The sequence below is a fragment of the Mytilus californianus genome, unplaced genomic scaffold (genome assembly GCF_021869535.1).
Source record: "Mytilus californianus isolate M0D057914Y unplaced genomic scaffold, xbMytCali1.0.p SCAF_5, whole genome shotgun sequence".
NCBI lineage: Eukaryota > Metazoa > Mollusca > Bivalvia > Mytilida > Mytilidae > Mytilus > Mytilus californianus.
This window is the reverse complement of record NW_026262701.1, coordinates 9,074,382-9,218,560: the sequence shown is the minus strand read 5'-3', so window position 1 is coordinate 9,218,560 and position 144,179 is coordinate 9,074,382. Positions and strand designations below refer to the sequence as shown.

General features: G+C 32.3%; 3 protein-coding genes across 4 annotated transcripts in view; 1 reads left to right on the top strand and 2 right to left on the bottom strand.

Annotated features, from left to right (window-relative positions):
• Positions 1–13,686, bottom strand: part of LOC127700576 (endosome-associated-trafficking regulator 1-like) — a 22,203-nt gene extending 8,517 nt beyond the window's left edge. Inside the window, exons 1-2 of the mRNA XM_052204127.1 lie at positions 13,447–13,686; positions 282–787 (exon numbers count right to left, since the gene is read on the bottom strand). Coding sequence (XP_052060087.1) covers positions 282–787; positions 13,447–13,651 — 711 coding nt within the window. The 5' untranslated portion in view covers positions 13,652–13,686. The remainder of the gene's footprint in view (positions 1–281; positions 788–13,446) is intronic.
• Positions 13,687–61,199: 47,513 nt separating this feature from the next.
• Positions 61,200–116,064, bottom strand: LOC127703176 (TOX high mobility group box family member 4-like). 2 transcript variants are annotated; one of them, XM_052207701.1, is made up of 10 exons: positions 115,960–116,064; positions 102,266–102,325; positions 85,525–85,611; positions 81,973–82,389; positions 77,960–78,084; positions 77,016–77,151; positions 72,144–72,224; positions 67,012–67,461; positions 65,693–65,823; positions 61,200–64,893 (listed from the first exon to the last, which is right to left on the bottom strand). In XM_052207701.1, the coding sequence occupies exons 3-10, from the start codon at positions 85,567–85,569 to the stop codon at positions 64,830–64,832; spliced, it is 1,449 nt and encodes a 482-aa protein (XP_052063661.1). In that variant the 5' UTR covers positions 85,570–85,611; positions 102,266–102,325; positions 115,960–116,064; the 3' UTR covers positions 61,200–64,829. The 2 variants fall into 2 exon arrangements, with proteins under 2 accessions (XP_052063661.1, XP_052063660.1); XM_052207700.1 differs by lacking the exons at positions 102,266–102,325; positions 115,960–116,064 and adding an exon at positions 91,230–91,743.
• A 211-nt stretch (positions 116,065–116,275) lies between these two features.
• LOC127703266 (hunchback-like protein) lies at positions 116,276–137,828 on the top strand. Its single transcript, XM_052207784.1, has 5 exons — positions 116,276–116,563; positions 127,541–127,675; positions 129,021–131,075; positions 132,130–132,213; positions 135,478–137,828. Coding segments are annotated over exons 1-5 (2,403 nt in total). The 5' UTR covers positions 116,276–116,562; the 3' UTR covers positions 135,606–137,828.
• Positions 137,829–144,179: the final 6,351 nt, after the last annotated feature.

Genomic DNA, 144,179 nt, shown 5'->3' with positions numbered 1-144,179 from the left:
TCTTAGTTCTAGTTCATAATCCCCATTTATTTCTAAAGTAAAGGAGTATATCTACAATGTACTCACCCGTCTTATTTCAAGTTTATAATGCCCATTTATTTGTACTCATCCTTCTTAGTTCTAGTTCATAATCCCCATTTATTTGATTTCACCCTTCTTAGTTCTAGTTCATAATCCCCATTTATTTGTACTCACCCTTCTGAGTTCTAGTTCATTATCCCCATTTATTTGTACTCAACCTTCTTAATTCTAGTTCATAATCCCTATTTATTTGTACTCACCCTCCTTAGTTCTAGTTCATAATCTCCATTTATTTCTAAAGTAGAAATTCTATTGTCACTATGATCACAATCATTTTTTAATATTCCATCAGATAAAAAATCTGGCAACCTTGTGCCACCTGATACCATAGCAACTGGCTCAGGGTCAGAGTTCACATGATTGTCACTTTCAGCACTATATATATTATCACCAGGAGCTTCATTGTTATGTGAATTTAACCCTGCTTTATTACTTGGCTGACTAGAAATGGCAAAGTCGGGTAGATTTAAGTCATGAGTATGATCACTAAAATGGTTCTGCACAAAATCAGGCAAATCACTGGCAAAGTCTGGAGCTACCCGAGGACTGCTATTGCCAATATTTTGAGTATTATTATATGTTTTTGGGCGAGCTCCTGCACTTGACGAGCTTCCAGATAAAAACTTCTTGAATGAAAATGGATTCGCATCTCCATTTTTCTTCTTTTTGGGTCTCTGATTACTACTACTAGCATTTACTGGTTTTTCTGTAATATAACATGTATTTTGTATATCCGATAACAATCTTAACACATTTTGAAGTACAAAATGTATGTATTAATGTAAAATTAATAAAAAGTATATGATCAAAAGAACTAGCATATATATACATGCACAATGTAAATGCAAAATTAAGTTCATAAAAAAATTCAGTAATTATATAATAGATAAACTGTTTTAAAACACAGAGATATGTATCACCTTTGTGTAATTTTGATAGTAAAATGCAAATGTTGAAATTAAAATAGCAATAATTTAACATGTACATTGTAAGTTATGCAAAATATTCAAAGTCAATGAACCATGACTGAAGGTATGGGACCAAACAATCTCCATTGAAATGAAATGTGCCAATGTTTATATATATATATATGTATACCAGATATCACTGACTTACCAGTAGTGGTTCCCAATAAACTGACCTAATCTCAAATTAATACATGTAAACTAAGCAAACATTTCAAAGTCAACAGACCATGACTGTGGGGGCGCGCCAAACATTCTCCAGGGAAATGAGATGTGCCAATGCTTATACAACTGCATACCAAATATAGTTGCCCCTACTAGCCCTCTTAGTAGTGGTTCCCCATAAACTGACCTAATCACAAATTATACATATAAACTAAGCAAAAGTTTCAAAGTCAACAGACCATGACTGAGGGGATGGGGCCAAATAATCTCCATGGAAATGAGATGTGCCAATGCTAATACAACTGCATACCATATACCATAAACCTAAATCTAATGGTTCCCCATCAACTGACCTTATCAAAAACTAATATATTGTTGATGCCACCGCCACCACTGGAAGCAGCATACCTATGTCTAGCTTTTTGACTCTGTCAAGGCAATACAATAATCAAAGAATCTTATTTCAAGAAGCCTTTAATGAGCTGCTATACAATAAATTTGTTCTGTAATGTGAGTGTGTTTATTATTTAATGTTGTTCTACCATAAGTTGAATATTTTTTGATACATGTACAGTGTACTTGAATTCTTGGATAAATAAATTATCATTGTTTTTTAATTTACAAATAACATGACACATCTTTTTCTCACTTTGTTTTTGATGCAACTTTGTTGACAATGTCTTGACAAAAACTATTGTTGTACAATGTACATTTGTATGACATCAGGTGTGAAATTACATGTTAATGCTTTATTTCACTTCTTAAATACCAGTTTTCATTTGACTGTATTGCAATCAATATGCATGTAAAACAAGTTTTTATTGATTGGTTGGTGTATGCCAAAAGTCCAATGGCAACTATTTCCTGCATATCCAGGACAAGCTAAAATTTAAATATATAGATAAAAAAAGTAGGCCCTGCAACATGGTTTAAATAGGATCAAAACAGGGGGGATTTGGATAGATATTTCATTGTTAAATGTCCAGTGGTAAATTAAATGCATATTCCAGACAAGAACATTTAAGTAAGTGTGATATGAATATGAACCCTGCTTTTTACAAGACCGTGCTGAGTCGATTCTTAATGTCCTAGTTCACCAGGTAACAATGACGTCACCCTACTTAAACACCTTATTCTGAATCAAAGCCTTTGCTCTTATTCCTTGATGCAGGTACTTAGTGGAGAAGCAGCAAACACAAATTTTACATTCTTAGGTTTGACTCCATCTGGAGGTTCAAACTCATGACCTCCCACACTCTAGGCAAACATGCTACCAAGAGACCACAGAGGCAGTTAGTGGGAAGTTTTTAGCAACTTTTGTAAAACAATCACTTGGACATGTTGGACAGAGGCAAAACAATTGACTCATACAGAACCCTCATAGTTTTCATAGGATACATTGGAAGGATAAGATATACATTCTCCATTCTGACAGAATATGCCAGAGAAGATGGGTCTTATCAGAAAAAAGTTGGGAACTCTATGAGAAAATACTGAAAATCAATCAAACCATATTTTATGACTTCCCAACCAAGAGACGCTTTAGCATATTTGCTCAGCTGAGAACTGGATACTACAAACTCTATTACAACAAAACTTGAATAAATGAAAAAGCAAAACCAGCACCAATGAATCATGCAATCCACTTCATCTTTGAGTGTTCCAGCTACATAAAAAAACTGCACATGAAAAAATTATGTACCACAAATTATGAACTTTCTAACTTTTACTTTCCAGGATAGATGGTAAAACAGTAAGGAAATAAGAGCAAAATTACAATTTGTGACCAAGGCAACTTTATAGACCAATCTGGTCTATCACAATCTTAACCAGCACAACCATTATAAGAATATAGGAGATTATAAAATGAAAATCACACCATAGAACATACCCACATCCTAGAGACAATATGTGCCAATAGAGATTAAGGTTGAGTGGCTGTGTATTTATACATCCCTAAAAAAAGCAAAAAAGACACCCCTTGTGGAATGTGTGGTGGAATAATCCCCAGAGGAAGAAAGTTGGACCAACTCAGAGATTCTGTGAAATGTAGGTACTGGTCACAGGACATTTGCCCACCTTTCTCTCTAAATGTCATAAAGAAATTTGAAAATTTCAGTTAACTTAAAAAGGTCCTTAGAAATTAAATTAAAAAAATGCAAATTGACCTAAACCATGTAAACATGCTACATGTATAGCACTTGAAGTCTAGCAAAATTACTGCCTTTTATGATACCCAAGGGTACCCTGGGGGCAATACATGTGCTTGTTTGGACCATATTTTGTGAAGTTGATTTGATCATGATAAATATGGGGTGTTAAATTATTTGTTATAAATAAGCATCCATTCACCAATTGATCACACATTTTTTGTTTGACAACTGAGCCCTATTGTAGTCTTATTATATATATGCCTTCGCATTATATTTTCATTATTGAGCATTTTTATGGTGATATTTAAATTTTTTTTAGGTGCACATTAAAAATATTGATAGTAAAAACAAATCAAAGCACGAAAGCGCTGTAAAGGCAGTTAATTACAGGTTGTGTGTATTTTAAGTCCAGTTATATCATTATCTTGCATAGTACAGTGTACTTATCAGAGGTGGCTTTCAGTATTTAAGATTTAGAGTTCTCTAATGGTATTGAATAAGTTTTATGAATGTCATATTCTGAGCACTACCGGTATATGAAGGCGATTGTTCTCACTTGTTTATGAACTAGTGCATTATGTCCAGTTTGTACCTTTTTTATCTATGTTTATAGTCAAATTAGTTATCAAAGGTACCAGGATTATAATTTAATATGCCAGACGTGTGTTTCGTCTACATAAGACTCATCAGTGACGTTCAGATCAAAATAGTAACAAAGCCAAACAAGTACAAAGTTGAAGAGCATTGAGGACCCAAAATTCCAAAAAGTTGTTCCAAATACGGCTAAGGTAATCTATTCCTTGGATAAGAAAATCCTTAGTTTTTTCATTGGCAATCATAACACATCTCCTTATTTATATAATGATCTATATTCAACGACCTCAGGTACAAAAAAAATGTATGTAACTAAACTATGATGGGAAACCTTTGACTTCTTTCTTTATATAAACTTTTGATTTGGTACCATAGAACTATGTAGAGTAAATGTACATTGCAACATTTCAACTCTTTCAACTCCAAGCAAAATTATATTTCAAAGCATAAAGTAATTTATGAATGAAATAAAATGCTCCGCTGGGGCGCAGCTTGATACGACCGCAGAGGTCGAACCCTGAACAGTTGGGGCAAGTATGAACACAACATTGAAGCTTGATTCAGCACTGAATTTGGATTGTAATTAAATATTTGACACAGCATAGGTTTCTGACACAGAATGAAAGTGGTCTAAGATACTTAAAAAAAATTAATTTACCTATTCAAACCATATCATTATTATTTGCTTTTATATATAAATCAGAAATAACCAATTTAAAATGGAAAATTTTAAAGAAAAAAAGGAAAAAGAATCCCCCCCCCAAATTTTTTGAACCCCCTTATGATTCATCACCCCAAAACTCAATCCCAGCCTTCCCTTTGTGGTATGGTACCTTGCAGTACAATTTCATTAAGATCCATACACTTGAACACATGTTATTGTCTGGAAACTAGAAAAATGCTTGTTTTTTGGCCCCTTTTTGGTCCCAAATTCCTAAACGTTTAGGGCAATTACCCCCAAACTCAAACCCAGCTTTCCCTTTGTGATATGGAACCTTGTAGTACAATTTCATAAAGATCCATACACTTACACACAAGTTATTGCCATGAAACTAGAAAAATGCTTGTTTTTTGCCCCTTTTTGGCCCCTAATTCCTAAAATTTGGAGGCAATTACCCCCAAAATCAATCCCAGCATTCCCTTTGTGATATGGAACCATGTGATACAATGTCAGAGAGATCCATAGACTTACACACAAGTTATTGTCATGAAACTAGAAAAATGCTTGTTTTTTTGCCCCTTTTTGGCCCCTAATTCCTAAAATTTGGAGGCAATTACCCCCAAAATCAATCCCAGCATTCCCTTTGTGGTATGGTACCTTGCAGTACAATTTCAGAGAGATCCATACACTTGAACACAAGTTATTGTCTGGAAACTAGAAAAATGCTTATTTTTGGCCCCTTATTCCTAAACTTTTTGGGCAATTACCCCCAAACTCAATTCCAGCTTTCCCTTTGTGATATGGAACCTTGTAGTACAATTTCATAATGATCCATACACTTACACACAAGTTATTGCCATGAAACTAGAAAAATGCTTGTTTTTTGCCCCTTTTTGGCCCCTAATTCCTAAAATTTGGAGGCAATTAACCCCAAATTCAATCCCAGCATTCCCTTTGTGATATGGAACCTTGTGATACAATGTCAGAGAGATCCATAGACTTGCACACAAGTTATTGTCATGAAACTAGAAAAATGCTTGTTTTTTGCCCCTTTTTGGCCCCTAATTCCTAAAATTTGGAGGCAATTACCCCCAAAAATCAATCCCAGCATTCCCTTTGTAATATGGAACCTTGTGGTACAATGTCAGAGAGATCCATACACTTACACACAAGTTATGTCTGACAGTTACAAAAATGCTTATTTTTGGCCCCTTTTTGGCCCCTAATTCCTTAACTGTTGGTACCATAACCCCCAAAATCAATCCCCACTTTCCTTTTGTGGTATTGAACCTTATTTTAAAATTTCATTGAGATCCATTCACTTAAACTAAAGTTAGAGTGCGAAAACTAATGTGTCTTCGGACGACGACGACACCAACGTCATACCAATATACGACCACAAAAATTTGTTTGCGGTTGTATAAAAAGGAGTTCTTAATTAAGAAATAAACTGATTCGCTGAGCGCAGCTGGATACACCCGCAGGGGTACTACCCTGAACAGCTGGGGCAAAAATGGACACAATATTCAAGCTTGATACAGGTCTGAATTTGGATTGTAATTAAATATTTGACATATTATAGTTTCTGAATAAATGTAGTCAATGAACTTGAAATCGGTTATGTGAATTGAATTTATATTCAATTAAAGATTTCTTGCTGTTGTGCAATACACTGTGCTGTTGTGCAATACTTAATAAATCTGTTGCCAGAGTATAAACAAATAAAGTTCAATTTCTTCTCAATGTCATATTTGAAATTTATGAAAATCAATAGGGAGATTACATCAATAGCTATAAATAATTCACCAAAGTTTCATGTGAACTGCTTAAAGCATTTTTGAGTTGTTGTCCAAAAACTGGAAAATCCCCCCTTTTTTAATGAATAAAACCCCACAACTCAGAAATGTAAAATCTAAAATTTATAAAATTCTAAAGGGAGCTTACGGATTGATAATTTAGTCTTAGATGCAAGATTTTTTTATCAGTTGTTAGTGGCTTTGAACTAGCTGTCAGTAACTGCGAGTACTCTCAGATTTGTACTTAGTGTCTTTTTGTTGTTTGGATGTACAACTACCTGACCACGTCCACTTGTATTTGTATTTATCCATCTGATGAGTTTAGCCTCTTTTCAACTGATTTTTATAGTTCTTTCTTATATTGTACTGTTACACCACTGTCCCAGGTTAGGGGGAGGGTTGGGATCCCGCTAACATGTTTAAGCCGGCCACATTCTGTATGTACATGTATGTGCCTGTCCCAAGTCAGGAGCCTATAAAAGTGTAATTCAGTGGTTGTCGTTTGTTTATGTGTTGCATATTTGTTATATTTGTTCATTTTTTTACATAAAATAGGCCGTTAGTTTTCTTGTTTGAATTGTTTTACATTGTCATTTCTGGGCCTTTTATAGCTGACTGTGTGGTATGGGCTTTGCTCATTGTTGAAGGCCGTACTGTGACCTATAGCTGTTAATTTCTGTGTCATTTGGTCTCTTGTGCATGTGTGGAGAGTTGTCTCATTGGCAATCATACCACATCTTCTTTTTTATATTTACATCAACAGATATAAAAAAATTCACCAAAGTCAAGGTGAGACAACAAAACTTAGTTGTAAGATCTCTGAAATTTTTTACACGGTACGAGTTTTTCTCATTGTTGGAGATTGTACGGTGACAGTAACACCTGTAACTGCTTAAACCCATTTCTTATGCACTTTAGTTTGATAAACTCACTGAATATCATACCACATCTCCTTATTTTCATATGCATTACAATTTACATGTGCATGTAATTGTAAATATATATATATCAGAACAAAATTCATTGCGTCACTTTTATTTATGCATCCTTTGGCACAATACAAGTTCTAAAATTACACAACATAAAACGACTAAATGTTATTTCAGATGAAAGTTTTGTTTTAGTTCCATTCATAGTATTTATTAGAATTTTGTATGTTTTGCCAAGTCCAATAATTCGCTCTATGTGACATAGAGACATAGTTGACTAAACCACCAGGTGTCGAACATTCAAGAATTTTCAGTGTTTCTGTTTTTATTTGATGAAAAGGTTGCCTGAGCTCTAGGAGCTTTAGGTTTTATCACGGGATATTCTGTGCTGTCAATAATAATCCAAGTCGTAGGAAACTTTAATTTGAAGTTGGATGGTGAAAAATACCTGACTAAACCACTAGATGGCCAAGTGTTAGCCTCACACCACTGTTTAGACATAAAAACAATCCATGTATACACAATATTCTTAACACTAGATTCAATCTAGAATCTAGACAGTTCAAAGTTGGTTGTATGATGCCTCAATTTCATCAAAGTCATAAAAAAACTGATTTTCAACTGACACCCTATCAATTTGAAAATATATATATCTCAAACAATGTGCTGCTGGACCAAGTGTGGTCAAAACAAATAAAAATTTAGTATACAACTCTAAACCGGTATAAAAATGAATGGCTGTGTCACGTGTCTTCATTTCAAAATTCTCTGCTGAAAACATAGGCATTGATGGTGTTTGCGTAATTCCATCTGTGAAGCTCAACATTAGCTCGGCAGTTGGTGGTGGACAGTCATAAATCCTTTCTGCAGTATGAATGACTTCTTCAGGAAAACCAACTTTACAATCAAAACTTTCCTCTAGATTTCTACTACAATATTCATCAAGTTCAGTTCTTTTGTTTTCACAGGAAACTGCCCTGATTTTTCTTTTTGCGGACGATTCAGTCTCTTGCTTGGTCCAGGAAAATAGGCTGGGAATTGCAGTAGACTTAAGTCTCTGTATGGTGGGTTTGCGCCCTGAAAAAGGTTATAAAACATTCGTTTTTTTATAATTAAATGAACTTCCATTAGCAATGTATACTTTGTACTACCTGGCTATAAGAAAACTTTATTTTGATTCGGCATAAGTTAAAAGACACAACACAAGCTCTAAGGAGCTTTTGACCGAATATAAAAACATATACATAACATAAAAACAGTCTAATTTGACATATAAAACAACCTGTTATACGAAGTTAAATCTCACTTACATAGCATGCAATAAAAATTTAGCAACAAATTTAAAATGAAATAAAACATGCTAGACCAGAGCAAACAAAAGCAACATAAATAATAAACATCTCAAGAATTATCTGCAAGCAGAACATCGACATTCCAAACCATTCCAGGACTGAACAAGACTTTTAAAATGTGAAAAACTATTTTCAGTCCTGAAATGGTTTGGAAGGCTGTTCCATAAAGTAGCAGCAGCAAATTTGAAAGATTTTTTACCGTAACGGGTTGACTTTACCTGTGGAACATCTAGAATATTTACATACCGGAAAGAATACTTAGATTTTTTGACACTCACCAAATTTTGTAAGCACACAGGAGCTATATTATTTATAATCTTAAAAGTTTCTAGAGCCATTGTTCTAATCCGTCTAATCTGCAAGGAGGGCACCTTAGCTTTAAGTAAGAGGTCCTCGTAGGGGCTGGTAAAATCCTCAAAATATTAACTAGATTTATTCATTACAATCTGGATAAAACTATGTTTGCCTGATTCAATGTATGTTATGTAAATCCAAAGGACAAACAATGAGAGACTTATGCAACAAACGTACATTGTTTGTACCTAAATAACTATAATATAGATGAGAGCATGTCATTGTTTTGTTCCTGTTAACATTGTCATTGATATTTTTCAAGAAAGTCTATGAGGCATAGCTTATGCATTCCTGTCATTACTACATTAGCATAATTACTGCTAAAATAATTCTCAGTATGATATACCTCTTGTAGGAAATCATTATAATTGTAGCAATCACCAAAAAATCTCAAACAGATCACATTGAATCGTAATCCAAAAAATTATGACGTCTTGAATTACCCACCCCCTTTTATTCTAAAACGATAATTGCGGTTGTAAACAGACTTTGGTTTATTCGCATGGCGATTACATATATAACTATATATTTCACAAAGAAAATAGAGTTTTACCATGAATAGTTTCCTGCACGTAGTCTTTTTCAGTAAAACGTGCCTTGCAAACAACAGCTGATTGAGATGGACTCCACGATATGATCGTGTTCTCGTCCAATCTGCGTATGGGCCATGGCGTTGATCCAACTTTTCCTTCTTTTTAAGTCATTTGGAAATGCATGTCCTCCTCTTAAATGACATCCAGGTACACAACAACAAGTATTTGGCATCGTTAATTAAAAATATAACTGAAAGTGAAATAGTTGCACAGTGCAGAAACCGGAAGAAGAGGAACAGGATCCGCTACCACGGCGCCACCTATTCAGGAACGATAATTTGCTACTTTATATAACTGCGAAAATAACGTTAGACGGGTTCACGTGCATAAACAGAAATGCGCTTTAAATTGTATAATATAATTCATGTTCAGTCGACCTTTAATTATTATATCAACGACTGAAATGATTTATAAACATCTAGATTGCAGATAACACTCGAAATTAACCTGAGCTCTTTCCACACGGAATTCAAATAATTCTAGTTTGTCAATCGGTTGACTGCTTATAATGCAAAATACTAATATATCAAAAGTTTTTAAAACTAACAAAACACAATGATCGTTTCTCTATTTCCCAATGTAAATGAAATGAAACAAAAAACATTTTATATCGCAATAAGAAGAGGAGAGAATTCAACATTTCCGGATCTACTTGGAGTCTAATGACCCCCCACGTAGATAAGTTGGATATCGCGGAAGGAAGGATTAACCCGGCAACTAGAAAGGCATTAAAGCACTGCCTTTAAAAATTGAAAATAAAAAATAATATATAGCCAAATAAGTAAAAAGAAAATATCAGAAAAAGATCCTTTGTGGTGAGACAGAAATAGATTAAATACATGCACTGTAAACAAACAGGTAAAAGTGCAGAAAATGAATGACCATGACTTTGTAAAAAATAACATGTGAGTGCTCATAATTATTTAAACGATAGATGCAGATACAAATGTATTGTTTACACATCTCAACGATACAGGATCAATGACTACATGACTATTTTGCGAGTACATTGTTTATGTGAAAATTGTCAACGTTGACCAAAAAATGTAAGAAACAAATGGATTAAATGACTATGCACGTAATCGTTTAAATCATCAAGGTTAGAAACAAATGCACTTGAAATTCCCCTGGTATATTACAGGACTACAGGATTGATGTCTCCAACTTTTTCAAATCTTACCTTGCAACCTGATGGCCCAAGACCACAATTAATGATCCCGCTTTTCGTTGTCCCCACGAATATAGTTCCTTTTAATTAGAGTGTATTTTTTCTTAATTTTTTTTCTTTCCCTTCCCCACTCATTTCTTAGTTTTTTGTGGGTGGAAATAAAAGAAGAGAGGTGAAATAAACTTTTGGATGTTGTATTTTAACTGATTTTGATATGGAAAGAGTGATTAGGCCAGGTGCAAAAAGGTGATATTTACAGTTTTCGGAACATCTCTTGACTTGTCCATAGGGGTATGGATGTGTATTGGCTAAATTTGTAAGAGTCATTGGTTCAATCTTTCTGAATTTTGGATATATTTTTGGACTAGTACTATACATTACACACACAAAAGATTTGACAAAAATGCAAGGTGCAATTTTTTTAATGAAACAAAACGTTATAAAGAACTAATAGGGGAATTTAATTGTGGTCTGTGGCCTAAGAGGTGAATTCAGGAAATATTGAATTTGTACTTTGACAACTTCACTGAATGATTTATTGGTATTAATTTGTCAAACTACATGAGAATAAATGATTTCCACTTTTATTAGATAGAAATTTTGTAAAAAAGTGACATTTCAGCCTACATGCCCAAAATTGAACTTTTTCAGTTGTTTCAATATTTTTACAAAAGTAGCATGCTTACTTTCTCTCTGACAGATTTTTCTGGTTTTCTATTTGTGTTTGTGGTATCTAATGTAGATGTTTAACTCATTTTTGAACACTGAACACAAAAAAAAGTAGATAAAATCAGAATAAGAGTGCAAAATGTGCTGCTTTAATGGTCTTAGTCTAACGGTCAGTATGAAGCAAGTGATAAATGAGGTTCTATGCACATACAAGTTGAATTCCTTTTAGCAGATTTCACTGAATCTGTATCAAAAGCACTTATTACTGGTTGTTTGACCTTGTCTGTTTCACAGACTACCTTTATTTTATTTTGTTTGATAGCTAGTGGTTAAAATATTGGCCTTTTGAGGCTGAAATTTCATGCCGGTTTTAAAAAGTAAAGTAAATAACTTTGCTTCAAATCATACTGTCTACATATATAGTTGAAAGTGACAGTCATGTTACATCCAGGCTCCATGTTTTATCATATCTAAACAAAGATTTGAGCAAAAAGAAGCATATCTCTATCTACCATATCATTTATATGCTTTTTAATATGCAAATGTGGGGAACGACCTAAATTGACAACCTGTTTTTTTAAGCTTGACATTGCTGAAGACAATTTTATTCACATGTGTTATGCTATTTGAAACTTATATTTCCATTAAAAGTACATTTATAACATGTAAAAGGTTTTTTTATAACTTAACAACTTCAGAAAATTGTGGTAAGTGAAAAATATTACATTTCATATAAGGCCTCACATCATTTGAAAACCTCTATTTTTTGGCACAGGCTCATATAAAATTTACTTCTGGCCATTTTTTATAAGTCTGAAACATGAAGTATGCTATCTGTTGCTTTTAATAGGTGATAACTTATACATAGAAACATTAAAAAATGTAAGTTTTGGTATATTTTGGTTTTTAGAAGCCCAAATTTGATAGTTGAAATTGTTCTAATTCAACGCCACAATTCAGCACCCAAAGTTCAGATATAAAACATGCCTCATTTTTTATAATTGGTATCATATGGCTTTGAAACTTTGTAAACTGTTTTATAATACACTAAGCTTAAATCATGCCAAGTTTTATTAGAATTGGTCAAGTTTTAGACCCCTAATAGGCCCAAGACCACAATTAATGATCCCGCTTTTCGTTGTCCACGAATATAGTTCCTTTTAATTAGAGTGTATTTTTTCTTAATTTTTTTTCTTTCTCTTCCCCACTCATTTCTTAGTTTTTTGTGGGTGGAAATAAAAGAAGAGAGGTGAAATAAACTTTTGGATGTTGTATTTTAACTGATTTTGATATGGAAAGAGTGATTAGGCCAGGGGCAAAAAGGTGATATTTACAGTTTTCGGAACATCTCTTGACTTGTCCATAGGGGTATGGATGTGTATTGGCTAAATTTGTAAGAGTCATTGGTTCAATCTTTCTGAATTTTGGATATATATTTGGACTAGTACTATACATTACACACACAAAAGATTTGACAAAAATGCAAGGTGCAATTTTTTTAATGAAACAAAACGTTATAAAGAACTAATAGGGGAATTTAATTGTGGTCTGTGGCCTGATGTCTCATTTAAAAGGACCGGAGACCAAAAATGATCAAAACTGAAAATAGGATCAGTTTAGAAGTGAATAGTAGTAGACAACAGAAATAACTCAAACTAAAATTACATGTTTGTCATATGGAAGCCTATCTATCATTCCATTTTTTTTCGTTAAATGTCATAAATCTGTTTGTTACTCAAAATTACGTGAATTTAACAAAAATTTGTATATCTGAACACCGAAAAGTATCCAACCGGAGATAATCAGTCATATTCAGGTACCACCTGCCTCTAAAATTATTATCTTATAATCAAATTTCAACGAGTTAATGTATGTTGATTGACCTGTGTTTTAAAGCAGTTTTTATGAGTATTTCTTTGTGGTATAAAACTAAACAAAGTAGAGTTTGCCTTCCAACATTTCCTACCATCATCAGATATGACCAAGGTTGCGCGGTCTTTGCGCCGGTTTTTGTTTGACGAATCACCAATGTCAGGCAAAATATCGAGGACCTGACCATTCTGTGTTGGAGTTATGTCTTCTTCTGATTTGTTTTGCTCCGCTTCTTTTGGGACAACAAATTTCTTAAAAGAAAACGGGTTGTCTTCATTCTCGTCTCCACCTTCCGCCATACTTCCGGACAAATGTCAACATCCGGTTAGGTCTGCGGGAGAAATCATTGTATGGTTTTGGCGGGTTGGAAAGTACATTATCACAGATTACAAGATGATTTCATTTATTCAGGCACAAATAAAGATAGATTGATACTAAACACTGTTAAGTTTGAACATTTTATTCTTGTTCTTACAGATTTTATCTATTTTTTACTTTTTACATTTTTATTTGAAATGCGGAAAGGTTAAATAAAAATTAAATGCAAGAATGTATTTAAATATTTAGAAAATAAAGAAGAAAGTGAGAGAGTTCCAGCGTATTAACGAATTGGATATATTACAAGAATAAAATCCAAAACCTTATAAGAATTTGGTATATGTTTCTCATATTTCCAAAATAGTTAACATAATCATGATGGCGACCTTCATATAGTGTACCTTTAAAGATAATATTTTCAAAGTACACTTGATCCAGTAGCTTCCGAATGCAAGCAACAACTCTCTATGAAGGATTCATGATTGGAAATAAAACCCTTTGAATATTGTACCCACTGATCGAACCAACTGGAAAATATATAATTTATATGCAGGTCACAGTATAGCTGGAATGTTGTTACTTAAAACAGGAAAGTTCTGTGGGATATATTGGATCAACAGAGTCACAAAATTTTTAACTATCGAGGATATATATATATGAAATACTGTTGGTACTCATCGACTTTGTTGAAACTTTTTAAAAAGTAAGACGCTTGTCTTAGGGTAACTACATGTATACATGGTATATAATTAAGCTGGAGACAGCGCGTCCATAGCACGAAAAACCGGCATACAAGACTAGCAATATCTGTTGTATGTCTGCGGTCTCATTGATGTCGCAGACACATTCTACTGCATAAAGCACCAATGCACACCTATATTTAGACGTTTCCAAATGTCTTTATTCTTTTACTTTTTGGGTGCTCAATCTCCTTTCAGGTTTTCCTCAACTCGATCGCATTTGATTTTATTCATATACAGTGCATAATTTTAAGAAAGATACCCATTACAAATGATGACCATCATCGGGGTATTAATACGTTTATCACAGCCTACACACATGCAGTACTTTCAGATACTAAAAGTAAGTCGTGATCTGATAAACATTCAGATTTATCGTAGCTCGCTTACTAATCGAAGCAAAATTTGAGATTCAATTTTAACTAGATTGAGCAGTCGAAGTCCATGGATTGTAATCCTCGTGTTTTATTGATCTTATATAATGTATTATCATACATTATCATTATTTTTATAAAACACCTTTGTGTGCGAATTTTATGTTCATTGTACACGATTCGTCATTGCAATACCATTACAATTATAGAATCTAGATAACGTATCAGGAGATATTTCAATATCATCTAAAAGGGTATCAAAATGGCTTATTTTACCCATATACTTTGAAACAAATAAAACCATGGAGTTTTCAGTGATAGACTGGTGTCTTTGAAGTATGTCATGGTGGTTTAAAATAAACTAAACAGATGCACAAAGATCTCCCGTCAACACTTTAAATAGATATAAGAAGATGTGGTTTGAGTGCCAATGAGACAACTCTCCAGCCAAGCAGTCACAATTTGTAAAAAATAAACCATTAAAGTATAAAAACAGTGTAACGAAAGTCTGATCCATCTTCGCTAACCAAGGGTTGCGATCCAGAGGAGGGGACCGGATCATTTCCATTGGCTAGCGAAGATGACAATGTTCCTGACCTGAAAACAGTACATTTGAAGTGATGGTCAACATACACATAATGTATTTGATCAACATCAACATACATAATAAAATTGAGAATGGAAATGGAGAATATGTCAAAGAGACAACAACCCGACCAAAGAGCAGAAAACATCCGAAGGCCACCAATGGGTCTTTACCGCAGCGAGAAAATCCCGCACCCGGAGGCGGGCCTCAACTGGCCCCTAAATAAAAACGTGTACTGGTTCAGAGAAAATGGACGTCATACTAAACTCCGAAACATATAAATGAACTAAAATTAAAAAACATACAAGACTTAAAAAGGCCAGAGGCTCCTGACTTGCAAAAATGCGGCGGGGTTAAACATGTTTTGTGAGATCTCAACCCTCCCCCTATACCTCTAGCCAATATAGAATAAAGAAACACACAGCAATTCGCACAGTAAAACTCAGTTTAAAAGAAGTCCGAGTCCGATGTCAGAATAGGTAACAAAAGAAACTAAGCAAAATGACAATGATACATAAATTAACAAAGGACTACTAGCAGTTACTGACATGCAAGCTCCAGACCTCAATTAAACTGATTGAAAGATTATGTCTTCATCATATAATAATCAAGCACAATCCCTTCCGTTAGGGGTTCAATATCATACCATCATAAAATATCATAAAATATATGAGAAGAACATAACCCTTATCATAGTAACTGTATTTGGACTTGAACATATAACATGAATAAGATATCATTCCGTCTTGTTAGACCATACAAATCAAATCTAAAGTTATGAAATTTGGAGGAGTAGATTACAAGTAAAAGGTGAAGGCAAATTAACTTTTACTACTCCTCCAGTTTTAGATACATAAAAGTCAAATAAACAAACAGTTCAAATTCGAAACACGTTATTTTGAAAGCAAAAGATATTAACTATCATGGCCTTACGTTATCTTTGGGTCCATATTCAATTTGGTCGAAATAAAAAAAGATATAGTATAAATATGTTCCACAATCGACTATTAATATATTATATCAACATATATCAACATAACAAAGCCATTCTAGTTTTGATCACATAATGGCATTTTATACTTCCACACTAAAAGCACAGACTATTTCAGTATGTCAATTCTGTGAGGAATTTTCTGAAATTAAATGGAAGTGTATCAACTGTGATTTGTTCTTATGTCAATTTTGTACTTCAAGAATTCACTCCAAAAGTAAATCATCCACTGAACATGAAACTATCAATCTGAAGGACTGTGGAAGTGAAGTTGCTATAGACACCACTCGCAAAGTCGACTTGAAAAAAATGACTTGTGCACAATATAGTAATGAGAAGTGTGTATTGCATTGTAAAAACTGCAATATGCCCGTGTGTTGTGACTGCTTGATTGGAGATCACCACAACCATAAGTACAGTAAACTGGACAAAGTTCACAAGGAAAAACTCGAAGATATAAGGGATATAAAACGCAAAATTGAATCAGACATTCCTTTTTTTGAGGAACAAGGAGAGAACCTGCAACACATATTGTCTGAAGAGAATAAACAATTTACAGATAATAAAGACACAATTATAGAGATCAGAGATACCATTGTAAAATATGCTGATGGCCTTTAATCAAAATTTGATAAATTAAGGAAACCAAGAGAGGAAACAATTGAAAAAGAACTAGATTCTGTTAGAAAAAGAAAAGATGGACTCGAAAAGAGGAAAAGTCTGCTGAATCTAACACTGAGTTCCTCATCTGCCCCTGATATTTTGGTTACCAGTCATTGTGATGACAATTTAGCGTTTATGGGAATTTCTTGGGGTGATGTTTTGCAAAAAGTAGCATTAGAAAAGGACAGAATCCAGTGCAGTGAATTAAAAATAACCCTCTCGATGTTTGACATGGCTATGATGAACAATGGAAACTTACTCGTATCATCAGGAAAAACAGATTTACAGCTTTATACCACAGATAATCAAGCTAAGACATTTGTGACGGTTTCTCCTTTATATACGTTAGGTGTTCATATAAACAAGCAAAATGAAATATATCTGGGGTTAAGTGAATCAGACTTCAATACAATTAGTAATGACATTGTAAGAAGAGTTGTATTAATGGATCATAATGGAGATATTAAACAATGTTTCGAGTATGACGGAGATAATCAAAGACTGTTTACATGGCCACGCAGAATCTGTACTAACAACAAATATATCTTTGTTGTAGATCTCTTACACGGTGAACCAGGGAGGGTGGTGGTGATAGATAAAGTAGGACAACTCCAATGGAATTATAATAGAAGTTTTGATAAGTTTGACCCAAAAGATATAGCAGTAACATCTACTGAAATGGTTATAGTTACTGACTGTAACAATCATGCCCTTCATATATTAAGCCTTACTGGAGAGATTATAATATGTAAGTTAATCTCGGAGCTAGGTATATACTTCCCTTGCAGTCTTAGTAATGACGATGATGACAAACTCTGGATTGGGACTTCAGACTCTAAATCAAAGATCCATGCGTTAAGGCTAACATAATGTTGGTCATATACAATTTTTAACAATAAAAATGTTCAGTATAATAATGTTGCCTTGTATTATTTATGTTTTAAAACTCCAACTTAGAACACATCTGAAAACCCCCAAAAGAAAAGGGATTGCTTTTAAAATATTTTTTTATTTATTTATTAATTTGATTTCCTTTATAACCGAATAGTAGATAATTTAAATTATGATCATTTAATAGCTGTATTTGGCAAACCCATTCGGAATGTTTTATCCTCAGTGTGCTTTAAATTGGAACTTTATTTGGCCTTTTAACTTTTTTGAATCGAGCATCACTGATCAGTTTTTTGTAGACGAAACATGCGTCTTGCATACAAAACCTGGTATCTGTGATGAGATTTTGTTTATAGACGGACTAGTGATTTGAATACACAAAATACATCATTCTCTTACATATCAATTGTTAATCAAAATATAATTATATTTCTATATTTCTTTCTCGACGAACAGAGGAAAAGAGACTACACTATAGGTAAAATTTGCGCACAATAAACCCAACATAATACTGGGGATTAATTTTTGAAATAGGAAACAGCTCGAAAGAGAAATAGGGAAAAAAAGAGTGCTCATAACTACAACACATATTTAGTCTTGTTTTAATTTATCAAAAACACAATGTAGTACCGGAGAGGACGATATTCAAAGATATATTTAAAGATATTACATCATTGTTAAAAATATAACCTTTCAGAATATATCTATTCAAAGGACAAATAAGTTAACATGGATCGTATATAAGTTTATGGTCACTATAAACAACATCACATTAGCATTAGGATATGACATTCATTTGTAATAAGGTACAGTCAGACTTTTCTTCTTTAGTGTTAACTTTGTATTTAGCAATTTATCAAAAGATTTAAATAATTTGTGATAAAGGAATCTTTGACTTAATAATTTATCAGTAAAACATCCAGTACGTTCATTGAAATCTAAAACATCACCACAGACGTCGACTTAGCAAAAGAAATGGGAAATATAAACACAGTAAGAAGAAACGAAAGGAACATCACTGTCCAAAAAATTAGCAAATAACAATAGGGAACAATAAATCGTCTCTCCATATGTTTTTTATACAAATAAAAGGAACTGTGGGGAATACGTCATTGAAACAGCAACAAAAAGACAAAAATAACCATCTAGAGGTCAACATATAGTCTTCAATAATAGAAATCTAGAAGATACACACAGTCTTCAACAAAAGACATCTAGAAGATACACACAGTCTTCAATAATAGACATCTAGAGGATACACAATCTTCAACAAAAGACATCTAGAGGATACACACAGTCTTCAACAAAAGACATCTAGAGGATACATACAGTTTTCAACAAAAGACATATAGATGATACATACAGTCGAACAAAAGACCTCAAGAGGGTACATACAGTATTCAACAAGAGACATCTAGAGGAAACACACCGTCTTCGATAAAAGACATCTGGAAGGTTTACACAGTCTTCAACAAAAGACACCTAGAGGATACACACAGTCTTCAATAATAGACATCTAGAGGATATACACAGTCTTAAACAAAGACATCTAGAGGATAAACACAGTCTTCAACAAAAGACGTCTACAGGGTTAACGCAGTCTTCAACAGAAGACATCTAGAGGATACACACAGTCTTCAACAGAAGACATATAGAGAATAAACACAGTTTTCAACAGAAGATATCTATAGGATACACACAGTCTTCAACAGAAGACATCTATAGGATTAACGCAGTCTTCAACAGAAGACATCAAGAGGATACACACAGTCTTCAACAGAAGACATCTAGAGGATACACACAGTCTTCAACAGAAGAGATCTATAGGGTTAACGCAGTCTTCAATAGAAGACATCTATAGGATACACACAGTCTTCAACAGAAGACATCTATAGGATTAACGCAGTCTTCAACAGAAGACATCTAGAGGATACACACAGTCTACAACAGAAGCCATCTAGAGAATACACACAGTCTTCAATAATAGACATCTAGAGGATACACAAGGTCTTCAATAATAGACATCTAGAGGGTACACACAGTCTTCAATAATAGACACCTATAGGATACACACATTCTTCAATAATAGACATCTAGAGGATACACACAGTCTTCAATAATTGACATCTGGAGGGTACAAACAGTCTTCAACAAAAGACATTTAGAGGATACACACAGTCTTCAATAAAAGACATCTAGAGGATATACACAGTCTTAAACAAAAGACATCTAGAGGATACACACAGTCTTCAACAAAAGACATCTAGAGGATACACACAGTCTTCAACAAAAGACATCTAGAGGATACACACAGTCTTCAACAAAAGAGATATATAGGGTACACATGTGCACATATATTTGTTTCGCATAATACTTGTTCCCCCTGGATCAAAACTATGGATAATAAAAGTTCTTGGGCACAAACATTACATAATACTATTTCCACCTTCATAAGATATTTTCCTAGAACTAAAAGGTCATATGGTTTCATAATATTTGTTCCTTTAAAGAAAGAGTATCATTTGATTTTTTACACCTGATTACATCTTAATCAATGTTCACCTCACATAACATTTGCCTGTACATGTAGTAAATACAAAGAATGGAGTCTGAGGAATACAACACATATTGTACAAATTTAAACGATGGCTCTTATTCTAAACAAGGTAAGAATATATATTTTTAATATTTTATTACTGCATGCTCCACTGTCATGACTGTGACTTACTTAACTAAATGGTCCGTTAGTCTGTACCAATGAAGAAAGTTTAGCTTATACTTTAGTCAAGCATGAAGGTAGCCACAAATTTCAGATGAAAATGCCTGTACTTTATAATTGGTAATTTACTTCCATACATTTGTAGATAGAAATACTTTTGGATATTGTAGTATATATTCCTAGAACTTTGATCCTATAATAAATATTTCTAGAACTTTAATTATCTAATACCCATGATAACTATTCCTGAAACAATTATAATATAGCCAATATTCCTATATGCCTGGAACTTTTATAATAAAACAAATATTCCTAGAACTTTTAAACATAACAAATATTCCTGGAACTTTTTATAATATAACAAATTCTCCTGGAACTTTTATACTATATCAAATATTCTTGGAACTTTAATTATATAAAACATTGTCCATAATATTTATTCCAAAGAACTTTAAGAATATAACAAAAGTTCCATTTGGAACTTTCCTTATGTAATATTTTATCCTTTGTGAAGGAAATTTTCTTATAGCATTTGATAAAATATTATATAAGAAAAGTTCCCAATGGAACATTTGTTATATGCTAAAAGTTCTTTGGAACAAATATTATGGGGGAACTTTTATATTCTGTCACACACACAGTCTTAAACAAAAGACATCTAGTGGATACACACAGTCTTCAACAGAAGACATCTAGAGGATAAACACAGTCTTCAACAAAAGAGATATATAGGGTACACATGTGCACATATATTTGTTTCGCATAATACTTGTTCCCCCTGGATCAAAACTATGGATAATAAAAGTTCTTGGGCACAAACATTACATAATACTATTTCCACCTTCATAAGATATTTTCCTAGAACTAAAAGGTCATATGGTTTCATAATATTTGTTCCTTTAAAGAAAGAGTATCATTTGATTTTTTACACCTGATTACATCTTAATCAATGTTCACCTCACATAACATTTGCCTGTACATGTAGTAAATACAAAGAATGGAGTCTGAGGAATACAACACATATTGTACAAATTTAAACGATGGCTCTTATTCTAAACAAGGTAAGAATATATATTTTTAATATTTTATTACTGCATGCTCCACTGTCATGACTGTGACTTACTTAACTAAATGGTCCGTTAGTCTGTACCAATGAAGAAAGTTTAGCTTATACTTTAGTCAAGCATGAAGGTAGCCACAAATTTCAGATGAAAATGCCTGTACTTTATAATTGGTAATTTACTTCCATACATTTGTAGATAGAAATACTTTTGGATATTGTAGTACATATTCCTAGAACTTTGATCCTATAATAAATATTTCTAGAACTTTAATTATCTAATACCCATGATAACTATTCCTGAAACAATTATAATATAGCCAATATTCCTATATGCCTGGAACTTTTATAATAAAACAAATATTCCTAGAACTTTTAAACATAACAAATATTCCTGGAACTTTTTATAATATAACAAATTCTCCTGGAACTTTTATACTATATCAAATATTCTTGGAACTTTAATTATATAAAACATTGTCCATAATATTTATTCCAAAGAACTTTAAGAATATAACAAAAGTTCCATTTGGAACTTTCCTTATGTAATATTTTATCCTTTGTGAAGGAAATTTTCTTATAGCATTTGATAAAATATTATATAAGAAAAGTTCCCAATGGAACATTTGTTATATGCTAAAAGTTCTTTGGAACAAATATTATGGGGGAACTTTTATATTCTGTCACACACACAGTCTTTAACAAAAGACATCTAGTGGATACGCACAGTCTTCAACAGAAGACATCTAGAGGATAAACACAGTCTTCAACAAAAGAAATATATAGGGTACACATGTGCACATATATTTGTTCCGCATATTACTTGCTCCCCCTGGAACAAAACTATGGATAATAAAAGTTCTTAGGCACAAACATTACATAATACTATTTCCACCTTCATAAGATATTTTCCTAGAACTAAAAGGTCATATGGTTTCATAATATTTGTTCCTTTAAAGAAAGAGTATCATTTGATTTTTTACACCTGATTACATCTTAATCAATGTTCACCTCACATAACATTTACCTGTACATGTAGTATATACAAAGAATGGAGTCTGAGGAATACAACACAAATTGTACAAATTTAAACGATGGCTCTTATTCTAAACAAGGTAAGAATATATATTTTTAATATTTTATTACTGCATGCTCCACTGTCATGACTGTGACTTACTTAACTAAATGGTCCGTTAGTCTGTACCAATGAAGAAAGTTTAGCTTATACTTTAGTCAAGCATGAAGGAAGCCACAAATTTCGTACTTTATAATTGGAAATTTACTTCCATACATTTGTAGATAGAAATACTTTATGATATTGTAGTATATATTCCTAGAACTTTGATCCTATAATAAATATTTCTAGAACTTTAATTATCTAATAACCATGATAGCTATTCCTGAAACATTTATAATATAGCCAATAATCCTATATGCCTGGAACTTTTATAATATAACAAATATTCCTAGAACTTTTAAATATAACAAATATTCCTGGAACTTTTTATAATATAACAAATTCTCCTGGAACTTTTATACTATATCAAATATTCCTGGAACTTTTATTATATAAAACATTGTCCATAATATTTATTCCAAAGAACTTTAGGAATATAACAAAAGTTCCATTTGGAACTTTCCTTATGTAATATTTTATCCTTTGTGAAGGACATTTTCTTATAGCATTGGATAAAATATTATATAAGAAAAGTTCCCAATGGAACTTTTGTTATCTGCTAAAAGTTCTTTGGAACAAATATTATGGGGGAACTTTTATATTCTGTCACACACACAGTCTTTAACAAAAGACATCTAGTGGATACGCACAGTCTTCAACAGAAGACATCTAGAGGATAAACACAGTCTTCAATAATAGACATCTAGAGGTCAACATATAGGCTTCAATAATAGACATCTAGAGGATACACACAGTCTTCAACAGTAGACACATAGATGATACAAACAGTCTTTAACAGAAGACATCTAGAGGGTTAACGCAGTCTCCAACAGAAGATATCTAGAAGACACACACGGTCTTCAACAGAAGACATATAGAGGATAAACACTGTCATCAACAGAAACATCTATAGGATACACACAGTCTTCAACAGAAGCCATCTAGAGGATAAACACTGTGTTCAACAATAGACATCTAGGGGTCAACATATAGTCTTTAATAATATACATCTAGAGAATACACACAGTCTTCAACAGAAGACATATAGATGATACAAACAGTCTTCAACAGAAGACATCTAGAGGATAAACACTGTCTTCAATAATAGACATCACGAGGTCAACATATAGTCTTCAATAATAGACATCTAGAGGATACCCACTGTCTTCAACAAAAGGCATCTACAGCGTACACACAGTCTTCAACAAGAGACATCTAGAGGATATACACTGTCTTGAACAAAAGACATCTACAGGATACACACAGTCTTCAATAATAGACATAAAGAGGATACACACAGTCTTCAACAGAAGACATCTAGAGAATACATACAGTCTTCATCAAAAGACATGTAGAGGATACACACAGTCTTCAATAATAGACATCTAGAGGATACACACAGTCTTCAACAAAACACATCTAGAGGGTACACACAGGCTTCAACAAAAGACATCTAGAGGGTACAAACAGTTTTTAACAAAACACATCTAGAGCGTACACGCAGTCTTCAATAAAAGACATCTAGAGAGTTAACGCAGTCTTCTACAAAAGACATATAGAGAGTACACACAGTCTTCAATAATAGACATCTAGAGGGTACAGACAGTCTCTAATAAAAGACATCTAGAGGGTACACACAGTCTTCAATAAAAAACATCTAGAGGATTAACACAGTCTTCAACATAAGACAGCTAGAGATTACATACAGTCTCCAACAAAAGACATTTAGAGGGAACACACAGTCTTCAATAATAGACATCCAGAGGGAAAACACAGTCTTCAATAAAAGACGTCTAGAAGGTACACACACTCTTCAATAAAAGACATCTATAGGGTTGAACAGTTTTCAATAAAAGACATCTAGAGGATTAACACAGTCTTCAACATAAGACAGCTAGAGATTACATACAGTCTTCAACAAAAGACATCTAGAGGGTACACACTGTCTTCAATAATAAACATCTAAAGGGTACCCACAGTCTTCTACAAAAGACGTCTAGAGGTTACACACAGTCTTCAACAAAAGACATCTAGAGGATACACACAGTCTTCAACAGAAGACATATAGATGATACACACAGTCTGCAAACAAACATTTAGAGGTCAACACACAGTCTTCAATAAAAGACATCTAGAGGGTACACACAGTCTGCAAAAAAAGACATCTAGAGGGTGCACACAGTCTGCAAAAAAAGACATCAAGAGGGTACACACAGTCTTTAACGAAAGACATTTGGAGGGAACACACAGTCTTCAACGAAAGACATCTGGAGGGTACAAACAGTCTTCAACAAAAGACATTAAGAGGGTACACACAGTCTTCAACGAAAGACATCTGGAGGGTACACTCAGTCTTTAACAAAAGACATCTAGAGGGTTAACACAATCTTCAACAAAAGACACCAAGTAGGTACACACAGTCTTCTACAGAAGACATCTAGAGGGTACACACAGTCTTCACAAATAGACATCTAGAGGTCAACATATAGTCTTCAATAGTAGACATCTAGAGGTCAACATATAGTCTTCAATAATAGACATCTAGAGGATACATAGTCTTCTACAAAAGACATCTAGAGGATACACACAGTCTGCAACAGTAGACACATAGATGATACAAACAGTCTTTAACAGAAGACATCTAGAGGGTTAACGCAGTCTCCAACAGAAGATATCTAGAAGACACACACAGTCTTCAAATTTTCAGGTGAATTTCATGTATAAGCTCGTTTGAGGTGAATCTCACGTGAAAATTTTCACGTGAATTTTATGTGAGATTCATGCGAAATTCACATCAACAAATTTTGCCTGTGTAGTCTTCAACAAAAGACACTTAGAGGGTACACACTGTCTTCAACAATTCACAGGTGTCTATACAATATGTCAATATCTTAATCGTCAGGATATTATGAAAGTTGTGAAAACATTTAACCATACCGCTATTGATGGTGGACTATTAGTCACCGATGGTATCATCAGCTCAGTAGTCAATGGCGGACTATTAGTCACCGAGGGTATCATCATCTCAGTAGTCAATGGTTGACTATTAGTCACCGAGGCTATCATCAGCTCAGTAGTCAATGGTTGACTATTAGTCACCGAGGCTATCATCAGCTCAGTAGTCAATGGTGGACTATTAGTCACCGAGGCTATCATCAGCTCAGTAGTCAATGGTGGACTATTAGTCACCGAGGGTATCATCAGCTCAGTAGTCAATGGTGGACTATCAGTCAGCGAGTGTATCATCAGCTCAGTAGTCAGTGTTTCGGCACTGAAATGATATATACATACCTCTCTTAAACTTTCCGTTTACTTTAAACCAACTTATTTACGCGGATACTTTATTTCGCGTTAAGCCCTTTCTATCTCTTTTCGCGGCGATTTGATTTCGCAATTTTCAAATTTACTTGAAATAGTTGACTAAGGAACGATCTTAGTTTTACATATTCGCAACGATTTATATTCGCGTTATTTTTCTACTAGTGAAAGTGGCGAAAATAAATCGCCCGCGAAAACAAGTTGGTTTACTGTATACATTTAGAAATTATACAGAAAATAAGGTTCCCATCGACAAAGTTTATAAATTTGGCTATTATTTGAACGTCCCTTTCGGTCATAAAGCTTTTCACGTGTTTTGGTACTAATACATCCTTGGCATCAAGCGTCCACAATGAAGTTAAATCAGAAAAGATCTGTAATCACCACTTTACAAGATTAAAGCATTAAACTAAAAACAACTGTTGACAATGTTCATGACTTGAACCAAGTATGAGATACACTCATGAGGGCACACATTGAGGCGACAGTAGTTAATAGATGTTGGAAGCTCGTAAATCGATTCAGAATTGACTAATCAAGGTTACAAACACAAACTTAGGGAATCGCATGAAATCCAAAAATGAACGAGATCGGTGCGTCGACAGGGTAATCGTCTCCTGCTATGCTTGCATCTCGCGCCACGAGAATCCACAGTCAGTCAAAATGTGACAATCAGGAAAAGGGCACAATCGGTTAAATTACAGGCCAGACGACTATTCTAGTTTCTATAGATCTAAGACCGCTGAAACTGTTGCAAGGGAGTTGGGACACCGAACTGATTCGTGTTGGTGACCATAAAACTTATGGAGTGCCGATTTTAGCCGTCCTTCCTCATAACTCTTATTGTGAAGTTCGGGTAACCCGCTAGTCCTTTTTATCTCAATATCAATGGAAGGAACGACGGATTTGTGATCGTTTTTTTAAATCTCCCCATTCGTTAATGATGTAAATGTACATGAGGGATTCCCAGTTTTACTGTGAATTCTTAGTTCTTTATTGCTCTTTATTACAAGAAGGATCAAAAATTATATCACAACTAGAGGTATATTATTGATACCATGATATTATGGCGAATACAAAATCAAAGATCTCTGTAAATATACTCATCGTAAATTAAAAGGGTTTCTTTCATTTTTGACCTTATTTTAGGATAAAGCATAATATCAAATTTATTGTAATAGACATTTACATATGGCGAGATTGATAATCAATGCAAATATATTTGTTTTTTGCACTTTATAATATCATTTAGGTTCAGTACAAAGGTTTTAGTCGTTTTAGGCTATACAACTTAAATCTTAAGTTATACATTTTTAGTGGCAAATTGATAGGGGTAGGCAATATGTATGCCCCATCATGAAAATTAGTTATCACAAAATATCTAGAGGGTACACACAGTCTTTAACTAAAGACATCTCTAGGGTTAACGCAGTCTTCAACAGAAGACATATAGAGGATACACACAGTCTTCAACAGAAGACATCTAGAGGATAAACACAGTCTTCAACAGAAGACATCTATAGGGTTAACACAGTCTTCAAAAGAAGACATCTAGAGTTTACACGCAGTCTTCAACAGAAGAGATCTATAGGGTTAACACAGTCTTCAAAAGAAGACATCTAGAGGATACACACAGTCTTCAACAGAAGACATATAGAGGATAAACACTGTCTTCAACAGAAGACATCTAGAGGATACACACAGTCTACAACAGAAGACATCCAGAGGATAAACACAGTCTTCAATAATAGACATCTAGAGTTCAACATATAGTCTTCAATAATAGACTTCTAGAGGGTACACACAGTCTTCAACAGAAGACATCTAGAGGGTACACACTGTCTTCAATAATAGACATCTAGAGGATACACACAGTCTTCAATAATAGACATCTAGAGGATACACACAGTCTTCAATAATAGACATCTAGAGGATACACTCAGTCTTCAATAATAGACATCTAGAGGATACACACTGTCTTCAATAATTGACATCTGGTGGGTACAAACCGTCTTCAACAAGAAAACATTTAGAGGATACACACAGTCTTCAATAAAAGACATCTGGAGGGTACATACAGTCTTCAGCAAAAGACATCTAGAGGATACACACAGTCTTCAACAAAAGACATCTAGAGGGTACACACCGTCTTCAATAAAAGACATCTAGAGGATATACACAGTCTTCAACAAAATATATCTAGAGGGTACACACAGGCTTCAACAAAAGACATCTAGAGGGTACACACAGTCTTCAACAAAAGACATCTAGAGGATACACACAGTTTTCAATAAAAGACATCAAGAGGGTACACACAGATTTCAACAAAAAACATCTAGAGGGTACACACAGTCTTCAACAAAATATATCTAGAGGGTACACACAGTCTTCAATTAAAAACATCTGGAGGGTACACACAGTCTTCAACAAAAGACATCTAGAGGATACAAACAGTCTTCAACAAAAGACATATATAGGGTACACACACTCTTTAACAAAATATATCTAGAGGATACACACAGTCTTCAACAAAAGACATATATAGGGTACACACACTCTTTAACAAAATATATCTAGAGGATACACACAGTCTTCAACAGAAGACATTTAGAAGGTTAACACAGTCTTCAACAGAAGACATCTAGAGGATACAAACAGTATTCAACAGAAGACATCTAGAGGATAGACACAGTCTTCAATAATAGACATCTAGAGGATATACACTGTCTTGAACAAAAGACATCTACAGGATACACACAGTCTTCAATACTGTGGATACATTATTATTCGTTGGATACCAATTTTCGTGGATTTCGTGGGTACAGGTGAACCACGAATTTAAATGTTCAACGAATGACAAATTTTTCATTGGCCTGTATGCAGACTTTGGTAAAACCACGAAATTAAATATCCACGAAAGTGTAAGTTTTTCTCAATCCACGAAAATTGGTACCCACGAAAATAAATGAATCCACAGTAATAGATAAATTGAGGATACACACAGTCTTCAACAGAAGACATCTAGAGGATACACACAGTTTTAAAATAATAGACATCTAGAGGATACACACAGCCTTCAACAAAAAACATCTAGAGGATACACACAGTCTTCAACAAAATATATCTAGAGGGTACACACAGGCTTCAACTAAAGACATCTAGAGGGTACACACAGTCTTCAACAAAAACATATATAGGGTACACACAGTCTTCAATAATAGACATCTAGAGGATACACACAGTCTTCAACAAAAAACATCTAGAGGGTACACACAGTCTTCAACAAAATATATCTAGAGGGTACACACAGTCTACAACAAAAGACATCTAGAGTGAAAAATATTCACGTGAGATTCGTGTGAATCTCAATTCATGTCAGACTTATGTATAAGCTCGTTTGAGGTGAATCTCACGTGATTGTTTTCACGTGAATTTTATGTGAGATTCGTATGAAATTCACGTGAGCAAATGTTGCCTGTGTAGTCTTCAACAAAAGACATTTAGAGGGTACACACTGTCTTCAACAATACACAGGTGTATAAACAATATGTCAATGTCTTAATCGTCAGGATATTATGAAAGTTGTGAAAACATTTAACTATACCGCTATTGATGGTGGACTATTAGTCACCGAGGGTATCATCAGCTCAGTAGTCAATGTTTCGGCACTGAAATGATATATACACACCTTTCTTAAACTTTCCGTTTACTGTAAACCAACTTATTTTCGCGGATACTTTATTTCGCGTTAAGCCCTTTCTATCCCTTTTCGCGGCGATTTATTTTCGCCATTTTCAAATTTACTTGAAATAGTTGACTAAGGAACGATCTTAGTTTTACATATTCGCAACGATTTATATTTGCGTTATTTTTCTACTCGCGAAAGTCGCGAAAATAAATCGCCCGCGAAAACAAGTTGGTTTACAGTATACATTTAGAAATTATACAGAAAATTAGGTTCCTACTCTCATCGACAAAGTTGACCATTGATAGATTTGGCTATTATTTGAACGTCCCTTTCGGTCATAAAGCTTTTCACGTGTTTTGGTACTAATACATCCTTGGCATCAAGCGTCCACAATGAAGGTAAATCAGAAAAGATCTGTAATCACCACTTTACAAGATTAAAGCATTAAACTAAAAACAACTGTTGACAATGTTCATGACTTGAACCAAGTATTAGATACACTCATGAGGGCACACATTGAGGCGACAGAATTTTATAGATGTTGAAAGCTCGTAAATCGATTCAGAAATTACTAATCAAGGTTACAAACACAAACTTAGGGAATCGCATGAAATCCAAAAAGGAACGAGATCGGTGCGTCGACAGGGTAATCGTCTCCTGCTATGCTTGCATCTTGCGCCACGAGAATCCACAGGCAAAATGTGACAATCGGGAAAAGGGCACAATCGGTTAAATTACAGGCCAAACGACTATTCTAGTTTCTAAAGATCTAAGACCGCTCAAACTGTTGCAAGGGAGTTGGGACACCGAACTGATTCGTGTTGGTGACCATATTACTTATGGAGTGTCGATTTTAGCCGTCCTTCCTCATAACTCTTACTGGAAGTTCGGGTAACCCGCTAGTTCTTTCTCCTCAATATCAATGGAAGGAACGACGGATTTGTGATTTTATTTTTGAATCTCCTCATTCGTAAATGATGTAAATGTACATGAGGGATTCCCAGTTTTACTGTGAATTCTTAGTTCTTTATTGCTCTTTATTACAAGAAGGATTAAAAATTATATCACAACTAGAGGTATATTATTGATACCATGATATTATGGCGAATACAAAATCAAGGATCTCTGTAAATATACTCATCATAACTTAGAAGGGGATTCTTTCATTTTTGACCTTATTTTAGGATGAAGCATAATATCAAATTTATTGTAATAGACATTTACATCTGACGAGATTGATAATCAATGCAAATATATTTGTTTTTTGTACTTTATAATATCATTTAGGTTCAGTACAAAGGTTTTAGTCGTTTTAGGCTATCCAACTTAAATCTTAAGTTATACATTTTTAGTGGCAAATTGATAGGGGTAGGCAATATGTATGCCCCATCGTGAAAATTAGTTATCACAAAGGATTAAAAATTATATCATAACTAGAGGTATTTAATTGATACCATGATATTATGGCGAATAAAAATCAAGGATCTCTGTAAATATACTCATCATAACTTAGAAGGGGATTCTTTCATTTTTGACCTTATTTTAGGATGAAGCATAATATCAAATTTATTCTAATAGTCATTTACATCTGACGAGATTGATAATCAAGCAAATATATTTGTTTTTTTTCATTTTATCATATCATTTAGGTTCAGTACAAAAGTTTTAGTCGTTTTAGGTTATACAACTTAAATCTTAAGTTATACATTTTTAGTGGCAAATTGATAGGGGTAGGCAATATGTATGCCCCATCATGAAAACTAGTTATAAAATTTAAAAAATAACTGTTGACAATCGCAATACTTTGAATTCTAAACTATTTTTAGTTTCAAAGTCAATGGAACATTATCAGAAGGCGGGCCAAATAATATTCATGGAAATGAGACAATCGCCGCTAACAGAACTGCAAACCAAACATCATCGACTTAATACATTTATTACCATTAGTGGTTCATTTTTAATTCACACAATCACAATCTGAATAATGATTAACACACTGACACCGGAAATAGGAGGCATTGAACTCGCTTCCGCGGATTCGTTGCTGGCAAGATAACAATAAAATACCAAAGTATTTGTTTTCTTTGAAATATTTCCCTTGTTGGCCATGGTAAAGGCTGATGATGTAATTAAAAAAATGAAACTTCGACAATTCATCAGCAAAATGGGACAAATTTACAATTTACAAACTGTCCAAATTAGAAACAAATGAAAGAGTAACACATATCTATCATGGCCTTACGTTATCTAAGTCCAAATTTGGCTAAATCAGAGGTAAATTGAAATAATTTGTTTTCACAATTTAACTATTAATGTGCATTATGTTTATTAAATCAACATGCACTTAGCCATTCTCGTTTGATCACATTATGGCCTTTTCTACTTCCATACTCAAATCACAGAATATATATTTTTGTCAATTCTGTGAGGAATTGTCTGACATTAAATGGAAGTGTATAAACTGTGACTTATTCTTATGTCAACTATGTCATTCACGGATTCATTCAAAAAGTAAATCATCCACTGACCATGAAGTTATCAATTTGAAGGACTGTGGAAGTGAAGTTGCCATAGAAACCACTCGCAAAGTCGACTTAACCAGAATGACTTGTGCACAACATAGTGACGAAAAGTGTTTATTACACTGTAAAAACTGTGACAGGCCAGTATGTTCTGACTGCTTGATTGGAGACCGAGACCACCAAAACCATAAATACAGTAAACTGGACAAAGTTTACAAGAAAAAACTCAAAGTTATAAGGGATGTTAAATGCAGAATTGAATCAGAAATTCCTTTTTTTTAAGAAACAAGGAGAGAACCTGCAACACATATTGTCTGAAGAGAATAAACAATTTACAGAAAATAAAGATAAAATTATAGAAATCAGAGATAAAATTATACAATATGCTGATGGTCTTTTGTCTAAATTAGATGAATTAAGACAACCAAGAGAAGACCTTATTAAAAACGAACTAGATTCTGTTAGACAAAGAAAAGATGGACTAGAGAAAAGGAAGACTCAACTAGATCAAACACTGGGTTCCTCATATTTTGATATTTTTGTTACAAGTAGTTCGATAGATAAAACAATGCCAGATAAAACTGTTACATATGTAGACGTAAAACAAACACAATTCATACCAGGAAAACATTCGAATCAACCAAACAGTGATATCTTTGGGTCTGTTTATGAAGTTCCAAATATTAAAATTGCTAAAGCTTACAAATCTGAGTTGAAATGTACATAATGTGTAAAATACAAATTTGGCTTTCATTGGAAGTCATAATCACGATTGCTTAACATGAGACGAAAGCATTATCAAGATTAGGGTCGAACGGGTAGGATGAAATGACAATGATGGCCAATGGAAAATTACTTATATCATCAGGGGGAAAAACCGATTTAAAACTTTATGTCAAAGATGGTCTAATAGAGAAATGTAGATCATTTTCTCCTTTGTGTACATTAGGCGTTCATGTAACAAATAAACAAAAAGAAATATTTGTAATGTTAAACGAGTCAAATATCCTATCAAGTCCTACAAAAGACAGTACATACAGAAGAGTTGTACATGTGACCCCGGAAGTAGAGACTTTAAATACAGAAGAGTTGTACATGTGACCCCGGAAGTAGAGACTTTACATACAGAGTAATTGTACGGGAGACCCCGGAAGTAGATACTTTACATACAGAAGAGTTGAACAGGTGACCCCGGAAGCAGAGACTTTGCATACAGAAGAGTTGTACAGGTGACCCCGGAAGTATGCAAGAGAGTCAGGGAGTTGGATATTACATCTCAGTATTCATGCAGACAGATACTAGTAGGCAGAAGTCTTAAATTAACATTTAAATTAAAAAAAAATGGTTGTTAATAGGTCAACAGAACTTTAAACGTAAAGAATCTCGTATGCGATCAGCAAATCCATAATCAATGTCAGCAAGGGGTATGATAATGGTAAAGCTTGATTGATTGATTGATTTTTGTTGTTTAATGTCTATTTCAGCACTATTGGCCATTTCGTGGTGCCCAGTTTTTTTTAGTGGATGAAATCGGAGTGCCTGACCCAAAGTTTCTCTACAGCCTAGTCAATTAAGATTAGAGTCGAACACTGCTTCAACGTGTGGGGTCAGACTCACGATTTCAGTGTTGACAGGCTAGTGATATAGTAGTTGAACTTCTTAGAAAATTCTGCCACCGAGACCCCTCTAATGGTTAAGATAACTGTCAAACTGTTTATAAAAAGAAATAGTTGAGAACATTTTTTTTTTCATTTCAAGTCAATAAGCCGCACTTAAGGTAAATGCTGGTCATCTGAGAAGAAAACTCACGGCAATGTTGATTGGACAAATATATTCTTAAAGTCCACTAAATATTTACATGGGCTGAGACTGCTATATGTAAGTTTTACGGACGCCCTCACGAATTGGTTGACCGTTATGGAATATCCGTTTCACAGATGATAACGGATATATAGATATTAGAAGCTGTAGTATGAGTGCTAATGAGACAACTCTCCATGTTCCTAATATCGTAACTACAATCCCGTCCCCTTTTCCTGAATGCGACCGACCGAATTAGACTTATTACCGGGTTTGTACAACATGTGCAACACGACGGTGCCACATGCGGAGCAGGATCTGCTTACCCTTCCGGAGCACCTGCGATCACCACCAGTTTTTGGTGGGGTTCGTGTTACTCAGTCTTTAGTTTTCTGTGTTGTGTTTTGTGTACTATTATTTGTCTGTTGGTCTTTTTCTTTAGGTAAGACGTTGTCAGATTATTTTCGACTTATGAATTTGAATGTCCCTCTGTTATCTTTCGCCTCTCTTTTACAACCACTGGGTCGATGTCTCTGCTGGTGGACATTTTGTCCCCAAGGACATCATCCGCCCAGTAGCAGTATATGCAAGATTATACGGAGATCAAACAGAATACTGGCTCGGACGTCGCCCAGTATGAAAAGGTCCGAAACAGACGTCACCATGGAAACGGTGTCGTCTGATATGGCAGGTGTCAACTCATCACCGGATATGACAAATATCCCTAACATGACATGTTCAGATCATTATGCAAATAACAGCTATAATCTACGTACGCAGCCGGGTTCAGTTCGTCTACAAGACATTTTGGATTTTGATGACTGAACAACACTGTCTCATTTCGAAATGTGAAGCCAATGGCTGCAAAACCTGTGGAATTTTAATAACAGATGCTAAATTCACTAGCAATGTAACTAAAAAGTCTTATTTTATCAGTAGTTAGGATGATCTGAATTGTAAATCAACAAATGTCGTCTACGGATTAGAGTGTAACCTTTGCGGATTGATATACGTCGGTAAAACGAAAAGAAGACTAAATAAACGAATGTGCGGCCAAAGATCGGACATCAATTACAGTGCAAACGATATTGTTTATCAGCATTTTAACCAGCCGATCATTCAATCCTTTATATGCAAGTTCGCATCCTCGAAAAAATATACCACATGACAAACAATCTTCATCTTGTAACACCTCTCCGTAGACAAAAAGAAGACTGCTGGATTCGACAATTGGGATCTACGACACCATATGGTTCAAATGACCAAACTCATGGGATATGTATTCTTTCTTGTTCTTCCTGTAGCGCGATGAATATGATGAACATTTTCAACTCTACTCCTCGACGTAGACGCAGTCAGGGTCATCGTCATTATACATCACATACTCTCCATGATGTCTCTATGAATGACCTGCGGCCATTTATACAAAAGTCGTTAGGTATTCATCAAATTCGTACGAAGCTTTATTCATTACCCCTTTTAAAACTTCATTCTCTGTACGACTTATGTTTGGAAGCCACTGTTACTAACCTTCATTCAAACCAATTCAAACTTACAGCTATCATTTCGGACATTGCAAGTCACAGATAATATATAATATATATAATCCGGCTGGATTAGTATCGGTGACCTACAAATTGTCAATAACACTTCTCTGCGAAATGTATTATCCAAAGGCCCGAAATATCGTGAGCCTCAATCCATTAAAGGGAAACACAACTTCAAAATATTAATGGATTAAGTCGAGAATTATGCCAGGCCATGGGCTAAACGCGAGAAAGAAGACGTAGATACTCTTTTCGAATATATTAAGGCTGTGAGGTAGTTAATACAAATCAGAATTAAGAAACTGGATGGGTCTATTAATACCCATGCTATCTTAAAAGACCCAAATGTTGCAAAACACTTGTCCTACGGTACCTTATTGTCCCCGCAGATAAAGCCCCAAACAACATCGTTTTTATGTGTGTAAATCACATTACATAAATTACTTGATACATGAATTAGGTATTGACAATTCACTTGGAAACTCAACATATACCCCCACGACACTTACTAAAGAAGAAATCCTAGTTCTGTTCTATGTTTCTTTGGAATTTCGACCAAAGATGAAGAACTGGATCTTTCATCACTGTATTGGATACCTAAACTACATAAGTGGCCTTGCAACAACAACAACAACAACACAACAATTTTTATTTATCAATCAAGACGCCCCGAGGAGCAGAACATTTACAGTTTAAATTAAAGTGAAGAAATAATTGTGGTGATTATTTTGATTGAACTATTACAAATTACAATACATGACAATAAAACTAAAACTATGTAGGAAAAGGGAAACAACAAACATAGTGTATTTCCAAATATAATGAGTAAGTGAACACAATCAGTACCGTTGTATTATTGAAAGAAGAGCTGTGGGCTGCTCATCTTTTATTACTTAATTTTGCTCTTCTAGTCTTTATTAAACTATCTATTAATTTTGTCATTATGTTATTAACCATTGGGACTTCATTTGACTTCAACCATATAAATTTTGATTGGTCATTTAGAAATTTAAAATTAGTAAATTTAGAGGTTAAGTCTAAAATGAAACTGGACCTTTAAGTTTTAAGTGATAGATATTGAAGAAGAAAATGAATTTCATCTTCAACAATGTCTTTATTACATCATTTACAAAATAATTTGTCTGGGGGTATTCCTTTGTGTCTTCCCTTTTCTATTTCAAGTTCATTGGCACTGATTCTAAATTTGGTTAACTCATTTATTGTTTTACTATTATTTAATAGTAAATATTTTTCAAGGCCAATATTATTTTTAAATAGTCTATACGTTCTTAATTTATTTCCTTGCGCCATGCCAGGTTTGTCATTATTTAATTGATTAACCAAATTTCATCATATTTAATTCTGAGTCTTTTAATGATAATTGACTTTATATTAGATTTGTGATTTCACAAATATTCTGGGGTTAAGCTAAGATATCTAAATAATGAATAAATGCTACCACCCAACCAATTGTCGTTACATTTTTAGATAAAATGTTTGACTCTTCAAATGCTTCTTTAATGAGGGAGTTATTTTCTGATAGTCTGACCCAATATTTAGTCGTTTTAAGAATAACCTCAAGAGATAGATGGTATCGCCCCAACTCTTCCATCACTGCTAGGTTAGTTGATCTTCTAGGTACCTGTAGAGAACATTTACGAAATTTAACATGTAATTTTTCAATAACTAAATCTTTTCACATTTGGAAAACATAGTTATCCCCTTTGATTGCAACTTACTTGGAGAGATGGAGAGAATTGGCCCCAAATTTCTGAGCTATATAATAATATTGGCTTCAGTATGTGGTCAAAAAGATGTAAAAGTGTTTTAATATTAGGTTTAAAATTAGTAAAATATCTTTTACAAATAATGGTACATTGTTGGGTCTTCAAAGTGCTCCACGAAACCTCTTTCTAAATTATTAACATCAATTTTAGCAACAATCAAAGCCAGACTTCAAAGTTATTGTGAAACTACTTATTCTAGAGGTGGCGTGAATCAGATGTGGATACTAAAAAATCCAAAAGATCATTAAGAGTACATACAATCTAAGACCCTTTCGTCCTTCAAATAGTATTAAACAATTGACCTTTCAACACTGTACACAAGTATTCCCCATTCCAAACTAAAAGAAAAATTGAACGAGTTGGTCATGCTTTATTTCTTTATAAAGAATGGCAAACGTAGATACAAGTATCTTGTCTTAGGGAGGATTACATCCTACTTTGTCAAAAATCACTCTGATTCAAACAACAAATTTTCTGAAACTGAAGTTATTAAGATGCTTGATTTCTTGATTGACAACATATTTTTTACGTTTGGAGGACGTGTTTTTCAACAAACAATCGGCATTACCATGGGAACAAATTGTGCCCCTCTTCTTGCCGACTTGTTCATTTATTCATATGAGGCTGATTCATACAGGAACCTCTTAGGAAGAAAAAAAATGAAGTTAGCAGTATCCTTTAACTTGACTTTTTGCTTTATAGATGATGTTCTCACACTAAATAAATTAAAATTTGGTGACTATTGTTTAACGCATCTATCCTATCGAACTTATGATAAAGGATAAAACAGAAACAGGTAAGTATGCCTCATATCATAACTTACATATAGAAATTGGCAATGGTGGTCGGTTGAAAACAAAACTTTACGACAAAAGTGATCATATCAGCTTCCTAATTGTGAATTTCCATTTCTATGTAGCAACATTACAGCGCCTGCATACGGAGTATAAATATCCCAGTTGAGATGATATTCCAGGGCTTGTATTTCCTATCATGATTTCCTTGATGGAGGGTTGCTGCTCACAAAGAAGCTATTAAACCTAAAATTCCAAGTGGTGAAGTTGAAATAACCACTTCGTAAGCTTTATGGACGCCATCACGAGTTGGTTGACCGTTATGGAATATCCGTTTCACAGATGATAATGGATATGTTCCTAATGTCGTAACTGCAATCCCGTCCCCTTTTCCCGAATGTGACCTACCGAATTAGACTTATTACCGGGTTTGTACTAACATGTGCAACACGACGGGTGCCAAATGTGGAGCAGAATCTGCTTACCCTTCCGGAGCACCTGAGATCACCCCCAGTTTTTGGTGGGGTTCGCGTTTCTCAGTCTTTAGTTTTCTATGTAGTGTTTTGTGTATTATTGTTTGTCTGTTTGTCTTTTTCTTTTTTTTAGCCAAGGCGTTGTCAGTTTATTTTCGACTTTGAGTTTGAATGTCCCTCTGTTATCTTTCTCCTCTCTTCTATAATATAGTGTTATAGTCACAGACATGGATAACCATAAGAAAACCAATCGATTAGTATGTTCGTCCCCGAGAGTATCACCAGCCCAGTCGTTAGCACAATTTTTTCATAATGAAATATCATTGATATGCTCGTTTTCTGTAAATTAACTGTAACTAAAATGTTGAATAATTCGAAACACTTGTTTTCTACCTTCAGGTTCATATTATCTTATTCATTTTTGGCACGTTTCCGACTTTCCTGGTTTTAAATCCCTAGAACTTCGTATTGTATTTGGCCTTCCAATTGTTTTAATTTGAGCGCCACTGATTAGTGTTATGTAGTAGTTTAGTAAATGCGTGTCAGGTATACACAATTTTAAGCCTGGTATTTTTGATCATTACTATCGTAAATTTTATTTTAATATTTTACCATTACCATACTAGTACTATTCAGACATCGTTTTGTCAGCGCGGAGATGAACAACGAGCTTTAAATAGACCAGCCAACTTAAAGGCACCAGGGGATGAGAAATGCTCACTTGTCCATTATCGTCAGATCTGCCAAAATTGTTTTCTTTCTCTCTATCATCTATAGACATGAATGACTCTGGAAATTTAACAATTATGATTGTTTACATGATAAGTTCCAAAACAACTAAGATACTTCTGTTTAAAGCAATCAAAGAGATGAAAATAAAGAACAGCTCCCACATTTTTTTCAGCTTTTTTTTACCCATGTAAGTTTGTTAAATAAATGGATTAGGAAAAATTCAGTTCATAAAGAGTTCTTGTAGAACAGTGCTGGAAGATAAAGATTCCATTTCAACTCCCAATGTATAGTGAAAAAGCAAAATACACAGATAAGGAGGGTTCAAAAGAAAGTTTTTCAGGATGGAAATCTTAAAATAAAGTTTGTTACTGTCTAGTCTTGCACGCTTGCCAGTGCTACATTCTAACTCACATCCGGTGTAACAAATTATAAGCTTGGTATCTTTGATGACTTTTTACAACCACTTTGTCAATGTTACTGGTGATGGACGTTTTATTCTAAGGGTATCAACAGCCCAGTAGAAGGTACTTCTGTGTAAAATTTAAATATAAACCATAGTCATTTTCTGTAATTTGTTTGTTTATACATTTTGAATTAATCGAAACACTAAGGTTTACAATCTCTATGCATGGATGGTCTTAGCTGTATTTGGTACAGTAATGAGTGTCTTGCATTCCAAATTATAAGACTGGTCTGTGATGCGTTTTTACAGCAAGAACAATTCATGTTGGAACTATTTTTTTATGTTAAAATGTCATATAAATACATTCTGCAGACTGTGACAGAAGTTTTCTAAATTTTTTAGCTGTTATTTTCCAAAGGGGGACAAAAGATACCAGAGGGACAGTCAAACTCATAGATCGAAAACAAATAGACAACGCCATGGCCAAAAATAAAAAGACACACAAAACAAATAATAGTACAGATGACACAACATAGAAAACCAAAGACTAAGCAACACGAGCCCCACCAAAAACTGGGGGTGATCTCAGGTGCTCCGGAAGGATAAGCAGATCCTGCTCCACATGTGGCACCCGTCGTGTTGCTTATGTTGTTACAAATCCGGTAAATAGTCTCATTCGGTAAGTCACATTCGTGAAAAGGGAAGGGTATTGTAGTTACGACATAAGGAACATATCCGATATCATCTGTGAAACGGTTATTCCATAACGGTCAACCAACTCGTGATGGCGTCCGTAAAATTTACGAAGGGATGATTTCAACTTCACCATTTGGAACTCTTGGCTTAATAGCTTCCTTGTCAGCAGCAATCCTCTATCAAGGAAATCATGATAGGAAACACAAGCCCGGGAATATCGTATCAATTGGGAGATATATACTCCGTATGCAGGCGCTGCTGGAATGTTGCTACATAGAAATGGAAAGTTCACAATTGGAAAGCTGAAATCACCTCTTTTGTCGTAAAGTTTTGTTTTCAACCGACCCTCATTGTCAATTTCTAGATGTAAGTCAAGATATGAGGCAGACTTAACTGTATCTGTAGTATCCTTTATCTCTAGTTCGATGGGATAGATTCGTTCAACATAGTCACCAAATTTTGTATTATTTAGTGAAGTTACTCAAATCAGCAGATTTATTTCAATAACTTGACCTCATATTTACATAGGTCTGCTGGAGTTTACAATAGCTACCAATTTTTGAAAAAGTTCCTGTTAAAAGACAAACGATTTTTGATTATTATTTCTACTAAGATTATGTGTAGTCTGCAACTGTAGTAATCGTACAAAAATGTCTATCTAGATGTAGACTAAATACGTATCTTTCAAATCCAAAAGCACACGAGAAAGAAGAACACAACTTGTGTTAGAATATTTAATCATAATTTTACATATAAATGAATAAATATATGAATCTACAAATTAATTACAGGTTTTTCATATTTACTGCATGATACACATGATGCAAAATTTTCACAAATCAGCATTTTTTTATTTGGCAGTAAGAAAATGCACTCAAAGAAATGTACAGCATAACTTTATGAACAAAACGTATGACAGCTGACTGAAAGCTCAATATTTGACCATGAACAGAACGTATGATAGCTGACTGAAGGCTTAATATTTGACCATCTGAGTGATAGAAAAAAAATCCCCTTTATAAAAATGGTTACATGACATGTTAATCTATAAGTTTTTATTTCTGTTTTTCTGTTTAAAAGGTCAAACAAAAACAACAATCCTTTTTAAGTCATTTAATCAATATCTTTGTAATTCAAATGTAATACATACAACTATGGTCAAATGGACTACATTATCCTTCATTGTTATTGTACATGTTAAAAATGGTTTGATTAGGAAACTATTTCCCATTTACAATCATGATGCAAAAACATTTAAACTAATTATGAAATAGAAATTTATTATGACTCAATTATAATATTAAGCAAATAACAATTTATTAGGCATATCTGACATTAATCTAGGAATGTATAACGCACAAACTGAATGAATAAATATCCAATTTCAAGGACATTTCCTACTTATTTTACTTGCTGATTCATTCTTCATTTATATGAATTTCCTATTGGAATGCATGATTATTTAATATAATATGTTCTGTTGAACTGAATGTTCTAAACTGAATAATCTTTCTCAGGTAAGTTGGTGGCTCCCCTTATCCATATGAAAAGGAAAAGGGTTTGAGTTCTAAAAAACAAGCTTAATACTGCCAAAGTTTTTATAGATTTGTCCTTTACAGAATATGGTGCTGATTGCAGACCTGGAGTAACTGTAGAAATAATTAAAACCTGGTAAAGACAGAGGACAATTTAAAGATTGACAATGTCAAAAAGCCTCTACAATGATAAACATCTCAGATCTAATTTTCTTCATATCTAAATCTAATTTTCAGTTATTAGAGCATGTTTAGAAAGAAGTGGTATTTATGAATTAAATTAATACTGTTTATTGTCTTTGAAATAGATTGGAAATTAACTGAAATTTACAAATTATTGTAGACAATATGGGGCATTTTCTTCAATTTTAAAAGAATTTTTATCTAGATTTCAGAAACCCAAGTCAACTATTATATCTTGGACGTAACATAAACACTTAAACTCATGTTTGAAAACAACACAATAAAGATCAAAACAGGAAACCTACAAAAATGTTTAATGTAATAATATGCATTGGGCTAATTCAAAGACATCATTTAATAAATCTTGCAAATCCCTCTGAAATATATACTTATATATTAAAAATAGATAAAATTTGATTTTTTTTATTTTCAAATGCTTTGTCTTGGACTTCTCTATTCCAAATTTAAACTCTATTGGAAATATATGTATCCCTTTTTCCAATAAATATTTTTTTTAGAAAGTTCTTGAGTGACACAATGAATCAATTGCAAAACCATTATCTTTTTTTATTTCTGAATATTTTGTGGTAATTAAAGAACTATAACAACATAACTGCTATCTTACAACAATGTTTTACCAAGAAATATATTCATGACAAATAACTTTTAAGTACATGTGACTGTCAAATGTTTTTATTTTCCTTTGTCGTTTAAAGTTGTACTTTAAAATCAATTTTCTAATATGAAAGGGAAAAAAGAAAGAAATGAAAATTCCCTTTAATATCAGTTGAACACTAGTTATACATTCTCTTATGTTATTTTTACTGAAGTAGGAAATTTTACATTGTTATTTTAATTGAATGTAAACAAAGGGAAGTAACTAAGAAATTATGTCTTTCTCAACCAATAAATTCGTATTGCGAATATTAAATAAAGGCAACAGTAGTATACCGCTGTTCGAAATTCATAAATCGATTGAGAAAAAAAAACCCGGGTTACAAACTAAAACTGAGGGAAACACATCATAAAACAGATCATTTGAAGATTCCATATCGTATAATATGTTTCCCTTCAATAATTGATATTGTTTCTAATTACACAAAGATAGAGCTATATGAAAAGCCTACTTGACTGACATTTGTCCATATCTGATGGTAAAACATTGACCAAGCAATACTAAACATCTATGTAATACTGTCAAAGCTTCATTTCAAGCAAAATTAACATCATAAATAACATTACATCTACATAAACTCATTACTTTTTGTACAGTTGTACTGGTTTATATTACAATTGTTCATAAATACTCACAAATATCAACAAAAGTCATTAATCCCTTACCTATCTTTTAACAAAATATTTGAAAAAAAACAAATTATCTCCCATTAGCTGTAAAGAATATAGAGGGAACATATAAATTGTCTCCCCTTTACAATATGGGTAAAGGAATTAATGTTGCTTATATTTTCATATTTGCAAACTTAGTTTTCTCATGATTTATAAAGATAAAAACAATAAAAAACACAGATCTCTTTTATCAAAATTTGTTTTTAGACTGACCTCATTAGTTATAAATTAAACAATAATTGACCAGAAACATTACTTATACTTTCTTATATTAGAAAAATGTTCAAGCTTTCCGGGGAAGCCTCTAAATAATATCAGCAGAAATGGCTTAGTCCATGTTTTTTATAGGAACTCAAAAAGTCTATCGTATCCAAAAGTAAAAAGGCAGGTACACAATTTAATTCAATGTAGAAGAATATGTTCAAGTTGGAATTATATAGGCAGAAAAGGTTTAGACCCCAAAAATATCTAAGATCAAAGATCAAAATAATGGATATACAACTTCATGATCTGTAGTTGACGATGAGGATGACAAGGACACTGCATGAAGACAGAAAGGATCCCTATGTGTTGCTACCAACAGCAGGATGTAGTAGGGTACCCCAAAAACTGTGAGTTGACCAGACATATTACTAATGTTACTTTACATATGTAAATATAAAAAGGTAATTTTACATCGGAATTTTGACTTTCATGTATTGAAATGAGGCGAATAAACATTTTGCTTTTGCTAGATTTAAATTGAGAAGAAAAAGCTAAAAGCACGATAGAAAGCAAAATTTAAAATATATGCAGCAAAGCTGACTAGTTGCAGACTGTCAGAAACAATGTATATAGTAATACGCTACATTTTCTTCAGTATATTTGACAACTGACAGTTGTTCGTAAAAGTTTAAGAATATATTGACACATGATTTCAGTACTGCAAAAAAAGTAATGTTAATCATAAAAGATGATGTTATCACTTTACAGAAACAACCTTCAAATTGCCTCTTTTTTGACATTATCATCTGTTTCTGTTTGTTTTAAAGAAACTTTGATATTTTCACATAGATTACGACATGATTGTACAAAAATATTAATTCAATCCTAAATATCCTTTTCTGTTGACTTTCATTTGAAGTTGGAATCAAAATTCATTCCCTGTCTTTTGGCCACCCAAGCGGTGAATACATCTCTGAAAAACAAAGAAAGATTTTTATAATCAAATTATCATACCGGTAATATAATATCAAAATTGTGTGTTCCGTGAAGTTGTTTGAAGTCAAAAACACAGCTAAAGATTCAGGTTTCTGTTGGTTCTGAGAGTTGTTAACATAATTTATGATGTCACAACTACAGAACTACAGTACACATTTTTTGATGCTTGCAAAATATCTGAAACAGATACCATTCTGTAGGTCACATTCGAAAAAAGGAGACGGAATTGTAGTTACGACATTAGGAACATATCCGATATCATCTGTGAAACGGATATTCCATAACGGACAACCAACTCGTTATGGCGTCCGTAAAACAACCGAAGGGATAATTTCAACCACACCACTTGGAACTCTTTATGAAATAGCTTCCTTGTGAGCAGGAAACTTCTACCAAGGAAATTATGACAGGAAATACAAGCCCTGAATATCGTGTCAACTGGGAGATATATACTCCGTATGCAGGCGTTGTTGGGATGTTGCTACATAGAAATGGAAAGTTCTCAATTGGGAAGCTGAAATCATCTCTTTTGTCTCTGTTTTGTTTTCAACTGATCCTCATTGTCAATTTCTAAATATAAGACAAAATACGAGGCAGACTTAACTGTATCTGTTGTATCCTTTATATCTCAAGTTCGATAGGATAGATGCGTTCAACATAGTCACCAAATTTTGAATTATCTAGTGAGAGAACATCATCTATATAGCGGGAAGTAAAGTTAAAGGATACTGTTGACGTCTTCACTTTCTTCCTAAGAAGTTCATGTATGAAGTCAGCCTCATGTGAATAAAGGAATAAGTTGGCAAGAAGAAGGGCAGAGTTTGTTCCTATGGGAATGCCAATTGTTTGTTGAAAAAAACACGTCCTCAAAACGTAACAAATATGTTGTCAAGCAACAAAAGTCTCTGACAATGTTCTTGATGTAAAAAGGTACATTTTGCAGGGATGATCAACATACACATACATAATAACTGTATTTGGACTTGAACATATAACATGAATTAGATATCATTCCGTCATGTTAGACCATACAAATCAAATCTTAAAGTTATGAAATTTTGAGTAGCAGATTACAAGTAATAGGTGAAAGCAAAATAGTTTTCATTACTCCAACAGTTTTAGATATATAAAAGTCAAATAAACAAACAGTCCAAATTCGAAACACGTTATTTGAAAGCATACTATATTTTAAACTATCAAGGCTGTACGTTATCTTTGTGTCTATATCAATTTTGTCTAAATAAAGAAAATTGTGTAAACATGTTTCACAATCTGACTATTAATATATTATATGATCATAACAAAGACATTCTAGTTTTGATAACATAATGGCATTTTCTACTTCCACACTAAAAGCGCAGACTATATCAGTTTGTCAATTTTGTGAGGAATTTTCTGAAATTAAATGGAAGTGTATCAACTGTGATTTATACTTATGTCAACTTTGTACTGCCAGAATTCACTCCAAAAGTAAATCATCCACTGAACATGAAATAATCAATCTGAAGGACTGTGGAAGTGAAGTTGCTATAGACACCACTCGCAAAGTCGACTTGAAAAAAATGACGTGTGCACAACATAGTAATGAGAAGTGTGTATTACATTGTAAAAACTGCAATATGCCCGTGTGTTGTGACTGCTTGATTGGAGATCACCACAACCATGAGTACAGTAAACTGGACAAAGTTTACAAGGACAAACTCGCAGATATAAGGGATATAAAACGCAAAATTGAATCAGACATTCCTTTTTTTGAGGAACAAGGAGAGAACCTGCAACACATATTGTCTGAAGAGAATAAACAATTTACAGATAGTAAAGACAAAATTATAGAAATCAGGGAAAACATTATAAAATATGCTGATTTCCTTTTATCAAAATTGGATAAATTAAGGAAACCAAGAGAGGACCTTATTAAAAAAGAACTAGATTATGTTAGACAAAGAAAAGATGGACTAGAGAAGAGGAAGACTCAACTAGATCAAACACTGGGTTCCTCATCTGCCTCTGATATTTTTGTTACCAGTCTTTTTCTAGATAAAAGTATGCAAGATAAAACTGTTAATCGTGTAGAATTTAAACATAGAACATTCACACCAGGAAAACTTTCAAATCAACCCATCAGTGATCTCTTTGGATCTGTTAATGAAGTTTCTGATATTAAAATTTTTCAAACTACAACACCGAGTTCGAGCATAGTATAAAATTCATAAAATGTGATGGCAATTTAGCGTTTATGGGAATATCCTGGGGTGATGTCCTACAGAAAGTTACATTAGAGAAGGACAGAATCCAGTGCAGTGACTTGGAAATAACCCTCTCGGTGTTTGACATGGCTATGATGAACAATGGAAACTTACTCGTATCATTAGTAAAAACAGATTTACAGCTTTATACCACAGATAATCAAGTTAAGACATTTGGGACGGTTTCTCCTTTATATACATTAGGTGTGCATGTAAATAAGCAAAATGAAATATTTCTGGGGTTAAGTGAATCAGAATACAATACAATTGGTAATGACAGTGTGAGAAGAGTTGTATTAATGGATCACAATGGAGATATTAAACAATGTTTCGAGTATGACGGAGATAATCAAAGACTGTTTACATGGCCTTGCAGAGTCTGTTCTAACAACGAATATATCTTTGTTGTAGATCTCTTACACGATGGGTGATAATTACTGCCATATTTCTGACTTGGTACAGGACATTTTGAGAAAGAAAGGTGGGTTGAACCTGGTTTTATGGCTAGCCAAGCCTCCCGCTTATATGGCAATGTTAAAAATACCGCTAAAATTACAACATAACGTGACAGGAATACAGTAAAAATAAACGAAAGAACACTCAGGACAGAGAAATACATGAATAAATAATATTATAGTACATTACAGCATGTAAACCACACAATAACAACGGACACCACCTTCCATGAACTTACGACAGTACACCAGAACACCACAATATAATTATGAACTCATATATGTGCATTTATGTAATCAGTATCTTTCATAGATTTGATATCCAGTAGTTGAAATGGTAAAAAATTATCTCTTTGGTGTATCCATGGCAACAACCTGCATGTATTTGCTATAAAATATTGCAAAAAGGGGGGTGGGTGGGTAAAGATGTCACATATTTCCCCAAAAATTAGACACAAGTAGAATTTCAATACCTTGGAGTGATACCTTTTCGGCAATTGTTTACATGTATCTATCTATAGATCAAATAAAAATCATTTGTCTTTCGTCTCATTTTTTTTAATTGCGTCAAACAGTTCGTGTGAAAAAAGTGTTTGTAAACAGTTCACAAATTTCTTGACCTGTGGTTGGTCTGGCTATGAAAATACGGGCAGTCAAACATAAAATAGCCCATAAAACATGTAAAAATAAACTTGATGTACTTATAAACCCACTTTGAAGGCTAAATTAGTCATCAGCTGTCTAAAAATGAATTTGATTGCACAATATCTTTCATATTTGAAAAATCCACCGGGCCTAAAATGCTAAACTATACTCCTAACTGTGTATTTCTACCTTAAAAGAAAAACCGATATGGTTAAAAATACAAATAATTACACCATTAATAATACAATCCCATAATCATATTCTATTTTTAGAAATTTACTTGTGATAAAATAAACGTCACAAAACATATGTCATGTTTTATGGCGTTGATACATTCGTGTGACGCACAGTTCATAATTATATTGTGGTGTTCTGGTGTACTATCGTAAGTTCATGGAAGGTGGTGTCCGTTGTTATTGTGTGGTTTACATGCTGTAATGTACTATAATATTATTTATTCATGTATTTCTCTGTCCTGAGTGTTCTTTCGTTTATTTTTACTGTATTCCTGTCACGTTATGTTGTAATTTTAGCGGTATTTTTAACAGGGTGGTGGTGATAGATAAAGTAGGACAACTCCAATGGAATTATAATGGAGCTTTTGATAAGTTGTACCCAAGTGATATAGCAGTAACATCTACTGAAATGGTTATTGTAAATGACTGTAACAATCATGATCTACATATATTAAGCCTTACTGGAGAGGTTATAATATGTAAGAAAATCTCAGAGCTAGGTATATACTGCCCTTACAGTCTTAGTATTGACGATGATGACAAACTCTGGATTGGGACTTGGGACTCTAAATCAAAGATCCATGCGTTAAGGCTAACATAATGTTGGTCATATAAAAATTTTAACAATAAAAATGTACAGTATAATAATGTTTCCTTGTATTATTTATGTTTTAAAACACCAACTTAGAACATCTGAAAAACCCCGAAAGAGAAGCTTGCTTTTCAAATAGTATTTTTCTTCTATTTATTAATTTGATTTCCGTTATAACCTAATAGTAGATAATTTAAATTGTAATTACTGAATAGATGTATTCGGCAAACCCTTTTGGAATGTTTTATCCTCAGTGTTCTACAACTTCGTACTTTATTTGGCCTTTTAATTTTTTTGAATCAAGCATCACTGATCAGTTTTTTTGTAGACGAAACATGCGTCTTGCATACAAAATCTGGTATCTGTGTTGAGATTTTGTTTATAGACAGACTAGTAATTTGAATACATAAAATACATCATTCTCTTACATATTAATTGTGGCAATCAACATATGATTATAGTTCTATATTTCTTTTTCGACGAACAGAGGAAAAGAGTCTACACTAAAGGTAAAATTTGCGCAAAATAAACCCAACATACAACTGGGGTTTTAGTTCTTGAAATCGGAAACAGCTCGAGAGAGAGAAATGAAAAAAAGACGGAAGTATCAAGTGGACGCTCAAAACATATAAGTAGAAAAAACGCCATGGAAAATTTAAAGTAATAAATAAACAGGTTTTCCCCCAGACTTAAAATGTGCTGTACCAAGTCAGGAATAAAGCAGTTGTTATCAAATAGTTCGTTTCTATGTATGTTGGCGTTTGTTTTTGTTGCACTTCAGTGTATCTGTTGTTCAGTTGTTTTCCTCTTATAGTTGATGTGTTTCCCTCGGTTTTAGTTTGTAACCCGGATTTGTGTTCTCTCAATCGATTTATGACTTTTGAACAGCGGTATACTACTGTTACCTTTATTAAACAACGATCAGTACACATACAACAGATTTGTGAAAATATACCATAAACTGTCTGGGAAAAGTATGACCTTGTGCAATGCCAACATAGAATTATCGCCAGGATGTAGGACCATGAGTGGTCATTTCTGTATAGCAACACATATTGAGTTTTGTTTTAATTTGTTTCAATAAACACAATGTTAGTACCGGTCAAGGACAATATTCATAGATATTACTACATTGTTGAAATGATTACCTTTCAGAATAAGTTTATTCAAAGAACAAATAAGTTAAATGGATCAAATCTAAGTTAATGGGTGCTATAAACAACATCACCGTTGCATTTGGATATGACATCCCGTTTGTAATAAGGTACAGACTTTTCTTCCTTTGCTGTTAACCTTGTATTTATCAATTTATCAAAAGTTTAATTTTTTTGTGGTAACGAAATCCATGACTAGATGATTTATCCGTTATACATAGAATACGTTCATTGAAATCTAAAACATCACTACATACATGGACTTGGCAAATGAGCTAGGAAAAATACACACAGTAAAAAGAATATAAAGGAACATCACTGTCCTAACAAATTAAAACAATTAACAAGAGAGAACCAAAACAAATTTCCACATGTAATTTTATACAAATTAAAGGAGATTTGGGGTAAACGTTAATGAGGCCCTTCATGGGGGTGTCCAAGTAAATACATAATCACAAATTTGTTGCCAATATAATCACATAATCATTAACTATTTTTCTAAACAAGATAATCAAATAATCAATTAATCATAAAATATTTGGTCTGGTAATCAAATAATCACTATAAAAAAGCACATACTCATAAACCCCATGAGGAGGCTCGTTAATGACACAGCAACAAAAAGACAAGAGTAACAAAAAGATTTCTAGAGGGCACACACAGTCTTCAATAATAAAGTAGGTGTCTATACAATATGTCAATATCTAAATCGTCAGGAGATTATGAAACATTTAACTATACCGCTGTTGGTGGGATATTAGTCTCCGAGGATATCAACAGCTCAGAGGTCAGTGTTTCGATACTGACATGATTTATAACATTCCTTTCTTAAACTTTCCGTTTATATATTTAGAAATTATAATGAAACTTAGGTTCCTACTCCCGTCAGCAAAGTTGACCCTTGATGGTTTTGGCTATTATTTGAACGTCCCTTTCGGTCATAAAGCTTTTCACGTGTTTCGGTACTAATACATCCGTGGCTTTAAGCGTTCACAATGAAGGTAAATCCAGATATAGAGGAGAGAACGACGGACTTGTGATTATTTTTTTTTTAATCTCTTCTTCCGTAAATGACATAAAGGTACATGTGGGATTCCCAGTTGTGCTGTGAATTCTTAGTTCTTTATTGCTCTCAAGGAAAATTAAAATTTATATCACGACTAGTGGTATTTAATTTATACCATATTATGGCTAATCAAAGTCAATGCTCTCTGTAAATATACTCATCATAACTTAGAAGGTGATTCTTTCATTATTTGACCTTATTTAAGAATAAAGCATAATATCAAATTTATTTTAAAAGACATCTAAATATGGCGAGATTGATAACCAATGCGTTATTCATATTTATTTTTGAACTTTATCATTTCATTTAAGTTCAGTACAAAGGTTCTGCGGTTTGCATGTTGTGTCGACTATTATATTATTTGTTTGTGCGTTTCTCTGTGATGAGTGTTCTTGCGTGTGTTTCTGCTGTATTTCCACGTAGTGTTGTCATTTTATCAATATTTGTTAACATTGCCATTGCTATAACCGGTATACTACTGTTGCCTTTATTTAGTAGTTTTAGGCCATACAACTTAAATCTTAAGTTAAACATTTTTAGTGGCAAATTGATAGGGGTAGGCAATATGTATGCCCCATCATGAAAACTAGTCATAAATTAACATTACAGTAAAATGACTTGAGTGTGTAGGTAAAGGTAATATCTTTGGTTAACTTGCTTGCTAGCTGAACCGGGAAGTCGTTATTAGGTTAGATATACTACCCTCCTTTGAGAGTAGACTTGTCCGACAGATAACCAACAATCGCAATACTTTGAATTAACTATTTTTGGTTTCAAAGTCAATGGAACATTATCAGAAGGCGGGCCAAATAATATTCATGGAAATGAGACACATCACCGCTAATAGAACTGCAAACCAAACATCATTGACTTAATACATGTTTTAACATTAGGTGTTCCTTTAAAATCCACCTAATCACAATCTGAAAAATGATTGACACGTTAACACCGGACATAGGAGACATTGTATTCGCTTTCACGACTTCGTTACAAACTGTTCAAATTAGAACAGATGAAAGAGGAACATATATCTATCATGGCTTTACGTTATCCATGATATCTAAGTCCAAAGTTGGCTAAATCAGAGGTAAATTGGAATATTTGTTTTTTTTCATAATCTGACTATTAATGTACATTATGTTTATTAAATCAACATGCACTTAGCCATTTTTTTTTATCACATTATGGCCTTTTCTACTTCCACATTAAATTCACAGAATATCTCTTTCTGTCAATTCTGTGAGGAATTGTCTAACATTAAATGGAAGTGTAAAAAAGAGGGACAGTCAAACTCATAGATCGAAAACAAACTGACAAAGCCATGGCCAAAAATAAAAAGACAAACAGACAAATAATAGTACAGATGACACAATATAGAAAACTAAAGACTAAGCAACACGAACCCCACCAAAAACTGGGGGTGATCTCAGGTGCTCCGGAAGGGTAAGCAGATCCGGCTCCACATGTGGCACCCGTCGTGTTGCTTATGTTATTAAAAATCCGGTAAATAGTCTAATTCGGTAGGTCACATTCGTGAAAAGGGAAGGGTATTGTAGTTACGACATAAGGAACATATCCGATATCATCTGTGAAACGGTTATTCCATAACGGTCAACCAACTCGTGATGGCGTCCGTAAAATTTACGAAGGGATGATTTCAACTTCACCATTTGGAACTCTTGGCTTAATAGCTTCCTTGTCAGCAGCAATCCTCTATCAAGGAAATCATGATAGGAAACACAAGCCCGGGAATATCGTATCAATTGGGAGATATATACTCCGTATGCAGGCGCTGCTGGAATGTTGCTACATAGAAATGGAAAGTTCACAATTGGGAAGCTGAAATCATCTCTTTTGTCGTAAAGTTTTGTTTTCAACCGACCCTCATTGTCAATTTCTAGATGTAAGTCAAGATATGCGGCAGACTTAACTGTATCTGTAGTATCCTTTATCTCTAGTTCGATGGGATAGATTCCTTCAACATAGTCACCAAATTTTATATTATTTAGTGAGAGAACATCATCTATATAGCGGAACGTAGAGTTAAAGGATATTGCTAACTTCTTATCTTTCTTCTTAAGAAGTTCCAGTATGAAGTCAGCCTCATAATAATAAAGAAACAAGTCAACAAGAAGAGGGGCACAATTGGTTCCCATTGGAATTCCGACAGTCTGTTGAAAAACACGTCCTCCAAACGTAACAAATATGTTGTCAATCAAGAAATCAAGCATCTTGATAATGTCAGTTTCAGAGAATTTTTTGTTTGAATCAGAGTGATTCTTTACACAGTAGGATTTATCCCTTCCCAAGACAGGATACTTGTATCTACGTTCGCCATTCTTTTTAATGAAACAAATTATACCACCTCTTTCAATTTGTCTTTTAGTTTGGAATGGGGAATACTTGTGTAAAGTGTAGAAAAGTCAAATGTTTTAATACTATTGCAAGATGAGAGAGTCTTAGATTGTATGTACTCTAAAAGATCTTTGGGATTTTTTAGTATCCACATCTGATTCACGCCACTGTTAAACTGTTACTTGTTCTTATGTCAACTATGTCATTCACGGATTCATTCAAAAAGTAAATCATCCACTGACCATGAAGTTATCGAAATGAAGGACTGTGGACGTGAAGTTGCCATAGAAACCACTCTCAAATTCGACTTAACCAGAATGACTTGTGCACAACATAGTGACGAAAAGTGTTTATTACACTGTAAAATACATGCCAGTGGGTTCTGACTGCTTGATTGGAGATCACCAAAACCATAAATACAGTAAACTGGACATAGTTTACAAGAAAAAACTCAAAGTTATAAGGGATGTAAAATGCAAAATTGAATCAGACATATTTTTTTTAAGAAACAAGGAGAGAACCTGCAACACATATTGTCTGAAGAGAATAAACAATTTACAGAAAATAGAGATAAAATTATAGAATTCAGAGATGGATAATTATACAACATGCTGACATCCTATTATCTAAGTTAGGTAAATTAAGAAAACCAAGAGAGGACCTTATTAAAAAAGAACTAGATTCTGTTACACAAAGAAAAGATGGACTAGAGAAGAGAAAAACTCAACTAGACCAAACACTGGGTTCCTTGTCTGCCTCTGATATTTTTGTTACAATTAGTTCGATAGATAAAACAATGCCAGATAAAACTGTTACATATGTAGAGGTAAAACAAACACAATACGTACCAGGAAAACTTTCGAATCAATCAATCAGTGATTTATTCGGGTCTGTTTATGAATTTCAAAATATTAAAATTGCTAAAACTTACAAATCTGAGTTAAAATGTACAAAATGTGTAACATACATTGGAAGTCATAAGCACGATTTCTTAACATTAGATGAAAGCATTATCAAGGTTAGGGTCTAACGGGTAGGGCGAAATGACAATGATTGCCAATGAAAAATTACTTCTATCATCAGGGAAAAAACCGATTTAAAACTTTATGTCAAATATGGTCTAATAGAGAAATGTAGATCATTTCCTCCTTTGTATACATAAGCTGTTCATATTAATAATATTTGTCATACAAGCTAAAAGGTATCGTTTACATATATCATACATCTTTTTTTAAACCCCCGTCTATATAAATAAACATTTACGATATATTATGTTGCTGATTTGTTTTATTCATATTTAAAAACAAATCGCAAAGATCACAGCTTTGATTCAAATCTTGTCTATTTATTTAGAACTACAAAGGATGTGATTATCCCTCTGTTTGAGGTGCCTACTATTTTTTTTACGTTTTTGGAGTTACTGGTCGTCAGTTAATGCATAACTTTCCTATAGCCCTCATCTCCGTTTTTTGATTACAATACAAAATATAACATTTGATTTGCAACTGTTTTGATTAGACGAAACGCGCGTCTGGAGTACTAAATTATAAGCCAGGTATCTTTGACGAGTTTTTGATTACATATATAGCAAATGTGACAATAGCTTAGGTTCAGATTGTAGTGTTTGAAGTATGAATGCTTCAAAGCGAAAATTACATAAATGAATGTTTCATTCGACAATATTTCCGCAATTATCACATCATAATCTTTGATTTTGCATTTAAATGTCAAGTGGCATTAGAAGACATCTTCAAATATCAATTTATTTAAAAAATTGAAAACAACATGTTTAATAATTTCATGCGTCCGAAGCGCTTTTCTGGATTTACCTTCATCAGGAACGTTCAAAGCCAAACATCTAAAATCCGAGGGATGTATAAATACACAGTTGAAGAGCTATATGACAAAAATACCTAAAAGAAATAGCCAAATTCATCTAAGGTCAACTTTGCCTGAGGGAGTTGAAACCTTAGTTTCTTTATAATTTCAAAATTTAACAACGGACAATTTTAGAAAGGTTTGTTATAAATCGACAATATTAAAAAGTCTGGTTTAAATCTGCTAAGATTCAAATCAAACCCTCTTAAACAGGATAAATTTGAAGGCGAGCACATATAAAAATTGATGATACCAGAAAATGATAGGTTTAAATAAACTCATCTTACATGCCAGATTGAAATTTTGTACGCCAGACGCGCGTTTCGTCTACAAAAGACATATCATGGTTATATTTTAAATACTAGTATATTTTCTCCCTAATTATTGTTTTTAACTACCCTTGGTACTCTTTTTTTTATTAATTTTTTAAATGTTCCACAGCAGACATTCAACCACACTGAGATGAAATTATAACAGAGGTCCACTGTTTCCAGCCTATGCCTTTTGGTCTGTGGTATTCATCTATTAATAGCTATAACATCAAGTGACCCTACTTAATTCAAAGTAGATCAATAAGAACAAATCTCAAAACTGATCAGTTATTACTTATCTTTAATATGAACAACTTCTGTATACTCATGGTAGAATACTCTGGGAGGTTATAGCAAGTCTTCAAAATTGTTATTTGCTACTTCTATGCTAAACATGCAATATTTTAAAGTTATAGCAAAGACCAGTCAACTCTATGTCAACATCAGTGTAAGTCTAGTAGGCTTCATATACATATCATTGCCAAGAATATGTATGCAATAGCTTACAGTGGGTATAAAACACCCACCAGAGGATACTAGCTAAAAAGCTGACATGAAAATCGGCGATAGGCAGAAATTTCCAAATATTAACTTTTAAAAATCTTTTAAATAATGGTTATTAGGTCAACAGAACTTTAGATACAATGAATCTCGTATGCGATTTGCAAGTTCTGTTTAGAAAATCCATACTCAATGTCAGCAAGGGCCTGGGGTATGATAATGGTTAAGATTGATTGATTGATATTTAGTGTTTAATGCTCATTTCAGCACTATTGGCTATTTCGTGGTAACCAGTTTTTATAAGGGGATTAAGTGGGGGTGCTTCTAGAGAAACTTCAGCGGGAAATCTTACAATCCTAGTCAATTAAGGTTAGAGACGAACACTCATTCAACGTGTTGGGTTCGAACTCACAATTTCAGTGTTGACAGACTAGTGATGTAGTAGACCATTCGGCCACCGAGATCACTATAATGGTTAAGATAACTGTCAAACTGAAAGGTTGATAATAGTGGAAAAACAATCGTTTTCATTTCAAGCCAATAAGCCACAATTAGGGTAAACACTGGTCATCTGAGGAGGAAACTCAGATTTTCCAGGCAATGTTGATTGGACAAATATATTCTAAAAGTCAGCTAAATATTTACATGGACTGAGACTGCTAGAATATAGTGTTATAGTAATGGACACCGTTTGGTCAGTACCACGGCTTTCATTCGGTATATCGAGAAAAATTATCGTGAAAGAATAAGTAACGGTGGTCAAGTATTGCGATTGGATCGTGAAGGAAATCTTATCGAGAAAACACATGCAACGTCATTGAATAATCTAATTTTATCAATTATAATGACAAATATTGGAAAAATAAAACTGTCTGTCAAAATGGTTCAACATAATGATCAGTATCCGAAAAAAATCAGGGCTTAAAAGTAAACAGTTTTTACAAAACTACAAAAGGCAGATTGCTCTTCGAAATTTCAGAGAAATAAAAATGTAAACAAACATGGTTTTTTTTTCAAATTTTAAATGCATAAACTACTTTTCTCTTGAATATTACTGTTTAAAATTATTCTTAAAGTTATTTTGATTTAGTTTAATCAGAAACTTTGCAAAAACGGTAATATTTGTAAAAATTTTATATTTCGGATCGTGAAAGATCGGGTACCGCATTTTGATGATCGTGAAAAGGATCGTGAAAGATCTGTTGTCGATATATCAAAATATTGGATTTGCATGACTTATTCCGCTTCACTTTTGTTTGTGAATAGGGCTATGATGGTTCAATGCCATTGGATCTAATTATTTGATATTATCACACCGACTAGTTTTCTTCTAACAATATAAGTCCGTCGTCCGTCCTGCATAAAATTGTGTCGTTTGAAAAGTTAAGATTGTCTTATCTGAATTCCATTAATTTTTATGCATATTCATATCTGTTAAACGAAGATCCTTGTTGATTTTTGTAAAGATTGGGGAAAACTTTGTTTAAAAAAAAAGCAGGAAAACAACTGCCATATTCCTGACTTAGCACAGGCATTTTCCTAAGAAAATGGTGGTTTAAATCTGGTTTTCTAGCTAGCTAATACGCCCACTTGTATGACAGTTGTTTAATGTTCCGTAATATTGTCAAATTGGGCAAGGGACCCACACAGACATAATTGGTTAACGTGGCTATATCTGGGATCCAGCAGCCAAAATTAGAATTCAGTCAGTACAGTAAAGCATAATTACGGAGCCCGTTAAGTGCCAAGTAAATAGAAATATTTTCGTTTCCCGCGGAGATTCAATCTGGTGCGCACGACTTTCATACTGGCGCGGAAGACTTTCAAAATGGTGCGCACGACTATAAAACTCGTGATCATGACTTTCAAAAATGAAATGGTGCGCGCAACTTTTCAGCTCGTTCGCACGATTTTTCAAACTAGTGCGCACCATATTAAATCTACAACTAAAATATTTCTATTTACTTGGCACTTTAGGGGCTCCTTACATAGTGACATATACACTTCCCGATAAAATACAATAAAAGTAAAATTTAAATACAAGTGTATACAAAATGAAACAACACTATAAAAACCTCATGTGTCCGAATCGCATCTCTGGACCCACCCACACAAGGAACTCCAAAAGTCAAAAACCTTAAAGCTGGATGCACATATACGGAACCACGTCAAGATACATACGATCAAATGGAACATATTAGTACAAAAACAAATAAATGGAAAACTGTAAAGTAGATAAAATGCTACATAGAGTCAGCACATAGAATCTATAACTCAAGACCATTCTGTATTATTTGTTAAGTAGACGCTGAATATCATTTTATTATGTTTTGGTACTTTCAAAAAAAAGGACGAGATGTTCTTTCACAAAACTCAATATTTTTTTTGCTAAAGGCACTCATAACGTTTTAAAAACTCGGAGTAGTAGCTGTAAGCTCCTGAAAATCGTATGAGTTGAGAAATGTATACTCTATACGCATATGAAGTTGGTAAGCCGGTGCTAAGGTGAGGAAAATTGATAATTTCAAAATTGAATCATCTCGTTTGTCATAGACTCTGGTATTGAGATGACCGTTGTAGTCAAATTCGGGATATATGTCTAAAAAATGAGGTCGAGGAAGCAATCTATATGCTGTCTATATTCTCTAGTTCGTGACTAATGGGACCCAATTAGAAAAGTTTGTATTGTTAATGGAAAGAACATCTTCAATACACCTGTATGTAAAATGAAATATTATAGCTGCTTTGATCTAACCCTTACGAAAACAAAAACGTACACATGAAGACATTTCCAGGGGAAGACCACAAGACACCCTCTCGCTTCACTCATTTGTGGATGCATTACGTATTATATATACAAAGATATTTACTTTTCGACAATTTGCGCTCCTGAAGGTCTTATTATCTTGGATGCCTAGTTACATTTAGCATTGTCTCTAAATGAAAACAGGTCTAAATATGGGTAAATATATATTTACCCATATTTATGTATTTATATAGATATCACCAAAACAAATTAAAGAATTAATTTACGTTCTAAGTAAGTAATTACACGCTTCAACCAATTACAAGTATATCAATGTTTGGTAAAATAAATGCTGTTTTCTGATCATTAAGTCTGGTCACGCCTAGTCTTTCACGATCAAAATAATGCGTTGAATTTTTATTAAAAATCAACAAACATATACTTTTTCAAAAACAATATGAACTTTTTCAAGTAATAACATACTTTTATTTTACTGGACTATCTGACACAATAAAGATTAAATTTCAAATATATCATGATATATTGGAATGTGACCATTATAGACACAAAACGTGATTTTTTCTTAATGATTGTCATAGGATTGTGTGTCGCCTTTTGTGTATTCTTAAAAAGTACTGCATTTTGCTCTAACTTAGTGCACATTGTTATTAAGGAAGTTGAGTCATTTTGACAGACATAATTTTTTTTCTGATTTTTTCCACCTTTTTGAAAATACAGCAGATTTTTCACCGATTTTGAAGTAGAATTACACTTAATTTCATTCACGATCCGATACCAGATCTTTCACGATCCGATCGCAATGCTTGACCACCGTTAGTTATTCTTTCACGATCATTTCTCTCGACATACCGCATGACACCTGTGAGTATGGAGATGAATAACGAACTTTAAATAGACTAGCCAATTTAAAGGCACCAGGTGATGAGAAATGCTCACTTGTCGTTTATCGTCAGATCTTCCAAATTTGTGTTTTTTTCTCTCATCCATAGACATGAATGAACCTGGAAATACCTGGAAATCGAAGCCTTGTGATTGTTTACATGATAAGGTTCGAAAGAACCAAGATATTTATGTTTAAAGCAATCTAATGGATGAGAACAGCTCATACAATTTTCGGACTTTTTTAATCCATGTAAATTTGTTAAATCAATGGCCTAGGAAAAGAATCAATTTCAAAAGAACGAGGCTGGAAGGAAAGAATTCCATTTGAACCCCCCTGGTTGACAGAAAAGCAAAATACACAAGTAACGATGGTTCAAATGGAAATCTTGCAGGCTGGACAGCTTCAACATTCTAAAATCTGTTACTTTTAGTCTGGCACTCTTGTCAGTGTTATATTCTTAAGCACATCTTGCACAACAAATTATAAGCCTGGTATCTTTGATGCGTTTTTAAAACCACTAGGTGGATGCCACTGACGGTGGACGTTGCATTCCAAGGGTATCTACAGCCCAGTAGAAGGTACTTCTGTGTTGAAATTGAATATCAATGATACGGTCATTTTTTTGTAACTTTCTTGTCTATACATTTTGAATTATTCAAAACACTAAGGTTTTTCAACCTCCAGGTATAGATGGTCTTAGCTGTAGCACAACTTTTCAGATTATTTTGGTTTTCAATGCTCTTGAACTTCAAATTTGATTTGGTCTTCCAATGTTTTGATATAAGCGCCACTTATAAATCTTATGAAGACGAAATGCGTGTCTTGTGTACCAAATCATAAGCCTGGTATCTCTGATGAGATTTTACAGCAAAAACAATTCATGTGGGAAATATTTTTATGTCATGTCATATATATATAATCACAGACTGTTACAGAAGTTTTCCATTTTTTAGCTGTTATTTTCAAAGCTACTCAAATCAGCAGATTGATTTTAATAACTTTACCTCATATTTACATAGTTCTGTCGGAGTAATTTTGTTTACAATAGCAAATTTTTTTTTTTAAAGTTCCTTTCAAAAGGCAAATGATTTTTGATCTATTATCTCTACTAAGATTAATTTTTGTCTGAAGGAATGGTACAAACATATATATGTAGATCTAGACTAAATACTTATCTTTCAAATCCAAAAGTACATGAGAAAGAAAAACAAAACTTGCATTAGAATATTTAATCATGATTTTACATGTAAATGAATGAATATGTCAATCTTCAAATGTTTTACAGGTTTTCAACATATTAACTGCATGACATACATTATGCAAAATTTTCACAAATCAGCATTTTTTTATATGGCAGTAAGAAAAATGCACTCCCTCTTGTACTTCAGGAAAAAATTTAATGACAGCTGACTGAAAGCTCAATATTCGACCATCTGAAGTGATAGTTTTGATTTGTGTATTTCTGTTTAAAGGGCCCAACAAAAACAACAATCATTTCAAAGTCATTTAATCAATATCATTGCAATGTAAATGCAATACAACTTTGGTCATGTAAAATTCAAATAAACTACAAAATCCTTCATTATTACAAAAATCTTGTAAAATATGGTTTGAATAGAAAACTATTTATTTTTTACTTTGATGATGAAAAACTCATTTAAACTGACTATGAAATTAGAAATTTATTATGACTTAATTATAATATCAAGCAAATAATGAATTATTTGGCATATCTGACAACAATCTAGGAATGTATAATGCACAAACTGAATGAAAAATATCCAATTTCCAGGACATTCCATCCTAATTCTAGTTGCGGATTCATTTTTCTTTATATAAGAGTTTCCTATTGGAATGCATGATTATTGAATATAACATATTCTGGTGAACTGAATATTCTAAACCTAATAATCTAAAATGGACTTCTTGCTTTGTAAATTTGGTAGATCCCCTTATCCATATGAAAAGGAAAAGGGTTTGAGTACTAAAAATATTAGCATAATCCTGTTGAAGCTTATACTTTTGGTCTTTTACAGAATATGTTCCAAATGGCCGACCTGGAGTAAATTGCTAAATTAATTAAAAACTTGTCAAGACAAGGGACAATTTACAGCTTTGTATTGATACAAAAACTGTACAGTGATATACATCTCAGATCTTATTTTATTCATATGGTTAATCTAATTTTCAGTCATTACAGCATGGTTAGAAAGCAGTCATATTTATGAATTAAATTAATACTCTTTATTGTCTTAGAAATAGATTGGAAATAAATTGAGATTTACAAATTGTTTTAGACAGTATGAAGGCATTTTCTTCAAACTGGAAAGTTTAAAAAGAGTTTTATCTAGTGTTCAGAAATCCAAGTCATCTATTATATCTTTGACGTAACGTTAACACTTTCTAAATAAGAATATTTTGTCACGTTTGAAAATAACACAATAAAGATCAAAACACGAAACCTACAAAAATGTTAAGTGTAATACTATGCATTGGGTTAATCTAAAGACACCTCATAAAAAACCTTGCAAATCCCTCAAAAATATATACTTCTACACTAGAACAAAAATAAATAAAATTTGTTAATCTTTATTTTCAAACACTTTGCCTTGGATTTCTCTATTCCAAATTTAACCTCAATTCAAAATATGTGTATCTCTTTTTCTAGTCATTTTTTTCTGATAGAGTTTATGTGTGACACAATGAATCAGAATAGCAAATCAATATTTTTTTTAAATTTCTGAATAGTTTATATTTTATAATGATAAATAAGTAAACTATAACAACATAACTGCTATCTTACAACAATGTTTTACCAAGAAATATATCTATAACAAACAAATTTGTTTTTTTTGATTATTGTTTTGTTATAAATTAGGCTGTTTTCTCAATTGAATTGTTTCATATTTTTCATGTCTGGGCCTTTTATAGCTGACTATACAGTATGGCTTTTTCTCATTGTTGAAGGCTGTATGGTTGCCTATAATTGCTTACATTCACTTTATTTGAACTTTGGTGGATAGTTGTCTCGTTGGCAATCATACGACATCTCCTTTATTTTTTTATTGTACATGTAACTAGTCAAATATCATTATTTTTAGGTTGTATTTTTGACTGGAAACTGATACAATTGAAAAATTCTATAAAGAAGTCAATGTTCTTTTAAAACATTTAGTTAATAAAATAGGTAAACAAATGGCAATTACATCTCCTTTTTTACTATTTGTACTTGAAATGGTACAGAAATTAGAAAAATATTATAAAGATAGAGTAAACATTCAAATGCTATATCAGTTTATTGCTCAGAATACGGGTTTTCTTCCTTGACCAATAAAATATTGAAAACTGACTTCAAACAATTCTGAATTTATAAATTCTCATTGCAAATAAACAGATCATAGGACAATTTTACATTTAATAACACATTTCCCTATTATAATTGTTATGGTTTCTAATTACACAAAAACAGTGTCATGTGAAAAGCTTACTTTACTGACCTTTATATATATCTGATGGTAAAACATTGAACAAGCAATACTAAACATCTATGTAATACTGTCAAAGCTTCATTTCAAGCAAAATTAACATCATAAATAACATTATATCTACATAAATTCATCAATTTTTGTACAGTTTTACTGCTTTATATTACAACTGTTCATAAATACCCACAAATATCAACCAAAAACATTAATCCCTTACCTATCATTAAACAAAATATTTGGAAAAACAATAAATTATCTCCCTTTTGCTATAAGAACTGAAGAGAAAATTGAAATTTTCTCCCCTTTACAACATTGCTAAAGGAATTAATATTGCTTATTGTTTCACATTTACAAACTTAGTTTTCTCATGAAATATGAAGATAATAACAATAAAAACACAGACCTGTATAATAAAAAAAATATTTGATTGACATCATTTATAGCTATAAATAAACTATAGTTGACCAGAAATGTTTCTTATATTTTTTTATATTAGAAAAATGTGCAAGTCTTCCAAGAAAGACTTGTGTGTCACCTGTCGGCTCCAAATTATATCAGCAGAAATAGCTAATCCATGTTTTGTTAAAGGAAACCCCAAAAAGCAATCATATCCATAAGTAAAAAGGCATGTACACAACTTCATACCTTGAAGAAGAATATGTTAAAGTTTGACAGATGTAAGCAGAAATGGCCTTGTCCTTCATTAGTTATGGGAAAACCCTAAAACTAAGATTAAAGGGTATACAAGTTCATGTCCTGTAGTTGCCAAGCCATTAATTACAAGGAGTTATGGATTAATAAAAATGGGAATGGGACAGGACGCTGCGGACACCAAGACACTGCATGAAGCCAGAAAGGATCCCTATGACCAGACACTTTACAAATTTTTACATATGTTAATAAAAAAGGTAATTTTTCATGGGAATTTTGTACTTTAATGTATTGAAATAAGGAGCATAAACATTTTGCTTTTTGCTAGAAATAAATTAAAAAGAAAAAGCAAGAAGCACTATAGAAAGCGGAAATTAAAATATATTCAGCAAAGCTGTACACTGTCAGTTATAATTCATGTTCATTCAGTTTACAAAGCTTATATTGATGTACTACATTTTCTTAAATATGTTTTTACAAATGACAGTTTTTCCAAACATTTGAAGAATATATTGATACATGATTTCAATACTGCACAAAACGTGGTAATTATAATAGTTGATGTGACACAAAAACAACCTTCAAATTGCCTCTTTTTGACTTTCTTATCTGGTTTTTTTTATTAAAGAAGTTTTAATATATAAACAGTATCAACATAATTGTACAAAAAATATTTATTTAATCCTAATTGTCCTTTTTTGTTGACATTCACTTGACCTTGGAATCAAAATTCATTCCCTGTCTATTGGCCACCCAAGCAGTGAATACATCTCTGAAAAACAAAGAAAGGTCTTAATGAGCAGATCAAAATTATTATAATGTAATATCAAAATTGTGTGTGTTTTCTGTGAAGTTGTTTAAAGTCAACATCACAACTAAACATTAAGGTTTTTGTTGGTTCTGAGAGTAGTTATCTTGTGATGTCACAACTACAGAACTACAGAACAACAGTACACATTTTTAGAGATGCTGGCAAAATATCTAATTGTTATCAATAAACTAAGATTTTAACACATTCAGGCAAAGTTGACCTTAGATCGACTTGGCTATTATTTTAGGTCCTTTTTGGTCATATAGCTCTTAAACTATTTCAGCTTTTATACATCCTTGGCTTTCAAATTTTCCGTTTTAAGCATTCCTGATGAAAGTAAATCCAGTAAAATGCTTCCGATGCATGAAATTTATAAAGTTTTGTTTTCATTTTTTTAAAAGTTGTATGTGGTAAAGATTCAGGTTTTAAACTGTTTTTTTTTTTCTTTTTAATGATTACAATCAGTAGCAAGGATAAAAGCATTGAATCAAGAGATCAGTGAAATCTTTGTTTGATATAAAGGATAATACAGACATCAAAGCATTGAATCAAGAGATCAGTGAAATCTTTGTTTGATATAAAGGATAATACAGACATCAAACTTTCTATTTTTTGCATAATACTCAGTATGCAGTATGTATCTGAGGAAAACAAGTAATTGAGGGCAGATGAAAAATGCAAATAATTTGTTGATATCAGTAAAACATTAACTTGAACAGTACTTACAAGTTCCAGATAATTTTTTACATAATCTACTAACCTACAGTGGCTGACAACACAATCTGTTGAGCAATATTCGTTGTCCCATCCAGGATTCTCTATACTTCTATTTATACAACCATTTCTAACACACATGGAGGCCATTATATTTGTATCCAAACTAGCTTCTTCCTGTTTATAAAATATAAAATACAGATTTTTGGAATATTCAAACAATCAATGCAATCTGAATCCCCCTATCCAGGGCCCTTCCCACTATCCCTTACTTAAGTGAAGGTTATATCAATATTTCTAGTACAGTAAGTAAACTTGAGCTGTTTAGTTGCTGTCTCACAGACAACCCCCCCCCCCCCCCCCATATCTCAATTCACATGTATTCACATATTTGTATATCAAATTATTGAAATAAACCTTAACTAGGTAATTATTTTTTCTGAAATAAACAATAAATGATTTAGTAAATGGATGGATGTCTTTTTTATATCATAAAATTGTATAAAACCATGACCATATATAGTACAAGTATGAAATACTATTACTTTTATTGCTTGACACCATGTGAAGCTTTTTTGCTCGCTCGCTGCCCTCACTTCCCAAAAAAGGTTCAAATTGTGGCACTCAACTGATAATCTATACTTATACTGTATGGCTGATTGGTACTCTCAATGAGAGGTCCACAAAAAACTGAACTAGGCTGAATGTGTGGAGTCTAGGTAGTGCTAACTTTTACTTACTAGTCAATGTCATGAAGATTTGCCTTGAACTTACCATGAGTGTTCCAAGCACAGGAGACATAAACTGTATGTTTGGAGCCAGTTTAGGAAGAGCTGACTGGTACTTACCATGAGTGTTCCCAGCACAGGAGACCTTGGCTGTATGTTTAGAGCCAGTTTAGGAAGAGCTGACTGGTACTTACCATGAGTGTTCCAAGCACAGGAGACCTTGGCTGTATGTTTGGAGCCAGTTTAGGAAGAGCTGACTGGTACTTACCATGAGTGTTCCCAGCACAGAAGACCTTGGCTGTATGTTTGGAGCCAGTTTAGGAGGGCTGACTGGTCCTTACCAGGAGTGTTCCCAGCACAGGAGACCTTGGCTGTATGTTTGGAGCCAGTTTAGGAAGGGCTGACTGGTACTTACCATGAGTGTTCCCAGCACAGGAAACCTTGGCAATATGTTTTGAGCCAGTTTAGGAAGGGCTGACTGGTACTTACCAGGAGTGTTCCCAGCACAGGAGACCTTGGCTGTATGTTTGGAGCCAGTTTAGGAAGGGTTGACTGGTACTTACCATGAGTGTTCCCAGCACATGGAACCTTGGCTAAATGTTTGGAGCCAGTTTAGGAAGGGCTGACTGGTACTTACCATGAGTGTTCCAAGCACAGGAGACCTTGGCTGTATGTTTGGAGCCAGTTTAGGAAGGGCTGAGTGATACATAATACTATTCTGTCCTCCCATGTTATTCATCGTCATCATTCCCATTCCATCCATTGGAACTGATGACATATTTACTTGTTGCTGTGGAGGTGACATGTTTGTATGTTGAGGTGGTGACATGTTGACATGTTGTGGTGACATATTCATATGTTGAGGTGACATATTCATATTCTGTGGTGAAATGTTCATGTGATTTGGTGACATATTAACACATGGTGGTGACATACTGTTACTATGATTTGATGAATGAGAAGGTGACACACCCATATGTTGTGGTGACATATTATGTTGTGGTGACAGATTCTTCGGTGACATATGATGCATGGGAGACATGTTTCTTAAGTTTCTCTTGTCTGGCATCAAATCTTCCAATGCATTCTGAAAGAGAAATTATATCACTTTAATTTTTAGTTTGTGAAATTGAAATGTATATTATCATAATTCTTTTCTTTTTTAAGGACAGATATATGAAATTATGACTACCTACTATATCATGTAAGTGTTTTGAGAGGCCCGGTGAGCTAAAAAGAACTGCTCAAGTACTGGGGTCAGGTCAAAGAAACTTTTTTTAGGAATCCAATTTATATTTTGAATAGTCTGCTTCACCTATTACAACATGTACAAAGGGTTTAATAAAACATTTAAGTTCCTTAATTCTTTATACAGGCAGTGAAATTATAGAATTTTAAATACAAGAAGATTTTGTGAGAACTTGAAACTCAATCCACTCAAACAAATATGTTAATAAATCTAGTAAAATTCTAATTCCTAATTCAAAAGTCCATTTAAACAAAAATGATAATAATAAGAGATCGCAAACAAAATAGTCAATTGAACACTAAAATAGCATATAACTATTGATTACACAGACTACATCTGTTAACACTACTGATTGGTTATCCAATCATTGCCAAGCTGTGTCATACTCTATTACAGGAAAAAGAATTTAGTTTTCACTAGACTATAGATTCCTATAAAGTATGAGTAAATAACTGCAGCTATTATTATCATTTTTCTGAAACATGATTTGCAATCTAAGTTCCATCAATGAAATTGATCTGCACTTGATTATAATCAGTATTTACTGGCAGTAATACACCATTTAAAAACATCTCTTCAAGTCAAATAAAAAAAAGGATCTTTTTCGTGATTCTTATAAAGTCATAATATTATATATATTAAATCAGAGCTTCATGATCCTAAATAAGCCTCTTCAGACACATTCTTGCTGCGGGAGTCACCACCCATCAGATATGGTCAAATTCTATTATCTTTTTGGTTTTAAAATATGACAAAATCAAATTATCATCTCACACAGAATCAAAATGCTGGTCATGAAAAATATTAACGAGTAAAATGGTGTGCTTGGATAAATTTTGAAAGAAAATTTCATTTAGCAATTGTAAATATACATTTAAAAAATATGCATGTTGAAGATTTGTTATGTGGTTAGAAAACCTTGGTTATAGAAAGTGTCCATCAGGTTTGGACTCAACATGTGTTTGATGTATGGAACTAGAGGCTCTCAAGAGCCTGTGTCCCTCACCTAGGTTAATGTGCATCTTCAACAAGCCATTTCACATATATGCAGACCTTGTCTTATTACATTTAAGAATATCAAAACTCTAATAAGGAGTCGTCAGAGGATTTCCTCCATATAACTTTATTGTAGATCTTGTCTTGCTGATAACTTTTGTTTATTTATGTTTCTACCTATTTATTGTAATTTTTAAGATATTATGCAAAAATGCAAAAAAATGCTAAAGATATCATTTACAGGCAATAACTCCTATAAGAAGTCATCTGACAGTTTGAATGTAAATAGACAATAGGTAAGGCTCAACATTCTGAACAATTCTCTCCCTGTCTCCCTGTCAGATTTTCTTTATCTATAGTGGTTTTCAAGATAATAGATGAAACTTGCATTTTACCCCTATGTTCTATTTTTAGCCCTATCAGCCATGTTGGTTAGCAAGCAGGGTCATAAGACACATTTTTAAAACAAAATACCCCTATCATAATTGTAACCAAGTTTGGTTAGAATTTGGCCAAGTAGTTTCAGAGGAGAAGATTTGTGTACAAGTTAACCGACAACGACGAAGGATGCTTAATGATGAGAAAAGCTCACTTACCCCTTTGGGCCAGGTGAGCTAATAAAAAGGAAATATAAATGAAACAGAGAAATTGTAAAGTACTGATATTAATGGTCCTTCAATTGATATTCTTACTTAATATTGTATTGTATTCAACTTCAGGTGAACTTATTTCAGTTTCTCTGTACTTTTAAATACATTTAATCGATAATAAAAGTCCAATTTCAGAATAATAATTTCATTTGATATGCATTATTTATAACAGAAAATAAAATTTAAAAATTGAAATCTATTTTTTTACATGTGAAAATGCAATTAAATTAAGACCTTGTTTTTAAAGACTTTTAAGATGAAAAGAAATTACAATGAAGAACTTAAAATTTTATTTCGAAACAAAAGTGATCGCAATTTGCACCTGTCAGTTTTTACCACCAGCAGATGGTAAATAGACCCAAACTGAATGATTTTTCTCTATTTATATTTAAATTTACCTTTATTTCTTGTGCGCCAATAGAAAAAGAAATTTTGATCAATTTCTTTGTGGTATTACATAATTTGCATATAGTTTTTGTTGATAACTGCATCACATTGAAGTGGATGTTTGAATAGTAATGAGATCATTTTGAAATTCTAGAGACTTGCAGCAGTTTCCTTTTCTTATAACAAACAAAAAAACTGCATCTAACTCAACATACGCATTGTGCACAACAAACGCACTGAAAAAAGCATTTAAAATTAGACCTGATGATGACAACATCAATATGTCAGATGGTTGATGCAAGCTGCATTTTTTCTATCTCATTTTCCTGGTAAAACTTTCAAACTGTTTTAGTATTTGAAATGATTGTTATAATTCCAGTTCTGAAAGTACCTGTTAATGTAGTATAGACTCATGAAAAAAGAAATTACCTTGATTAGAAAATATTCTTTATTTGATGTTTAGTTACTTTTATTAGTTTCTCCAATATTCAATCTATATTTTATTTCCTTTAATCACAATGACTTTTACAAACTCCTCCAAACCTTTGATTGTCTTAATCCATATTATTTTAGACAAGGTTTATTTCTATAAAAATCTTCAACTGAAAATGAACCTTCCCCTTACAAATCAATTACTGGGGATTTACTTATTTTAGTGGGTATCAATTTTCATAGATTCAGGAAAAATTGTATTTTCTGTGATTTTCAAGAGTTGACCAATTCCTTATACAAGCCTATAGGAAAATTGCATTTGTTGCAGACTTGAAAAAAAATAGTTCATATTTACCCTCTAAATTGACGTAAATCAGTACCTCACCAATGATAATGAAACAACAGTATTATAGATGACCAATTTTCGTCTTAGGAAAACAAAACACATTTTTTTTCTTTCTATACAATCTAAAATGTCCTCAACCATCAATATGTATTTTATTCAAATTACTCTATAAAAACTTTTAATGACCAAATGTACAATAGTGGGTGATTTGAGATGCCTCAGGCAACTGATTGATATTACGGTTTAATGACCAGTGGTTCCTGGATCTGAATGGCCGACATCAAATGGAAACATTTTCCCTCATTAGGAAATGAACATCCTTTGTTCAATATAACAATACACAAACCAACAAATTTAATTACAAATCATTAAGATTTTTGCAATATGAAATCAATGGTGGCTTGTCCTTGATTTTAAACGACCAATTACCAGTAACTAGTTGAATAAATACAATACTTTGCCATTGTTCATAACGAATTTCATGGAATGTATTACTTACAAAATAATCAGAGGAATCAACTTTAAAATCAGATAAATATAACTATACTATACTATATTTGTTAAAATCTATCTAAAAACATGTTTTTTATTTTATCTGTCGTTGGACTAACTTAATCCAACTTAAAATCGACTAATACGAACAATAAAGTATAAATAAAATTTGAGCTGGTTTTTTTCGCATACATATTGTAGGCCCTTATTTTCATGATTCTGTTGATATTTTTTACAATGTAATTTTGTCATTCTGACACATTTCACATTGATACATGTATATTTTATACAATATACAAGCTATGCTTTATCTGTCCCTAATTCAGCTTACAAATTTCAAAATTAATCTAACTTCTGTTATCTAAATGTAAGACAAGCTGCCTGCTTGAAGTTTTTTTTAGCGGAAACATGCAATTTGCCTAGTTTCCATGTCATCAAGGAAAATTACTATGTTTTATTGTAATGAAATACAGATTTTCCAAATTCCAAGTGATTATTCCAGGTTTAAAAAAGAAATAAGCAAAAAAAAATTTATAAGATAAATAGTAATATCATATTTTAAATCTTTTCTTTATAATTATTACAAATTATTTTATTGTTGAAAGGTTCTCAGTAAATACTTGAAAAACATAAAATATTAACAATTGGTTATATAATACCAGGAACAGGATCAGATTTCGTAATTTAACACCTAAAAATCAAAGGACTGAACAGACATGTATGGAAGTCTGTAATTTCATTGTTAAAAGGATGTAATTACAAGGAAATAAAGTCAGAACAGTCATAAAACTCACACCTGCCAAATATTAAAAGCATAAAAATGCTTGTTTTGACAATTTTATGTTTGTTTATTACAATTTTAATACTTTTAACATTCCATTATTAACAGTTTAGATTAAAAGTAACATCATATATCTATAAGAATTTGTATTGGAACAATAGATGGACATAATTCACTGTCATCATTCAAGAAATCTCTTTTAATAATCTAGTAAAAACAAATTGTCCAGCAGATGTGTATTGATCTTCTTACAGCTACTATATCTTATCCTTTTCATTAGTTGTGTAATTTCTCAAATTTTTTACTTTGGTTACACCCTATGTTCTCCCAATTAAAAAGAGTAAAGGGACTGTATCTGATGATTATACTCGGAATATAATATGAAAATGTAGGTCAAACTTAACCGTAGTCCGGAATCTTTATTTCATCAATTTACCTGTGAGACTAAACTAGCTCTATAGGCTGCCAACTGCTTCAGATAATCTTTCTTAGCTGTCTCCGTCTTCTTCTTGTACACCTTCAATAAAAAAAAAACCCATACATTTTTTCTCTTCTTTTTACTTCTAGTTGTTCATTTTTAAATTTTAAAACTATTTATTAGTAGAATTTGAAGAAATTTTTCAAAACTAAAAAAAAAGATAAATCATAAATTGAGCAGAAAATGATCAATTATTAATTAACTGGACTAAACAGGAGTAAAAAGATAACCCTAACATTTAAGGCATCAATACTGTAAATGCTAACTATTTTTCAAAATATATAAATTAATAGAACTTATCAAATTTAAAAATAAAAATAAATGTATATATTAACAGTAAACTAGGGAGATGGCATGAAATTAAATGGTACTAGTATTCAACAGACAACATTATAAGTATGTTTTCTTAGATAAAACATCTGCCCTATTTACTATTACTACTGCATACCATTAATCATAAAAAACAACATCTGCACTAAAAAAAAAACTAGAACTTCATTTTGATGAGAACAGATGTTGACAACAATTACAGTTTTTGAATTTGCACCATTTCTATATAATATTCAATAACTTAAATGTTATGGTTGAATTTTGTTCCCAATGTTCCTAACAAATACTCTTATATGTTCCTAAATGTTTATCAAATGGACAAGTAGTTTCTCTGTAGAATTTCCTGAAATTTCACTAACATTTAATCACTTTCCATTCAAATATCACAAACTTTGCTTTTTTTCCAACTTTCTGTTTTATTTTGATTAAAAAATAATTCTCTTAAGTTTATTTGACCTTTATTTGTCCTACATATAATAAATCTGATATTATATCTATACATAGATTTATATTACACAACCTTACTTTGTAGCAAACATGATCTTCCAATTGCTGCTTTTTCCCGGAAAAAATTGACGTTACAAAGCAAATATCTTTATGTCACAATGTTCTATGACGCGTTATCCCCAAATGACCCACGTAAAACGGTGCAGTTGATTCATAAAATCGAAAATTGGAATCTTGTGTATTCTTGCAGTATGGACTACCAATTTTATCACTCAATTCTGAATTCAATTTTTAAAGATAATTGTGGTGAAACATCACAATGTCAAAACCTGATAATATAGTCAAATCAAGTGGGCTTCAAATCTCCTACCACCAAATTATAAAGTCAAATCAAGTGGGCTTCAAATCTCCTGCCACCAAATTATAAAGTCAAATCAAGTCAGCTTCAAATCTCCTACCACCAAATTATATAGTCAAATCAAGTGGGCTTCAAATCTCCTGCCACCAAATTATAAAGTCAAATCAAGTCAGCTTCAAATCTCCTGCCACCAAATTATAAAGTCAAATCAAGTGGGCTTCAAATTTCCTACCACCAAATTATAAAGTCAAATCAAGTGGGCTTCAAATTTCCTACCACCAAATTATAAAGTCAAATCAAGTGGGCTTCAAATCTCCTACCACTAAATTATAAAGTCAAATCAAGTGGGCTTCAAATCTCCTACCACTAAATTATAAAGTCATATCAAGTGGGCTTCAAATCTCCTACCACCAAATTATATAGTCAAATCAAGTGGGCTTCAAATTTCCTACCACCAAATTATAAAGTCAAATCAAGTGGGCTTCAAATTTCCTACCACTAAATTATAAAGTCAAATCAAGTGGGCTTCAAATCTCCTACCACTAAATTATAAAGTCAAATCAAGTGGGCTTCAAATCTCCTACCACCAAATTATATAGTCAAATCAAGTGGGCTTCAAATCTCCTACCACCAAATTATAAAGTCAAATCAAGTGGGCTTCAAATTTCCTACCACCAAATTATAAAGTCAAATCAAGTGGGCTTCAAATTTCCTACCACTAAATTATAAAGTCAAATCAAGTGGGCTTCAAATCTCCTACCACTAAATTATAAAGTCAAATCAAGTGGGCTTCAAATCTCCTACCACCAAATTATAAAGTCAAATCAAGTGGGCTTCAAATTTCCTACCACCAAATTCAATAGTAGAAGTATGAAGTCAAATACAACTGTCTGATTATGGTCCAATAAATGGATTTGAAGAAAATGCAGGGACAAGTATTTTCAATAGAAAACAGACAGCAAAGGGATAGCTGACATAATCCATTTCTTAACCAATAGTGTGTCCATTGTATAAGGAGAAAACCAGTTTCTTGAGAGAAACATAACTAAAACAATAAATCCTCCAGAGCTCCTGAGTTTCTTGTTATATTGCAAATATTCTAACATTACATAATAAGCCATTGTTTTCCTGTGGCAGTCTAGATATCTCATCTCTTTGTCCACTAAATCTTTCAATAACACCTACTAAGTTGTAGTCAATTGGTTTTTGTCCTGAATATGCAGTAAATATTTGCCCCTCGATGTTTTAAAAAGCAACACACCATTAATCAAACAGACCAGGAAGTGATTTCTGTCATTCTTCTATTCAAGTTATAGTCTAGTTTACCCTTGGGGCCTTGATAGCCTAAGTAGTCTAAGTAGTTCGTTGACAGTGATCACTACCCTGTGAACACTGAGGTTGTCAATTCGAACCCCACTCATGGCAAGGTGTGTTCAGTACCTATCTTAATAGACAAGGATGGCCAGTTTTCCTGTCATGGTTCTCTCTTAGTACTCTGGCTTAACTCCAGCAATAAAGCTGGCAGACATGATATAACAAAGAGTGTTGAAGGTGGCATTAAATACAAACAATCAATCAATAAATCCATCTAGTTTACCTTGTTTTTCTGTGTTGTAAAATGAGAAGCATGATTCTGTCTACTGAAGGTAAGACAAAATCAGATGGTCCCCCTTAAACTTGTCAATGTAAAGATGAATAAAAGAATGATGTGGGTACACACCATTGAATCAACAACAACAAATATTACATTTGCCAATAACAGCACCCATGATTGGCAGAAAAAATAAAAATATAATCATCAAACATAATTTAATAATTTTAACAACCTAGATAGAAGCCCAAGATAATGATTGTGGACTGTATCTGAAATTGATGATTTTAAATAACAGCAAAAATATGAGACCATTCCCTTCTCTGTTTGAGGAAGGTCATTTTCTTATTGATTGAGGTAGGTCATTTCCTCATTGTTGATATCTTATTTTCACTTTTGGGATGTGTCCTATTTATGTTGAAATTTTATGAGTGAACCCATCATAACATTTAACTAAAAAATCTTCTCATTTCATTGTTGTTTTCAATCCATGTCAAAAAGTCTTAATTTTTAGTGCTCAGAAAAATAGATATTAATGTGAGGTCTGGACAAATTCTGTGATCTCTTGACCACTGTCCCTTTTTATTGATTCTCTTATAACTAGTGTTTGTCAGTGAGTGACAGATGATTTTATCAAAGTGACAAATTTATCAGACAATCTGATTCACAGTAATCAAATGTAAGCCATTTTTCACAGAATCAACATATTTCATGTTTTTGAGATGTTCCCTTTTTCATTAACAGCTAATGTAACGTATTAATGTAAATCATGATTAAATTTCATTATTCCCAAATGAAAAGAGAAAAAAATTGTAATTTATTACACATTTCATTGATTAATTTTTTGATTAATTGTTAATTTTTCACTTCTCATACAAATCAATAATGCCATTTCAACTGCCAAATTACATAGTAACAGAATATTATAAAATATATTGTACACTGAGGCACTGTAAATTATCTCCCCTGAGAAATTAAACAATAGACGAAGAAATAAAAATTCCACATCTGACAATGCTGTAATCTTTGGTAATATTAAAAATCATTTCAGCAAATAAAATTCAAATTGGTGACAAATGAGTGTCACTGGCCTCGAAAAATCTTTCAGGAATTAATCAAAATCGTTAATGACGTGTCAAAACAATTCCATCTTCCATGAACCATTTTACAATGTCAACAGAAAAAATAATGGATTAAATACATGCCATATTGTGTTTTTCTCATTTTTTATTCATTAAGAGAGAGGCAAATTATTTTTCTGATTTTCTACAGTAGCATTACTATTCATTAATTATTTATAGTATGAGATAAAATTCATGGTACAATTACAGCTAATATCATGTTTACTTTATCATTTGAATAAATAGCAGATTCAATTTAAAGCCCATGGTACAGGGGAATTTTTTTTTATATTAATGTTCAGTGGGAAGTTTTTGGCCCAACAATAAAATGAATAAAGGCCTTTATTGGGTTTAGCATTATAAACCATAACATGTTAAAATGTGTGGGCAATAACTCCTACAAGGAGTTGATGATATTATTTTTCTGATTATTTTTTTTCTGCTTACAATTTTTCTCCATCTACTATCGTTCCTATCAAACGGATTTAATTTTAAGCAGGAAACATAACAATTGTTGACATGCCAACAACACCCCTGGAAAAGCAACACCTACGTCATGCCTTTTGTTACTTTCGTCACAGGCCCGACAAAAATGATATCCCACTCATCGTTTTACCCTTTGTCTTATATTTTCCAATTGGTTGCCATGTTGGTTGATAGGCAGGAACAAAACATAAACTTACCAAAACATCCAAAATTTGTTAAAATGGGTAAGTGTTTTCAGAGAAGATTTAAAAAAAGTTTACAGGGATGACAACATATACAAAGTGATGCCAATAGGTGACCTGATCCATACAGCAGGAAAGCTAAAAACTAATGTCTGGCACCTTTGGGCCTCTTGTCTGCAAAAAAGTGTTTGCAACAATCCCATTTACAAAATCAAATTTTTTTTAATGTATTAATGTATAAATATTTCAGTACAGATATCAAATTAATTCTCCCTTTAAAAAGAATTGAAAAGTCAACTTCACTAAGGTACCTACATTTTTATGCTCTGGATCCAGTCCATCCCACATCTGGGCAACTATCTTGGAAACCTCTCCAAAGCTAGCATTAGGGTTCTGTCCCTTGATGGCAGCTTGTGTGTCTCGGAAAAACAATGCATAGGCTGATACAGGCCTGAAATATGGTAGTAACAATAATTATCTGTGACATATGAACATTCTTATGCTTTATAAATGACAAAGTATTATCAGTTATAGTTTAACTACTGTAGTGTATTAAACCATAACAAAATATATTGACACACAAAAATTAAGTGTTCTATATAAAAAATAAATGGGGAATGTGTCCATGGGACACAGATGATGCCCCCCCCTTTGCATATAACGTTATAAAGGGACATAATTCAAAAACTGTAAAAGTGACGCTACCCAAATTTGTACTTGATCTGAGTTTTGTGGTAATAAGCATTGTTTATAACTTTTATAACATTTGGTCGAGGCAAACTTAAGTAAGAGAATGGAAACGAAAAATTTAGCGTTAAGGTTGCACAACCCTAGAACGGTAAAAGTGACACCACCAAAATTCAAACTTGATTTGTGTTTTGTGGTAATAAGCATTGTTTATAAGTTTCATAACATTTGGTTGAGGTAAACTAAAGTTAGAGAATGGAAACGAAAAATTCAGCAATTTTTCCATTTGTAAAGGGGCATAACTCTAGAACGGTAAAAGTGACGCCACAAAAATTCAAACTTGATCTGTGTTTTGTGGTTATAAGCATTGTGTATAAATTTCATAACATTTGGTTGAGGCAGGGGCATAAACATTATGAAATAAATGAGAGTATGTTTCTTGTTGTTGCTGTTTTTTCATTTCAATATTTATGCATCTCATTATTGAGCACTATTAGAATGCCCTGAGTCAATTACCATGTGTTAAAAACAACAAATCTTATTTTTGCATTGGAAAAGAGTAAATCACTTACTTCTGTGGTTCATTTGGATCTTTCTTTTTCTTTTTCTTCGTCACTTTTGGTTTTCTGGTTTTCTTCTGTTTCTGCGCTTCCTCTACAGCTGCTGCAGCGGCTGCTTGTCTCTTCATAAAAGCAAGCTAAAAGAATATGGCAATATTTTACAGACCTGCAAACTTCACTGATTCATTGGGGGCATTAACCTAACTCTTGAAGTCCTCAATTATATCATCAACTAAATACTAATATATTTATTATAAAAGTTTCAATAAATTGTAAAAAAGTTTTTAAAAACTTTGAACCATATAGTAGCTCTGCTTTCAAAAATACAGGTAAAATAATATAGGTTATATATTAATGATTTTTAATATTGTGGGTTACCAAATTCTGGCAAAATACAAATTTAAGTTACTTAGATAGGAGCAAATGATAAAACCTCAAAATAAGGTAGATTAATAGCAAATTTTCAAATACTATATACATTTGCTACCAACAAAAAAAATAAAATAATCGACATTATTCAATTTGGTGCTTTTAACATGTAAATCTTAACAGTTACGTTAGCAACAGTGTTATCACTATCAGTCAGAGAAGAGGTGGCCACTTATATGTTAAATATGGTATCTGTACACATATTCATCAGTCAGGGAAGAGGTGGCCACTTATATGTTAAATATGGTATCTGTACACATATTCATCAGTCAGGGAAGAAGTGGCCACTTATATGTTAAATATGGTATCTGTACACATATTCATCAGTCAGGGAAGAAGTGGCCACTTATATGTTAAATATGGTATCTGTACACATATTCATCAGTCAGGGAAGAGGTGGCCACTTATATGTTAAATATGGTATCTGTACACATATTCATCAGTCAGGGAAGAAGTGGCCACTTATATGTTAAATATGGTATCTGTACACATATTCATCAGTCAGGGAAGAAGTGGCCACTTAAATGTTAAATATGGTATCTGTACACATATTCATCAGAAGTAAAATATCATTTTTTAAGAGAATACTCCTTTTTATCCTTTGAAAGTTTATCTAATGTCCCCTTATTTCTCATGTGGTAAATCAAATTCTATCTTCTGACATTCATCATGAGACTTATAATCAGACACCAGGGTCCGACACTTACGGTTGTCCGATTGCCCGGGGCAAGCTAATGCCGTATTCGGACAAGTAAAAACACCATCTTGGTTGTCCGATCGGGCAAGTGAAAAAAAAAGTGTTATATGATTAAAATTTCACAAAATCAATAGTGTCTGTTGTTTTGTCCATAGATTACTCAGTGATAACACCGCACGGTCGAGTAAAGTGGTCTTAACCCCCCTTCAATGCGTATATTTCGTCAATTGTTCGCACTGAATTCCCCATTTTACCAAAAATAGATCACTTTTAAAAATATTGGCCAATCAGGCGGCCGCGGCGTTGCTTCGTCATTATCGTTATCCATCGGGACACCACTCGGGCGTTTCCGACGCACGTGTTATTCCCACCGACCAATGGAAAGCGGAGGTCTATTTTCGTTGTTCTAACTTTATAATTTGACATCGGATGTGTATTTCCCTAAGATGGAAAAACGTAAAAGCTTGAAAGAGAAAATGAAATTAAACTTTAACAAATTTGTCAGTTGTTGTCAGTTTATCAAGAAGGGTTATTTGAAATGGCATTTCTTAGATAAATTATTATGAAATAAGTATCTCTATGTAAATGATCCAATTCCCGTATATTCATCGATCTTTTCCCTCCCTCCTCGGCTCATATATGCCTCATAGTATATTTTCATACTCCATAATCAATTTACACCCCATATACATGATAACTATATTTTATCTGCATGTACTACCACAAAAATAGCATGTAAAAGTTTGGGCATGTAGATTTCACTTTTGGACAAGTAAAAGTAATAGGGCACTTGCCCAACTGGACAAGTTGGTATAAAAGTTAATGTCGAACCCTGGACACTGTTTAACCACCAGGTAGGATTCAGATTACTATGTTATTTCAGTGACTTTTTTTAATCTTTGATTTTATCTTATTTTCAATTTCCAATTGCCACTCTCCAACATTGTAATGATTGATTGATTGTTGGTTGCTTATCGTCCTCCAACATTGAAGGAGCAGAATATAATTCATGACTAAAATCTCTTCTTTTGTTGACCTTGCATTGTTGTTCATTTTTTCTGAATACATATTCTCTCTTACTCCTATAGTTTTTTCCCAAACATAAATAAAAAGGGTAAACAAGAGTGCACAGGCTGAAATGTCTCACTTGTTTCACTTATCATGTCTGTAACATGAAGGTTTTACTATAAGTATCACATAAACTTAACATTATTAATGTTCTATGATAATGAGGTCAAGGACAGATGAACCAGGCAAGACAGACATGTATACCTTACAATCAGTCAATACACCAAATATAGTTGACATGTTGCTTTTAGTATCTGATAAAATTCAAAATTGAGAAAACATATAATTGACCAATGAACCATGAAAACAAGGTCAAGGTCAGAAAATACCTATCAGACAGACATGTACACCTTACAATTATTCCATACACCAAATATAGCTGACCTATTACTATTAGTATTTGAAAATAGACCCAACACAAAAACTTAACATTGACCAATGAACCATGAAAATGAGGTCAAGGTAAGATGAAACCTGCCAGACTGACATGTACCCCTTACAATCATTCCATACACCAAATATAGAACTTGACCTACTGTTTATAGTATCTGAGAAACGGACCTAATCACGTAACTTTAATCTTGATCACTGATCCATGAAATGAGGTCGAGGTCAGGTCAACCCTGCCTAACAGACATGTAGACTTTGCAAGGAAACCATTTACCAAATATATTTATCCTATTACTCATTTTAAGTGACAAATTCAAATGACAAAAAAACAGTATTTTTTTTTCAAGCAGTCACTGAACCATGAAATTGAGGTAAACAACAATGGATATATGACAGACGGAAACTTCGTAACATAAGGTATCTGCATACAAGGTATGAAGCATCCAGGTCTTCTACCTTCTGAAATATAAAGCTTTATACAAATAGTTTACGCCGTCCCTGGATAGTAATATTTAAGTTTCACATCGTGCAACTTTTGTTACAGGCAAGACATAAATCGTCATTTACGGGCAATAATTCCTAAAATAAGACAGCTGACAATTTCATCTATGCTGACCTATTTGTAGATCTTGTCTTACTGATCATTTTTGCTTTTTGAAGTTTTAAATACCTATAAAAGGTTTCAATATTATATTATAGGCAAAAACACAAAGCAAAATGATAAAATCATCAAAAGGCACTAATTCCTATATGTTGACTCATTTGTAGATCTTGTCTTGCTGATCATTTATAATTTCCACGATAAAAACCAAAAACACAAAAAAACAAGAATGTGTCCAAGGTACATGGATGCCCCACTCGCACTATCATTTTCTATGTTCAGTGGACCGTGAAATTGGGGTAAAAACTCTAATTTGGCATTAAAATTAATAAAGATCATATCATTGGGAACATGTGTACTAAGTTTTCAAGTTGATTGGACTTCAACTTCATCAAAAACTACCAAGACCAAAAACTTTAACCTGAAGCGGGACAGACGGATGGACGGACGATCGGTCGGACGAACAAACAGACACACAGACCAGAAAACATAATGCCCCTACTACTATCGTAGGTGGGGCATAAAAAATTGTCATTTAAGGGCAATTACTCCTGTACATAAAAAATTGTCATTTAAGGGCAATTACTCCTGTAAGGAGTAGACTGACAATTTCGGCCAAGTTGACTTCATTGTAGATCTTTTCTTACTGATCTTTTTTGCTATTTAAAAATTCTGTCTATCTAATATAGTTTTCAAAATAATAGGCAAAACAAAAGTAATAGTAAAAATCGTCATTAAAGGACAATTTGAAGTAGCCCTTGTATATTTCCGCTTAAATAACTTTAATAATTCTTAAAGCTGGATGAATATTTCTAACACTAAAACAGACATCAAACTAACCTGTGCTAAAGGAAGAGAATCATCACTACTTTCTTCACTGCTCTCCCGCCGTGGAGAATTTTTATTGTTTAAAGCATTCTTTGAATAAAAACTTGATGTTGTAACACATCCGTCCTGCACAGGTGGTGCCATCATACCATTAGCTGCTATCAAACTGTTTGACATTGAGATATCGGGCATTTCCATATTTTCGGGAGGAAACTGTGGCGCCATATTTGATCCATTAGAATTATTATCAGGTGAGCTCATGATAGAGTTATTAAAGTTAAGTCTATGATGTGAATGAAGAGTGGCAGGGTCAATATGAGTGTCTGTAATCGTTGGCTGAATGTGAGATAAACTGTCCACTGTGCCTGATGGCAAACTTAAACTTGTTATATCAAAATCTTCGTCTCCAAAACAAGGTGTGTGAAAAGACTGGAATAAATATAAATGTATAATAAATGTATTGCTTAGTACTAATGAAAAGTACAGATTACACTAGTGACCGAAAAAATGACTTTCTTTCATTACCTGTATCAGAATAACTGTTCACAACAAATAGGAACTGTCTTTTTAAATGTTCTCCTGGGCTGTCAAAGTGTAAAGATTTAAATCATTGGTTCTCACAGCACAGTTCACAGTTGTGAAGTTATTCTGAGACAGAAAATGAATAGTCTGGTTCATTGAGATATGTATACATTTAAAAGAATGTCACCGAAGTCTGTTTTGTATATATATGTATGTATATTATCCCAAAACAAAACATTAATAATTTAACACATTTTAAGCATGTACAGATTTAAAAATTCTACTTCTTTTTCATATATAAGTTGACACTTTTCTATAAGAGCAAAGTTGTGTTTTTGCTACAAAACTATGAAATCAGTTTAGAATTGCCCAAAATCTAATGGAAAATTCTGACTGTAGTTCACCATGTTTGTTTACAGTTTTTCATCCTTACCAAAACAATCACATTTCTGAGTAATTACACAAATCTAACAGAAACTGACAGTCAAATGGATTTCACCAATAAAGCAATTTGTAGGAGCTACTTACAAATGGATGGAATATTGATTTACACAGGAAACAATCTTTTATAATTTTCTGTATAATATTATCTGTTAATCATTGGGCATCAATGGTACTCATTAGGGAAAAATTAGCTTATCTTGGAATATTTTTACATCTAATTTTATCTACTGATACATAATTTGATGATTAATAATTGTATTTTCAATATATAGTTCACTTTAGACTTATTCCCTTATTTTACCATAAAAAAACAGAAATTCAAATATGTAGGTCACTTACTACTAATTCTCTTACTGCACCATAGGAAGCTAGAAATTTGAAAATGTAGGTCACTTTGATCTGATCTGTTTCACTTATAATTACTGTTTTATTAATTGATTAGGCTTAAGGTCACACCAGTGCTCCAAGTTGACTGTTTTATAAATAAGTGCATGAAACAATTGTTTCTCTATAGTAAACTGACACAAATATCTGTTACTGTAAATTCAGAAATGTTGCCATGTTTTCATTATTGCTTAAATTGGGATGGGATTATAACGTTTCACAAAAATTAAAACTTGCATCTTCAAATTTTAATATTATTATTTCTATGAAGCATTTCCTGAAATCGCAAATAATCAATCTTTAATTGTGTTCTTAGTTCAACAATTGTCATGATAAATGCACGAAATATTTTGAATTTACAGTATTATTTTGTTGATCAAATATCAGGTACATGTATTTAGAACTTTGGAATTTGGATTTAATTTTGAGAAATAAGTTATCACACAACCTTTATCCAATGCACAGTATCACACTCTTGTTTGGAACTTATATAAAATCCTAAGTTACTTTCAATCAGTCATAAATCTTTCGTTCTTTTATCTAACAGTAGCCTGAATCTTTCATATAATTTCATTTTATTCTTCGAACATTCTTTAGATTCAGAACTCCGTTACCCACTCAAGAGTGTGACACTACAAATTCCGATTTGAATTCAGTCTACTTACAAAGTCACAACTAATCAGTTCTCATGTTCCTAATTATCCCAACTTCTTAAATTCAAAACACCAATTTAAAAAAAAAAACCTTTTCCGAGCTCTCCAATGACTGTTAAGATTTAGAGTGTAATGGAAACCACATTTATATCATGTGTAAGTGGCCGTAAATGGATTATAAACTCTTCAAGTACCTTCATTGACTAATCGATAAATCAGCAAAATTGTATTCATCACCTGTCGGTTTAAGGTGACAAAACAAATTTGTTTCTTTCAAACCTTTCTTAATTACCCATTTTTATCAGGTATCTTTTTAATGAATCTTTGTTCAAATGTTTTTTTTTTAAAAGTTACCTTTTAAAAACAAATAAACTTCACCTAACACCTGTTGCTTAACAATTTATTTTTACAGCATTTTAAAGATTTAAAGTGAAAGAAAAGGAAAGCCTTAAATTAATACATAGTTTTTTCATTTATAAAATTATATTATTATCAATTTTTTAAATGACATTTTCCTAATATTATGTAATACAATATTAAATTTTACACTGCACTTTACGGATATCAAAATCCTAAGAAATATGCAATTTTATGCTTTTAAAACTATTATCATTGATTAGTTTATTCGCATATTATAAAGCGTAAATGTCATACTTAAAGATGGTAAACAGAGCTTTTCAAAATTTTCAAATCTGATTCTTTATGAAATGAATTGAATTATATAATTGCAATTCAGTCATTTTTAAGTGAAATATCTTTAAAAAGTTTATACTGAAAAAAAAACATCAGTGATAGGATTATAAAATGTTATTACTAAGATCGAATACATTTTTTTTCCCTTAAAAAAGTAATTAAGTTACCAAAAATCTTTTTCCCTGAAAGCCATGCCTTAGCATAACATGGAAAATAGTAATATCAAAATTTTATATCAGTTGGGATAAGTACTGTAGCTCTTTCAACCAAAAGTCTAACCATAAATTCACTTGTAAGACAGGAGAGCAGTTCAGTACATGTAATGATTAGTTTCATTGAAAATACTTTTTGTCAAAAGAGCAACAGATTCATATTTAGACTTAAACTTGTTCCCCCTTACAGACATTCCTCTAAAAACTTTGTTAAAAACAATGCTATGATATCTGTTGGAACAAATATTCTATACCCTTTATTCCACTAGGAACAAATTCTGTAATTTTTCTTCCAGTGGCAATAATATTACAGGAAAATTCTTCCAATTCAAACTAATATTCTATTTTATAACACACACTGCAATGAATCTTAGCTCAATGTTGGAAATTAAATAAACAATTGCTTATAAACAGTGAAACAAGTCCAAAATGAATGACTTTGGAATTAAGGATTTTTTGTTCAATTTACACATTAAATTCAATGTAGACAACTGCAACTTTACTAATATTTAGTGTAATCAGTGACTTTTGTTTCATTGGAGGTAAAATTAAGGCCTTCTGTGGTTACAAAACTTATAATAAGTAATATTTTATAAAAAGGGGAATAACTTGCATAAAATTATAATTTCAAGCAAGGATTTTAAAATATTTTTTACCTCATTTGACAAGTAACTGTTACCATGACTTGATGGGTTTGCCATCACTGCAGACAGCGGGAAAAATCCTGGTGGCAGAACTTGGTTCTGAAAATAAACACCAATTTCAAGAAGTTAGATCCCAATTTGAATAAATCTTCCCAAAACTAACTGCTGAATATAACTTTTTCCTTATCCTCATATAAGCAACATTTGACAGCAAGCTATAATCATAATTACTTTCTGATCACCCACACAGTAAACTGTAACATTAGAATAATATTTGACGTAAATAACAACAAAGCAGAATGTTACAACTCCCCCTACATCAGATGGGAATCTGCCCCAAGGAATGGTCAGTTGTTATTACTGTAGTAAACTGGACCACCTGTTTCAACTATAGTGAGACCTGAACAACATGAACCTTATGTATTTTGATAACTGCTTTTATAGATATACTTTGAAGACAGAAGTTTTTTTCTAAAATTAGAAAAAAATGAATCTGCATGAGATGAACTGTATAAACATTTCCTTTGATTACAATTCTTAATTGCTACCACTTACAGGTAGAACTGTGACCATAATACGTAGATACATGTATGTCCAGAGGACCTATTGATGTAAAAACAGTTTGTTTACATTTTGTTTTAAGCAGCTGTTTTTATAAGTTGGTCATTGGTCATTTGATGAATCAATAGTTAAAATAGAAACAGTGAAATTAACTCTAACAATTTGGTAAGATATAAATTACAAATAAATGATAACAGAATGGTAACGTCTAACATATTTTAGACATGCTTCCTCCCGCATCAAATACTGCTAGCAAAACTCACAAAACAATACCTTTTTTCCCACTAGAAACAATAGCAAAGTCTATGAATTGCAAAGGAAAACCCTAAAAATAATAAACAAAAATAAACAAACAAAATAAGCGGTGCATCATAGAGTCCTAGAAAGTTTCAATAAATTCTAACAAGACGTTTAGGAGGCATTACGAAAACAAAATGGGTACCCAGAGATAATGATTGCAATTGTCCATTATCTGCAAAGAAACCCTAAAAAGTACACAATGTGAGTAAGATTTAGTGAAAGGTTCAAATAAAAAGCTGTTGTAACTGCCTGCTTTACTGATTATGATTGGATTTTTTTAAAAGTTTTTAAGATAAGTTTTTACAGGTATCACATTAACTGAACATTATCAATGCTTCACAATAATCACAATAATGAGTCAGAAGAACCCAGCCAGATAGATATGTACACCATACAATATTCTATACACCAAATATAGATATGAACTATGGCTTATAGTATCTGAAAAACAGACCTGACCAAGAAAACTAAAAGATAATTGCTGAATCATGAAATGGGGTCAAGGTCAGGTGAAACCTGTCAGATGGATATGTATACCTTGCAAGGATTTTATATAACAAATATGGTTTTCCTATTACACATACGAAGCGAGAAAATCATTTGGTTAAAAGCATTTATTTTATTAAGCAAACTCATTCTGAATAAAAAAAAAGGTCAAGGACAACTGACATACTTTATACCATATGGCATCTGTATACAAATATGAAGTATCCACTGTCTTCTACCTTCTGAAATCAATAGCTTTATACAAATAGTTTAGGCTGCTGCTGCCAATAAGTCATTACATGTAACTGCCATTAATTCACCAATACAGAACATCTACAGGTTCTACCAACTTCATAACCAATTAGATTGAACTCAATTATCTAACAAACTTCCATATTATCTGAAGTCTATACCACATTCATACTTGGAACATATTCTTATCTTTACACAACACCATATATATACCTCTTGTTTTCTGTCAATCAAACTATTAGGACAAAAATAAAACTATCTAATCCTTTATGAATGTCTTTGAAAAATAGTAAATATTTAAGATGTGTAAACATAAAGCCAAATCTTAAATAATTGAAATTTAAATTTAATCAAATAGATTTAAGTATTAACTACAAGATAAGAAAAGTTCACCTGTTCTTAACACCTGTCATTATGGTCACATGACCACAATGTTATGACCCTACAATTGCCTTTTCATGTTCAGGTAGAAATAAATGAAACATAAAAATGTTCTACCATCCTGAAGTCAATAATTTGGTCAGATTGGTTAACCTCAGGATAAGTTCCATAATATCAGCCTTCTAATTACAGGGTCAAATAATAGGTCATTTGAAATTAATTAAAACACAACTTTTACTTAAACCTTGTAAAACAGACACAGAATACATCTACAAGACAGGAACCCATCAACCCAAAGTTGAGAAAAAAAAAGAGAGTATTTATATCCATAGAAAAAAGTTCTCTTGTTTAAACTATTTACATAATTTTATTCATTCATTTTTCGTATTGGTAATCTCAATTATTGCACAAAACTCATGAATTTACATGTAAGAAAACTAATTAATTATTTTAATGTGTGTATACTAAAACAAGAATGTGTCAATAGTACACGATGCCCCACTCGCACTATCATTTTCTATGATTTGGCATTAAAATTAGAAAGATCATATCATAGGGAACATGTGCACTAAGTTTCAAGTTGATTGGACTTCAACTTCATCAAAAACTACCTTGACCAAAAACTTTAACCTGAAGCGGGACAGACGGACGAACAGACGAACGAACAGACAAACGAACAAACACACAGACCGAAAAACATAATGCCCCTAGGTGGGGCATAAAAATCTGTGGGTTCAAAACAAAAAGTTTATTAGGCAATTGAGTCCTATTCCTTTTTCATTAATTATAAGCTTCCTAATTCAAAGTTTCCTGAGAACTACTATTATCTATCTTTGAATATTTCTCATTTTTCTTTTTTATATTTCTAAAACACTTGCTTAAAGATTATTCTCTGGCCTAAGACTACCAAATATAAATCAATTTCTCATCATAAATGAATTGATTGATTGCTGTATAATGTCCAGTGGCAAATACTACATGCATATTGAGGATGCTACCATGTTAATGAGATATGAATAAATACCTGTTACATACTAGAATAGCATGCCGAGTTTGATTTCATACTTTCCAGCAGTAAACGCAACTTAGTCTTTGGTTAAATCCAGCAGGTGATTAAAACCATGACCTCTGCAGCTATTGATATGAGGATGATACCATGAGACCACCAAGGCAATTTTCCAAATTTTTAAAAGATGACCAAATATGAACCAATATCCATTCATAAATATTTATGATAGCAACATATGAAGTAATTTTTACACCAATATATCAGTATAAAAATATAGAAGATGGCCAAATATCAACCAGTTTTCTATTATACCTTATAAGATATGCAAAATAACATCCCATCAGAGAGATAAAAATTGGAGATACATATCAGCAAATAAACTTAGAGAAAACTGATTTTGAATCTTATTTAACTGTAAGATAGTGTTATATACTTCATGGAGGTAAGAATTTACTGCGGGTCAATTTCATTTAAAGATGTTGGGTAAAGGTCAGGGTGCAACCAAACAAAAATTACATCTACCTTTTCATTCTTTTTTTATTGATTATTTTTCAATGCTAATGTTGCACTAAGAAATATTCAATCAACCAATCAATCTATCTATTTTTAGATTTATTTTAGAAATAACTCCCATGTTTCTAGGATGTGACATTTAATGTCATTACATATAACAGCCATTGATTCAACAATTTTGAACAACTTCATGTTCACAAAACTTCAAAAACAAAAATATTTCCTACAGTACTACATGTTTTGTCCATGTGTATTGCCTCCATTAGCCAATACACAGGGCATTCTGACAACTGGACATTGAGTACTGTAGTATCATGTATGCAATCAATAAATCATGTTAGTGGACAATTGATTGACAGGTGCCCTAATTATGGTTCTCTTGACAAATATATGTGATAAAATCAACCATTACTTGTCATTTAACAAATGACATTTATTATTATGTTATTCTTCTAAAGTTTTTTTTCTCTTCTTTAATCTTTTCTAAAACAGAAATGAATTCTAAGCATACTTAATCAATGTGTACTTTAAGTAAGGTATACACTGTACTTGGCTTTTTTCTTACTTTGGTAAGCAGTTACAACTTTACAGGTTTCCAAAAGGTAACTTACAGAAACTGTTTGCTATTTCTTGCTAATTTCCTGACTCCACTGCCCTAATGTCGTATAATCATTGTAAAGAGGTCAAATTTTTATATTTAAGTTCAACACTTATTCAATGGCATGGCTGTAGTTTCCTGGTCCATGAAAAAAGGATTACAAGATTGAAAGTACTACTGCATATTTTTTTAGCAAATTATGGAGTAAAACTATAGCTGATACTATAGAAGTGATCTGTACTGGTAGACCTTGAACTATATTGATGACTCAACTCCCCATTGACCTTTATCAAAATATCATGGTGGTAATAACAGGTCTGAACAATGAAAATATGGACACACATGCTAAATCTAAAATCTGAAGGAACTTAATAGCATATTTTTAAATTTCAAATATATCGTTATCTATGAATCTCATTGACTGATTATTTAATATTTGCATAAGTCAACATACTTCAATAATGGTCACATGTATACATTTAAAATCTAATAATTTTAGAATAGAAATAGTTACACTGTCACTCATCTTCTGCAATTACATGTTTTAAAAAATATTTATAATCATGACAGCAATATTTCTGGACTTTTTATTGTCTCCTACTACTAGTTTCTACTCTCCTGGTTACAGAGTTCTCAAAATCTTTTTCCCCTGGTGGTCCATGTAGAAAATCTGCTAGTCCTCACTATTATTTCTAAATTGCAAAATACCAAAATTGTGTTGGTCCTTTACAAAATTTTGGGGTCAAAACCTTCGGACCACTACTTTTCAAGAACTCTACTGATATTTACCAAAATTTAAACCACAAAAAAAATATTAAAGAAAGCATTCTGTTTTTAAATTTGTAAATGTGTAATTAAATATAAAATGATCTTATTTGCACTATTATTTCTAACTTCTAAATTTATTTGTTGCACATCAAATGCTATTTTTGTCAAATTGTGTTGGGTTACTGTCTTATTCACATTAGTTCATCTCATTTTGTTCATACAAATGATCATATACATCTATCATCAATCTATGATTTAAGTCACTATTCTTTAAGATCCAGCTAAATTATTTAAGTTTAAATCTTGATCCCCTTAAAAAGATATGCTAATTTTCAATTAACTGATTAGTTCTCAATAGCTATTTGAATGGAAATCAATTGTTAAGTATGGAAGTTGACAAAAAAATGTTATCTAAACTACTTATAATGGTTTTTATTTGTTAGCTCTTTGGTTGATAAAATTTCTTCGTTGGCATTTGTATTTTGTCTATTAAAAATATGTACACTTGTTTCACAAACTGTAAAATAGTTATTCTTCCATTTTCTATAGAGAGATGAACAAAATCTAATTATCCATGTACAATGTGTAATGTTTTTTATATCCTAGGATAAGGACGAGAGTTAGATAGATGGTATATGCGTCTAATCTTAAAGCCGCTGAATGGAAATTTTACAATTAAAAAAAATTTCAGACATGTGGCATTTTTTTCATCTAAAATACTAACAAGAAATTTTTTTCAACACTTTACAATTACACGTTGTATTAAAACAAAATCTTACATATAACTCCCAGTTTTTATTCATACTAATTGACTAACACTATTAAAATCTCAAAATAACCATACAGTACCTTAGGTATTTGACAATTATAATATGTTCTAGGTCTTCTCATCTCCTCAACAGTTTCCAAAGTCATTTTTATCCGTTAATACACACAGCTACAATCTAATTAATTTTCTTCAGTATTCCACATTATCCTTAATCTACCGATATCAACATGGACACAATCAGAGAAGAGTGATTTCAAATGTAAATTCCAATAATTGAAGCACTTTTTACACAACTATCCATGAAAAAAACCCAACTGATAAGCAAAATCAATAAATATTAATTTCAAACTTTATATAAGTAATTTTCAAAAAGCAGTAATGAAGATTTTTTCTAGTTAAAAGTTCTTCCTTTCGTCATCCCAATAAGGCAGTATAACTAAATTGTGAACCAGAATGAAACATTTCATTAGAACATTGCCTTATTCAATCAGACTCTTTCCATTAGTCATCTCCTGGGCTATTCTATTTATCCCCCTCTGAATGGCAGATGCAATCAAGACACTTTTAAAATGGCACCTGCTTTTCTTGTCCCTACAGTTTTGATTTTATGTCATTTTTAAAGTTCAAAGTAAACATTAATAAAAAATGGACAAATTAAGAGTCTACTATTTTTCAATTAGAAATCCCTTGTGATGTATAATAAGCTTGTTCAACATCAGATAACTGTTATTTAAGGTTAAGAACAAAACAATTGGAAAACAAATACAAAAATATCACCTGTCCATACACTTCAATGATTCTTTAGTTAATTTAAAATTATTTTATTTATTTTAATTTTCTGATTTTCTCAAGATCCTTTCTATTTCTTTTCACCTGACTAAATTTGATTTAATTATATTTTTTTTCCTTTTACTGGTTTTCACTCAACTATGAAATTTTATTTTCTTACTCAGAATTTTATAATCATTCTTTAATATCATTCTTCCAACAAATTTTTATAAATCTTTGAATTGCAATTTCTTTTATTCTCTTTTTACAGTCTTCCTAAATGCTTTAAATCTTAAAAAGTCCTTTGATCCAGAACATAAAAATGAGAATTAGTTATTAAATTTTTATAAAAAATTTCTTATCAGAGTTTACAGATACAATTTCCTCTACTGAACTGTATAATAAGGTAATCCTTTGTTGGAATTGAAGTTTAAAAAAAATCCTTTACAGAATTCCTCAAAATCCAAATATGTAAGAAAAATATATGTTCCCTTTATACTAAGAAAGGGATGATACTATAAAATGTATCAAACTTAAATTACACAAATAATAAACTGTTAAATGTATAAAAGCCTACAAATAAGTAATATTATTCAAGCCTTTCAAAATCAAATTAATTTTATTGATAAATGAACAGATATAAACTTTTGTGCAGAGAGGTCACTTGAGTTGTCTCTATAGTGTCATAAACATGATGAAATTGACACTTTTCAGCCAGCTTTTGGTAAAAATAGATATGAGCCAATACGGTATTTATACCCAAAATGATTTTTTACTCACATGAACATCTTTGTACAATAAATTTTGCAGCAAGATATCTTTAGGGTAAATCCTTGGATGAATGACACAATCTCAAAATTAGGTTATTTTAGTAGTGTAGTTTCTGCAGTTTTGCACTAAATGCAAGATGTTTGAAGCCATGTCAGACAAAATTAAAATATGAATATTGATGTCAAACAGATTAATGTTTTATGAACATCTGAATATTTTTGAGTTTTCAGTTTCAAAGGACCAAAAAAGTGGCCTTGGCATACATTCCCCTTTGGACTCATTAGCTTATGCAAACTTATACAGTGAATGACAAAAGTTAGCAAAGAAATGGATTCAGAAAAAGAAGGTATTATATTTGAGCCAGGAGATAAAGCAGCCTGAGCTTCCTTTCAGTAATTACTTACTATTTGATTTCTTATTCGTAACAATTGTTTTTACTTATTACTGTGTATTGTTGTTAGTAAAAATAATTTATCTTTCTTTCTTTCTTCAATTATCATACAGTTTAATGCTTTTTTCTGAATTGAAGAACCTTCTCCAATAAACATTTTGCTATTCATACAATAGATTTAAAAAGTGGCAAAGAAAGGTACAGTACTGAAACTTAAGTTTAACTCTGCTACATTTACATAATGTCCAATGTCGGGAATCTTGTCAAACATGATCTTAAGTGTGGTATCTGACCTTTGGTAGTCTGTAATTTATTCACGTGATATAGAGAATTTTAAATATACACTTGCCTATTGTTAAAGACTTTATGTTTTTTTCTCTAGATGTCACTTGTGGTATTTTTATGGTTGTTGAGTTGCGAGTTGTTTAGCACACATGTAAACAACTATAGGTCAAAACCTATACCGCATAGTAAGCTATAAAAGGCCCTTAAGCATGGCAAACTATGAACCAATTCAAGAGAGAAAATACTAAAAACAGTAAACAAAATAGGACAGAGAGATATCAACAACAACCACTGAATAACAGGCTTCAGATTTGAAACAGGCCCATAATTGGCATAAAGAATTTGGCAGAATTAAAAGTTTGTGAACTCAACACTCCCTCTAACATGGGACAGTGATGTAACAGCACAACATAACAATAAACTGTAAAAATCAGTTGGAAATCTACTTATGAACATGCTGAACAAAATCATTTCAGCAACAACACATTTAAGATATAAAGTTTATTAGGCAGACATTTGCTTGAAAAACCAAAACAAAGATTTCAGAACTGAAGCCACAGCCTACATGTTAAAATCTAAACTTTTATTATCTAGGATTGAGGAGATAAATATAACAAAATTGCACCTACCCCTGTGGACTGTGAAATAGTCACAAGGTATGAGTAATAAGTTGATAGTCAAAGTCCAGTAACTCACACAGAAAATGTCAAGTCAAAATGTGCTATTTTTACATCGCGATGACCTTGAGGTCATTCCGATGTATTGCTATCGCCTAGATTTCCATTATGTAAATTAGTTTTGGGTTTGTAACCGATCTATAAACATGATAAATATGCGCACATAAACGAATGCAAAATAACATTCCTTATCGTTTGATATAAATACATCTCTTCAATGAATACTGATAAAAATATTTTTGTTTACAACATAAATTAATAATATGAAAATGTTTTGTAGTTAGATATATATATATATAAGTAAAAAATCATTGATAATATCAATGCACACGTACCGAAAAATTGTGTTAAAGCATGCGGAAGAATATCTCAAAGAACGTTTTGAAGGACCGGTAACTCTGTAATTGTTTTTGCGGGAAAATATGAATGCCTACTCGTATCCAATCTTAGAAAAATCGAATTTTTACAGAAAAGTGTCCACCATGCACTTGCATTGCACTATTATTAGAATAGTAGAATAGAATGATATACAAATGGATGCAAATCATATATGTATGTAACTGTTATTTTAATATAATATATAACAACAAATCAGTGTATACTGATTTGTATCACTACAATATAATACATGTAGTTATTACGGTGAAGATGAATTTCCTGTCATTTATTCATCATCCACGCACGAACTTGTCTCAGAAAAAAATATATCTCTGTACATTTACCTCAGTTTCAGGTAAAGAGATATGTTGTTTTTTTTCTGAGACAAGTGCTTTTGACCATCCTCAAGAACTTGTGGTCATCCAATGTTCAGTACTTCAGTACTTTGATTTTAAATGTGGTCATTTTCAATATAAGTCCTTCAATAGAATTACAACATTACAGCTTCATATGTGTATATTTTGAGGTCGTTATGTCCTTAAATGTAACCAAATTATAGATACCAAAAGTTAGCTACAAGAAACTGAAAATGTTTTGTCAATTTGTGAGTATTTTTTAAAAAGAAAATTCTAAAGCAAATGGTGATTCTATCAATGTGACTGAATCAAACATGTCAAATTCATAATAAAAAATAAAATCTACCTTTCCCACTTGTCTCTTAAAATTAAACTTATCATATCATTTTTGTGTGCAAGTATATATAGACATAAATGAAAATCAATAGCACTAAATGAGGAATGTGTCCCATAGATGATGCCCCTGCTTGCATATAACGTTATAAAGGGTCATAACTCAAGAACTGTAAAAGTGACACTACCCAAATTTGAACTTGATCTGAGTTTTGTGGTAATAAGCATTGTTTATAAGTTTCATAACATTTAGTTGACGTAAACTTAAATTAGAGAACAGAAACAGAAAATTCAGCAATTTTTCCATTTTTAAAGAGGCATAACTCTAGAACAGTAGAAGCGACGCCACCAAAATTCACTCTTTATCTGTGTTTTGTGGTAATTAGCATTGTGCATAAGTTTCATAACATTTGGTTGAGGCAAACTAAAGTTAGAGAACTAAATCTAATATTTCAGCAATTTTTCCATTTGTAAAGGGGCATAACTTTAGAACAGTGAAAGTGACACCAAAATTCAAACTTGATCTGTGTTTTGTGGTAATAAAATTCGGGATAATTTTCATCACATTTGGTTGAGGCAAACTCAAGTTAGAGAATGGAAACGAAAATTCAGCAATTTTTCCATTTGTAAAGGGGCATAACTCTCGAAAAGTAAAAGTGATGTCACCAAAATTCAAACTCGATCTGTGTTTTGTGGTAATAAGCATTGTGGATAAGTTTCATAACATTTGGTTGAGACAAACTAAAGTTAGACAACGGAAACCAATTTTGGGACAAACGGATGGACGTCTGTACATACAGACGTACAAGGGTAAAACTTAATGCCCCTTCCACTACGGCGGAGGCATAAAAATCTATATATATTTAAATGACAGAGGGTCAAGCTAAGTGTCTTAAGTAGATGTTTGTTGTTATCATTTTAAATATTTCATCCCTCATTAATTTCTCATTTGAATACCATTTTTAAGCAATCCATAATCTTTACTTTCAATTTTTTAACTTAATTTAAATGAAACATAAGTTTTATTTTTGATATCCTTGTAAAACATATATGTCAATATTAATATCTTTCATATTTTTTGGATGTGACTAAAACCATGAAAACATTGAAAGCAGCATCCAATTCAATATATACATATATATACCTGTAGCATAAATAAAAATTTATATAACTGAAAATTATAAAATAAATTTTAATGTACAACTCACAGCAATAATTAATTAATCCATTTATAATTGTTTTATCTAGCATATATTTCCTACAATAATTCATAATATAGACTTTATCTTTGAATTCATGTCTCCATATCAACTTACAATTTTAAATAATACCAAAAAGGACAAGATCAAAAGTTTATGGTACAACCTATAACCACAGGCAAAGACACATACAGGAAAGTACCTAAACTATAAAAAGCATCAGGTAAGTCAATGTGAAAAATTCAAAACATAAGAGACAATCAATGGCCAAATAATTTTTTTCACATTTGCTCAAAGCGAAACATGACCATCCTTGGAGCACATTTTACATGAACCTTAGTCATGGTAGTGCTCAAAGTTTTGAAGGTCAAAGATTTTTAACTATTTATACAGAGCAATTAAACCAAAAAGGATATAACAGTTAGCTTTAATTGACCAAGGCCAAATTTGGCCTAGCAAGCTAGAACTTATTAATTACAAAATTGATTAACTATGAATTCAAAAATATGTAATAATTCATGTCCAGTAACGAAGAAGCAGTGTTTCAAGAAACGTCCAGTAATGAAGAAGCAGTGTTTCATGAAAGTCAACATTTTCTAGCTGTGTGCACAAGTTCATGAAAATCCAAACTGTTTACTTAATCTTCTCTTACTAAATCATGAGAAAAAGAGTTTTCCTGACTTTTATGTAGATATCCATGATGAAAGTTTGACTGTTTTATAGAGGGTAGTAAACTCCATGTTATGACAAATCAATAGTAAGAAAATCTAACAGAAATATAAATCTTAATATGTAAAATATTTTCTTCACATATTAAAAAAAAATATGTAAAAATTAAATATTGATTTATTACCTTTTGATAAATTTTTATTATTAATTCCTTACAAGTAACATAGTAACATATATGTAACAAAAGAATTCCTACCATGTTTAGAATGATGCTTTTCTCCCTATTTCCATTTTGTCAAGTGAGTTCACCTGTATTGGCAGGACAGTAGGGTCACAAGGTCATACAGGTTAACCTTAAGATCAATGATAATTAAACTGTCATTATGTCAAAAGAAACAACTTTAAGAAGAAAAATGGGTATAAGGTTGACCACACACAACTAAGGTTAACTTGGTTAATTAAAACAAGAGGCCTACAGATGCAAGTGGTCATCAAATTCCATGGGCCACACAACTCTTTCAGATTTCATTGCAGTCTATTTTTAAAATAAAAAGCCAACCTCAAGACTTTCATTTGAACCCCTGGTTGACAGATTGAGCAAAAAAAAAAAAAAAAAAAAACACAGGTAAGGGGGGCCCAAATTGAAGTCTTGCCAAGCCAACAATAAGGTTTGAGGTATCTATGGTTTTAAATAGAAATATACTCTGCGTATAAAAATAAGACCACCAATGGGGCTAATACTGATCATCTATAGCCAACACAGTCTACAGGCCTTGATTATAGAATGAAGCCATCTGTGGTCCCCATATTAAAAAATAAAAAGCTTATAGATTTTTTTGTATTGATGTCATTAAAACTAATACGGAGGAGATGAGTTTACGGGTCAATCTAATTTTTTGGGAGTTTATGTCTTTCAAGTTAAAAATGAAAGGAAAATATTTTCACAAAAATGATTCTCCATTAAATAGTTTTTAACACTTATTTAGAGTCATTAAATTTTAATTATTTCACATAATTATATATATATGTAAGATTTTCTTGACTTAATCAAAAAGTATTAATATTTGCTTCATATCATTTGATTTTTTAAATATTTTTTCTTGAACTTCTCTGGTCTAGTCTTTTACATATACAGAATATTGGCATGTTTAATACTGTGACACATAAAGAATTATACAAATAAATTGAGGAAAATACTTAAGGAATTTGACTGCATAGCAGCAATATTCTAATTTTACACATAAGTCCTATAGTCTGTTGTTCTCTTTGTTTATCATATATTTCAAAGAGAATGATAACATTGGATAATAATTATGTTGTATTGTCCCCCATTCTGTCTGTCCATCAACAGCACACTAATACTCACAGAAACATTTGCCAAAAAGCTAGGATTATTTTTCATAGTATTCTCTTGACCATACTTTACAATTATTTTGAGTATATACAATAACTATGAGAGTTATGGCACTTTCCAAATTTTATACCTATTGTATAAACACAATGATACCTTGAGACTGCAAGTCCTCTGATTCCCAGAAAGCCTACATTCTTAATAGGATAATTTGTTTGTCACCCTTTGTAGTTGACATACAGTACCTTAATTTGGGATTTTTGGATTTGAAAATTTCTGCCAGAGTTTTTGACTCGACTATTTATCAGAATATTTTATTGCAAACTTATAAATGCTCAAAAGAATGTTGTCCTTCGATGAGATTGTAGCTGAAAAGAACCATTGATAATCTATAACTATAATACATGCTCTTTTTCCTATCTATCCTATGGCTTATTGTACAGTTCTAGTGGTATCAATACCAGTCAAAACTTCTAAAAGTTAACACATCTCCATGAAAAATGGACCTTCATTTTGAATGGTTTGAAAGCCAGTACAATAGAGCATCAATTAAATATTGTAGCTGTTCTGTTCTATAGATAAAATCTTGTATACATGATGCATTGTTTCTATAATTGAAATTGTAGTTGGAAATGTTAGAAACAAAGGAGAAATTCAGTAAAAATATGTACTTTAGAAACTATTTCAACTTATATAAGTACATTTTACTAGCATATAAAACAACAATTATCAACCATTACCCAAGGGATCATCTACAGTTCAAAGTCATTTGTCCCTCTTTATTATCCTATTATACAATTATTGTAATTACGCAACTGCCGATGACATGATTACATATCTGTGCCTAAAGGCAATACACAATTTCCAATGATAATAACACAGGAATCAATTATTATCACTTTAAAAATACTTTGCACCTTCAATAGCATTTGTACTGTTATGCTGTACTAACATTTGCAAAACTACTATACATTTTTAACACAACAGCCTCCTAAAGCAGGAATTTATGCAACTATTTTCACTTTCACCATCATTTAACTTTAATATCTTGATCTTAGACTTTAAATTTAAAAGTTATAATTGGCCTTTTTTTTACCATACTTTTTCTAGATGTAATGCAGCTTTTTATTTGTATTAACAAATGGGTAGGGCTTATTACAAATTCAAGTGTCTAAATGACTACTTGAAAATAGAAATGGGAAAACAGACTTAATCTGGTAGAATCTATAAAAATTACTTTTTTGAAGTTTTACATTGAATACATTTCTTTGCTGTATTAAGATGCTAAATTTAACAGCATTTATCAACCTTCCTACCTTACAAGTCTCTGTTACAGCACATCATCACATCTTAATTGGTTTATAATAATGACTGTGGTATAAAAGTATTATAAGAAAATGTTTTATCAAATACTTCTGATCATCCAAATAATTTCATGTTTTTTGTTGAATGATGTGTTTCAATTTATATGAAATTTAAATTCAATAAAGGTCATAATTTGTTCCCCATACACTGAAGCCAAAATAAATACTTGCAAATAAAATCAGTTTAACATAAACATGATAAATTTTCAACAAAACAGTTGTTTCTGAATTTTTTATTACTTTCCCTAAGCTATAGAAATTTTGCTAAGACAATTCTAAACATCAAATAAAACATCTGCTACAAAATAATGCATTCCAACACATTTACTAAAATATTGTGATTCGTTGTCAACATGGCTGAAGACAAATTATGTGACATTTCATTTTAAAATTATACAAAAAATTATACAAATGAAATTACTCGTCAAGAAACAATTATTAAAAATTTGAAGTATTAAGTATACCTCCATAGAATAATCTCCAACTCAATGCTTTAAATAAATGGGGAATGCGTCCATGTGATTCAGATGATGCCCCCGCTTGCATATAACTTTATGAAGGGACATAACTCAAAATCGGTAAAAGTGATGCTACCAAAATTCTTACTTGATCTGAGTTTTGTGGTAATAAGCACTGTGTATGAGTTTCATTTCATTTGGTTGAGGCAAACTTAAGAGAATGGAAACAAAATATTTAGCAATTTTTCCATTTGTAAAGGGGCATAACTTTAGAAGGGTAAAAGTGATGCCACTCAAATTCAAACTTGATCTGTAAATTGTGGTAATAAGCATTGTGTATTATAAGTTTCAAAACATTTGGTTGAGGCAAACAAAAGTTAGAGTACAGAAACCAATTTCGGGACGTACAGACGGACAAGGGTAAAACTTAATGCCCCCTCCACTACGGCGGGGACATAAAAAAAATTCTTACTTGATCTGAGTTTTGTGGTAATAAGCACTGTGTATGAGTTTCATTTCATTTGGTTGAGGCAAACTTAAGAGAATGGAAACAAAATATTTAGCAATTTTTCCATTTGTAAAGGTGCATAACTTTAGAAGGGTAAAAGTGATGCCACTCAAATTCAAACTTGATCTGTAAATTGTGGTAATAAGCATTGTGTATTATAAGTTTCAAAACATTTGGTTGAGGCAAACAAAAGTTAGAGTACAGAAACCAATTTCGGGACGTACAGACGGACAAGGGTAAAACTTAATGCCCCCTCCACTACGGCGGGGACATAAAAAAAATTCTTACTTGATCTGAGTTTTGTGGTAATAAGCACTGTGTATGAGTTTCATTTCATTTGGTTGAGGCAAACTTAAGAGAACGGAAACGAAAAAATTTAGCAATTTTTCCATTTGTAAAGGGGCATAACTTTAGAAGGGTAAAAGTGATGCCACTCAAATTCAAACTTGATCTGTAAATTGTGGTAATAAGCATTGTGTATTATAAGTTTCAAAACATTTGGTTGAGGCAAACTAAAGTTAGAGTACAGAAACCAATTTCGGGGCGTACAGACGGACAAGGGTAAAACTTAATGCCCCCTTCACTACGACGGGGACATAAAAATGAAAACACAGATATGTGCATTCTTGTGGACTGTCAAATACACCTCTACTTATCTTGATATATTCATCAAATTCCCATTGGTAGATCAAGAGGGGGAGGAGGAGGAGGAGGAGGAACTGGGTATGGAACCCCCTTTCTTCAAATTTTTTTCATCGCATTATAACATGAACTTAGGCTGGAGCTCATCCTTTATAGGTGGAGCCCAATGCCCAATTTAAGTTATAAATATATATTTGTAAAAGGATATAAGGGGTAAATTTTCTGTGAGACAGCATCCTAGCAATATTAGGCCACCAGTAACAAATCTTTGTTTGATGTTGCCTACCAATGCCTTGTAGGGTTGGGTAGGTAGGTAGAGATTTTTTTTTTTTGATCAACAACATAAGTAACATGTTTTAGAGAAAACGATGTTTGAGCACAAAAAAAGCGCTTTAAAAAATAATTTGTGTCATAAATATTTTTCAGGTAGGCTTTTTCGGGTAGGCTGCTTTTTAGGTGGATAGGTAGGCAACATCAAACGATTTTAATTTTATCTTTGGCCTTAGGTTAACCAATCTAGATGCCAACATACATGTATTGTCCAACAATGAACAAGCTTGTCCAACAGTGATTTTTTACTGATTGTCTCTTTCCATTTTTTTTTCATTTCCATTTTAGTAAAAATTCCATGAAAGATTTTATAGGCTAGGGTATTACTTCCAACATAATAAACACATTAATACCAAATAATATCTTATGGACCTTTTTCACCAAAAAACATTGAACTTAAAAAAGAATTGTTAATTATTTTCATAATTAGCTGGTCAAATGTTGGGTTAACAACAACAGTTGTGTCTTGTTCTTGTCCAGAGTTTCATGCTTAGTTTAAAAAAATGGCAGTATTTTGGACCAAGTAATCCATGTTTAAAATGTCAAAGGAATATTGTAGGGTTGCTGTCTCAATGACATTTACCCACATCTCCATTAACTCATAAATCAATAATCTTATACATGTATAATTCTTACCCATTTTCAAAATTTCAAGTGTGTCCAATTTTCTTCTTTTATTTTCTTTTATTTCACAACCTACAAAATAAAAGAAACAGGTCAGTTTAAAAAGTATATATGTCATTGTCCTTCAAAAGTAAACATTCTTACATTTCTGCAGCACTAAATGTAACATTGGCGAACATAAACTTATGTATATATTTATATCAAGCATGGGGATCCGCTCAAATTATTACATTGTACAATTTTGTCATATTTCAATGAAATTATAGGCCAATAACGGTCACTTTCATAAAAAAAAATATAGAATTCCAAAATAAAACAGTTTTAGGTACTTTATCAAATAAACAGCATTATCTAACAAAAGCTATGTGTAAAATGGCCTTTTAAGGTCAAATGTGTCATATTTGACATGTTTATGTAACAGTGACGTCACAGATGACATTTCAAAAGAAAAGGGACCAGAATATATTATCACTGTTTTTGCAATGTAAAATGCTTAATAAATTGAGTGGATGTAATCATGGACATTTGAACTTGATCAACTGCCACACATGGTAACAGTTACTAAAATCCTATACCTTTATCAGTCTTAAACCAGTAACACAACCAAACACATAAAATTCAAACAGATGTGTAATATTTGTTCTAATATGAGCCATTTTTCCTGGAATTGTAACTGAACTGGTTTCCCTGTTCCTTGAAAAAGAATTCAAATTCAAGTCTGCAGTGCTTTTGTGATTAAAAGGGAGTCACTCTGAAAAAATAACCCAATCAAATGAAGGCTTAAAACTTCCTTCTATCTCATGATTGAATGCATAAAAATAGTGGTCAAATTGAAGTTAAATGGTATTATAGCACTATTATTGACATGATCTAATGTTGCATAGTAAAACATTGTAATATTGTCATCCTTTTTAGAACTAGTCATCCTGAAGAATAAGAGACTAAATAGTTGTCAATTTCTGCATTTGTAACTAATCATTTGACCAAAATAATTTTATTCTATAAATCTATACCTCTATTTCTTAATTTTTCAGTTGATTGTTTCTCTGGAAGTATAAATGCAATATTTATTATTTTTCTCTCGAAACATTCACATGCAATGAGTTTTAAATGCATATAAAATTTCATAAAATTCTTAAACCCCCCTAAATAAACCTCACCTTATCCATTTTTTTCTTGATCAATTAATATCACTCATTATCAGTTGGATAATAATCCTAGGGATTATATCATTTAATGTATATAAAAATTTGGTTATTTAAGATCTATCCCATAGAAGAGTAGGAATATGTGTGTTGTGTGTGTGTGTGGAAAGGGAGGGAGGCTTTCCTCTTCAGCTCTTTAAGATTTACATCAAACATTTCAGTGAAGAAAAATGAACACTGAAAAATGATAACGTGATTATCTATGATTATCTATGCATTGAAGAAGATAATAACTTCTACTTGCAGTAAACTGATGTACTCTGAAATGGAGATAGATTTTTATAGTTAACTTAAATCAATCTCCTAATATACCAATGATTGAAATGTCTGGGATGAAAACTGTTAAAGAATTTACATCAATAATACTTTGTTTAAGCAAGATATTTAGTTAACTCTTAACAGAAACTGATATATATATATATGAATATATATAATTCGTCTAAATAACAGCCCAACAATGTTAGATCTGTAAATTTGCGGAAGCGGATTTTTTGTTCTTCCCTGGCCGGGATTGGAATTCATGTTACTGAGATATCTTGGCACCAAATCGCCTTGCACTATGCCTGACGCGCTAGACCACTCGACCACCTAGGCTCGACAAAAATCAAGCTTTCGGTGGCCGGGTGTTACCTTTCCTCGTCAGTTTTTATCTTGCGTCGTAACACAGTACATGATATATAAGGCATGAAGATGGAATATTACAGATCAGCTGAATTATCTATCGTAGAGGATCTTACAAATTAATGTAGGATACAGTCACAGAAATAATTATATCATAAGTACGTCTGAACCAGTGACAACTCTACGACAGATTTTATATATATGTTGAATGTTATGTGTTTTTTGTACTTTTCTGATTGTTTAAGATTTTATTTGTCCTCCTTACATGTCTTGTATTCAATTTGATAATTTTCAGGTCTTAATCTTGAATATATCTGTGCAAAAATAAACAATTACTACACACTCTTCTTTCAGAATTCTCAAGATATGCTTGCTGTCACCAGAAAAGTATAACCTGCTTCGTCTGAACCATGAACACCTGCCTAAACTACAGTCTTGTAGAAAGATGAAAGAGCATATAAGATGTAAAATAATACTTATTATTGCATTACTGCATGACCATTGCCTAAAGAACCTTGAGAATTCTACATTTGTATCATGTACACGAAATTTTTACTTCTGCGCCAGAGGGTTAGTGGTATGAAAAATCTTATTCAAAAGATATGCAAAACTTTTTCATTTCCTCTTATCTGCCAGTGATCACTGAAAAAATGGTAAGCTTATTAATATGCAAATATCCAATCAAAAATTCAAAATTATATGAATTCAAATAAATAGAAATCAAAAACAAAATTTTAGTTCCACAACATGCAAATGAATAAAACTTGTCTTTTGAACTTTTGTACAAAAATTGTCATAAATTAAAAATTACTTGCCAAGAAGGATAATTCATTGACTGGCATTGCAATAACACGCTGCATTTATTAACATAAATTTTGCATAACCAACCTATAATTAGAAACGGTACCTCACAGATCAAACAGCAGTTCCAACAAAGAGAGATTTAAACCATTCATTGTCAGTAAAATAACTGCAATGATGAAATTATACTGCATTTGAAAGACAACAATAAAGACATCTGCACAAAAAAACTCTTTGAATTCTAACTTTTAAAAGGATAAATGATTTTATAATCCTTACAAATTTACATTAAAATAAGACATTAAGACTTGAAATGTTTTTTTATCGCACTTACTGATACTGGTTCTTTTCTTTTCTTAAAAAAAGGAAAGAAATTCACTGACTAGTATATTTATTTTCTTTATCCATCTACGTATTAGTACAACTTAAAAAAGGCATTGTTATTAAAAAATCATTTTAAAATCGTTTCTAATTACAAGTATAATTGTTTAAAACTCAAATGAATTACTCACCAATAAAATAATCAATTTCTAAATATGTACTTGTAGACAGAATAATTTAATCCAAAGATGACAAAAGACTTTGGCTTACCATAATAATTTTTGTCAACATTTAAAAAGCTCGAAATGTTGCTTAGAAATTCATAATAAAAGAACAGAGTTTCTACATGTGTATGTCCTCTGTGTTGCACATTTTTTATCTCTCCAAGGGCAATAACTAAAAAAAAACTCTTTTTAAAAAATTTTTTTTTTTATAAATATCTTAGTGAAAGTAAGGCTTGACAGCAAATGGAATGCCATTTCCTATATAATCAATATTTCCAAGGGGCATAACTTTTTTAAAACATCTGATCTGCACTGATTTTTGAAACTGTCCAAGACATCGCTGATATAAGTTTCATAAAATCTGACAAGAATTGTACATATGGGAGCGCTAACAATGCAGTTTTCCATAAAACTAATTTTTCCGAGGGGCATAACTCTTTTAAAAATTGTTGATTGATACTGATTTTCAAACTTATCCGAGACCATCTTGATATAAACCTATGATATAAGTTTTATATAAATCTGGCAAGAATTTAACACAGAAATTGACCAATGACTTGGACCTACACAGGACATGAGATAATCTGGAATTGATGTATATAAGATAAAATGTCACGAAACAACTTTTCTTATTAAAGAAACAAGGTTGTAAAATGAAAAATAACACTTTATAAATTTTGTGCATCCAAAGAAATTCTCTGGATTTATCTTCATCAGGAATGGCAAAATCTAAAGATCTGAAAGCCAAGGATGTATAAATACCTGAATAATATAAATATCCCAGTATGCGAGGAGCTATATGTTCAAATGGGATTTAAAAAGAATATCATTGTATTCTTCTCGACAATTGGATATTTTCTGAAGGGTATACTATGGGATAAGTAGTGGTCTCCAGGTGTACATCCATCAAATATCTCCTATCCACAAATTATTATATACATGTAGATCTATTAGACCCTAAAATACAGATCTCTGTCATCTCCAATTCCCTGCTCATATTAAATCAAACACCCACTATTAAACCAAATAACCCTACTATTAGGCAATATTTCAACAAGCTATAATTCCCTTTAGAGAGATGTTCAAAAATTTCAAAACAATGATAAAATTATATAATTCAATGTCATATTATTGTATTAGATTGTCAGATGTGATGAATTTTCCCCGCGTGCTGTGCAGTTATTCAACGATTTTAATGATACCCATCAATAAAACCACATTAATACTACAGAACAAACACACAAGAGGAAAATGACCATTTCCCAATGAATGTAATATTAAATTGGATTTTCCTAACATTGTAAACTCAGGCCATTGGAAAAATATTTCTTTATCATGTTTATAGCAAGGTTCAACAATACAAGTTTAGTGATTGGTTGATATCAAAATGAGTTATAAAGCTGTCATCCAAAATTTCCAGTTGACCCCTGAACACATGTACTCATATTAGGGTAATAATTTTGATATTGTGCCACAGAATAGAATGAAAGAACCTTTAGTGAGCAAAATCACAAAGGCCATGCCCCCAGTGCAAAAAGTGACATACCAATATGATCCTTCATTAAAAAAAATAATTTCAAATTTTTCTAATCATCCAAATCATAAATTTTTTTTAATGAGTGGAAATCTTCATACAAATTTGAAGAGAATCGTATAAAAAATAAATGGAGAATGTGTCCATCAGACACAGATGACACCCCTGCTTGCATAAAAAGTTATAAAGGGACATAACTAGAGAACTGTAAAAGTGACGCCACCCAATTTAAAACTTGATCTGTGCTTTGTGGTAATAAGCATTGTGTATAAGTTTCATAACATTTGGTTGAGGCAAACTAAAGTAGGAAAAATGGAAACGAAAAATTCAGCAATTTTTATGCTTATAAAGGGGCATAACTCATGAATAGTATAACTCATGAATAGTAAAAGTGACGCCACCTAATTTCGATCTTGATCTGTGTTTTGTGGTAATAAGCATTGTGAATAAGTTTTATAACAATTGGTTGAGGCAAACTAAAGTTAGAGAACGGAAACCAATTTTGGGGATGTACGCAATGGACAAGGGTAATACTTAATGCCCACTTCACTTTAACACTCAATGCCCACTTCGCCTAGTGACAGGGACATAATTAAGGCACTACACAAGAGGTAAAAAGAATTAATATTGGATATTTTCTACCTCCCAAAAAATAGTCCCCCCTTTCAAATTTTTCTGATTATAGAACTTGTCCAAGTATATGATGAGTGGAAACTTCATACAAATTTGAAAAGAATCTGAAAACAGTGATGGCGACAAACTGACAGACAGACCTGTCAAAAATATTATAACCTCCACAAAGTTATTAAATAAGAATTAAATAAGTGGGGCATCAGTGTACCATCCCTTGTTTCACTAGGCAGGGTAAAAAATCTCTGCAATATTAATGAATCTAAACCCAACAGTCATTCAGGTCGAAATTGAAAGTTTATAAAACAGGAAACAGTAGGATAAATAAAGTTGACATGTTAATATAGTGGCAATGAAACTAACAATTCATACTGTTCAGCCTAATCCAATAACTCATCTGTGTGTATTCAATAAAATTATTGATTGCTGTTTTTACCTTAATTTCTATAGAGTACACAATAAAAAACAATTTAATATTAGTTTCTTTATACAAGGACAAATTAGGACAATAGTTATTTCATGCTCCACTGAAATGCAGGTGTCTGATTAAACTATCATCATTATAACTAAATAAGATTAATGAAAAACAGTGAATCACAAAAAACTGTTAAAAGAACAGCTGTAAGATAGGTCTTACACAACTGTCCGCTTGCAGGATGTTCATTTAAAATCTAGGCAATAATGGGAGATACTTTATATGAATAACACTCCTTTTTTGTTCTAATTTTCCTTATTTTAAATATCAAGTACAGACACACTCCTATACCCCAGACTTGTCTACAAGATTAAAAGCTTTATTTTTTATCATAACATTTCAGAGACATTTAAGCCAGTATCTTGTCATCACAACAAAACCTCTTGAATCCAGTTCAACCAAATTCGTACTTGATCTGTGTTTTGTGGTAATAAGCTTTGTGTATGAGTTTCATAACTTTGGTCAAGGGAAACTAAAATTAGAGAACGGAAACCAATTTCGGGTTGTACGGACGTACAAGGGTAAACCCTAATGCCCCATCTGCTACAACAAGGGCATAAAATGATGGTTTGATTGTTGTTTGTGTAACACCCAGTGGAAAATATTCCATGCATATTCTGACTTAAGGTAAATAATTATTCCAGGGCTATAATCCTATATTATAAGGAGTCAAATGTTAATTTAAACCATCTTGATTTATTAGTAGATCTTGTCTTGCTGATCATTTTTTGCTAATAACAGTTTCTCTCTATGTACTATAGTTTCATCATGTTCATCCAAAAAAAAAAAAAAAAAAGTAAAAACCTCTACCTAAAACTATATCAAAATCAATTCTTCTTTATTATGCAAATCAGACATTAATAGTGGCTGATATGTCCTATTTTTGTTCTAATTTTCCTTATTTTACATATCAAGTACACACACTCTCAAATACCCCAGACTCAGGAAGGTAAAAGTGTTTTATAGAATTTTTCGCCTTCCCTTTGCCTATATCACTATGCTCAGTCACTTCGTAATTCTCGTATCACAGCTTAGAGACATAAGCGAAGTCGCAATGTCTGAGGAGAAGTTATCAGTGATGTCACAATGTGTGCAGAGACATTATCAAGATTGCATTTGTCAAGCGTAATACTGTATAAGGGAAGTGGAAAAGACCAGTAAAAGAACGATACCAGTAAACAGATTATCAGGTTTTTAATGTATAGATATTGTAAATATCAGCTGCTGGACACAGTGTGAAGCTTTTTTGCTCATTCACTATGCTCACTCGCCAAAAAGGTTCACATTGTAGAATATGTCTGATATTTTTTGTTATCAGTGTTCCCACTGTCTGTATCACTCGGCTCAGTCCTTCATAAAATTGCACATCACGGCTTGTGTGACGTTAATTCCAACTAGTGGATATAGAGGAAATCAAGTCTAGAGCCTCGTTCCTAGGGAATGAAACTTAAACATGTTATGGGGTTAAACTATTTTTTAATCACTCAATCCCTCCCCACTAAAATTTCAACCAGTGAAGGTTAAATAAAAATCAGACCAAAAGAAGCATTTTATTAAATAATATTTGTATCACAGGAGACAACAAAAGGACACTACTGAATGGCAGTGAGGACTACAAGATTCCACTGCAAAATGTTGATACAGAAATGTTGAACCAGTGTTCTATGTACATTTTTAAACATACACTGTAGACACAGCATTGAGCTTGAAACAGCAACTCATTTTAATGTATAGTGTAAGTGACACTTATAGTTTGGAATTTGTAAGAATTTAGTAAATCTAATTTACCATAGTAACCCCCATTAATACTAGTTAAAATTTTAAAAAAGGTTCTATACAGTACGATATAAAAGGCAATTTTTGTACATTTGCCCCCTTATGAATCAGCATGTAAATGGGAGTAATATCTATTAAAGTATCTCTAACATACTGAAAATGTTTGTTATATTGGAGAATAACTAGAATTCTAAAAATTCTTAACAATGTTGATTCTTATATAGACATGGCGCTATTGTTCATACAAGATATTATACATAATATCAACTGGATATTTGAAATTTGATAACCGTCATATAAAAATAGAGGAGAAAGGTCACATATTGGCCCTAAGATTTTAGTGATTTTCAAATCAGGTCAAAATACTAAATATTTCACACAGAAATAGTTGTGATACTACTCTTGATACAAAATAACTTTTTTTGGCACCTCACATTGTTTGACATCATAAATTACAAAGTTATGACAACTTATTTATGCATAATTTGTGTACTAATATCACTTTTGGTCCAATATTCCCTTAATTTATAACAGTTTTTAGCATTTTTCTTTGGCCGCCATCCCTGATTCATTTTCTACCAAATATTTTGGATCATAGGTTGCAGCCAAGATTTTCTTAAAGCATTTAGTTCTGAAAAATGCACAAAATCAGTGTATTCTGACAATATCTCCAAAATGTGCTGACTTTGGAGCCTATAATGTACTACCTTTTAAGAGATTTGTTCTACCTAGCATTTAAACTTTTGAAATATATCCATTCATGAACCAAATTATGACATTAAGATAATTTATGATAAAGTTGAAATTCAAGGCCATATTTTCCCATTAGTAAACCTTGTCCTTTTGGTACATGCATCCTGGTACTCACAAGGTTAACATAGTAGATTCCAGAAGTACCTCTAATATCAATACCAGATTAGAAACATTAACACTCAATATTGTAATTAACTCAAAATCAGAGGAACATAAAACTCTGCCTCATATGAATGATCCTTGCATATAGAAAAACATATTTTAATATATATTAATAAAATAAATGTCCAAAATATCAATGGTCTGTTTTTTTCTTTGCCTAATACATTTTAACTAGATGTTCCTTAGACATGTAAGAGTCAGAATTTCTCACCTGTCAAAATTGAGCCATTTACATATTGACCTTTTTATTTGCATCTGTGATCAATTTTTTTTAAAATACTGAAACAAATTCCCCATTTCCATTCTCCATTTCATTGTCATTCTCCAGATAATCACAATGATATACAGCTTCTTCAGTGCAGTATAAAGTGAAGTAAAATTCAAATTTTGTTTACTTCAGTATCACACCTTTTATTTACACAAGAATTGGAATATATTTGTTTTGTCTTAATCTTCCCAGCAACCCCTGTTACCTACTGTCCCTCTACTAATCAGTAATCACTTAACATGCTTAAGATCAATGAAATGATTGTAAATAACAATTACCTTCGTTGTTTATCAATTTTACTGTTTACAGTTTTCTCTATCAACATTTTTTTTTCTGACTTCAGGATGATATATAAAATCATGAGAAGATAACAAAAAAATCCTCATTAAAGGCAATAATTTTAATAAAAAGGTAAATGTAAGTTTCCATCATTTTTGTTCATTTCAATGTCTTTCTATCAATTATTAGTTTCAAAATATTATATCCTGTTTTGCTGATTTTTTTTACTGTGTTTATTTTCTAGAGTTCTCATGATAATCAGTAAAACATATCATCATTTAACTTCTAGAGTTCTCATGATATTCAGTAAAACATATCATCATTTAACTTCTAGTCAATTCATGGTTTCAATCGATTGTCATTTTTATGGATCTTATATTGCATAACATTTTTGTTTTTCTTCAATTTCTATCTTTCTTATGCATTTTTCGCTGAACTATTAAACATTATTGTCTAGGGGTTAGCTGAAGCCCGCCTCCTGGTGCGTGATTTTCTCACTGCATTGAAGACTCATTGGTGGCCTTGAGCTTTTTTCTACTTTTTTCTGCTCTTTGATTGGGTTGTTGTCTTTTTGACACATTTCCCATTTCCATTCTCAATTCTATTCAAATGCTAAAATTGGTAAACTACAAACTCCTAAGAGCATGAATTGCTAACCTGGCAAAATTATGCCATTTCAATATTGATTTTCAAATTTGAGTCATTTTGTGACAATATTTTTTTACAGTATAATTAATATTCAAAATATACAGCTTTTTTCAGAGCATTCAAGAAAAATCAAAACACTTAATTCTATTTTCATTGCCACGTTTTACATTATTTATTTTCACAAAAATTAGGATATTAAAATATTTCACAAATCTTCCAAGCAACCCATCCCCTCCCCCCACCCCCTTCCCCTTCTGAAGTCAAATGGCACTCGAAATAGCAGTTATCATAAAATGGAAGTTTATGAACTAAATGTATTTCACAAATTATAATCAAGACAATTTTGTTCAGGGTTCAACATTCATGTTTGTTCTGTTGCCTTTCATGCCTTTGGTAAGTGAATTTGGATTTTATGATCCAATTTTTTACACACAATGTAAAGTAGGAAAAATTCGTAAGGGTTCCGCGGAACCCAGTGTCTCGCCTACTTTTTCTGTTAATCGCAGACTCAACAAAAATGAGGAAGTAAATCAATAAAAATATTACTCTTGATACTATCTTTTGATTGTAAGAAGCTTCTGTCTAAGTTTGGTAAAATTCCAGGATAGTTTATGATATAAAATAACTGTTTAAAAACTTTAACTGCAGACTGAATGTAATGTTAACTGGAAGAAAACAAAATTTCCTTCTAGATACTAGCATTTGATCATAAACAAGCTTCTGTCCAAGTTTGGTACAAATCCAAAATAGTATAAGAAAGTTATCAAAATTTTAAAAACTTTAACCACAGAGTGAATATGTTGTTTCCTGGCAGAAAATCTAAGTCCATTTAAAAGTAAAATACGGAAAAAATGGATTTATTTTTTTACCAAATTTCCTTCTAGATACTAGCTTTTAATCATAAACAAGCTTCTGTCCAAGTTTGGTACAAATCCAAAATAGTATAAGAAAGTTATTAAAATTTTAAAAACTTTAACCACAGAGTGAATGTGTTGTTTCCTGGCAGAAAATCTAAGTTCATTTAAAAGTAAAATAAGGAAAAAATGGATTTATTTTTTTACAAAATTTACTTCTAGATACTATCTTTATAATATGATCATAAACAAGCTTCTGTCCAAGTTTGGTACAAACCCAGGATAGTTTAAGAAAGTAATTAAAATTTTAAAAACTTTAACCACAGAGTGAATGTAATATTTACCGACAGAAAAACTAAGTCCATTTATAAGTAAAATACGGAAAAAATGGAATTTTATTTTTACAAAATTTACTTCTGGATACTATCTTATGATCATAAACAAGCTTCTGTCCAAGTTTGGTAGAAATCCAGGATAGTTTAAGAAAGTTATTAAAATTTCAAAAACTTTAACCACAGAGTGAATATTTGTGGACGCCGCCGACGACAACGACGCAGACGGAATGTAGGATTGCTATGTCTCGCTTTTTCGACTAAAGTCGAAGGCTCGACAAAAATGCTTTGTTTGAAGTGTTTAAAATAGTTTGAACATTACTCTTTGAAATTTTTTATGCACAGTACATTGGTTAAACAGGACCCCAGATAGCTTCAACTGGTTTGAAAGAGTTGTGTAATTTAAGAACTTTTCCGGAATGGAACAAATAGCAATCTATATTACTAAATGAATAGATATAAAATTGGGTGTCGCATTTTCTTCTTTCACATAAAATCCACTAATATTGTTTTTTACCACAAAGGGGTAATGACCAGCATTGTTTATTATGTGTTCTTTTCAAGATCTTTTGGGGGGTATTTGGGGGTTAAAATCGGAAAAAAGCCAGTTCGGATCGACAGTCCTTCACGACATTCGGCTCATAAATTTACGTGCTGTCATCATTTCTGTCATTGCACGTCTGCCCGGCAAAATTTAATTTATTTTCGTAGCAGATACGGTAAATATTGACCTTACACTGAAACGCCTTTTGTGATACACATTCCCTTGACGCTCTCAGCAATTTAACAACAGATTTTTACACGTCAAGAGCTTTTCCTTCCGGGGAACCACATCAATTCAACATGAATAGGGTGGGGGGATTACTTCAGTTTTCGGTTAAAAATGGGTACCGAAGAGCAGCTGGAATGTGACCCATCCCCATTCATATATAAATGCATAAAATTTTCAGCTCACTCATATATGGGGGTGACTCTGAGCACGGAAACACCAGAAATCAGGTGCTGATCCAGGATTTAATGTTAGGTGGGGTGCAAAAATTGTTGTTCTGCGGAACGGAGCATATAGCGAAATATTTTTGGGTAAATTAGCAAACATTTATGTGCCGTCATCATTTCTGCTATGTCTGCAAGTATTACATTTACTATGGTCTGCTCAGCAAAAAGTATACCCTAAAGGGTGGGGGGATTACTTCGTTTTTTTCGGCTGGAATGTGACCCCCCATTCATATATTAATGCATAAAATTTTCAGCCCATTTCATATATCGGGGTGGTTCTGAGCATGAAGTGGTGGTATTTCGTCTGTTACACGCTTCAAAAAGATTTAAGATCTTAATATCGCCTTACACCAAAACTATACATGCTATATATCTTCAAATTATTAACCAAAGAATATTTCGCAGGTATTTTCTAGTAAGGTGTATACAATATAATATGTGTTTATTTCAATTAAGGTCTCTCAGGTGTCAATGACAAAGATAATTTTATAATTCAGTTATACAAACAATACAGTACAAGAATACAATGTCATGAATCTGGGAACAGTATATCAAAATGTAAAATGAATCTGATAGGCTTTTCAGCATAAAATTGATAAAATCCCAAACTTTAGGAGACTTCGCGAGATTTATGGATTTTGGAAGCGTCCGACTAAAAAACTATCAGAACTGCTAAATAAATTAACCACAGAATTCCAAACGTTCAACAAATTCAAGTTTTATCGTAAAGTAGATATATTTTTTCATATACAATGACCAATATAAGTGTGATTTATTTCATGTGAAGTGTTTTATAATGGTTTGTGAAATTCACGGTTACTGGGAATGCCATCGGCGCCATTTTTTTATTACCCCGTTTGCATTCTGTGATGAAATGAATGCGATTAATCATTATGACAAATTTGAAGTGACAGATTACAATTTCGATACACTTGCATCACTAATTACTTAGTTTGAATGACATTTTATTGATATTATCAGAACTTATTAAGATAATAGGGAATACGTATTATACACATATGTCGGTTTCCGTATCATGTCATTTATTAACTATGACCTGACGATAAAATCAGCTATAATTAGTTAGTGTCAAGTCCCGTCATTATATATGTTCCTGCATGAATGTATAATACCGGTGTGGTAATAAGTTATATTGTTATTTTAGAATTGAATGCTTCTTTTTGTAAATTTATTAAATATTGGGGTGCAAAAGCATTGACCAAAGTACATTTGTATGAAGCGCAGAAGCGCTTCAATCTAAAAATGTGCGCACGGTCAACGCTTTTACAACCCTCTAAAATTACTAAAAGAAGCATTCAATACTTATAATCACATTTTTTTTCGCTGGGATCATGAAAACACGATTTCTATCAAGTTTTTCTTTCATTTACCTGTGCGCTTTATTGTGGAAGCTTGTGTCTTCATGAATGTTATATTTCATCTTGAAATGAAGGTTAATTTCAGAATGGCGCGAGATTGCTGTTAGCCAATTCAAATAACTTATTATACATGTTATAAATTGTAATGTAATTATAACAAAAACAAGTGTTGAGAAAGAACAATAAACATAAGTTCATAATATATTAATTAGAGTAGTTTAATAAAAAAAATATATATATAACACTTAAGATAAAAAGGGGGGTCCATGCCGCACCGCCTAGGAATGAAGATCAGTGTTGAAGTTGAGGAAAACAAGAAAAATGTTCCGAACGTATATACCACATCCTTCCCATTTTATGATGTTTCTCTAATGACACAATATTGACAGCGACTAATTCTGTAAACAGGGTAAATGTTATAATGAATATTCTTACACCCCTTTATTACCTGGCAGAATTATGTTTTCTGTTCAATCTTTACTGCAGGCACTGGTCACGTTTCCAAAAAGCAATGGGCAAGAGGCGTTCCGAATGTTGACTCTTCCGTCATTTCGGTGTGTTTGAGGGCATGAGGTTGAGGTTTCAGATTAGGCCTATCTATTCAATAGACTATTGTTACATAAAAAAAAAGAATAGATGAATATTTGAACAGAAAATAAACAAATGCAACTTCTCCATTTACCACTGTTTTTATTGAACAAATATAAGGTATTTTCCCATAGGCTTTTCACGCGATAACAAATCGAATATTGAACCGATATAAATTTCCGCTATGAAGAAACATTAAGAGAGGCTACCTTTTTCATTTTTAAAAACATCCTTTAAAGCTCGAATCGAATTTTGAAGTAGTCTATTTGAGAACATGGTTTATGTAAGGTTACTTGACTTCAGAAAATCAGAACATCGGATTCACATTGTGCACACGTTTTAATGTGAACCCTCCTGTACTTCAGTGCCGTGTGCTACTGTGTGCAATGTGAAAAGTCGTGAAGCCACATCACAATCGTAACACCCGTGCATATTCCCAAAGCACTAAAGACAACGTGTTATTAGTAAGTTTTATATTCCAAGCTACATTTCAAGACTAAACACAGTGAGATCAATGTTTTCCCACATAAATTATTTGTATCAGACACCTTTTTAAGTTGCCTATATTGGCTAAGGAAGGGCCTATTAGTATTAAAGTGTGATATTTGATATCAAAGGTCCACTTTTTGCAAGAAGGGAGAAATTTTATGTATCACATATTTTTTTTTCTATGTTTGGTCAATAAAAGGCTATATATCGATATATTATTAGTTGCACATTGTGCTAGTGACCTATTACTTCCTCTTTCATATATCAGAGTGTCTAAATTATTAGGAATAGTGTAACAATATGATTTATTACAAAATGTATATACTTAGTGATAAATACAGATAAATTGTATGTGTAACACGATCAACGACAATCGTGCTGTTACAGCCATCCGTGATGATATTGATTTCCCCTAATTTGTATGAAGTCGCGTCATCGATATCAGTCACGGTTGCAAAGGCTTTATCAAACCCCTAATCTGTATTACATCACATTACGTGAAAAACATCCTCTTGAGGTATATGATATGGCCTTTTCAATATCACACACTGTAACATCCCTCAACCAATATAATCCCTCAAGCAGAGCTCTTGGGATTTTATTGATGTCTTTAGGGTTGATATGGATGTGAAATTGAAAAAGTTGTATGATATTTTATATATATTATTAAGGGCATATGATACAGTTACAGGGGAGGTGATGACGTTGCTAAAATAAAATGTTATTTTCGCGACGTCAAACTGTGACCTATCAGGAAAAGATGCATTTTTATGATTCAGACGGATTTAACTTGAAAACGAGTTCATGGATCCCTCTTTTTTAAAACGACTTAAGGTTTTATAACGTATGAAGATTATTTATGAAAAAGTCACTGATGAAATTTTTCAAAATTAGATAAATATACAGCAAAAAATGCCGATTTTTTTCTTAAGTCATGAAACTTTGATAAAAATTGATTATTTCCAAAGAATTGTTATACAAATTCAGAGCATACTTATGTAAAGAAGATTTTCCAAATGTTTTACAAAAATCCGCTTGTGTTTATCTTTGAAACAAAAAAGTAAGGTATGTCTATATCAAAAGGAAAAAATCACCGTGTGATCAAAACTGTATCGTATGCCCTTAAGGTAGATCAGGTGTCTTCCGCCATCTTGGATTTTGAAATAGTCGGAAACAATTGGTCTAGATCTTTAATGAAATAGGCAAATTTCGCAAGAAGAATGTAATTCATTTGTAAAACTTTTCAACTAACTGAAGAAAATTATGTGTTTTATGATATTTTTACGACTGTTTCTTACAAATACAGTCGAACCTCGTTGTGTTGAACTCGGATGAGTCGAAGTAATTTCTCGTTCCCGGTAAAATTCAATGCATAATTTCCTCTGATGATTCGAACTCGGTTAAGTCGAGTAAATTTTATAGTCCCGTCGAAGTAAAATTAAAGTAAATTGACCCCGATGTCTCGTAATTCTATAGTAAGAATTTTCGAAAGATGCAGACCTAATGATAAAAATTCAAATCGGATGTATTTCTTATCTGCTTATGTAACCTAATTATTATCATTTTCAAAAGAAATTAAAGCTGAGTAAACATAAAACGACACATTTATGGTTACCGGTAATTAACACATTTGTTGATCGTCCAAGCGGAACGTTAGTGTGTTGAACATATTTCACCTGACATAAAAATGAAGTGAATTTAAATGACCCAAGCTGAGATTAAATGAATCTTTAGAATTAAAATTCATTAATTACAATAAATGAAAGGATTTAGACAATTATGATAAATTCATAATAATTTAATGTAAAGCAGACAACCTCATCAGAGACAGTTCAGAACTTGTTTCGTTCCGCGAGTGATTTCATAATTTATAGTGACCTTTGTAAATATTTGTGTATACTATTGATTTTATTAGTGCATGATTTTTATCCGTACTTGTGTGTTTTATTATTATGAAGGACCTAAAAATAATGAGATTGAATACACAATCATAAAGTGTCGTATCGAAAAAAAGGTGCACTGTTCAAAGTATCTAGTTTACACAAATCTCATACTGTATTTCATGCATTCCAAATTTATGACGACATACACGACCTCCCATGAGTCGAACCTCGGATAAGTCAAATACTTTGGTCTGGTCCCTTCAACTTCAACATAACGAGGTTCGACTGTACAGAATATTTTTTGTTTGATTCAATTTTTTTCAACTTTATCATTTAAGGGGAGATAACTCAGATAAAGTTACTTTTATACAGGAATGTAAATATGAATTTACATTTATTTGTTTTGTAGGCTTGTAGCGAGAAACCCAGTCCGGTGACCCCAATTTTTATTTTTATTTTCTGAAAGCACATTATAAGAGCTATCTTCTTATATTTGTCCCTCGTGAAACGTGTTGCAGGGGACATGGAAATACCGGGCATCCGTCTGTCCGGTCTTGTTAGCGCTCTCAGGTGTTAGTTCTTGTCAGATTTTTATGAAACTTATATCATAGGTTTATATCAACAATGTCTTGGACGAGTTTCGAAAATCAGTGCTGATCAATTATTTTTATACGCCCGTTTACGGGACGTTTTATGGTGTATACCTCTGTCCGTCCGTCTGTCCGTCCGTCGTCAACATGTTGGACATTAACTCAAAAACGCTTTAACCAATTTGCATAAATTTGGTGAATTGTTTATATCTATTGACGTTAACTCCCTTTCGTATTCTATAAATTTTAGATTTTACGTTTCCGAGTTATGGGGTTTTATTCATTAAAAAAAGGGGGATTTTCCAGTTTGCGGACAATAACTCAAGAATGCTTTCACCAACTTGCAAGAAATTGTGGTGAATTGTTTATATCTATTGACATGAGCTCCCTTTCGATTTTTATATATTTTAGATTTTACGTTTCCGAGTTACAGGGTTAAATTCATAAAAAAAGGGGATTTTCCAGTTTTCGGACAAAAAATCAAAAATATTTTCAGCAGTTCTTATGAAACTTTGGTGAATTGTTTATATCTATTGATGTAAGCTCCGTTTAGAATTTTATAAATTTTTCATTTATCATTTCTGAGTTATGGGGTTTTATTGTCTCGCCTGCGACGAAAGTCGCAGAAAGTGAGACATAGGTATTACTATCCGGCGGCGGCGGCGTAAACTATTTGTATAAAGCTTTATATTTCAGAAGGTAGAAGACCTGGATGCTTCATACTTTGTATGCTGATACCTTATGTTACGAACTTTCCGTCTGTCATATGTCCAATGTCCTTGACCTTATTTTCATGGTTCAGCGACTGCTTGAAAAAAAAGTTTAGTTTTTTTGTTATGTAAATTTCTCACTTATTATGAGTAATAGGATAACTATATTTGGTATATGGGTTCCTTGCAACGTCTACATGTCCATCAGACAGGGTTCACCTGACCTCAGCCTCATTTAATGGATCAGTGATCAAGGTTAAAGTTACGTGATTAGGTCTATTTCTCAGATACTACAAGCAGTAGGTCAGCTAAATGTGGTGTATGGAATGATTATAAGGGATACATGTCAGTCTGGCAGGTTTCATCTGACCTTGACCTCATTTTCACGGTTCATTGGTCAATGTTAAGTTTTTGTGTTTTGGTCTGTTTTTCTTATACTATAAGCCATTGGTCAACTATATTTGGTGTATGGAATGATTGTAAGGTGTACATGTCTGTCTGGCAGGTGTCATTTGTCCTTGACCTATTTTCATGGTTCATTGGTCAATGTTATTTTTTTTGTGTTTTGGTCTGTTTTTCTAATACTATAAGCAATAGGTCAACTATATTTGGTGTATGGAATGATTGTAAGGTGTACATGTCTGACTGGCAGGTGTCATTTGTCCTTGACCTCATTTTCATGGTTCATTGGTCAATGTTAAGTTTTTGTGTTTTGGTCTGTTTTTCTAATACTATAAGCAATAGGTCAACTATATTTGGTGTATGGAATGATTGTAAGGTGTACATGTCTGTCTGTCAGGTGTCATTTGTCCTTGACCTCATTTTCATGGTTCATTGGTCAATGTTAAGTTGCTCTTGTTTGGTCCTCTTCTCAGATACTATAAGTTATAGGTCAACTATATGTGGTGTATGGAATGATTGTAAGGTGTGCACGTCTGTCTGACAGGTTTCATCTGACCTTGAGCTTATTTTCATGGTTCATTGGTCAATGTTAAGTTTCTGTTGTTTGGTCTTCTTCTCAGATGCTATAAGTAATAGGTCAACTATATTTAGAATATAGCAAAGTACTCCGACCAATGAAATTGTAGGATTGGATGCCTCTTAATTGTGAAGAATGAATGTAAATCATGTTCTTAGTAAGGGATTATCCTATTATTTGGGTCTATTTACAGTTAAAAACAAAGAGTTTCTATAAATGAGTTACAACTGCCCCGAAGCACATTTATCAGATTGAAAGAATTTATCACAGAGTGATTGAAACTGACTAAAAGTTGAATTGTGAAACAAACAAAAATCTCAAAATAAGTTGAAGTTTACTGGTGCATGCAGTAAAATTGGTACCGTGAATGTTATTATGAAAATATTAATAACTTCAAATTACTATAAAATTAAACAATACCAAAGCAATGCAAAAAAAAGAAAAAAAATCTTTCAGATAAAAAATAACCTAAATATTTAGCTTTCCAACACTTTGATTACTTGATCAGCGGTTGGGGAGAATAGTTATTTCCAATACATGTATTCCGATAAAAGAAAACAGGAATTTAGTTTTGAACATATTAAAAACTTTTAAGGGCATTATTTTTGAACATTTCCCTGACATAATGAAACAGTATTTGATGTAAAAAGCCCGACCAAATTATTCGCTGTGAAATAAAATTTAGTTGTAACTCAAATGTATTAATTGATTTAAACTGTAAATAAAAAAAGGATAATTCCTCACTAAAATATTACATGATTTACATTCATACTCACAATCAGAAAACATACAATTCCTACCTTTTCCTTCTACTGTTGTGTCACCTAATATCTATAACGCATTTTTTTTTAAAAATATTTCCCAAATGATAAGAAAGTCCTCACATCACTAAAACTAATCCATAAATGACATGCCGAAAAAGGAAGTCATGCATCAATTATAAACATTGCACTGACAATGAAACTAATTCTTGAATAGATCATTTGAGCCTTGAGCACTTTACAATATTCTAAGTTTGTAAGAGAATGATAATCCCTTACTTCATGATAAGTACTCGCTAACGCTCGTACTTATTCATGAAGAAAGGGATTATCATTCTCTTACATATACTTGGTGTATGGAATGTATTTTATTATTTAACTGCTGATTACTTACATTGAAATAGATTATTTTATAAAAATCTTTAAATAACATTAATAATGATAATAAATAAAGGGATCATTACTAAACCGTGATTAACAAAAACATTGGAAGGTGTGAAAATGTTAAAATAAGGTCACTCATGCATGAATGTTTAACATAGAATACAGTTCACTCCAGTCCCTTCATAAAGATTAATTGGCTGAATATGTACAGATTAAAGAACTTTTGAAATTTTGTTTGCACAACAGAATCACATTTACTGATTTTTGATACATATGAAATAAGATAAGTATTGAGATAAGTAAAAAATATTTTAACATAGCAACATAAATAGATAAATAGATAATATGAAAATATGACTTTTTACAATATTTTGATCAAAGAATGAAGATAATTTTAGTTTTTTTTTTTTTTGGGGTGGGGGGCCCGGGGGTCTTTCAGGTTCATCTCAAGGAATTGACAAATATTTATCCAGTTTCTGCAATGCCTTAAAACTTTTCCTTGTGCACAGGTTTGTCTGTACTCAAGAGGAAAAAAAAAAAAAATGGCCATATTTGTCAATAGGGTTTATCTCACCTTGACTTCATGTTCATTCATCATTAAAATGTTAATTTAATGTAAAGCTTATATAAACTTATTTTTTTAATTTCAACATAAATTCAATTATGAACACTAAAACAGGCGAGACATTTCAGTGTGTCCACTCTTGTTCATTAAAAAAGGGGGGATTTTCCAGTTTTCGGACAATAATTTCAGCAGTTCTTATGAAACTTGGTGAATTGTTTATATCTAGTGATGTAAGCTCCGTTTAGAATTTCATAAAACAATTAATAATAAAAAAAACTTAGACGTAGTAGTAAACCTTGATATCATCAATGTTTTTGATGAGTTCGAAAATCAGTGCCGATCAATTATTATTAAAAGAGTTATGCCCTTGGAAATTTTGATTATATGGAAAATTGCATTGTTAGTGCTCTCAGTCTCATGTGTACAATTCTTGCCAGAATTTTATGAAACTTATATCATAGGTTTATATCAGAAATCTCTTTGAGGAGTTTGAGAATCAGTGCCGATTAATCATTTTTTTTTAAAAGAGTTATGCCCTTGGAAATATTAAATTATTTGGAAAATTGCCTTATGAGGGCTCTTAAGTGTACAATTCTTGCCAGATTTTTTAAATTTATATTACAGGTTTATATCATAGATATAAGAAGATGTGATATGAGTGCCAATGAGACAACTCTCCATCCAAGTCAAAATTTATAAAAGTAAACCATTATAGGACAAAGTACGGTCTTCAACACAGAGCCTTGGCTCACACCGAACAGCAACCTATAAAGGGCCACAAAAATTACTAGTGTAAAACCATTCAAACGGGAAAACCAATGGTCTAATCTATATAAAAAACGAGAAACGAGAAACACTTAACCACATCAACAAACGACAACTACTGAACATCAGATTCCTGACTTAGGACAGGTGCAAACAATTGCAGCGGGTTTAAACGTTTTAATGGTACAAAACCTTCACCCTTATCTGAAACAAAAGTGTAACATCACAACATAGAAAGACACACTATAGAATATCAATTGAAATGGCTTAACTCAATCAAAAGACATATTAACACCAGTGAACATACACAGAACAAATAAATTTGATCCATGATACAATGTAAATACAAAATAAATAAACTAAGGGAAGAATAATTAAAGTAACATGTTATACTGCTGTGAAATGTTAAACAATTTAAGAAAAACAATATGCTTGAACAAAAATATCAGCCATTTGCAATTACTTTAAACACAGGTAAATGAAAATAATTTTGTTGTTAGGTATACGTGTACAGTTCAAATAGAGAAAGGAAATATTTTTACAAAATAAATAATTTTGATGTTCATAGTACGAAGAAGTGAAAATTTATAGTAATAGCAAACACTTATCAAAGGTGGTATATAGACCAGATATAACCCTGAATAACATATAATTAAATAACAAAAAGCATTACAATTAGTATCAACAGGTCAAATAAACAAGAAAGTACGATTTGAGAGTACTCGCAGTTACTGACAGCTAGTTAAAAGCCAAAAACAATTAATAATAAAAAAAAACTTAGACGTAGTTGTAAACCTTGATATCATCAATGTTTTTGATGAGTTCGAAAATCAGTGCCGATCAATTATTTTTAAAAGAGTTATAACCTATGGAAATTTTGATTATATGGAAAATTGCATTGTTAGCACTCTCATGTGTACAATTCTTGCCAGATTTTTATGAAATTTATATTATAGGTTTATATCATCAATGTCTCAGACAAATTTGAAAATTGGAGCCGATCAATTTTTTTTAAAAGAGTTATGTACCTTGGAAATATTGATTATATGGAAAATTGCATTGTTAGCGCTCTCATGTGTATAATTCTTGCAAGAATTTTATGAAACTTATATCATAGGTTTATTTCAGCAATGTCTTAGACACTTTCGTAAATAAGTGCTGATTAAATATTTTTAATGAGTTATGCTCCTTGGAAAAATTTATTAACACTGAAATTGCATTGCATTTGCTCTGAAGCCTTCAAATCTCTGAGGTATTTATAAATTGTTTTAAAGAACAAAAAAAAGTACTTCTTTAGTTATTGCCCTTGGATAGATAAAAATATATGCAATGGGGGGGACATTGGAACTCTTTATTTTATTTATCTTTAAATGCTATGGTTTAGTTTTCTTTTTATCACACTAAATAGGAGTTTTCTTGCATAATCTATACAAAATCTGACAATTTTGCACAACCTGTAGCTTGACAAGAAGCCCAGTGACCCATACGTTTTATTATATTTTTGAAAAAAGCATGATATAAACTACATTTTTGTAAATTATAAAAAAAATTCTATAGATTTTGATTAGACCCCCCATCTACCTTAATATGTAACTTTTCATTCTATCATGTCAATTAATATAATTATATATGTAATAGGTGTTAGCCATTTATTCATGTTATTGTTAATGAGTTTGTGCCAATAAAATATTTGTATTTGTATTTTTTACAATATATATAGGGTCAGTAAATTCCATATGGGGCTCAATCTCTACTCGGTCTTGAAACATATGGAATTCACTGACCCTGAATATATCATAGTAGGTAGCTAGCACACTGTAAAGAATTTATATTACTGACTATCTAAATATGGGGAACGTAGACGTAGTTGTAAACCTTGATATCACAATTTGAACACAACACTAAACAGAACATTTAATTCTTTACACTCATGACAGTGAGAAAGTCATTGTCTCTATAAGATATGTATTTTTTTAAAAGCATGAAAAAAAATTATAAAGATGTAATTTTACAATGTATGTTAATTTGAGAACAACACTGCTTTGTTTTATTCAATGAATGACTAATATTTTTTCTGTCTATGAAGAAATAACATAAAAAATGTGGTGCACACTGAATAACCAGCGTAGCGGGTTATTTAAAAGTGTGCACCACATTTTTTAGGTTATTTTGAATAGACAGAAAAAGATATTACATTCATTCCTTATAATTTAATTCTAAATTCCATTTTTAAGGAGTAAATTTTGAAAAAAACGTTGGTGACGTCAAGGTCACGTGACAAAATTACGTCTATGAGCTGATAGACAAAACACATTCAGCCAATCAGAAGACATGTTACATCCAAAATTAAATTATTTGTATTTATTTACCATAATAATATAACCATCCTGTCCTTAGGCTGTCCTTGTGTACATTCACTGAGCACTATATACTGTAACATGTATATTGTCTTACATTTCAATATTGTTATAAGATGATTGTCTGCATTCTTCATTGTTCTTAAGGTTAACAAATTTATTTTTAATCCATGCACAGAAAATGATTTATTCTGCTAGGTACAGTAGGTGAATGGTAAATTCAATAAGAAAATGTCCAATTTGCTAGTGTACAGTAAATCACAGATTGTGTGATAACACTGATTTAAGACCCTGTCACATACTATCTATATACAGAGAGGTATTTCAGAGAGAACATTCACCATATGAGTGATTTTTATACGCCCGTTTACGGGATGTATTATGGTATACCGTTGTCTGTCTGTCCGTCCGTCCGTCTGTCCATCGTCCACATGTCGGACAATAACTCAAAAACACTTCATAAAAAAGGGGTGATTTTCTAGTTTTCGGACAATATATGTACCTTTAAAGTGCTTTGAGCAGTTTTCATTAAACTTTGGTGACTGGTTTATATCAATTAAGATAACCTGCCTTTAGTTTTTCACAAATTTCTGATATGACATTGAGAAGTTATTGAATTTTATTCGTAAAAAATGTGACGGGCGTATTGTGCCCTCATAGCGCAGCTGTTTATTATCTGAATCACCTTGTGTGTGGTTGTAAGTCTGACAGGGTTCATCTGACATTGAACTCGTTTTCATTTTTCATGGGTCAACATTGAGGTTTCATGGTAAGGTATGCTTCTCAGTAACAGAAAATCGCTTTCCTGACCATGCTGACTGCCAAAAGCAATTATCCACAGAATATCAAAAAGATGGGGATTATTTTAAGAGTGCCAATTGTTAGTACAACCAATATATTTTTATACATCCGCAAAACATTTTTTGGGATCGTATAATGGTATGATGTCGTCATCGTCTGCATCTGCGTCGTTGTTGTCTTCGTCGTTGTCCGAAGACACATTGGTTTCCTGGACAATAACTTTAGTTTAAGTGAATGGATCTCTATGAAATTTTTTAAGAAGGTTCAATACCACAAAAGGAAGGTTGGGATTGATTTTGGGGATGATGGTCCCAACTGTTTAGAAATTAGGGGCCCACAAAGAGGCTCAAAACAAGCATTTTTCTAGTTTCAGGATAATAACTTGTCTATAAGTATTTCCATTGCTCTGAAATTGTTCCACAATGTTTAATACCACAAGTAGAAGGTTGGGAGTTTTTTTACGGGTTATGGGGCCAACAGTTTAGGAATTAAGGGCCCAAAAAGGGGCCAAAAACAAGCATTTTTCTAGTTTCCAGACAATAATGTGTGTAAGTGTATGGATCTCTCTGACATTGTATCACAAGGTTCCATATAACAAAGTGAAGGCTGGGATTGAGTTTGGGGTTAATTGCCCCAAACATGTAGGAATTAGGGGCCAAAAACAAGCATTTTTCTAGTTTCCAGACAATAACTTGTGTGTAAGTGTATGGATCTCTCTGAAATTGTACTACAAGGTTCCATACTACAAAGGAAAGGCTGGGGTTATTGCTCCAAGGGGGGTTTCAAAAAGTTGGGGGGGGGGGGGGGGGGGGGGGGATTTTTTCCCAATTTTTTTAAAATTTCGAATTTTTGAAAAGTTTCAAGAAGAAATCTTCAATTGCTCAGTATTGCGCAATGGATTTATAAGATCTTTGACCACATTTATTTTGTGTCAGAAACCTATATTATGTCAAAAATTGTATCACAATCCAAATTCAGACAGTGTTGTCTGCTCTTTGGTCGGGTTGTTGTCTCTTTGACATATTCCCCATTTCCATTCTCAATTTTAGTATCAAGCTTGAATATTGTGTCCAAATTTGCCCCAACTGTTCAGGGTTCATCCTCTGCGGTCGTATCAGGCTGCACTCAGCGAAGCATTTTATTTTTTATAATTTCAGTGGAAGAAGAAGAGGATTATTTGACGTGTGGTAAATGTATGTCTGAGTTTCGACTGGATAGGATCACATCTTTTATTGAACATAAAAAACAAAACTGTCAGGAATCTGTGGAAACAGCTGCTACTTCAAATGCTGGTTAGTATAGCAACACAGATCTGGGACTTCTGTTATAAAACTTTACTCAGTGCTTCAGAGTACAAAATTTGTGCTCGAAACACCAAATCAAGCATTTTGTTTGTTTGAATTCTGAGTCTGAGAAAGATAATCATACTGCAAATGTTTTTAACCGCAAAGCAAGACATACAAATGCCAAATGATGGTTGTGTCACTACCAAAGTTTCCAAAACAATCACCACATTTTCTTGACTTGTCCGAAAATTTTTATCTGCTGTGTATTCATTATTTTTCATGAAGTACTATAAATTTTGGTGAATTTCATGAAATACATTTAAATACAAATTTATTATTGGCTTGTATGAAGAATTTGTTAAAAATCAGAAAATCAAATAGCCTACAATAATAAAATCCCAGCAAAAATTCAAAGAACCATGTTATTTACATACCACTTTACACAAAAGTGTAAAACACTTTGCTGCATTCAAAAGCTTTCAAAATGAATTAAAGAAGTTTAAACACATAAAGAAGTGTAAGCACATAGACATAACTTTATGTCACTTTCAATTTTTAGTGTATATAGAAATAAGATGTGGTATGAGTGCCAGTGAGACAACTCTCCATCCAAGTCACAATGTGTAAAAAGTAAACAATTATAGGTCAAAGTACGGCCTTCAACACAGAGCCTTGGCTCACACCGAACAGCAAGCTATAAAGGGCCCCAAAATGACTAGTGTAAAACAATTCAAACAGGAAAACCAACGGTCTAATCTATATAAAAAACGAGAAACGAGAAACACTTATGAACCACATCTACAAATGACAACCACTGAACAGGCTCCTGACTTAGGAAAAGTGCTAACAAATGCAGCGGGTTTTTTGTACAAAAACCACATTACTTTTAGAAGCAGAATTGTCACTTTTATTTGATACATTGATTCTTATTTTGCTCAATTTTGTAATCACAAGAATTATTTTTTGTCCAGAAATATGCTATATATCATGTATATGTTTCAACTGAATTAAATTGGGCATACACATTAGAGGAAAACAAAAACAATTGAAGACAAAATAATGACATAAACAAAATAAATGTCAGACAATTCTTCTTTCAAGATCAAACCATAAACCCTTTTAAATTTTTTTTTACTAAATGAAATATATTGCAAAAAATTGTATGTGATAAAGACTTATGTTCATGCACTGTATGTAAGTTCTCCTCAGTAAGTCACTAGAACTTATATAAAGAACCTGAAACAACACTACTGTATATCTGTACTAAAACCGTAAATAAAATCACTTGAAAACTTGCCTATTCTCATTGTTACGCATTGTATATGTATTAAATATAAGTATTTACTTGTAGAGTTGGTTTGTGGTTCCTGTCCTCAGGGATTTATGACAGCAGTTGGACTACTCAGACATGCTCAAACAATCCATAAGTTTAAACTGTTTCTTCAAAGAAGTTCTGGTATAACAGGGATTCAAGAGGTTACTGTATCTCAAGAAACAGATGCAGCAAAAAGAATGATAGATCAGTCTATGATTCATTCCATTAGGCAGTCCTTAGACAGGTCTTTAGAAAGGGATGATCAGTTAGAAAATGGGTCTGAAGGAATATTGTTGACTTCAAATCAGCCACATGTCATGGACTTACACCAGTCTGAAAGAGACATTTCAAATCTACAACTAGCATCCAATCCATGCCAAATCCAAACAGAAAGTCTAAGCAGACCAAGTTCTTCGATAATGGTCAAGCATTCAAACGTATCTAAAAACAATGAAATAAATATAAGCAATGTTAGATTACCACTGTTAAATCTTCATACTAATCCTGTGCAAAGACTAAGTTTGGGCAATAAACAGCTTAGCAAAACACAATTTGACTCTCGTAAAGACATTTCAAAATCAGACATTTCTTCAATAGTGAATAATCAAACATCTGCACCAGTTGTTACTTCTGAAAATAATGCTACAACAATGACTAGTCCAAATGAAAATATATCAAGCCATACGTTAAGTGCCATTATGAAATCAGGGGTTCTCTTTCCTGTATTAAATAAAGAGTTCACAAGTCAGTCAGCTTCTGACAATCAGGTGAATCAACAGTCAATTCACGCAGCTGAGAATATGAATACACAAGAAAATAGCCTAGCATTGACAGATGTTCACCATAGGCAGGTAACTGAGATAAACCAGTCATCTATTGAAAGTGTTGACACATCCAACCAAACCAATTTATTATCAGTAGATACACAGGTGATTAAACAGCCAGATGTTTCATTCAGTATGACAACACAAACGAATGGGCAAACATCTAGTCAAGTATTGACAGGGGTTCAGATTGGGAACCAAAGAATAGAATCACAACAGGCAAGTCCTGTTTTAGTTTCCTCACTGACAGATAAACAAGGAACCAGTCCAGTGTTGGTTGCAGATGTAAATAAACATTCAGAATCAAATAATCAAGATTTAGAAGTATACAAAGAAATTGCTGTTAACACATTGCAATCATCTGACAATATTGAACCAGATATTATTCAAGTATCACCATCATCAACTCAAATTCTGAACAGCAATGAAAGTACAGGAGAGACTTCAGAAAATACTAATATAGGTTGCTGTGATAGTCAAAAATGTGGGGTAACAGTAATTCCAGGAACTCATGAAGGTCTTAAAAAATGCTGCAATGCTGTAGTTCCAAAAAAAAGAAAAAGACATTTTGAAACAAAGCATACTTTATCGTTGAGAAATAAGCTTATGCGTAGACTCTCTGATTCAAATACCATCAGGTCATGCCGCAGTAGTGACAAAAAGAACAGTGGAACTATTTTTATAGACCTTGAACCCAATGAGGATGGAACACTGTCTCAAAAATCTAACACAAGTAGTGATGATATGGCTTTCCCTGCAGCTGTCAGCGGGATTGGCTATGAAGTGTCTGGATTATCTAGAGACAGTGGTAGTTATCTAAACAGATCAAAAGGGAAAGGATCTGTCATTCTTCCTCCTGGAGCTGTGTTCTCTATACCCATTTCTTATTCACTCAGCACTCAAAACGATGGATCATTGAGACCATTAATTATATCCAAGCACACATTCCAGACAGAGGCATCTACAGTCAGTCAGAGTACTGCATACACAGCTAACAAATTAACTGAAACCATATCCAACAGATTTAGGATGGGAACTGAAAATGTACAAGCAAGGGAAGGTGACATGGAGAAATCAGTTAATTCAGCTGCAGAAAACGATGGATCCGTTAACAGGTTGGAGATTGACTTAAATCACAGCGAAGATGGCGAACAGAATCCATCAAGGAAAAGACGTTATCCAACTTCCAGACCATTCAAGTGTGAAAAGTGTGACAGTGCATTTAACCAAAGAATTCATTTAAAAAAACATATGAGTAAACATACAGGTATTTTATACTTTATTTTGATGACAAGATAGGAATGAAACGAGATATTAGATACGTATTATTGATTTACATGATTTAAGTACCGAAATTTTCATTATTTTTCAAATACTTGAGTTGATCGATTGCTGCTTGTTTAATGTCCTGAATGTCCTGAATGACTTAGATTGATTGATTGTTGCTTGTTTAACATCATTAATGACTTTGAAGTACATGTAATATATATGTAACAAATTTGTCAATAGTGAGACATATGTTCACACTTTACAAGCAAAGATTATAAATGATCTGTCTCAGATATTTATCTATTGAAAAAAGACAACCAAGGCAAATTAGATTTTAGAAAATACAAACAGGAGGAAAACATAAATGGACTTATTGTCCATATTATTTTTAGAAATAAGTATATTTTAGAATAAGTCTGTGAAAAAGGGATCAGTTTCTAGAGAAATAGAGTATTGATATTAGAAAAAAATAAGAATTTAGCGAGTCTATGAAATGCACAGTACACACACTACACAATATCTTGAACATAAACATTTTCCATGGAAGTTGAATTTCTAATGCTAAATAGATATAGGAAGATGTGGTATGAGTGCCAATGAGACAACTCTCCATCCAAGTTACAATTTATAAAAGTAAACCATTATAGGTCAAGGTACGGCCTTCAACACGGAGCATTGGCTCACACCGAACAGGAAGCTATAAAGGGCCCCAAAAAATTACTAGTGTAAAACCATTCAAACGGAAAAACCAACGGTCTAATCTATATAAAAACGAGAAACGAGAAACACGTATGAACTACATAAACAGACGACAACTACTGTAATCAGATTCCTGACTTAGGACAGGTGCAAACATTTGCAGCGGGATTAAACGTTTTAATGGTACCAAACCATCTCCCTTTTGTGAAACAATAGTATAACATCACAACATAGAAAAACACACTATAAATATCAATTGGAAGGCTTAACTCAATCAAAAAATCGTAAATTAACACACAATGAACGAATAAATTTGACCTGTGACACCTGAATAAACTGAATTATTGTTTTAGGTGTGAAACCATTTAAATGCCAACAGTGCAGTTATTCCACTGTAGAAAGAAGTCATCTCAAAGTTCACATAAGAATTCACACAGGTTTGTATTTTATCGTGTACTAATAAAGATGAATAAAAAAAGGGGGAGTATACTTCACCGAGACAGCAACCTAACATCAAATAAAGACAAATTCAAAGGCCAACAAACAGTATCAAACAATAGATAGGTGTCTTTTCATATTAGACTGATGCACCACTTTTCTTTTATCTTTTTGACTTTTGCCTATCTACTTTAGCAATAAAGTCAAATCCCTGTGGAAATATTGTGAGGTTAACCATTTTGTGATCATAGCTGTATTGTTATTTGATATCAGTGGTAAATGAAATTATGTGCAAATGTTTATGTCAGGTTCCAACTAAAACAACAAGGCTGCCAATATAAACATCTTACGTCAAAGATTTATCTAGATGCCAAGGGAGAGAACTAGGTAAAATTCCTATTTGTTTACAATTGATGCTGGGCAGTTTGTTCACAAAATTATATAAAGAATATAATATTTTTCTAGAATTTTATTATTATGATGTTATTGGTGGATATTATTGATTGTTTTGTTAATCGATTGGTGTTGAATACCACTTTCAGCACTATTGTGCTATTTCATGGCGGTTAGTTTTTGTTGGTGGATGAAAGCCGGAGTACCAGGAAAGAACTAGACCTTTTGGTGCATATTATGAATAGGAGATAAATATTTGAATGTCCAAGGCAATACAGTCCGTGTATTTAATCATTGAACTTAACATGAAATGAACAGACTTGTGGGATAAATGGAATTGGGGCCTTCAACAATGAGAATAAAATACTCCCAGGGCCCAGCTTGATACGCCCACAGAGGTCGAACCCTGAACAGTTGGGGCAAGTATGGAGACAACATTCAAGCTTGATACAGCTCTGAACTTGGATTGTGATTAAATATTTGACACAGCATAGGTTTCTGACACAGAATGAATGTGGTCTAAGAACTTAAAAATTTGAAATTGGACATTTACCTATTATGGTTCAATATCCAAAATCTAAATACATTGTTAGATTCAACATATCAAAGAATATAAAGAATTAAATTTTTGATGAAATCAAACAAAGCTTAATTTTGGACCCTTTGGACCTCAATGTGGACCTTTTTGATAATGGGGCTCAAAATACACGATTGGATTCAGCATATCAAAGAATTCCATATATTCAATTTTTGTTGAAATCAAACAAAGTTTAATTTTGGACCCAATTTGAACCAACTTGAAAACTGGGCCCAAAACAAAAAATCTAAATACATGTTTAGATTCAGCATATCAAAGAACCCCAAGAACTTAATTTCTCTTAAAATCTTAACAAAAAATTTCTTTTGGACCCTTTGGATCTTAATGTGGACCAATTTAAAAACGGGGCCCAAAAATAGAAAGCTATATACACAGCTAGATTCAGGATATCAAGGAACAGCAAGATTTCATTTTTATACTACAGCAAAAAATTTCCGTTCGTATAATGCTATTATGTCGTCGTTGTCATATTCCAAAGACACATTTTTTTGGGGGTTCATATTTTTTTCTTCAAAATTTTTGAAAATTTTTTTTGGGGGAGGGGGATTTTTTTTAATTTTTATTTGGGGAATTCATAATTTTTTCTTCAAGATTTTTCAAAATTTCAAATTTAAAAAAAAACCCAATTTTTGGGGGTCAGGGACAATTTTTTTGGGAGGATTTTTTTTCATAATTTTTTGGGTTTTTTTTCCCCAAAATTTTCCATTTTTACATTGATTATTTCTGATTTATATAAAAAGAGCAACAAATACTGATATGTCAGGAGATACACACCAAACAGGGTGTGTAAATTATTATATATAACAGATTAACTAAGTATTGCGCAACAGCACAGTATTGCGCAATAGCAAGAAATCTTCAATTGAAAATAAATACAAATCTTTTAACCAATTTCAATGGGATTAATTTAAAGTCTTTAATTTTTGGGGGTCCTAACCTTGTATTACTATTTTGGATATTGGGCCACATTTTTAAATTCATCTACATTGAGGTCCAAAGGGTCCAAAATTAAACTTTGTTTGATTTCATCAAAAACTGATTTATTGCGGCTCTATGATATGCTGAATCTTATTGTGCATTTAGATTTTTTATTTTGGGCCCTGTTTTCAAATTAGTCCATATTAAGGTTTGAAGGGTCCAAATTAATCTTTGTTTGATTTCAACTAAAATTAAATTTTTGATGTTTTTTTAAATGCTGAATCTAACCATGCTGTTAGATTTTGGATATCAGACCATACTAGGTAAATTAAATGTCCCATTTCAAATTTTTAAGATCTTTGACCACATTTATTTTGTGTTAGAAACCTACATTATTTGGCAAAAATTTGATCACAATCCAAATTCAGACAGTATCAAGCTTGAATATTGTGTCCAAACTTGCCCCAACTGTTCAGGGTTCGACCTCTGCGGTCGTATCAGGCTGTGCTGGGCTAAGCATTTTATTTTTGTTGAAATCAAACGAAATTTGATATCGAACCCTTTGGTCCTCAATGTGGACCAATTTAAAAATGGGCCCAATATTCAGCATATTAAAGAACCCCAAGAATTCTAGAATTAAACCCCTTTGAAATTGCTTAAGAAAGAAGCAATTTATATTAAGTATTAGAAAGGTATTGTTTTTGGCCTCTTTTTCCTGAAAGGTTAGGGCTATAACCCCCAATTGGTACAATTTCTAGAGATCCATACACTTATACACTCTTTCCCTAATTTCTAAACAGTTAGTATATTAACCCCCAAAATCAATCCCAACTGTCCTTTTGTGGTATGGAACCTTGTGGTACATTTGCATAGAGATCCATAAAATTGTACCCAAGTTATTGTCTGGAAACCAAATGTCTTAGGAAGACAACAACGTCATACCATTATACACTAAAATTTTGTGGTCGTATAAAAAACCCTTATAATTTAGTCGGCAACAAAAGGCCCTGACATGAAAAAATTCAAACGAGAAAACTACCTACTTAATTAGTAACTAAACAATTTAAGAAAAACAAATATGACAGACATGAACCAACAACAACCACTGAAATACATGCTCTTGACTTGGGACAAGCTTATAACAAATGTGGCAGGGTTAAACATGTTTGTGAGTGCTCAATCCTCCCCTAAACTGCTACAACACAACATAAGAAAAAACTGTAAGTCTAAGTTCAGAAAGGGTTTATATTAGCTGGGTTTCACTGTAGTATATGGACTTTCTGTAACTTATTTTGTACATGTACACATATGTTTTAATTGTTTTATCTTAAATTATTTAGTTGTTTTATTACAGGAGAAAAACCATTTAAATGTACATATTGTGAGTATGCAACAGCTCAAAACAGTACACTGAAGATCCACTTAAAGAGGCATCATAAACCATCACAGGGTGCTACAAATAAATCACCTACCAGTGTTTAAACTTTTAACAGATGCAAAAAGCGTGTGCTCTAAGGGACATAACTTAAGGCTCACTAAGGGACATTACTTAAGACAAGTGGTCGGCTGGTTATGGGATTCATCATAACAGAATACCACCTACACAGTTACAGAACTCTGGTTATAAATCAAGACATCATCACAAAGAAGACAGAGAAAATCAAGCAGATATATATATGCTAATATCATAGAAATTACATTAACCATCAATTGTTTTTGTTACCATTTTATGAATTACATGTATTTAGATGTAATTAATCAATTTTAATACTTGGGAGAACGGGTTAACTACAAATATCAAACTTACATGGTTTAAGGCTTCTTCACTGCTTTATGTCATTACTCCAGATTTCTAGAATAAGATGGGGTAGAATTCTGAAGTGAAGGCATGTACTGGTATTTGAAAACCATTGAAATGTTCCACAGTTTAAATGACTTGTAGAATGTATAAAACACCATTTTAATCATTTGCCACTAACTTTTCACATGTTATTTGCCCATAAATGAAAACATGTGAAGCTGATTGGCCAATATGTTATATATGAAGCATTATTTATATAATTTTACTTTATGATTTGAAATAAAAAAGCAAGACATCATTTTTCAACGTTTGCTAAGAAATTCAGCTAGTTTTCTATCTGTATCTTATGGTGATGAAGAAGTTGATTAAAATTCAGTACAAGCCGTGTCCTGCACAGTAAAATCAATTTGAATTGTCCACACTCTTTTCAAACACAGGAACTCATCCTAATGAAAAGTATTTGGAAGTTCCAGAAAAACACATTTATATCTACCTTTTCATAGTATAAGAAATCAGATTATTTATGAAACATCCTCAATGGATTGTTGCCTTATGTTTTTATGACTTGGAGATAATTTTGAAATTGTAATCTGCAGTAACAAATTATTGTTAATTTTCAAGCATGTTATAAGACTTAAATTTTTGTAAGTTCATAGCCTTTATAGTTAAATGGGCTTTAAGATTATGAATATCAATTGATAGATATGAACTATAATTTTCTCTGCAATTTCGTTTAACTCCAAAATCTTACAAGACATTAATGTGTATAGCTTTACTGTATTTCAACTTTATGACAATTATTTGTTATGCTTTTATGTCATCATTCTATAATATTTTTAGTTCCAACCATTTTTGGTTGCCTGTTTTATACATAGGTACAATATATGTGATCATCATAGACAAAATAGACAATTCCAATATGTGCCAATTCATATAATTTGAACCACTGCTTTGTTTGAAACAGGAAATGGGAAGAAGAATAACTGTAAATTAAGAAATTATTGCAAAATTTTTATTAATGTGAATAACGCGACTTCTTGAGTACATATATCTGTATGTAGCTTTTCCTATAATCGCAATAATTAAAGTCACATTTTTGTTAATTCTTCAAAACTTGCAATAATAAATGCACACAATAATTTCTGAATTTACAGTATTGTGTATTCGCTCTCTTACTTGTCTGCCTGTCAAACCTGAAGTATTTTGTATTTGGGTAAAACACTATTAATATTCAGATAGAACCTTTTTATTGTCAAAACACTTATGTGTGATAATATCTAAAGATCTGAACAGAGATAGATTTCCATAGGAAAATCTTGTTATATTATTTGTTAATGCTTGGATCCTCTGTAAAATTATTTGCTTACATTTTGTGTAGCTTTATTTGAAATAGAAGTTTGCACTAATGTTTTTGTACAAACATATTTTTTTTAAATCTCCCTACTAAAAAATTATTTAATTATTATTACACAATGTCAGAGGTGAGGATTTTTAAAACTTTTATCAACTAACAAATAACAGCAATGAACCAGAATATCTTTTTTTTTATGTCTATCTCATTATCTATTTTATATATTGTAATGCCTACATTTTGGTTTCAGGACTAAATCCGTTCAGTCATGTACAATATCATAATAAAACTTGGTTTGATAATGCCCTAGGAGAAGACCCTATTGATTTTGAGGTCAAAGGTCAAGGTCACAGTCACAACAGCTATTTATCATGTTATGGACTGAAATTATGGCAAAATTTTAGTTCTGGATAATTTTTAACCATATGTTGGACTTTTACAAAACTTTAGATTAAGAATGTTCCTTATAAAGAAGAAAACCCATATTGAACTTTTGGCCAGTAGGTCAAGCTTACAGTGCAATGTAATGACAAAAACTCAATTTTGAGGTCACTAGGTAAAGGTCAAGGTAACAGAAGAAATTAAAATTTTAAATTTTCAGGTGAAACCTTTTGAATTATGTCCAACCTTCACCAAACTAACCTTGAAAATGCATATGAAAGAACAAGACCCCTATTGATTTTTGAGTCAGTGGGTCATAGGTCAAGGTCACAGTACAGGTAGACTGAAATTTAAAAATAAATTCTTTCATGACAATATCTTCTGAAGAATAAATAATATCTTAACCAATCTTCGGTGGTAATGCAGCTTGGGTGTGAAAAAGATCCCTATTGATTTGAGGTCACTTGGTCTAAGGTCAGTGTTACAGCAGCAAAGACCATAGCCTTCATTTGATATAAGTTGTAAGCAGACTTAAGAGTCGCCACCACTAAAAAAAAAACAGTACCCAACACAAAAAAGTGTATCCTTCTACAAATCCATATAAAGACCACAACTCAACTTTTACCCCCATAATGATTCTGATATTTTAAAATAAATCAAACAACTAAAACATATCTGGATGTAAAACATACAAGCAGAAGAATTACTATTTTTAGGATAAATAATCAGAAGCTGTCATCTAATTTTTTGTTTGAGTTGTGTAAGATGTTAGATAATTGACTTAATATATAGCCTTGTTAGTAAATTTCTATCTTTGAAATTTTTCCACAAAGTTGATGTTGATCTGCAATCTGAAATATTAAAAGAAAAATATACTTTGATGACTACCTTTTGAGATATTTCAGTTTGATTTTTGCATGTTTCAAGTAATAAATGCAAATTGTCATAATGTAAATTCTGAAATTATTGCGAGGTTTTTATTAATGTGAATAATGTGACTGGGTAAGTATCGCAATAATAAGAACTCGCATTCTGACAACTGATACACATATCTCTATGTAGCTTGTCCTAAAATCGCAATATTTAATCTCGCATTTTGGTCCATTCTTTGAAAATCGCAATAATAAATGCACGCAATAGTTTCTGAATTGACAGTATTTTGATACTATTAAAAAAAAAAACCACTCCTTTCAAACAGATGTTGACAATTTTTGTGCCACTACTAATGCATTAAGCAAAAAATAAATTCTGTTGACTTTTGTTTGCAATTTTGATATATATTCTGGAAGTACTACTCAATCTATTGCAAGAGAAATAAATTGAGGTCCATGTGCTTAATTTTGAGCTAACACAGAAAATCTATTTTATCAATGTTGGAGATTCCATTTCCCTATTCTGGGTGCTAAATAACATTGCAGTGTATTCTGAATGTAACATTGTTGTGTAGCTATTCCTGGCTCACCTCATAATGTTATACAAATTACTGTCATAATTGCATTTTATTGATGACAAAAGGTAAACAGTCTTAATTTGCCTTGAAATTTATGTTATTGCAGTAGATTTCTTGTACTTCAGTATACATATAAATAAGAGGATGTGGTATGAGTATCAATGAGACAACTCTCCATCCAAGTCACAATGTGTAAAAAGTAAACAATTATAGGTCAAAGTACGGCCTTCAACACAGAGCCTTGGCTCACACTGAACAGCAAGCTATAAAAGGCCCCAAAATGAGTAGTGTAAAACAATTCAAACAGGAAAACCAACGGTCTAATCTATATAAAAAACGAGAAACAAGAAGACTTATGAACCACATCAACAAATGACAACCATTGAACACCAGGCATGTTTGTTTTCCTTTGCGAATTCTATCAAATTACAAAACAATTTTGATGATGTATATTTTTGGTGAATTTTTAATGGAAATTTTTAATGGTAATCAGTTGCAATTTTGCAAAAAATGCTGTTACATTTGGATGTGTTATTATTTGCACTTGTTTTTGTTTCATATGCCCTTAAATAAAACGGCATTGACATTAGTTGTGATATTTTTCAGTTTTTGGGTCATTTATTCAGGATGGCCCTGTATGTAATGAGACTAAAAATATGTAATATATTACAGCTTTAACCGTCATTATTTAATGATCATAAATGTGATTAAATAATGAGACCATATTTATTTGTTGATTTTATTGCATTTATATTAATTTATCTTTTTTGTTGTTTAATACTATAAATTTTTAAATACAAAATGATTTATATTGATTCAAAAATTGTATTTATAAATTATTACTTTTATCAACTTGTTGAGTTTGTTTTTAATAATTGAAAAAATGAATAAAAAAATTGAAAGTTTGCCTTAATTTCTACATTATGGTATATATTGGCAAGATTGTGATGAGCTTTATTCATGATTTGCTCATAGCCATTCTAAAACATCACTGCCTGTATTATACCCTCTGCCACCCTAGCAATAGTAGGGGTATATAGTACTGTTATGTCCACATGTTTATTTGTATTGCTGTTTCATCCATCTGCATCTGCTTGTTAACCAGTGTTTGAAGGCTTAAAGGATACATGTTTAATTAATTACAGTAATGATCTTGTTTTGTTATGAATTTGTTCGTTAGTTTTGTCATTTGAATTATTTTACATTTTTCATGTCGAGCCTTTAATAGTTGACTATACATTATGGATTAATCTCATTGTTGAAGGTTAACAGTTGCCTATATTTGCTTTGGTTAGTTGTCTCATTGGCAGTAATATCATATCTTCTTATTTTTTTATTTTATTTTGTGTTATGTAAAACCACTTATGTAAATGTATTTTTGGATGTATCATGGAAATTATTCTGTCTGTCAGCTAACACTGCTGGAGAATTCCTGATTTGCCTCTGAAGGTTTGGAGTATAAAAATAAGATGTGGTATGATTGCCAATGAGATAGGATATAATGATTACAATCCGGCGGCGACGGCATAAACTATTTGTATAAAGCTTTATATTTCAGAAGGTAGAAGACCTGGATGCTTCATACCTTGTATGCAGATAACTTATGTTAAGAAGTTTCTGTCTGTCATATGTCCAGTGTCCTTGACCTCATTTTCATGGTTCAGCAACTGCTTGAAAAAAAATTAGTTCATTTGTCGTGAATTTCTCACTTGTTACAAGTAATAGGATAACTTTATTTGGAATATGGGTTCCTTGCAATGTCTACATGTTCGTCAGACAGCATTCTCTTTACCTTGACCTCATTTCATAGATAAGTGATCAAGGTTGAAGCTTGGTGGTCCATGGGTTCCTTGCAACATCTTTATGTTTGTCAGAGAGGATTCACTTTACCTTGACATCATTTCATGGATAAGTGATCAAGGATAAAGTTTGGTGGTCCAGTCCGCATCTCAGATACTATAAGCAATGGTCAACTATATTTGGTGCATGGAATGATTGTAAATGTCTGTCTGGCAGATTTTATCTGACCTTGACCTTATTTAATCGTTCATTGAGTGATGTGTACTTTTTGTGGTTTGGTCTATTTTTCTCAAGATACTATAAGCAATAGGGTCACTATATTTGGTGTATGCAATGATTGTAAGGTGTACACGTCGTCTGGTGGGTTTCATATGAGGTTGACCTTTATTTCATGGTTCATTAGGCAATGTTAAGTTTACACGGTTTTGTCAGTTTATGAGATACTATAAGATAGGTCAACTATTTTTGGTGTGTGGAATGACTGTAAGGTGAACATGTCTGTCTAGCAGGGTTCATTTGACCCTGATCACCTCATCATTATTCAATTATGGTTAAAAAATAAGCAGGTGAGACATTTCAGCATGTGCCCTCTTATTGACATAATGTGATGTCATTATTGTTGTGTTTATCATCTCTCAATGAATTTGCCTGATGTCCTACAGCAGATATAACATGGACATTCAGGACAAGAAAAGTAAACAACAATTTGAAAGGTAGTTTTAGCTTAAATAATCATGATCAAAATAGATGGGTATGTTTCCTTTCATAGGCAATACAAGAGTATTTCGTAGGATCTGAAATTTCTCATTAGTTGGGGGAATTTTACTTTTAACATAATCCAAATACTATGCCTTGGGTTTAAAGTCCCTAATGTGAAAGCAGTGGGGTGGATGGATTTTTTAAGTCCAGTGGCACTTAATACATGCATATTCAGGACGAGATCAGGTTCATATATGAATCCTTGCTTTGTACTACACTGACATACTGAGCTGGATAGTGATAGTTCACTAGGTTACAGATGGGAAGAAGACATGTCACCTTATCCAACTCTGAGCAGTCCAGTCTTTGTTCTTACTCCTGATCACTGAATGATTGGCAGAGAAGCAGCAAACACCAATTTTCAAGTTTTTTAGTCAGCAGAATGGATTGCCTCTGACAGATCATACTGAAGGATGGCAGATGGTGTCTAAACAATGAAAACCAAGGATTTTGTATTTGAAAATGCAGAATTTGTTGTTCAAACAACATCTATCTCTCATCTTTCAGTATGTTCTTTATTCAGGGGCATTCATACCACTTTCCTGAATGTAATAACACACATTGCTTTTCATCATAAGTACCAAGTTGATATTTTGTGTCAGAAGGTTCTGAATCCATAAACATTAAAAATAAAATCTTCCCTCAGACAAAAATGTATACTCATCTCATGTAAATGAATTATAATGTATGAGAAGAGAATCACTGTGACTTAATATTGGTTAGATACCGTCTCTCCTACTGAATGTATCCCATTAAATTAAAAAAATTATCTTTAAACCCTCAAGGTACTTACTTTTCTGCAAAACTTAATCACTTCTTACTTCTGATTTAAAATGTATACAAATTTAAAAATAGATATAACGATCATGGAATTGTCAGCCATTAACTAAACACATTGTTACATGCTGTTAAATGATAATGTCAAGTATCTACAACTACATGATATTTTCTTTTAACGCTGTTGATATGGCCAGGGATTTGATCAGAATCACACCCACAGACATTGTTTCTGAGGGTAATGAACTAGTCTTTATCAATTGTTTCAGGTGTCAAATTACCAATTCACTCACTCCAGTTTAGAACATATGTAAAAGTAGCCCAACTCTGGCCAAAAATAGTGCTTTTGTTGTCACTGTTAACTTAAACTAACAAACAAATTTGCAGAAATGAAACTTTTGGTGAAAGAGAAATGTATTTAGACCATTTGAGCCAAACTTCACTTTTCCATGATTTTGTATTAAAAACTGAGGATTGATGCACTCCATATAGTATACTAAGAATTCCAAAAAAAACGGGGATACTTTAGTAGTAGTTGACTTCTGAAAGGAAATGTTTCACTACAAGACTTTAAACATTGGTTGAAAATTGGCATATAGGAAAGTGATACATGAATAACTTTTAAGGTAAAATATTTAGAAATCTGTGAAAATTGAAAAAAATTGGTATATTATATAGCGGTTTTGCCTTAGTGGTCTGACACCTTCAGTGAACTGAAAAGACTTCAATAAAACCTTCAATTGAAATCAATGTCAAGTGTGATCTAGTCATATCAGGGGCGGATCCAGGATTTTGGAAAGGGGGTGAGTTATGTTAAGTTTGCCGAGGGAAGCGAGGCAAAAAATGTTTTGGACCTTTTTTGGCTAAAAAACATAAAATAAGTGTAAAATGCACTTTTTAAACGGTTCCTGACTTGGGGCATGTATATTTTATACTAGTAGTTAAATGTTGGACATTTTTGATGCCGTATTCTCCCCATTAATTGTCTATTATAAAATGATTGGATCCAAACGGCTATGTACTAATATATTTGATGTGGGACTTGTCAGTAAAAAATGGACATGGTAAATACTCGTTTGTTGTATGTTTAGTTAGCATAACTTCACAGATTTCTTGTTGTAAACAAGATATCCGCCGGGCTATTCAATGACATTTACAATACGACCTACACGAGTTAAGAAAGACAAACAAGCAATTTTTATCCAAATGTTTGGTTGAAATGTTACACCCAACAAGGGAAGTGAGGGGTTCCAAATCAACCAAAGGCTACGAATGAGTCTGAAATGACAACAAATTTATGAATGACGGTCGACAAGTGGCGACATAAAGGCCACACTCAGCAGGCAGGTTGCAGTCGGGCCTTGAAAAAAATATTCAAAATATCAGTTCGGCGAAACAGACATTCTGGTCAGATATGGGATTTAGATGCAAACCCCCAGGCCCAAAAAAATTACGCCCGTTTTTTATTCATCATGTTCATTTAATGCTAAATAATTCTGTTGGAAACTTTTGTCTCTAATAGCAAAAAAGTGGACAAGATTATTGTTTTCAATCTAGATACAGCCAGAAGTTTTGTTTAAGGCAAAATCAGGGTCAGAATTTTTTCTCTCAAATATCTCAGACTGTCCCCTCAAATCAAATGGACCGTACCTTAGACTTTAAATCTATCTATATCTTACTGACTGAGGATCATTATTCAGCTATGTTATTAATAGGCTGGGGCGTGTGAGGTTAAAC

Coding starts and splice junctions, on each gene's coding strand:
- LOC127703176 (XM_052207700.1), bottom strand. CDS start 91,295: ATGACTTTGGAAACTGTTGAGGAGATGAGAAGACCTAGAACATATTAT. Junction 85,612..91,229: donor ATAATTGTCAAATACCTAAG/GTACTGTATGGT, acceptor GTTTATTTTCAG/AACCAAGTTCTGCCACCAGG. Junction 82,390..85,524: donor ACAGTTACTTGTCAAATGAG/GTAAAAAATATT, acceptor TATTTATTCCAG/TCTTTTCACACACCTTGTTT.
- LOC127703266 (XM_052207784.1), top strand. Junction 127,676..129,020: donor AGCTGCTACTTCAAATGCTG/GTTAGTATAGCA, acceptor ATTTACTTGTAG/AGTTGGTTTGTGGTTCCTGT. Junction 131,076..132,129: donor ACATATGAGTAAACATACAG/GTATTTTATACT, acceptor TTATTGTTTTAG/GTGTGAAACCATTTAAATGC.